Source organism: Thunnus maccoyii, chromosome 4 (genome assembly GCF_910596095.1).
Source record: "Thunnus maccoyii chromosome 4, fThuMac1.1, whole genome shotgun sequence".
Classification (NCBI taxonomy): Eukaryota; Metazoa; Chordata; class Actinopteri; order Scombriformes; family Scombridae; genus Thunnus; species Thunnus maccoyii.
Window position 1 is genome coordinate 30978517 of NC_056536.1, and position 144179 is coordinate 31122695.

Sequence of the window (144179 nt, forward strand, 5' to 3'; positions counted from 1 at the left end):
TAACGACTGAATGATTGATAGATTAACCAAGAGAATAATCTGCAGAAGTCATTTATCAATTACAGTCATTCTCTCTTGATCAGCTAATGGATTAATGTGATTTATTTCAGCTCTAATCTACTTGTTTAAGCCACGTGTCGTTTTTGTTAGTACAAAATGGCAACGACACACAGTAGTTTACAGTAGTTAGTATATATAGTATCAATATATATTACGGAATTGTGTGCGTGTTGATATAAACTGTTTTTATATTTCCAACAGAAGATACTCCGGGCGGTTCGGCATGAACAGGCATCGCCACCACGGCTCAACAAAGAAAAGAGCTCCACCTGTAGAGACTTAACTTCACAGACGGAGCGGAGGGACGGAGGGACGGAGGGACGGGGGGACGGAGGGACGGAGGGACGGAGGGAGAGACGACGTGGTGGTGGAGGAGAGAAGGATGTGGAGAGGCACGGAGGGAAGGTAAATAATGACCAGAGCTGATAGTCCAAACAAGTTAAAAGCAAACAGAGGAAACTGTTTATTCCAACGAAGGCAAGGACAGTTTGTACAACCTGTCACCTGGAGCACTGATGCTGCTATTATTAGATACTCTGTGTGTGTGTGTGTGTGTGTGTGTGTGTGTGTGTGTGTGTGTGTGTGTGTGTGTGTGTGTGTGTGTGTGTGTGTGTGTGTGTTTTGCTGTTCCCTTGAGCAACAAGGGAAATGCCGTAAAAGTTTATCCAGACATGGACACAAATACCCTAATTTACATCTTTATGTCTATAAATGTTTAGATTTGTTTTGTTACTGTGAATATTTTTTGTAATTTCAATCATACGTGCTCCTTTATTTGTCGTTCTCTGACATTTACTGTACAGTAGTTTATATATCATCACATGCATTATGACTTTGTTCATCCATCACAATGAAGATCACATACTTTGGTGTGTTGATCTTCTTGTGAGAAGCTTGGTTATCAAACAGAAGCCTTTTCATACAACATTAGCATTATTCTTTCATATTATTCTTCTATATCTTTGATTGTTTGTTTCTGGTTTTGATTTTCTGATGGTTTATCTGTAGTTTTAGCAGTTGAATCTAGTGTCTCAGATGTTGTTTCCTTGTATAATTTGATTTAAAAAAAATTACACTTTTGCACCTGGATCTTTAAATCTTGAGTAATTTGCGGTACATCGGACATGATTTTCTTATTTGAGAGGTTATTATTTTGAGATATAGAGAGCCGAGGTCATGACATCATGTCCAGGCCTGCTCCTGGTCCTCCAGCTTCTGCAATCTCTCATTCAGCGTTTCTTTCCTCTGTGTTTATGAGAAAATGAAGCTTGTTCCTGAGGTTTACTTTCCATATTCCAGGACAAATCAGCATCCACTACAACACTTGCCTTTTAGATGTTGTTGTGAGCATATTAAACACTACAGCTCCCATGAAAATCTACCACAAATAGCAGAGCAGGTACCATAAAATTTACCAACACAATCTTCTGATGTCATTTTTTAAACTTAATCTCTTGAAATGTCTACAGTGTTCAGACCTCTCAGTCCAGCTGGTATCACACACATATCTGAACTAACAGCAACCCTACGACTGTTTGTGAAAGGCTGTGAAAAACCAGAAAGATTGAATAAAAAACTATGTTGCACCTTTTTTTAAAAAAACGGTAATTTCTTAAACTGACAGTCTGACTCTTGGGCTAACTCTCTCAACTTTTGGATTTTGGAGTCAGTTGATATTTAAAGGCAAAATAAAGCAGTGTATATCATTGTTTCCATATAAATCATTTAGAGTTTGCTCCATGCTCTTGGAAATATAGAAATATACAATATGAAAGAGATTTTGTAACCTACAAAAAGGATTAAAGGCCAAAAAAAGTAACTAAACCTTGGAGAAAAACACAAACTACCAGTATCAGAGTCATAAGGTCTCCATGGTGATTAATACGGTTATTATATTAATCTCCTGAAATGTTTTGTTGTCATAATGTGGATCAGATCATAAAGAGATGCAGACTTTAGTGGAGCAGGTAGACTAGTGATGAGCCGTTAGCGTGACGTGTCCTCAAGTCAAAGTCAACAACCCGATGGCCGCGTTTCGTTTGAATGACAACAGTTCAAACAGTCTGTATTTCATGTTAGCTTTAGATAAAAGTTGCTTTTTCTGGTAACAGGAACTCTCAAAATATTTGTTTTTGTGTTGAAATCTAAAACTGGATGATCTGGCGGCTGCTTTCCTGGAAGCGGTCGGTGATTTGTTTTTTACAGTTAAGGTTAGTTTTGAAAGACTTCCAGGTAGACTTTGCTGGTGTTGTTATTCTGTGCTGCTCTGGGTATTTGAGCATTAGCTGTATGATTAAAAGGCAAATGTAAATCTAAATTTTCATTTCATGCATCTCCGAGGAAAGTTTGATTAAAGCAACCACAACTGGTCTGGAAAATGAACTATATATGTGCGGATAAGATCTAAATATAAAAGAATAAATAGAGCTGAAGGTCATACAGTGTTGGATGTTGTGTATCTGTTGGATGTTACTGTCAGTGTGTTTAGATGCACTTAAGTAACCAGTTACAGTCGGCTTCCTCCAGTAAGCAAGTTTCTTCACAGTCTTGTAAACTGGTTATTGTAATCGTGGTAGCGGATCAGAGAAACCAGGTAGATACACACTGCATACGCTGATTTCTTGGTCATGTATACGCATAACCGGGTTTCTAACTGGCTTGTTACAAGGATGCGATGTTGGAGAAGATACTCTGAAAGCAAGTTGAACTACTGCAAAGCTTCCCTCAAGAGAAATATAGTTTGGTTAAATAAAATTACTTGGAAAAAGTAGTTCAAGCTACTTCATAAAAATTTTTTAACATCTGCAATGCAATACAAAATTATAACACACATGCTAACACAAGCAAGTAGCTTGTAGAAGTTTAAATAAGTCAGTTTCCACCATCAAAATGTTTAGTTAAATTTAGACACACTGACACAAAGAAACAAACACAAAAAGCGTCAGGAAGCAGCGTCTTCTGTCAATACATGTAAAATAAACATAAACAAACTACATCTGCAAAATAAAGGGAGAAATCTGTTTGCTGATCTGCTGCATGTACACATAAACTCCGATTACCTGTGTAACCTGGTTACCGTGGGTAACCTGGTTACTTAAGTGCATAAACACACACTCATTAACATCCTTTACATGGGTTTCTGATGTAGAAGAAGCTCAGCTGCTCCCTCGGTTATGTCACAGTTGAGTCAGTGTGGTATTTCATACATAGGTGATTTCTCTTCACACGCTGAGGCTGATTGATTCTCACACAGTGAAATGTTTTGAGCACAAAAATTCCCTGCAGATAACTGATAGCAGCTTATCTGTGAAATGCATCTCCAGCACTTACTGGAGGCACCAGTAACACTCCCAACATCAGTCCCAAAGTAGAATCTAACCTGAAGTGCAGTCTGCAAGCAGCAGGATGCAGTTTCCTCGTGTTGCTCTGTACTTCAACACAAATCAATCTTTGAACTGATTTAACAACTGATCAACTCTCAGCTTTGATCTGAAGCTGCTGCCATCCACAGAAAGATAAACGATGGAGTAAATGTTGCCTTTTTTATTCAGTCCCCTAATTCCAAGGGACAGGAATTCATTGGCCCTTGTTAAAAATGTCTTTAAATAAAGTCATAATTCATTTTTGGTGTCAAATAATTTGCAGTAAATGAGAGTCTGTCTTGAGCATCAGCAGACACTTGATATCTTCTCTGCTGATACTCCGTCACTGCAGCCAGCTTCACTTCAGTTTGGGGACTTTTTCTTTTTAGTCTGGTCTTCAGCAGTAAATAGATGTCAAACCAGAAACAAGAACTGTCCACTGGACTGTTATCCTGCTTCATTAAGGTCGGGATTATTCCTACCTCACCTTTTAAAACTGAAGGGATTATGAATGAAAACAAACACACTAGCAACCAGCAAGGATGCAAACAACCTCAGTGCTGTTCAGCCTGATGTGTTATGAACAGCACTGTAGCTCTGATACCAAAATAAACTGATGGAAAATGTAAAGACATGAACATGCAAATTAATGCTAAAAACAATAAAAAAAAACAATGCAAACTACAGTTCAGGCCTGCGTGGCAAAGCCAATGATACCTGATCTAGTTTTCTTACTTCCTAATTCCTCCTGAGTTGAATGATGAAATTAACTTTGATAAATTCTGATGAAAGTGCTTCAATATTTAAACGTAGGTCACAGCCTTTATGATCTGAATTTATCAAGATACATATTTTTCAGTGAAGGCAAATATCTCCATCTGAACTGGAGATTTCAACATGCAGTGTGTGTGTGTGTGTGTGTGTGTGTGTGTGTGTGTGTGTGTGTGTGTGTGTGTGTGTGTGTGTCCAGTGAAAAAGTCAAACACTGTAATTCTGGAAAAATCAAGAACACGACTTGAACCATTTCTTGTGTGACCGACTGTCTTTCATTCAGACGTTAAGTTTCCTGCTGTCGTGTTGTGCGAGTGTGACCTAAACACACACTTATATAAGCCCCGTCTGTAGGAAAGATGTAGGGGAAAGGTCACATCCGCCCACTGTTGATTCATCGTCCTATAGAGGATGAACCTCTCTCTCTCTCTCTCTCTCTCTCTCTCTCTCTCTCTCTCTCTCTCTCTCTCTCTCTCTCTCTCTCTCTCTCTCTCTCTCTCTCTCTCTCTCTCTCTCTCTCTCTCTCTCTCTCTCTCTCTCTCTCTCTCTCATGAGCACACATGATAATATGATTATCCCACTTTAAAGATGAAGAAAAAGGGACAGAATGTATTTTTTAAAGAATCTTTCCTGATTCAACCTTTCCATCCATCAGAAGATCTGAATGAAAGCATCAGCTGAGTACAAAGGAAGAAGACAGGAGAAAGGGAGAAGGAAGGAAGTAAAGAAGGAAGGAAACAAGGTAGGAAGGAAGTAAAAAAGGAAGGAGGGAAGTAAAGAAGGAATGAAAGGAGGAAACAGGAAGGAAGTAAAGCGGTAAAGAAGGAAGGAAATGAGGAAACAAGACAGGAAGGAAGGAAATAAAGAAGGAAGTAATTAAGGAAGGAAAGGAGGAAACAAGGAAAGAAAGGATGAAAGAAGGAAGGAAACAAGGAAGAAAGTAAAGAAAGAAGGAAGGAAACAAGTAAGGAATGAAAGAAAGAAGGGAGGAAAGGAGGAAACAAGAAAAAAAGTAAAGAAAGAAGGAAGTAATTAAGGAAGGAAAGGAGGAAACAAATAAGTAAAGAAAGAAAGAAGGAAACAAGGAAGAAAGTAAAGAAAGACAGAAAAAATGAAAGAAAGGATGAAAGAAAGAAGGAAACAAAGAAAGAATGTGTAAATACTACAATCACATGAGCATGCTGGACGGTTGACTGATGATAAACAAACACCCACCTGGAATCAGCTCTTCGCCCTCTTTTTTTTCTTAAAAGTTTTTACCTCAAACCGGCTAAAAAGCTCAAACTGGACTTCTGCAGAATCTTGCAGCTCTCAGACAGAAATGTGCAGGAAATGAACCCCACATCTGCTGGTCCCCCGGCGCTGGGAACAACCGTGCGGTCTTGGCTTTCATACGCGGCAGTGGGAGTGGCTCGTGTTATAGAGGGTCAAGTGGCATTCGAGTCAAAAGGTCAGCAGTAGTTTTTAGATCACGGATACAAGGCGGCTTATTTTAGCTCTGATACGACCTACATGACAGGAGGATGTAGGTCAGAGGTCACAGTGATGTAATTGGAGGGTCTCCCTCCGCTGGCATGACGCTGCAGAAGTTAAACACTTTTCATGTTAACTGATAATCACCAGAATGTGACGTTTCTGTCATAACCTGGACGCTCGTTGTTCTGGTGTTTCTACATTATCACACTATCAAACTGTGTGTGACAACTATGTTAAGTTTCTGCAGGTGGAAGTAAGGAAGGAACTAAGGAAGGGAAGAAGGAGGGAAACAAGGAAGAAAGGAAAGGAGGAAGTAAAGAAATTAAACACTTTTCATGTTAATTGATAATCACAAAAATGCTTGTTTCTGTCATAACCTGGACGCTCATTGCTGTGGTGTTTCGATCAAATCGTGTGTAACAATTCTTAAGTTTCTGTAGGTGGAAGTAAGGAAGTAAAGAAGGAAGGAAACAAGGAAGGAATGGAGGAAGTAAAGAAGTAAGGAAGGAAACGAGGAACTAAAGAAAGAAGGAAGGAAATGAAGAAGGAAGAAAACAAGGAAGGAAAGGAGGAAGTAAAGAAAAACACTTTTCATGTTAACTGATAATCACCAGAATGCTTGTTTCTGCCATAACCTGGACGCTCGTTGCTGTGGTGTTTCGATCAAATGTTTCTTTAGGTGGAAGTAAAGAAGGAGGGAAACAAGGAACGAAGTAAAGAAAGATGGAAAGAAGGAAAGGAAGGAGTAAGGAAGGAAACAAGGAAGTAAGGAAAGAAGGAAGGAAATAAAGAAAACACACTTTTCATGTCAATGGTAAATCACCAGAATGTTTGTTTCTGTCATAACCTGGACGATCATTGCTGTGTTGTTTCTTCACCACCAGTCGGTCAAACCGTGTGTAACGTCTCTCTTTGGACTGTCTATTGGTGCAGTTTAAGTTCCTGTAGGTCGTCCATTCATTCTTCTGAGGAAACTCCAAACAAATTGGAAACACAAAATGCAGCAGTGGAGAGCAGACCAGACTCTGGACGAGCCTCCCGGTTCAGTTCTACATACAGTATTTATGCCGCGTTCGCGTCATAACGGAGTTATCGTAATAAAGAGATTCTGACTTATAAACAGCAACTTTCACTTGTAATTACAACCAGGAAACCTGGTTTATTCTGAAGGTGCTGATGTACAAAAGCGCTTTATATAGCAGATCATGTCAGCCGAAGTCTGTCGTCATGGTGATTAAACTCAAATTTAATGGATATAGTGTCATGTTGGTGTTTTTAAACCATCACTGTAACCAACTCTGTAATCATACAACCGTCTTGAGTTGTTGTCACAAATGGTAAGGATGGTAAACTTTCCCATCTTTACCATCAATCCCGTATTTCATCATTCGTCATTATACTTATAAATATAATGCAATAACTGACTTTTTTTGGCAATTGGGGGCAGCAGAAACAACTAGTGAGCACAACACTGACATATCATCAGCTTTTAAGTTGATGTTGAAGTTGTTAGCAAACAGCAGTTACGGAGCAACATTATCTTTCATCTAGAGTCGTGTTTCTGTCCACCTGGTGAATTGAAGTCCAATATTCACTCTCTTTAAGCTGTTTTTGCTCTCTACCAACTCAAGCGTCTCTGATTGGATAAATTTAGTATAATTTGTTGCACCAGAGTGATAAAATCAAATTTTTCTGCAGGAAACAACCAAAACAGCCATTGAGAGCAATTTAACACTGATTTATGACATTCCCACACACACAGAGAACATATTATATTTTTCATTTAACCTTGACAAAAAGCTCTTTCTACCGTTCTACCGCAGCTCTGTCTCAAGTCTCTAATCCACTTACAGCGAAGAGAAATCTGCACTAGTTTACACTCAGCAGTTCTGCTCCTCAGCACCATTTAAAACATAATCTCACTGGATTATTTTGATAAGATTTGTGCTCTATTGTTATTCTGTGGGGAAGAATGACTCAAGGGGAGAGATTGCAGGTGGTGACGCATTGTGAAGTCACTTTGCATACTTTCATAACACTGAACAAAACCTGGTGACCTTGGATGCATCGGCCTGCTACATACAGATGTAGAACAAGACACAATGTTCATATAAGACCATTTTGGAGCTGTTGGAAGATGTGTTTTTCCTTTTTTTTTTGATGAAGGCTAGCTTTGTCCTCTTTTCCCTGCTGTCTTTATGCTAAGCTACGCTAAACAAGAACCACAAACGCAACCACTTGATGACACAGAATAGCTGAATATGCAGGCTGTAGTACAATTGGTTAGAGATGCACAATAATATCTGCGTGTCATCAGTATCGGCTGATAAAGGCTTTAAAATGAAATATCAGCATCAGCACGAAATGAATATTTCTGCTGATATGATGCTGTTTCACCCTGATGGCGCTCCGTGTGGATCCAACCGGAGCATCGAGCTGCGGTTTGATATTCAGGTTAAAGCGGGAGGAAGCAGCAGGTCTGTCGGGCGGCTGAGTGAAGTGCAGCCTGCAGAAGTAGGACCGGGACCGTCAGGGTTGAAAGAGTCCACGGAGGAGCTGCTCTGTTCAGTATCGCAGATAGGTAACACCTCGACTGGCAGGATGTACCACTCTGTTTGAAAAAAAATTCTTCTCCTTTTTGTTTATAAGGGCAGTTGGCAAACAGCGTATTAGGTGCATTACCTCCAGCTTCTGCTTCGGAGTGCGGACCAGAGATTAAATCCTACACATTAATCCTGTCTGTCTAATAAACTCTACCAAAAATACGCTGCTGGACCCACTTAGCAAGTTCATTAAAGTTTTAATGCTGAACTCCTGAACTCCAGTATGAAGTTCTTCCTTTATATATTGTCTTTCTTGATCATATTTCGTACATCTATGATTGCATGCTCATCCAGGTGGAAAAAAAATCTGTGAAAATGAGTCGGAAAATATCGGCAAAACATCCAATATCGTGCATCCCTACAATAGATGTGGGACGGTTTGTTCTTGTTACACAAGAATCTCAGCTGCTGCAGCTGTGAACGGCTCTTTCAACAGGACTCCCTGGTGATATAAGAGCAGTCTTTGCCCCGCAGCCTGTGAAACAACAAGTCTCTTATTAATCCATAGTAATGACATGGATGCCGAGGAGATTTGCATTGTCAGCCAACGGCTGAGTGATAAGGTTTTAGAAGGCAGAGAGTTTACAAAAACAAGCTGTAAATCCGCTGACTGCAGATTGAACTTCAGCTTCTGTTGGATCAAACCAAACAGTATCTGGTCATAAAGGCCTTTTAACATGCTTCACTTGTGGAGCATGAAGCCTTTTTCCTCTGCAGAGTAAACTTACCAAGTTACTAAACTTGCTTGCTGCACTTTCATTGGCAGAGTTGCTGTTGGAAATCAGTGAAACATTGCTAGATATCTTTTTTTCTTCCTTTTTATGATGGTTGGAGTGAAGAATGAATGCTGTAGTAAGAGGAGATGCCCAGATATGAAAACATGAGTTTTCAGTGGAGAATTCCTTTGAATATCAAACTCTCACTGCCTTGTAGGCTTAAAAAGTCTGCAGCTTGCCCTTTCATGGACGACCCCAGCTGCAGTCGGCTTGGATTCACAGCAGTTGCACTGGATTCCAACAGTGACCCAGTTTGTCAGTGGAAAATAGTGTGAAATTATCCCAAGGAACTCTGTAAACCACTCCTGCAGCGTATTCCAGTCATCTTCTGTCCATTCTTATACACATTTGTAACTAAATATAGCGAACTACACAGCTTGTTGCTAGCGTGATTAGCTGCTGTAATTAAAGTAAGCAAGTTTAGTTACAAGCAACTAGTGCAGCTCTAGGACAAAATAAAGTCAAACATCAGAAAGCATAACTTGTTTAACAGAACAATTATGACTCAAGACATAAATGAAAACACTTGACTGACACTTTAAGAAGCTGCAGCACAGTAGAACATTTCTTCAAGAACAGGGTTGGCGATTTTCTTTTTTTTTTGTTTATTGTCAACAAATCCCATTTTAAAAAAAGACCAAAACCAACAATAGTCTGTTTGTCAATATTCTGCATCTTTCCTACAGAATCTGTAGGATTATAAAGGATAAGTCTGCCAATTTTTAAAAAATATTTCTCTTTTTGTCAACAAATCTCATGTTTGGATCCAAGCCAACAGTGATACTGAAGGAGAGAACTGTGTGTGTGTGGCTGTACTACCAGTGCCGTGATGTGAACCATGGTGCGACTATGTTCAGCACATGTGTATTAATTTTCGTGACCAGCAAAAAAACGGATGAATGAGACTGATCACGGCTGATCAGCTGAAAACCGGCCGATCGATCGCTGCATCTCTAAATTCTGGCATTATGATGGATGTGTGGGATAAGTCAAAATAAACTGCAGTGTGTGTGTGTGTGTGTGTGTGTGTGTGTGTGTGTGTGTGTGTGTTTGTGTTCATGGTAATGAAGGAACAGGTCACCCATCATTGACATGTTTTTAATAGTTTTTGGACAACGGTGGTCTACGGCACAGAGGAATAACTTATAAAAGGCTTAATGAATTTCCAACAGTGAATTTATGGCAATAAGTAAAATACAGAATATCACCAGATTTAAAACTCAAGCTACCAGTGAGGTGAACCAGTATGCGACTTACACAATGTGGAAACGTGAAACCTCCCACACACACACACACACACTGAGAATGGACTTTACAGTGAAATATGAGACATCTTCTTTACAGCGGTTCAACTTTTTCAATGAGGGAAGAGGAGAAGATGCACTTTTAAGAACTTTTAATTAGTTATATTCGTAGTATTTTACTAGTTTTTTGTGTGAAAAAACTTAAACAGACACAAATTATTATTCAAGCAGAATATTTTTTTATGCGTCCAGAGTTTATTTTAAGGTTCATAGTTGTTTTCTTTGCAAAGTAGGTTTGGTTAAACTGGAGATTTGTTTCCGTCTTGTGTGAATGTTTGACAGTTACTCGCCCGTTTGGACTAACAGTGAGGAATTAAGATGGTGAGTAAAATGTTATCATAGCAGATAAGAGCAGTGGCCAAAAAAACAGGTTGTAAAAAAAAAACAAAACACAAAGTGAAACCTTAAAACAAAGTTAATCAGCAAAATATCTGTTGATCATCCGACTGTTCGAGTTCACTTTAAGGACTCTTTTAACATTTCAGGACGTGATAGTTTCAATATAACCACGATTATGATATTATGACTAACAGAATGTGGTAGATGTGATACTTTGGTATCTGCTGTAACTTGAGCCGGTTGAGAAATGAAGCTGCACTCAAGCCAAGAGTTTCCTGTACGAGTAAACGCCAAAACGCCAAAGGGCAAGCGATGAATGATTCGAATGAAACCCTAAACTTACTTAACCAAAATCTCTCACAGCTCCAGAGCTGCCACAGTGTTCAATCTGTTACTTTAAGAAGTCGATCGCTGTTATGGAGTCTAATTTTAGAAGCAAGAAACATGAAACGCAAAAGAAGAGCTGTTTACAAATGATCTGCTTCAAAATATTATTCATTTTGGAGGGAATACGACTTCATCTGAAGCGTATGTATACATCTTTTTTGAAATATTCAGATATTGTTGATTCATTTAAACTTTACTCTTTATATTCAGTTGACTCGACGCGTACTGTAACTTCCTTTCACTTCCTTTACTGTTCAAAAAATATTGTACTTCTTTATCTCTCCTCGCAAGCTCTACTTTGTGATCAAACTACTCGATAAGGAAGCAAATGAGGTTTGGATGATTCATGCAGCTTTTCTGTTCAAGTAGCACTCTCACAAGTTATACATAAGCTCTGTTCAAGTGTTTACTGTCAACAACAGGATGTTCACATGGGACCGAAATAACCGAGATCGAAGATCGTCAAAAGGACAGGTTCATTTTTCTGCCTACAGTTAAAATCAAGAAAGTAAACAAGGTATAAAACTTAAAGTCTTACCTTTTGTAATTTAGGCTTGTCAGATGTGATGCTTTTGAGGTTTTCACACCGTCCTGCAATTCATATTAAATCCAGAAAAACATAATGATCACAAGTCAAAAGTTGAGAGGAGTAACATTGTAAAAAAACAAAAAAAAAAAACAAACTGAGGCATGAGGAGCCAAACAGAGGGATGATGGATGGACGGACGGAGGGATGAAGGAGCATCAGGGGGCCAATCAGTTGCTTGTTGTTCTAGTTTTTCCTACTCAGCTGTGAAGTGTGTCTCCTCCCCTCTGCAGACACAAAACACACTCATACTGTAGTACACACCTCCCTGAACCTTTTTATTAGCAGAGGAGGACGACCTCTCCTATCTCTCTTCCCTCCCTCCTTCTCACTCAACCTATCTCTTCTTCTCTCCAGTCTTACCGTGTCTTAGATCAGGATTTAGACGCAGGACGCTGGCGCTTTACAGGAGCAAAGACGCAGCCACAAAAACTACTACTGTAACTACTGGCTTCATTATAAACCAAGATTCAAGTTTTTAATGTATAATTTTATTAGGTCAGAACATTTTGCTCCACAGGGAGTCAAATTAGATTGATAATAGCTTTTTGAGGGTGATACAGATGATATTTGAGAGCCAGTATTTGCTCTTTTAACACAACACATAACATACATTTATATAAACATACATAAACAAACAGTTTGAAAAGCTATTCCACCAGCTGTCCCTCCTACTCCCGTTCCAGTGTCACCCTTCTGCATCCAGGAGGATGATGTGAGAGCTACGTTCAAGAAGCTGAACATTAAAGCAGCAGGGTGAGACGGGATCGGTCCTGCTCTGCTGAGACACTGTGCAGCTCAACTGGCCTCAGTGTTTTCCAACGTATCTAACACCTCTCTAAGCCAGCGTACAGTCCCTCCGTGTTCCAAACTCTCATCCATCATTCCTGTAACAAAGTCCTCAAAGATCACCTGCCTGATCGACTTCAGACCAGTCGCGCTAACATTGTAGATTTGATTTATTGATTGGGACAGTGTGCGGTTTTAAACATTAAAGATGCACTGTGCCGGAGTTAGCTCGAAGCTAATTTGCATCCCCCACAATCAAAATGTACAACAACACAACAATGAACAGTACAAAGCAAAAAAAAAAAACACACTGAACACACCATACAAAGCTACACACAACAGCACATCACATACACCCACAATGTCAATTAGAAAGTAATAACTAATAACAAATTAACAACATCTGTGGTCATGAAAGCAAACCAACCGGTCTGTTGAGGATCTAGTCACACCCTGCAACACCTGCAATGTCAGGGACCAAGCAGTAAAACTCAAGAACACAAGGTGTATAAAGCAAAAATTAGTAATTTATTTACAACTTAATTTCAACTTTACAAATTATTTTTTTTTCCAATATACAAAAATAGAAAAAACTAGAAGAAAGTAATTTCAAAAAATAAGGCCCTTTAACTCAACTTGAGGTCAACTAAACAAACAGCAACATAACAGACCTGACAAATGACACATAAAGGGGGGGCAGGAATAAACAATTAATTCTATAACACAAATTAACCTTAATCTCAACAAAGATTTAAATCAAGAAACTATTTACAACCCAACTAACTATCAAAAGCAAGAAAAATAAACTGGATTAGTTAACTGGATCCCGAAAGGCAGACTCCCCTCTGGCACGCTCTGGTTGGCCCCTTCCACTTCCTGCCTGTGACAGTATAAGAGGCCATCTTTACCGACGTTGACTCTTTGGGCCAGAGGGAGGACTCGCCGGATCCAAAAGACAAATCAGGATTTAACACAAGCAAGAAATATTAAAGACAGAATGTTAGCTAAAATGCGTGCACTCAAATTATCCAACAAACTGTCAATAATAATGTGTGTGCTGTATGAAAACAAAAGACTATGTGTACTGTGATTATTTGAAATGTTTGTATGTTAAGTGTTAAAAACAGAAAACTACTAACACTTGCTCACATGTGGTTTGGCCACCACATGCAAATACCAAACACTTAAACACGCTGTTCATAGACTTCATTTCCCACTCTTTAAAAACTCTTTACCATAGTCTCGGACATGAACATTGACCCAGTCGTATGCCACTGGATTCAGACGGAGGGTGAAGGTTAATAACCTCTAACCTCACACCCTCGTACTCTCAGCTCAGGAGTTCCTCAGGGCTCTGTTCTCTCCCCACTGGCTCTTCTCACTGTACACCACCCGCTTTACATCCAAGGACAGTTCTGTAAAAACAATCAAACACGCAGACGATGCAACCACTGTAGGCCTCATATCCAACAACGATGATACACAGAACCGCATGGAGGTGAACCAAACTGTCACTTGGTGCACAAACAATGATCTCCTGATTAATACAGCCAAAACCCAGGAACTCATTAATGCATGCTGAAGCCTAAAATACTCATATAAATAAACGGAGACGCCATCACCGTCACTGATTCTTTTAAATTTCTCACAACGCACATTAGCAACAACGTGAAGTGGAAAACTAACACAAAGCACATTATTGCAAAAGCTCAACATTGACTTTACTTCCTGAGACAGCTTAAAAAATACAAGATAAAGTATCAACTTCTCACTCTGTTCTACTTAGTCATCATCACATCCTCTCTTAAATATGGTACGACAGCATGGACGGTCAAACACGTAAAAAACTACAGCGGATTGTCAACAAGGCATCTAAAATCATAGTCAACCCTGTGATGAATCTCTACATAGATGCAGAGTCTCTGGCACAACTTCACCTACTTCCAAGGTGCACGGAGAAGGGAAAGAAGTCTAAAACACATTACAAACACCATTTAAATAAAGTAAGTTGGGTATGAAAAAAGGTTAAAAAAAAAAAAGTTAAAAAATATAAAAGACAACCAATCATATACATCCAGACGTGACCCTGATGAAGGCCAGAAGCCAAAACGCGTCGGTCAACTAATAAAGTTGTTCTTCATACTGCAAGTGTTGCTGGAGTTCTCATCTCTCTATGAATCTCTACATATTCACTGAACTGTAAAGCGAGAGAAGAAGATCATCTCTGACCCCTCGAATCCTGCTCATCACCTCCTCCAGCTCCTTCCTTCAGAGAGCTGCTACAGGTCTCCGTCCACCAGGATGAAACGCTTCACTAACGGCTGTTTTCCCTTTGAATCCTCCCTGCAGCCTCCTCCTCACCATGCACATACTGTATATGGTCGTGTGCACTATGTTTCTATGACTGAATCCCTGTATTGCGTCATGATAACATGTGGACTGTCTGCTGCCGTCCATTTATATATTTGTGCTGCAGAGTTTAACATACTGCACTAAAAACAAACCCACCAGCCGTGGTCGTGTTGCTAATAAACAATCAATCTATTTTTTTCAATAAGGAACCCTTAAATGTGGTTATTTAAGAGTAACTTAACACTGTCAATTAATCCTGTTTATATTGTTTATTACAAATGATTTGCTTTTTCCCATTAAAAAAAAATCCATACCAATTAATTTGCCAGTTATTTTCTTGATTGATCATTTTGTGTATAATATTGCTAACGTCCGTAAATGTTGTTTTGTATGATCAACAGTCCAAAATCAAAAGAATTTCAATTTACTGTCATGTGTGACGTAGAAAAGCTTCAAATCCTCACATGTATGCAAATATTTGGCGTTTTGGCCTAAAATTACTTGATTATCAAAATAGTCGCAACGATTAGATTAGTTGATTAATCGTTTAAGCTCTAAATAAAATATCTGTGAAGATTTCCCCAAATCACAGACTAAAAAACAGCCAATAATATCAGCTGGGACGTCAGTAGTCAAGTCTCAAATCCTCAGTTTGTGATTAAAGTCTAGAGTCTCAGCCCTCAAGTGTTCAGCTCTTAGAGGTACAAAATGCAGGATCCTCTTCAGGGTGTAAAGTTTGATGCATTCCTGAAGTAATTTTGTGATAAAACAGAGGTTGAAGTGCTGTTTTTTTGTTGTTTTTGTATCTTAATCTGTGCAACATTTCCTAGAAAGCTGCTGATACGATCATGATCATGTTGCATCCAGCTGTGAGTTTTACCTGCAGGCAGAAAGAATGAAAGTGATGTTAGTAACAGTGTAATAATAATAATAATAATAATAACAATAGTATCAGTCATAGACACCAACACTTCAGAGAAACAGCATTAACAGTAAAGTTATTTAAAGCTCTCCTTCTTGTCTGATGCTTTGTCTTCTCGTATGAGTGTCGACACAAAAATGGCATCTCGTAAAAGAAAATCCTCCTCTTTGATTCTGAGGACGTGACGCCAAAAACCCTGATGTTTACACTAACGTCCTCTTTTACCATCAAAACCGCAGACAACCACATTACAAAACTCACATAAACTACATATTAGTGATCCATAATGAGAATTTAACCTGTTAGTAAGAAATTACATTCATATATACAACTAAATTGTAACAGCAAATCCATTTTGAAGGAAACGTGATGCTGCCTGAATTATGTGTTTGTCAACACAATGAGGGAATGTTAATAGTACAGTGCAGTATAATATTCACTAGTAGTAACTACAGTGTTGTTAAATATTGTTCTAGTTGTGTTTAGACACTGGCAGCATGTGGTGAAGGTTAGAGAATGAATCATAGTTTTGGTTTAATAATAGAAAAAAGTCACAGTGACCTGAACAATGTTTGTGATTTAACTGAAACCATCTTTCACTGACCTTAAAGTGGCTTTAAACGATCTGTCCGGCTGCAACTTTTACTGTTCTGGTTCACTCTCAGCGCTCTCATAGCGTCGTTTTGGGCCTCAGCAGGCAGCTGTTTTCAGAGAAAAAGCTCTAAAAAGTCACTGTACACTACCTGCTCAGCACCAAACTGTCTAGCTGGTGAACATAGTGGAGCATTTTAACAGAGCTAAAAGAGAGTGAATACTGGACTCACATTCACCAGGTGGACAGAAACACGACTCCAAATGAATGATAATGTTGCTCCGTAACTGCTGGATGTGGAAATAAGTTCAACATATCAACTTAAAAGCTGATAATGTGTCAGTGTTGTGTTCACTAGTTGTTTAAACGCCCCCCAAGTGGACAAAATATCACTTATTGCAGGTTTTCAAAGTGTTCTTGTTGCCTAAATCCAACACAGTAGTAGAGACTCAGCTTGGTCTCCACTGTCAATGTCCTGCTAATAATCATTTTCATTATAATTTTCATATTTTCATCCATATTTTGTTGTATTTCTGCATCTTAATGGAGGTTCTGGATTTTTCTGCGGTGCTTTATTTTGTTAAACCCTTTAAATAACCCTAAAATTCTCTTTCAAAATCTTAAAATATGATGCCAGTACAGCTTGAGTTTGTTTGTGCTGCACGACAAAACATCAGCAGACATGTTACAAGACACAAAACTATACAGTTCATAATGTGAACTGTCACACACACGTCATGTCAATAACACAGATGACACAATACAAAACACAGCACTGGTCCAACCTGTGTGTGTGTGTGTGTGTGTATGTTTGTGTGTGTGTGTTTCCTCTCTGCACTAAACATCACCTGGTATGAAGTTTAGTCTGTATAAAGGTCACTCTGCATAAAGTTCAGGAGAGCCTGGAACGGAAAAACAGTCTGACGGGAGGAGACGGTGCAGCGTAAATCATCTCAGACTGAGACGTCGTGTCAAACATTAGTCGATGTAATTTGATTTCACTGCTCCGTGTCTCTTTGCACTAAAAAAATTGTTTTCACTGGAAAAGAGAAACTGTGAGACACACACACACACACACACACACACACACACACACACACACACACACACACACACACACACACACACACACACACACACACACTCAGTGACCTGGTGTAATGGAAACATGTGGTTTTCATATCAAACTAAACTTTGGATCACATTAACTTGCACATATCTTGGATCTGAATGAATGAAAATGAATCAGCACAAAAGTGAAGCCATTATAGAACTGATTGATGATGATGATGATTAGTCAATTAGTCAATTGACAGATTGATTATTCATTGATTTAGTCGTTTGAGGTCATTTTTAAGCAAAAAGAAGTCAAATACTTGATTGTTCCAGGTTCTCAGACGTACACAAATGTAAGAATTTGCTGCATTTCTGTGTCTTTTAACATAATAAATTGATTATTTTGGGGTTTGGGGCTGCTGATCAGACAAAACAAAACACTTAACGATGTCACATTGAGCTTTAGGAAATTATGATTCACAGTTTTCTGATGTTTTATGGACCAAATAGATATTTATTGTCCACAAAGGGAAAGTTGTTTCCTCAGCAGTGTGTTATGTGTTGTAAATGCTTCAAGAACATAGATAGATACATAGAGAAACACATACAAGAACAAGAACAATATACATATATGTACAACATTCCTTATATACATGCAGACATGGTCTATGATTAGTGGGCCGTAGTGTAGGAGATAAAACTTCTGCGTGTGTCCCACGGATGTATAAAGAGAACATGGTGTGTCCTGTATAATGTATCGAGGGGACGTTGAGGGTCATGTGACTGATGGCTCTGTTATTGATATCTGAGAGGTTAGGGGGGGTTTGGAAGATCGATGAATTTGGAAGCAGTGTGAGAGATACGGGATGACTTGCTCCAGTTATAGACAGACAGTTTGGACTGAACTGTGCTTTAGTAGAACAGTAACAGAAGGTCGGCGGCAACAGACGGAGCTTTTTGAGTTTGTGAATGGAAACATCAGCGTCAGACAAAAACTACATTTATTATCCAGGCAGATTAATCAATAATGAAAAGAATCAGTAGTTGCAACCCTGACTAATTATCTGCTTTAACATATTTTGAAGTTGCTTTTAGTGTTTTGGATTCGGACGACTTTTTCATTTCTTTGCTGTATAAAACTATTGTTAGGACAGGAAGTAGTGTTGATGAGAGTTTGGAGGTTTATGTCCCATCTGCTACCAACAGTCTGTGTCGCTCTTATTATTATAACAATCTTAAACTTAACCAGTTGTTTTAGTCGTCTAAATTTAAGCAGAACTAAACTAAACTCTAGTAGCTGAACGCAGGAATCATCTGAAAAGTGGAACTGAAGCTTTTGCAGAATCATCCCAGTCAACACTGTGTGTGAGGTGAGCTGATCAGTAAATGTGAATCACTATTAAAAGGAAAGAGATGTGAGGAAACTGATCATCTATCGTTGAACACACTCTGCATGATACCTCAAGACGACAATCATTTCTTCCATTGTATGTGCTCATACCTTAAAACATAACAAAACAACACAGTACGACCTATATACTGTATGTACTGATCTTAATATGTTGTTTTTGCAGTTTGCATACAGGAAATTCATATTTATAGCTGTGACTAACAGGACTGTGAACTACACGTCTATCTTTCACCATCTTGAGTACAGTTTGGTTATTATGTGGCCGTCCTGTCGTTAAAGTCAAATAAACACTGTAATGTGAAACACTTTATACAAACACCATTAAAAGTATCCTCACTTCATCTGTAACAGTTTGCTACGACAGCCTGAAACACTCAAACAAGCAGCACATTGTCAACAAATCCTCCCGAAATATCCTCAGTTTTCTCTCTCTCTCCTCCCATCAGTTGAATCACTGGACAACAAATCTAAAGAGCTGGAAACATTATATCTGTTTCAACCAACTGTAGGTCTTTGTCCACCAAAACAACCAAGTTTAATCATTAGTTCCTGCATCTGACATTATGTTCTTGATTATGGTTTACTGTGTGACATATATATCAGTGCTGCCTATATGTTGACACAGACTCTGGTCGTGTGGCCGTTACAGTAAAGTGAAATTATAAACTCTGATGTGGCGTTCTTAACTTAGAAAGTGGAAAGTTTCAGACACACAGCAGCTTGTTGCTTCACTCAGACGGACATAAGCTCACTTGAAGACATACTGACATCTTTGAGTACTTAATTTTGTCACTTTCAATGTGTTTTATTCTCAAAACCATGTTAAAAAGTTAGTAGTAAAGAGCTGAGACACCCTATTGGCTTCCTTTATTCAGGCTATAACGCGTGTGTGTGTGTGTGTGTGTGTGTGTGTGTGTGTGTGTGTGTGTGTGTGTGTGTGTGTGTGTGTGTGTGTGTGTGTGTGTGTGTGTGTGTGTGTGTGTGTTTGCTCAGCAGCTGTCTCAGGGTGACCGAGTTCATCGCAGCTGTCTGACGACATGAACACCGGATCTACCAGATGATATGAAAACACAGTTTTGGCTGTTTTCCCATTTAGAGGCCATACAGTGCATATGTGTGTGTGTGAGTGTGTGTGTGTGTGTCTGTTGGGGGGGGGGAGGGCTGTTCTCTGCAACTTTGCTGTAATCTAATATCATTAGTTTAAAAACAGAACAAGAGACTGAGATGATAATTGTATACTTGACATAAAGACATACAGGATATGAGCTGCTTGTGGTTTTATATTTAGCATGTTTGGATGTTTTAACTCCTGCAATGAAAGTACATGGTTCTGCTGCTGTGTTTTATTGTATTGTACTAAACTCAAATAAGATTTCTTTTGTGCACAAAGAGATTACAGGATATTCAGGAGCCCTTAAAAGGTCACATTTCTTTAACTCAGTGGTAAACGAATCAATCTGAACATAATTACGTTCAAATTATGACTTAAACTTTGTCTGAACTTCCTGAGATTTTGGATATAAAAGACACAAAGTTCTCCCGCTGCATTGACGGTGAATCTGAGAGCAACAAGTTGGACTTCTCACCTGTCAAACATCTATAAATATTGTACCGAAACGTCATTCTGCTGTCTGAGAAAACCTTAATAACGTGAATCTTAGCCTCACTAGTGTGAAAGAACTTGTTTGTTTATTGATGCAACAAGGAGGTGATTAGCTTAGCTTAGCATCAAGACTGTTAGCAATGGAAACAGCTAGCTTGACTTTCTTTTTAAAGTTCAAAAATACACACAGAAAGTCACTTCGCCACCACATAACTCCCCCTAAAACCTTTGTGTATCAACTAGAGCTGAAACGATATTGATAAATTGACTATTTTGATCGTTTTAGTAATTTTTTTTTAACAACAGATGGCAAAAAAAGACGGTCTCACCTTCTGTAATGTGAGGATGTGTAAGAACAGGACATGAGATTGTGACTCGGTTTGGTTATGTAGGTTAGTTTAAGCAGTAACGTAGAATGAAGCAGAAATATAGTTTCTTTGGTTGCCTGCAGTTAAATATACTTTATATACAATATCTACACAGTGATTTAAGGAGGTTAATCAATGAACAATAATGACACCTGATAAAATGTACAGGATTAAAAAGAGGTCAGCAACATTTTGAATTAGACTCAGGTAGAGCTGCAACTAATGATTATTTTAATTATCGATTCATCTGTCAGTTATTTTCTCAATAAATCGATTAGTTGTTTGGTCTATAAAATGTTAGAAAATGGTGAAACATGTCGATCACTGTTTCCAAAAGCCCAAGATCAAAAGTCAACAACCCAAAGATGTTCAGTTTACTGTCTTATAACCAGAAAATATTCACATTTGAGAGGCTGGAATCAGAGAATTTGGACGTTTTTTCTTTAAAAATGACTCAAACGATTAATCAAATAGTTGGCAACTAATCAATTAATGGACTAATTGTTGCAGCTCTGGACTCAGATTACTGGGTCTGATGTCACATGCAAACACAAAAAGGCTCCTGACCTGATTTCAACAGTTTGGACTGTCCTCTATTTATGTGGCTGAACTGGGTTAACTGGGCGACATGACTCTGCAGGACAGAGGAGTCATATATACACCATACCATCACACACATGCACATGTTCTCACACAGATACACAGTTTCACGTTTCAGCTTGTCCTGACACTGACCCAAGAGACCCCAGTGACTCTGTGTGTGTGTGTGTGTGTGTGTGTGTGTGTGTGTGTGTGTGTGTGTGTGTGTGTGTGTGTGTGTGTGTGTGTGTGAGTGTGTGTGTGTGTGTGTGTGTGTGTGTGTGTGTGAGAGAGAGAGAGACACTTTCCAAGTAAAGGCCTGCATGTGGTCTCATGTGGTATGCGTGTGAATGCGGGCTGTTTGGTGCATGTGTGCACTGGAATGACAGATCTGAGGACAAATGGTGTGTGTGTGAGTGTGTGTCTGTTTCTTTGCTATCTTTGTGAGGACCAATTTTAGTTTGAAACCATCATAGTGAGAACATTTCTGCAACGTGAGGACATTTTGGCTTTTCTTCATGACATCAAAGGGCTTTTTGAGGGTTAAGACTTTGTTTTAAGGTTAAGTTTTGAACTAAGTTTAGGTTTCTGGCTGCATTAAGGTCCTCACAAGTATAGAAAGACAAACGTGTGCATAAAATAAAACCAGTTTCCAATACAAAGACCAATACTCAAACTTGTCTGGGACTAGCTCTTAAAAAAATTGAATGCTGAAGTGATTACTTCAATAGTTAATCTAATCTAATTTAGTATTTTATTAAACTCACGTTCCAGCTCGTCATATGTGAGGATTTCCTGCATTTCTTTGTTGTATTTTATTGTAAACTGAATCTCTTTGGGTTTCAGACTGTTAGATAAAACAAGTAATATGACGACAACACCTCGGCTGTTTTTCCACATTTTAAAGACCAAACAATTAACAATTAAAAATACAAACATTTTAATTGCATCCTTACAAAAATTAATAACCAATCAAACAAAGAAAAACTCCAACAACTATGTGTTGAATCTACATCAGACAACACATAAAACTAAATTCTCAGTTTGTTTGTTTTTTACTTATGAAAATGTAAATACAATTTTTAACAATGTTAATATACTGTAAGTTTATGTCAGTGTTCATAAAGGGTTTTGGCAATGCTGTGTTTTATTTATAGCCAATAAAGCTATTTGAAATTAATATGAATGAGAGAGAGAGAGAGAGAGAGAGAGAGAGGGAGGTAAAAATAGGGGTCAAATGTGAGGTGACACTGACCCAGTTAACTCAGGAGCAGACAGGAGGGAACATAACACACACACACACACACACACACACACTGATAAGAGTGGATTTATGACTGGAAACCACTCAACACACCTACATATATACACGTTCAATGTCTCCTTAAAATCAAATAGAAACAAAACTCTTATAAAATGCAAAAAGTAATAACATTATTTATAGAACATGGCACATGAAAAGAATACAAAAAAAAAAAAGAAGCCTACACAGAAGACTAATACATAAACGCTGTGAGAGTCACGTCGTGTGTTTGCACCAGGCTGACAGTGATATCATGGCTGCATTCAACACTACTGACAATAGTTTGGATGAGGCACGTCTTTCGATAAGCCATCAGATGTTTAAATGTGACAGCAGTAACACGCTGTTCCACAACTGTTGCAGTAAATCCGTTACAAATCTGACACTAAAAAAAACTTTCCCACCAGGCAACATTTAAAAAAAAATACTGGAAACAAAACATGACCTTGGATTGAAATCAGTTTAAACATGTGAAATTATGCTGAAATATTTGTGTGGGTGAGGTTTCCCCATTTTTTTTCATAGTTTGGTGGCTTTGATACCCTTTTTTGAACCCTGACAGATAAAACTGGAGGGATGAACTGTTTAATATGTTTTTTGATCATCAGACACACAAATGAATCAGTAGACCTTTGCTGGTTGTTGGATTATTTCCAGGCTCTAGTTGCTAAACTGTTAAAATATGGGAAGTGTGTGTACTGTAGTGAATCCTGACTATTTTGTGCAACTTCTCTGTTTCATAGTGAGGGAAGAAAGTGAGGTCTTCAGATCCTGTGACTCTGCTGCCTCCTGCTGGCTGAAGGTGAATACTGCAGGCTGCTGACAGGTAGGAGATTATCAACAGTTTGTTCTCGCAAAGCAAGTTTGTTCAGTGCTTTACATTTTGAGTCATTAGTTTACTGTTGGCATATTAGATTTTTTTTTTACCATTGGTGTGACTCAAAATTATGAGTCTGTTTATGACATTTGCTCTGCTTCCATTTGTGTATTTAGTCCAGCACCAACTAGAAGGAGACTGTTGATAAAATAGTCTCTCTTTAACCCCTTAACATTCACCCTTTTTATAGAATTTTCACCTATTTGGCGAATTGAAAAGCTTATAATAGAAGAACTGTAAGGCCATGATGCATGTATTAGGCTTCATGTGACAAGTGACATCTTCTAGTTTCTGGAAATGTGTTTGTTTAGCATGTGGCTAAAACACAAACAAAACTACATCAGTTCAAATAAGGCTCAAAAAGGTGTATTTGGTCCTCGTCTATAATGAGTCATATTTGAATAACAATAATTAGGACCTGCTGTATGCCACAACTATGCAGAACACAACTTGTATACAATTCCAGACCTCTAGGCCGAACCTTATGGGAGCTAGGGAGTTTTTAGTTTGTGGTGTCACTGGTGTCCCTGAACCTCTCCAATCATCTCCAATTGGCCAAATTGTGCCAATTACTTTGACTCATTACTGTGTGATGCCACCGCTTACAACTGGCTTAAGCGGGTTGCCAGTTGATGTTAAAGGGTTTATAGCTGTGGAAACGTAAATGTTGAATTTCCCTTTTTTTTTTTTTTTTGGCACTTTAATGACTTCTCATCTATGTCGGCCTTTTTTTCTTGACCTTGGAACCAGCAGTTGACTCCATCTGCTGATGAAGAACATGTGATATTGAGCATAAGCTTGACTGTTGTCAACTGTTGTTTCCAAGGTCAAGACTGAACCTTGAAACTCAACAGCGGGAAACTGTTGTGACATCACATCAGATTTGCTTTTTTTGAGAGGCAAGATAAAGCTTACATCAGTATTAACATTAAGGTTTGATTAAATGTCACCTCATCACGTGCTGCTGTTCATGCTTCCCTGCTGGCTCTATGAAACATGTCTGTCTTTGGATTTGATTCATGTGCTTCGCTTGGATTAAAATCCAGGTAATATGTTCTCAAACTCTCGCACTAAACTTAATTGAGTCTCTCTCTTCTTGATTTTTAAGTGCAGTCTTTCGTCCACAGAGTGCATAATGATATCAAACAAGGGACACCAAAAAATTATTTGAAAGGAAATTTTGACAAACCTCTTAAAATATTGGGATTTTCTTTTGGGTTTTGGTTTGTTGGTTGGACAAAACAAACAGTTTAAAGACATCAGTTTGGGCTTTAGGCAATTATTATCAGCTTCAACTACTTTCTGACATTGTATACCAAATATTTAATTAGCTACTTGAGAACTACTGATTTATCTGTGGATTATGGTCTCAATTAATTGATTGTTTGGTCTATAAAATGTCAAAATTAGCTCATCACAGTTTCTTGGAGCTCAAGTTGACGTAATTAAATGTGTTGTTCTGTCTGACCAACAGACCAAAACTCAGTTTACTGTCACAGAAGACTAAATAAACCTGCAAATACTCACACTAAAGGAGTTAGAACTAGAAAATTATTGTCACATTTGTTTAAAAAATGAATAACATGGTTGATAGATTATTTTTTTTAAAAAGAAAAAAGTTTTTAGTTGAAAGAAAAATAATAATCTGATAAATTGATAATGAGAATAATCTAGTGGGCTGAATAAAATACATCAGGGTTTCAGGTTAGCAAACTCCAAACACACAGTCAAAGTCATTTTACACAAACGCCTGTAAAAGCAGTTGTGTTTTGTCTCTATTGTTTTTAAAAAAAGAGAGTCCTCTGTTTAAATTCACAATCCCTGCTCAGTGTCGGACTCTCTGCTGCCCCTTGGTGGCCAAGAGTCTGTACTGCAGGAAGTCAGGGGGCGCTCACTCCAACTCGTAGGAGCTGCTGTCCAGTTGAACCTTGAGGGTCTTGAAGTCTGGCCTGTCCGCTGGCTCGGTGCTCCAACATTTCAACATAATTTGGTAGAGGAAGTTGGGGCATTTGGACGGAGCTGGAATCCTGTATCCCCTGGTAACCTGCTGGTACACTTCCTGGTTGCTAAAGGCTGAGGGAGAGAAAGGAAAAAGAAGTGTGAAGTCCTAGAAGTGCAGTAAAACACCTGTTGATGCACCTGGAGGTTTTTCCCATATATAGTCTATGCAAGCTTTAATTCTGATAGTTGTGAGCTTGAAAAATGATCTAATACTACTTTCATATAATAAGAAGATAGATCCGTGAGTGCCAGTGTTTTGTTTGTTTCATCTTTGCCACAACCCGGGCACCCAATACTCTGTTCAAGACTTGGAGCTGTGCGTGCCGCTACTTTTTACTAGTTCAGTACTGCTAAACCACAAAGGTACCCCAAAACATGTACAGATATATTTGCTAAACATGGCTGTCGACTTTCACTTCCCTAAACATCTCTGCTATATTAATGCAGGACTTTCACAATGACAGTTCTTTATAGGAGATTGTTTCTTCATTTCATCCCCTTTATGAAAATTCGTATCCTAAAATCATATTCAAGAAACTTTGACCTTGATGTAATCAGAAAGTATAGTTATGAGGGCTACAAACAGGGCTGCAGCTTTGTTATTTGGTCTATAAAATATGAAATATGTCCATCACAATTTCCCGAAGCTCATGATGACATCTTTAAATGTCTTGTTTTGTGTAACCGGCAGTTCAAAACCCAAACAATTACAAAGAAATTCAGAAAATATTCACATTTGAGTATCTGGAACCAGAGAATTTGGGCTTTTTTTCCCTTAAAAAATGACTCAAAACAATTAATCATTTATCAAAATAGTTGCTGATTAATTTCTGTTGAACTAATGTTAAATGTTGTGAATTAAATCAGATTATAAACACAACACTCAGGTTACACATACCAATGAACTACAACTGCAACTAATGTTATTATTTTCATTAAGTTGTTTGGTCCATAAAATTCCATAAAATGGTGAAAAGTGTTGATCACAGTTTTACAAAGCTTGTTTTGTCCCGACCAACAGTCCAAAACCCAAAGGTAAATAGCTGGAACCAGAGAATTTCAGCATTTTTTTCTATGAAAATAGTTGCTGATTAATTTTATGTTGATCAACTAATTAATTAAACGACAAATCGTTGCAGCTCTACAACCAACAACATAAAAACACAAATGCAAGAAATATCAACTAGGTTAAATTAAGTTAATTAAGTTATAAACAAGCTTTTTGATAAAAACACATTTTTAATTTACTGATTTTGCAAGTCTGAGTGTGTACTTCAGATCTTTCCGTAGTTGAGGTACCTTAACAACAAAAGTTCTGTCCCCTTTAATTTTACATTTTGATATGAGAACAACCAACAGCTTCCTGCCTGAGGACCTCAGGCTAGTAAAGTAAGAGGCGAGTAGTTTAGAGATGTAGTCTGAGGCCATAAAGTGCTTTAAAGATAATAAGTAAAATATTCAAATCAGTTCCGTAACAAACTGGTAGCCAGTGTAGAAACATTAAAGGGGGAGTATTGTCTTACTTTTTGTTAGTAATTTAGCAGCCACAGTTTGTACAGTTTGTCAAATTTTCAGATTTATTAGGAGACCATCACGGTAATCTAAACATGAGGAAATGAAAGCATGATGGTTTCAGTGTTGGTGTCAATTACTGTAGAAACCTGTGTTAGCCCTTTCAGACCAAAGCCAAGCAGTAACCCTGTTCAACCACGTCAAACAAGCCATGTTGACCTGTTCACACAAACCTCGAGTACAACTTTATCCTGGATAATAGAGTTTGAAATGAGTTTAACAGGAAAGGGTACAACAAAAAAGTGGACAAAGACTGAAAATAGTTTCATCGTACTATAGTCTACAGTGTTGTACAGTGTTGTCTTAAATAATGGAGACATCCCCAAAGTGCTATAAACTATATTTTTTTAAAAACATCCAACCCAGAAAACATGTCATTCAACAAACCTGGGTAAGGAACGCCTCCGTAGGTGATAATCTCATAGAGCAAGACACCAAAAGACCAGACGTCTGACTTGTTGGAGAACTTTCCATGGCTGATGGCCTCAGGAGCACTCCACTTGTAGGGAATCTTTTTATCTTCTGTGATGTAAAACGGCTCCTGGATGAAAAAAATCTTTGTCTTAAAAACTCTTGATTTTACTGAAAAAAAGATAAACAGACAAACCCTCCCTGTCTCCCTACCTTGATCACTCTGGCCAGTCCGAAGTCAGCCACCTTACAGATGTAGTGTTCTCCCACCAGGACGTTTCGAGCTGCTAAATCTCTGTGGATGCTGTTCTTCTCCTCAAGGTATGACATCCCATCAGCCACCTGGGCACCCATGTCAATGAGTGACACCACGTCTTGAAGTTGCCCCTCTGGACCTGACACATTTTAAAAAAAAACACACAATCATCATCAAATATCAAGAATCCAGCCAAGAATAACTGTACATAGAGTCCAATGTTCCTAGAATCTGAACTCAATTACTACTGTACCCCAGAAACCCAGAGTTATGATCTTCCAAGCCCCTGAAGATGGTATGCACTGGATCAGCTGATTAAATATAAAGCCAGATATCTGCTTGATGCAAGGCGTTAACTGTAATCTTGTCATAGATGCCTGCTGTGTAGGTTTTAATCTATAGTTCAGCATCGGATTTCACCCATTGATAGCACCTACGCGACACTAGATGGATGTATCGTACATGATCAGGCCGTATTGAAATATATCGCCCACAATAACTGGCTCACTTCATATTGTAATACAGAGTGATGATGGTCTACACCAGTGGTGGAAAGTAACTAAGTACATTTACTCAAGTACTGTACATAAGTACAGTTTTGAGGTACTTGTATTTTATTTGAGTATTTCCATGTGATGCTACTTTATACTTCAACTCCACTACATTTCAGATGGAAATATTGTACTTTCTACTCCACTACATTTATTTGACAGCTTTAGTTACTTTTCAGATGAAGATTTGACACAATGGATAATATAACAAGCTTTTAAAATACAACACATTGTTAAAGATGAAACCAGTGGTTTCCAACCTTTTTGACTTTTGACGTCTTACAAAAAGCAGTGTGTAGTCGGGGTCACATTTCACATGTCTATGAGTTGTTAACAGCTCCAACAAATAGTGATTTTTCCCTCTAAACTTCTCACATGCTTTCATTTCAATAAATGTTCAAATGATCCAATATTTCAGCAAAAATCAAAGATTAGAGAAAAAGTCCAAAAACTGAAAACAGATTTGTGTATCAGAACTTTGTTTTTTCTTCTTTCCTCTCCCATTAATCATCTCACGACCCCTCAGATTTATCTGCTGACCCTTTGGAGGGGCCCAACCCCTAGGTTGGGAACCACTGGACTAAACTAGCTAACTGTATATAAAGTAGTGTAAACTAGCTCCACCTCCAGCAGCTACAACAGTAACATGCTGCTCTAACACTGATGCTTCACTATTAATAATCTAATGATGTCATATATAATAATAATATATCAGTCAGAGGGACCAAACCACTACTGTTACTGCAATACTTTAACTACATCAAGCTCATAATACTTATGTACTTTTACTGTAGTAGGATCATGCAGGACTTTTACTTGTAATGGAGTATTTTTACATTGCTGTATTGGTACTTTTACTGAAGTAAAGGATCTGAAGTCTTCTTCCACCACTGGTCTACACACATACTTAAGTGGAGTTACATCTACATAACTTCTATTTCGCCTTGTATTTTTACTGAGTAGTGACTACTTCTGTGAATTTCCATGTTTACAGTAATTCATTCACTGGGACACTGGTGTGTGTGTTACTGTAAGGAAAAGATCACTGAGTCTTTCTTCAACTTCCTCATTGTTGTTTTCACTACCTATAATCTCCACTGGCATCAGAATCGTGTAGGAGAAAACACAAGCTGATTCTTATGTCACAGTTCTTGTCCTGATGTGTTACAGTACATGTGTAGCCGCTGTAGCCTGGAGGTGTAGTTACATTGATGAAGAGGCGAACATTAATTACATTATAGCCTACAGCTACTATGTAAGTAGACTCCATAGCTACATACAACTGTAAATCAAGCTTTTAGTTACAAGTCTGTATATGTTTTATAGCTCCAGGTATGGCTGAACAGTTTATAGTTTTTGTATCAACATTTTTTGAATCACAAGAGTCACAACTTTAATTATAACTTACAATATTAACAATGTCTTAATGCTTTAAGAAGCTAAAGGTTTCAGTTAGCAGCCACTGATTTCAATAACCAAAATGACAACAGCCACTCAAAAATATCATCATCTGTAGCTAATTAATGATACTTGTGTAAATCGGCCACACTACAAAATGAAACTCTTGGTTGTTTTCTGGTTAATATGCTCTTAGAAAGCCGGGGTCTGTGCTATTTATGCTCAGCTGAAAATGGTTTCCTTGATGAAGAAACACCACTTTGTGTGATGTTGATGATTGTAACAACAGACAGAGTGGTGAGTCCTTCTGTAGATAAAACATCTAGCTGATTGTCACGATGAGTCTACAGCCGTGCTCTGTGGCGGTGCTTTCAACTAAATGCTAACGTCATCCAGCTAAATCCAGTTACAAAATTTAATGGTAATTCATCCAATAGTTGAAATATTTCAGTTGAAATTTTAAGTCTTAGCTGTGTCAATAGCACAGCTAAAATAAAATGGAGCTGGGATGGCCGCAACAACAAGCAGCTCCAACATTTTTTCCATACGGAAACAACAAATGTTTGTGATTATGTTCATATATGTCAGTGCATGTCTGGTCTCACAATTTTATTGAAACGCTGACTGAAACACCATAACAGGCGAGTTACCAACCATCAACCAAAGCCCCAACAATAACCTCAACTAACCCCAGGGTATAAAACTCAAATTGCTTCTCACAAACCACAGAAGCAAAAGAACACTGAGGTTTACCTCTTAGGAAGTTGAGCAAGCTGCCTTTCTCCATCAGCTCGGTGATGATGTAGTACGGCGTTGTAGCTGTGCAGACGGCAAACAGAGAGATGAGGTGACGATGGCGGAGACTCTTCAAGATCTGAACTTCCCTATGAAATTCATGGTGGTTCATCTCTGAATCTGTAGAGAAAGAGAAAGAGAGAGAGAGAGAGAGAAAGAGAGAGAGAGGCAGAGAAAGCCAAATGAAAAAGAGGAACAGAGACAAAAGAGGAACAGAGGAGGGAGAAATAGAGAGAAGCAAAAGAAGGAAACCACACTGAGAATCTTGAATGTTCAATATCTAACATACTCAATGATGCAGGAAAGGGAAAACTGTCTATGGTGCTTTCCAAATAAAGTTGACAAAATAACCCTGTACATGTATGTTCAGCCTGTTATTGCTGCACGTCGTATGAGTCGTCGGCTAAGTGACCTACTTGACTGACAGCAGCTTTAGTGTCTTTGCTTTATACTTCTAAAACAGCTCACCTGTCTATTCCCACACCTGTCGCTCACTTAACTTTCTACAGGTGTTTGTTACAAACAATTGATCCAGTTGTTCTGAATGGAAATTATATATTTAGACTGTTTAAGCAGTAGAGCTTAAAGGTTTAAGAGCTTTAAGCATTAATACGTTATGCCAAAAAGGTGATTAACTCCTACCCAAAAAAGAAAGAACAAATGAATTTCACTGATGGTTGCACAACTTGGCGATTAAGTCTTATTGTGTGTCACTTAAATTCTGCACGTAACAGCGATGTTCATAATGCCAAATATGTGTCACAGTATTTGAGGTGTATAGATGGGGATTACCATGACAGATCTAGAAATGTCTCTTTACTTTCTTATTTGTGTCTTTTAACCGCACCCAGTTTCACTCCGGTATGGTCTAACATTTCACGTTAATCACAAACGCATATGTGTATTTTTACACCGCAGTGGAGACTTTCATATTTATTATATATCTTATTTACATGATACATTTTAGTATTCAAGAATTAAGGCAGAAATAGTAAATGGAGGATTTCTGACATATGATTGTGCAAAGCTAAGCTAAATACATCCGGAAACAGACGAAACAGCTGAACTGAAAGTTGGAGAGTTGGATAACGTGTGTATAAGAGAGAGAGAGAGAGAAAAACAGAGGTGATGAAATACCACGTTTGATGATCTTGATGGCGACATTAATATTTTTTTTCCAGAGTCCCCGATAGACATCAGAGAAGTAACCGCTGCCCAGCTCCTCCAGCAGGGTGAACTCCTCTTTTGGGAGTTCCCAGTCATCCTCCGTAAAATTTGGATCTGTTTTGGGCTTTCTCTGATGGAGGAAACACATAAAAACACACTTTTAGGTCCTAAAGGGACACAAATAAAGTACATATTATCATCATTATTGCATATACGTAGGATTTAAATGGGTATTGTGTGTGTGTGTGTGTGTGTGTGTGCTTGACACACATGGCAGAAAATATCAATAGATTTTTTAAGAATTTGCTAATTTAATCTCACAATCACTGAAAAATATAGATGATGTATAGCAATATATATTTATTTGGTTGATGCCTAATAATGGTTGAGCACTTTTATGACTTAGAGCCACAAGCCTCATAATCAGACTGAACTGACCCTTTGTTAAGCCCCGCCCTCTACAGGTGTCCCATGTGCCAGCTGACATTTTATATTTCCAGCTGACTCTTATCAAAACAAGAACCCTCGTAAAAAGGTCTTAAATAAGGACTTGATACATGATATTGTGGTAAAAGGCACAGTAAGAGAAGTGAATAGCTAACAGGTCCCAAGCAGAGTCTGCATCCTCACTGGTTGAAGATCTTTGTAAAAGGCACGTTAGAAGATCTAGTTAGTGACATTATTATGAGTGTGATAAGGAAGAATGTAAAATGACCATTCAGAGTTGTGTGTGGTGATTCAGAGGTTTGGAACCAGGCTTGAATTTTTGTGATCAAGCATCTTTAAAATTGTTCTGACATAAGGTTTTGTTTGTAGAAGACTATGATCCTAAACCAGTACGTTTTAGTCCGGTTAAATCTACCTCTCGTTGGTTTTCCTCCTTCCATTTGTTTGGGAAGGTCTGAACACAGTAATCACACTCGGGTGCGGACCAAAACAACTGTACCATGACCCTTTTAGAGGAGGAACACAGGTGGGAACATGATCCAACCTCCATCTGACCGACCACTAGGTGTATTCTGTGAGTTTGAGCTAAACGGCTCCCGTAGCCCGGTGTGCTACTAGCCGGAGAATTAATTGAGGTCCAACCTGGACCAGCGCAACAAAGAATCCTGTATTTGGCCAGGAGACCTTCTTCAGGACCTTCTTCCTGTGTTTACGTCTTCCACAGTGTAGATTTAAAGCAAATTTGAAAAAATGTACCAATTTGTGCTGAAATCTAGTGCTGATGTTTTGACGAGCATCTGGGGACCTGTGCTGTATTTCTTTCAAGCATTGTCGTTGTGAATGTTCTCCTTGCAACCTACATTGATTCTTCTGCTGTGTCACATGATTTCTCAAAAGAAAAATTGTGGTCACACTTTGTTGCAAGAATACATCGTCACGTCATCTACAAACACGAGGAAGCATGTTGATGTACAACACTCAGTCCATTCCTGTATTTGAGTGTCTTGGGGGGGTGGGGGTTGACACCATTGCTGCTGAATGTCCACACTTCTTCTTTTCATACAACCAGAACTAAGAGGAAGAAACAATAGAAGAAGCAGCTGAATAGACAGAAACACCAGAGATGCAGCGTGTCTTACCCTCTTGCAGGGGCTTCCCAGTCTGCCTGTGTTGTTGAGGCTGTTCGTACAGTAATGCTCCACCAGATCGATCAGAGAGCTGAACTCATTGTTTTGCTCCACGTAGAAATGACCCTTGTTTGCTTGGAGGATCTTAAAATGCTTCACCCGACTGTCTGACTTCACTGCAGAAAGAGTCACGCATATATTCACAAAGTCAGAAACAAGAAGAATCGGTTAAAAAAAAAAAAAGACAAAGATCCCGCCCCCTGTTGCATTTATTTGAGATTTATGATCATTCCTGTAAACAATTTGACACATTAATTATAATTTTGGCTTATTATAACTTGGATTCTTGATTTTTATAGGTTTACAAAAGGTTTATGAAGGTTTTATGTAGGTTTATAAATACATTGTATTTACCAAGTTAATCGCTAAGATCTTGTTGAGTCATTAAGGCTAAATGGAATCTGATGTGGCAAGAAACACGAGCCATCAGACAGTCAGACCGGTTTTATACAAATCTTCCAGGATAACTAAGGTGTGGAAGAGAAAACAATAAACGGTGAACAGTAAAATTATTAAATGGTTGTTTGCAGACTGACTTCCTTGTTCACGTTTGACCTACTGTATGTACTGTAGTCGTGTGCATGTACAGTCTTCCTCTGCAGTGAGGGGAGTGTTACTGACATTTTTTGGGTTTAACTTCCAAATAAAGTTGTTAGAAAATCTGATAAAAACAGTTTATATGTTTACAACCAGTGTGATCATCTGACTGCATGTGTTTCATTGTAATGTTCCCAGATCTCTGCAATTAACATGGTATATACAATATTATCATAAACAATAGAAATGATGGACTTAAGACCCAAGTTGTAATAGACCTGAATGATCCACTTCACATCTGGGGACTCTCTTCCCGTTGGCCGCCAGATGTGAGGTCAGCAGTTGGACAATTACAAGAGGGATTTAAATCAAATCCTTTAAATTTGATTAGACTACTATAAAGTGCGTGTGACTAAGTGGATTCAGTGTGATATGGAGCTTTAGAGGACTGTCGGCCTCCACACACACACCTCCCCTTATCTGCTGTTAGATATGAAAGACGACAAAGGAGAAATTAATTGACACCTTAGCCACATAAAAATGATGTCGATACACACACACCTTCCTCCTCTGATATCACCCTGCTAGCTACTTGACCTACAAGTGGTTTTATATGATGGGTGTGTTTAGCTAATCACTATGTTTAGTAATTACGAGATGAGTCATTAAACATGAAAAACAATTCACAGGAAGAGAAAAGACAGATGTAAAGCTACTCAAAAATTATTTTTTGGACATATATTTAGCATATAACAAGAGATAACGGAACAATTAACATAGGGGGGGGACACAGAATTAGAGGATGAAAATGTATTTTCTTTTTCACTGTATGTAAAGCTTGTGTCAGACAAAACAGACACGCTTCTATTTTAATCAATACAGCTACCATATGCAGCCTTACACATCCTATGTAGACACAAACTGCTCTGACTTTCACTATGCAGCCTGTGTGAATCTTCATTATCATCAGATCTGTTGGATGCCTCCCAGTAACCCCAGCCCACTGTGGAAGTCACTGTTATGGGTTGTGTTGAAAGGTGCGAGGCGGGTCGGGGAGCAGAGAGAGGTTTAGCCAGTGGCTCTCCTGTTCTCGGCAATGTTTTGCATTCTGCTATTGTTTTAGTCCGCTGCATAAAAAGATGGGAAACATAAATACTGACATTTTCTGTGGTTACGCTTGTGCTGCTGCTCTTTGAAAGGGCATCGGTTAAATGTCTTGTGACTTTGATACATGGACAGGCAATGAGAGGGAAGAAAGAGAAGTTTTACTTAACAGAATTATCAGGCAGTAGTAGGTCGTAGTAGTGGGTCCTCTTTTTTTTTTCTGTTTGTACACTTTTTCAACTTAACAAATACCCAAGTTCTGTTTTTTAGTTCTCTCCCAGACCACCAGCTGAACTGCAATCTTTGTTGTTGAAATTAATTATTTCTCTTTATCGCTTTGGGTTTGATCAGGTTGTACTTGTCAAGTCAGCCTGCATATATCAACAGCAACAGCAACAACTTTGACACTATTAACATTCACAAGGCATCCATGTCCACAGTGCAAAATTCAGGTTTATATAAGAGTTTCAGCTTTGCAAAGGCAGCACATTGCCGCCTAAAACTTGTCAGTAAGTGGTCTGGGCAGGGTTGGGTCAGGTTTTTTTTGAGTTCAGTCAAAACTCCAGTGTGCAGGATCACATGATAAATGATTATGGGTAGATAGTTACCAGATGAAGGGACAGCTGATTTAGCTTTCCATATTGACCCATCAGCAGGGTCATTATGGAGTCTTACAACCATCCTGAGTTCCTGCCTTGTTTGAGACATTTTAGCAGTTATCCGACGTGTTCATAAGTTTTATCTTTTATAGTGAGAACAGCTGAATAAGCCGTTAATCACTGTGACCAACATCAAGAATAATGTGTGGTGGTCTCCTCTGAAACAGCATTTCATTGTGGAAACGTCTTTGGAGCAAATTTTCACCTCGTATCTTTCGCACCAATCTGACCAGTGGACTGTTACTCACATTATTGGCCTCAAACAGCCTATAAACTGACTGTACAGACGTTAAGCTAGTTAGCAACAGACACACCCAACAGTGTCAGTGGGAGTGTGTATGTTTGGGGATTTTTTTTTTTTTCCGCTCAGCCTCTGACTGAACTCACTGGAAAGCTGATTCATCAGTCAAGAAGCCCCTGAGTCCACTTGCATTCTGTCAGTCAAATCACTGCCTCTTTGTTTTAGCTGCATCAGCGTATACGGAGTAAAGCAGGACGGCAGCATGACAGACTGCAAACCAAGTTGAATGTGAATATCTTGAGTCGGTTATAGCCTTAACAGAAACTCCAGTTCTTTCTGTTTATTTCCCTCCAGTCTCTCTCTCTCTCCTTTGTCGTCTCGTCTCTAAGTTCTCTGCTTCTTGAGATGCGACTAACAAACATTTTCAACTTTGACTTTGTGCCGCCTGTAAAATTCTCTTCATATTCTGTCTTAACACATTTGGGTTGAAGACCTACTGGAAGTAAACAACTTAAGCCTCATCGCCTCTGCCACTTCTTGTTTGTCAAGGCTCACAAGCTGGCAAGTAACTCACATGTTTGCAGACACTGAATAAAAAGCAACCTACGACATTTTCCAACCGTTTGTGACTTTGTGCCAAGCAGCACTTAGATTTGGATAATATCTGTAACCTTGGATGCAAGGAACATACATTAAAAAAGAAGGAAACTATAGAAATTATCTTTTTTTTTGGTAACTGAAGTGAAACTCCCTCCTCCCTCGCTCTACTCTTTAACCTACTGACATTAAACCACTCTCCTCCCCTCCTAGTCTTACCCGAAAGGACGTATCCAACGTTGTCTTTCTCGCTGCAGCGGATGAGGAAAGCTCCCTGATCGTTTTCTGGTCCCAACAGGTGACTTTGTGCCTCGAAGCGGTTCATTGTCCCAAAATACCATCTGCATCAAGACAGAAAGACATAAATTTAAAAAAAGTAATTATTAGGAAGTGGTTGCATGGTTTCAAACTGAGATATTGTGTAAATGAGTTACACAAGATCAATCAGTCAATACTTTGGTGGTAAATGAATTTGAAATGCAGTTGGAAGTCACAAGGTCTTAATGTCAGCTACAGCTACAGAGAAGTACGTGGAGTTTGATATAATGTTTCATGTTTTTTTGGTTTCAGTTTTGACTCTACAGTGTAGACTTATAGTGAGCCCCGTTAGTCACAATTTAATTTTCTTGTTGTTCCAGATCGGCAGAGTTTATTAACTTTGTTCTACATTGTGCATTTCTTAAAAAGCTTCAGTATAAAGTCAAGAGGTTGTTTATGCTCGGTGGCGTCTGGCCGACACAGAAACTGAAAATGGGAAACAAACTAACGTAATCACACTCTTTACGATGAAGGAACACGTCACCTGGTGCACCGGTGCAACCTCTGTGACTCATTGATGTGTTTTTAATAGTTTTTGAGCAACAACGGCTGTCTGCAGAGGAATAAGTTACATCACGCTTTGCATATGCACACGTTATGTAACTGTTGTTTTGGCTCTTTACATGAGATTTGTTGAAAAATATAGAAAATCTCCAATTTCATCCTTTTAATTGTGAGGATTTGTTGCTTTTATTACCTGAGCTGATAAAGACTTGGATATCTTTTAGGTTTTTGTCAGAAGAAAGAAGGAATTTGAAGAGTGTGATGGGCATATTTTCACTATTTTGACTATTTATAGACCAAAAATGAGTCCATTAATCAACAAAATAATTAGCAGATTAATCAGTAATGCTCTACTGGTTACTGTAAGTGGAAACCAAATAAACCATTTAACTCTTAACTAAGTTAAAACTAACCATGAAAATATTAATTGAGCAAACTGTGATCCTTCTGGGATTATATTACTGTGGCCGAGGTGATTAACTGGATGACAGACGATGCAGAAAATAGTGAAATTAAAACTAATATAAAAACAATATCTCAACTCTATAATTCATCTCAGCTGTCCAGCACCTGTTGACATGTGAGAATAACCACACCTTTACACACTTCTCATTCTGTTGAAGCAATAAACAGAGAAAGAGAAAGACAAAACAAGAAGTGGTGAAGCTGACTGTCCGAGTGTTTGCATCTCCGTTTGCATCACCTCTATGATGTGCACACACACACACACACACACACACACACACACAGGACTGACATTATGAAAGGTGTTACTGACATTTTTCACAGTGTCACTTGCAACATAGCTCAGAAACTATCCGTCTTTGGTCCTGTGTGAGTGTTTTTGATGCGAGCACGTGTTTTAGATGAGTGTTGAAAGTGCTGATCATTCATGTTATTATGTTGAGAAGGGGGTATAATGGAAGATTTTTCTCCTCCTTGCTCCTTTTCAGTCATGGAATATGTGTTACGTTGTTGTTACAATTTGCAGCTCATATTTTGTGCAAAATCAGATCTTTGTCGTGATGTAAAGCTGCAGCTGTATGAGTGTTCACTCACTTTTTAATTAAAAAGGCTACATGAACACATTAAATTTGTGAGGATAAGTGGAGTGATGACTAACATATTTTTTTTGGTTTTATAAAATAGCTTCTGCCCATATGAGGTCTTCTTGAATTGATAAATGGCATCCAATCGAATTTTGCTGAAGTATAACCGTTATAAAAATGATTAAAAAATCATCAAATTTTGACCAGTTTAAAGTATAAATCTGGCGATTTTCTAGATTTTTCTTATTGTTAACAAATCTCATGTGCAGAACCAAACAAACAATGAATCAATCATACTTATAAGTATTGCGTGTGTATCCAAAAGCTGATATATCTTATTTCTTTGTGCCGTTATTGTCCAAAATCTATTAAAAACACATCAATGACCCACACAGCTGCACTGTGTGACATCATTCCTTCATCATGAAGAGTTTAGTCATGTTAGTTTGTTTAGAAACGACTCCAAAGTGATCACATTTTCATCTCTATCAGACAGCGTTTCCTCTTTCTTCATATCAACACCCTCTTGACTTTATACCACATTGGAAATTTCTCAAAGAACTGAAAACAAAGTTAAGGATGTGATATGTAGCACAACAAGGTAGTGAAGCTGTAAACAGAACCATATTCTGCTTCTCTCCAGAGACTGAAAACATGATCACTGTGATCAGTCAGGTGGTTTCTAAACAAACTGCCAGTCACATGTCACCCAGTGCAGCGGTGTGGCTCATTTTTAATAGTTTTTGGACAATAACGAAGGTCTACAGCACAGAGGAACAAGATACATCAGGCTTCATGTTACACATGAGATTTGTTGACAATAAGAAGAATATAGAAAATAGAAACAGTGGTATTATGGGTATCTTTGTGGCCTGTTGCCCTACATAAACCGTAGTTCCTGTTAGTTTCTCTATTGACTATCAAACCAATGAAAATGCTGAGAAAAAACTATAAAACATAAGACAAACAAATAAAACTGTGGATATGTTTGCTGTATAACTCATCAAACCTCACCAGTTGTAAACAAGCTGATAATAAACATATAAAAACGATAATGTTTACAAGTGTTTGCAAATGTGCGTGTTGTTCATGAGAGCTAACGTTGTAATTTGATGCAACATTAAAATGTGAAAAATGTGGCCCGTTGAGTCTGAACGAATACAAGTCAGACGAGTAGCACCGCAGTTCCAGTCGAACGTACGATGCAGATTAGAAGAACTGAGTCACGTATTCATGTCATGTTTGACCTGATAATATGAACTCGTGGTTACTGCACTGCAGGTAAAGCGTCTGTGAGAGTGGAGTCGGCTCTTCATCAGATTCAGCAGCACTTGACCTCTTTTTCTAATGTGATAAATAGAAATTTTACTTCAGAGTCCTTTTATTGGGAGGCAGAACTCACATGTACAGTTCTGGGCTTGACCTGGATAAGAGAGGTGTGTGTGTGTGTGTGTGTGTTTTGTGATTGCTATAATAAAGTTTTGATCATAGTCAAATAGGGAAATTATGTTTTAGATAAAGATAGATAAGCGTATCCCAAAATGATTCATGTTGCTGGAGTTGGAGGCAAAACGGAGATTAAAGTACAACACATGTACAGTTTCATTCAACCTGCTGGAGTGAATTACACATTTGTAAAGTTTATAATAATACATTTTTAGATAAATAGTGAAAAATGCAGCTTACTCTTCTCTGAAGCCCAAGTTAATATATTGAAATTACTCAAAAACACAAATATGTTGAGTTCACTGTCATGGAAAACTGGGAAATTATCAGACTTGTTGCCAATTAAGTTTTGGTTTAGACTGTCAGAGAGGACTGAACACCTTGTTTAATGACATTTTCCTTAATTACTATCAATATGACCTCAACAGCCCAACAGCATCCCTCTGATTTACTTTTAGGATTTAATAACCACACTCACTGTTACTGTTCGGATAGTTTCTGACAGTATTTGTTAAAGACAGCACTTACGGTTCCATCTCCAGGGACTCAGCCCTCACCAGGTAGTTACTGGGCACGATCCCGTTACCGAGCACGCGCCCGTTCTTGTCGATCTTCCGCGCGCTCCACCATCCTCCATCGCGGGTGATAACACTGAACAGTTCCCCCTCCTGGAACGACAGCTCCTCTGGATGCCGGGATTCAAACGACCACAGCGCCGTGTAGATGGCACCGCTGTCGTTCGCTCTGCCATGCAGCGGCGTCGGCGGCGGCGGGTGCCGCGCCGGGGTCGGTGACCTCCGCTCACTGCCGCCGCCGCCGTCACCGCTGCTATCTCTCCGGTCTCCATCTTCAGGAGAAGCCTTTTTGTCGCTGAAAATCCGCTGCCATAGTACTTCCAGACATGGGCATGCTCTCCTCAGACACTCACCCATAGATGACCATGAACGGTCCCCTCTTTAAGAGCCGCCTTTCCCCCCCTTTTCAGCCTCTGTGCGCGTCAACCGAGCGCCAACCGACTACACCTGTCGGACAGGTAGAGAGAAGGAGGAATTCCCGGAATGTCTTGTAGAGAAGTGGTCGGTGCAGGATTGGTCCTGTTGAGGTTTATCTGTCTCATGCGCTCAGAGAGGACTGACAACAACTTCCTCATGCCAGGCAATAATAGCTAAAAATGTGCGTGTGAACTCCGCCTATAATATGACAGATGCGTCATAAATCTCATTCGTGTGTCTGCTGCCACAACAAGTTTACGTTACTGTTCAATATAGATAAAGATAGAAAAAGGCAGCATCTATAAATACATGTAACTGTACTGTAGCTGCAGTGGAAAGCAAATTAAAGTCCCCCTCAACTCAAAAATATGTTTTTATTCTTGTTCCTTCAGTTGGATGTTTGAGCTTCTCTGTGCAGAATAATTTATGTGCAGAGTTTGTTTTCACATTCATCTGCTGAAGGAGGAAAGTTTCTTTGTGCTCAGCTTGAAATCTGAGTTGAAGGTGTGTAGCTATGAGCAGGATTTGTGACATAACCATTTATTTCAAGCCAGTTGACGGCCAGTATGCAGAAACTTAAAGCCTGCAGTGCAGAAACACTGAGAATGAACTTTACAGTGAAGGAGGAGACATCTGGTGTCCAGCAGTTAAACTTTTTTACATGAGATAGAAAGAGTAAATGTCATTTTAAGGGTTTTTCACAAGGTACCTGAACTTTTTTTTTGTGGCAAAAACAATCTACTTGAGTAGATTTTGTACTTCAGAGGGAAATCTTGTACTTTTTTCCCCACTATGTTTGTTTCACAGCTACTTTTCTGATCAATATTTTATACATAAAACACATGATCACTTCTAAAAGTATGTTTTTATAGATTAGACTTTGCCAACAGTATAAATTGTTAAAATGAGCACCTTGAAAACATTAAAATGCTGCAGATATGTGCACGTCAATGAATCAGTATTAATATTATAATATATATATGATGAATATATCACTCTAAATTGTGCATTATGAAAAACTTTAATTACATTTTACTTTGCTTGAGAAAGATTTTGAATGCAGAACTTTTACTTGTAATTGAGTATTTTTTCATTGTAGTTTTCTTTAGTTTTCTTTGTTATTCCTGCTGAAAAGCATCGTTTTCATCGGGTCATTTTTTTTTAGAAAGTCTGACATGAAAGAAAAATAATAATCCGTAGCCGACATTGTGAAAGAAAACGTAGATTATAGACTCTTTGTGCTTTGTTCTAGGTTTTAATATCGTCCCCAAATCCCCAACACAGACTGCAGTATGTATTGAATTTCACAACATCACTAGTAAGCAGTGAGAAAAGTTTTGAATCTCTGGATTGTTGCCTAGTGTAAAGGCCTTTATACTTTATAAAAATGGTTAGTAGAAATACAAATTATAAGTATTTTTTAGGTAACAAGCCTGCAAAACCAGATATACTGTAGTCTTTTTTTTAAAAAAAAACCAAAACAAAGGAAGACTTTGCACGATGATTAATGCAGCTTACTTATTTTGTTTGACATTTTCATTTCTCAAAAAAGTTTCTAAAATATTTTTATTCCTGAGTCACTAACAGGACCTTTCAGTCACCTGGTAGCAATGCAAATGCATAGAAAGTTAAACTTAATTACGCCTTTTCTTGAAAAAGGTTGTTTTTTTTGTTCTTATCATTTTTCTGATCAGTTTGTTTTTAATTAGTTATTTACTAACTTTTACTTGTAATTAAGTATTTTTTCATTGTAGTTTTCCTGCTTTTTACTCAAGTAAAAGATCTCAGTCTTCTTCCATCACTGCTTTTTTTGTTTTTGTTTTTACAGTTGCTGTCATTGCAAATGAAATTCAATTCAATGTAAATGAATGCTGGTGGGTTCCTCACTTCTCTAATAACCCATCAAGGCTTTAGTGATGTTAAAAAGTCGTCAATGAAGAGTTGTAATCTTGTTAATCGATGGATTCCTGATCGTCTGCAGCCCCTTTTCTAAAAGTTGTCAAATGATTAAACCGAAGGGATTTTTTAAAACCTGACAACTGGTAACTCAAATATTGTTCTTATTATTAGCTTGATTTATAAAGAAATAGTAAATTATTTAATAAGCCTGTTAGTTATAATGTAAAACCCCTTTTATAAGGATGGTGGACATGAGTCTCTTTAATCAGACAGTGTTATAATACTGATTTAATAATATGTGTTTGATAGATTTCTTTAAATGAAAATACAACTATAATAGCCTTTAAATGATTTTTCTTGAAATTTCCTTCATGCTTTTTGAATATAGAATACAAATGTATGTCTGTAAAGTGCTGGAAAATCAGAGGAACTTTGGGTCCTAAAAACATGACCACAGGACAGATTGAGAAGCTTTAACCTTAATAACACACAGACTAGTATCCTGTTTATGATCGAGTATCACAGTTATGTTTTATTCTGCATATAAACGTCTTTTCCTGGTTTCAGAAACCAAAGTAAGCTAGCAGGAACACCACATAAACTGAGACACATCATTAACTCATGTAATAATGATGTACACGCTGAAAAATAAAAGAGTGAGTCTGCTTCTGATAATGCAGATGACACATTTTATTGTCACTCTCATCCTCTGTCGTTACTGAACATTAGATGGAGAAGATGAGTAATCTATTTTTGAAGCAGTTTATTGAAACTCATATGTGTGTCATCTTTTCATTTGTGTGTTAGTCGGCCGGCTGAGAGTCTTGCATGCCAAACTTGCGGAACAAGCAACCACAAAAAGATTCCTGGACATTCAGGTCCGTCGGAGAAAAGAGATGATTGCGACAGTTTCTGCTTCCACGATGTGTAACCTGGCAACGGCTTGCCACATCGACCACATGGCATTTTGAGGTTGATGATTCATTGTTTTAATAAATGCAGTTTGATGAATTATTTGCACAAGGTCCATTTACTGGAACTTGTCCTGTCTTATGTCAGAGTCTTCATCGGTGGCCATGATAAATATGGTTAAAAGCTCTGGAAGATTTAGCGCAAGTGGAACTTTTGCTAATTACTTTTTTTGTCAAAGTTTTGTGTAATTTAGTAGAGTGAACGTACGCGATGCAACCTCTCAACTAGCTGCATGCATGATTGTACCTTCAGCGTCTTGCTCAAAGACACTTGTTGATGGATTTATCTGTTTTACTGCCAAAACATTGTTGCTCGTCTCACTTTTAACAATCTGACAAGTGACGGTTCAGTTGTTAATGTTCTGGTCCCCATTTCTGCAACACTTACTGCTTCATACTGTGATAAACTTAGACTTTTTGTAACAGCATTAATAAGACTAAGACGAAACGTTTTCACATATATTTTGAGACTTATTATTGACGTGTACTCTTAGAATAAATGTGTTGTTCTCTTCTGTTCAAATGCTAAACATTTACATTAGTTCAGGTGATATGTGAAAATTATGTTCACTTTTTCATAATAGCATGAAACTTGGCACATTTGTACATTTTCAGAAATGGAGCCATCGCAAAAACACTTCGTGGCGGCCATTTTGCTTTCCGCCATAACTGAATTACGTATTTTGCACCATATCACCTGAACCAAACATGATAACACAGAAAAGGTGATGTCTATCCCCATGTTTTGATGGTCAAGGATTACAATAATACCATATACAACATCATTAACTGTTCAGGTGAATAGTTAACCCCTAAACATCCACCCTTTTTATAGAATTTTCGCCTATTTGGCACACCCAAATTAAGAGACAAACATTTTAGCAGTAAGTGTCTTTGTTATTCCTGCTTTCATTGGGTAATTCTTTAGAAAGTCTGACATGAAAGAAAAATAGAAAAATAATAATCCAACAATCCGACATTGTGAAAAGGAAATGTAGATTATAGACTCTTCGTGTTTTGTTCTAGTTTTTAACATCGTCCCTGAATCCCCAACACAGACTGCGGTCTGTATTGAATTTCACAACATCACTAGTAAGCAGTGAGAAAAGTGAATCTCTGGATCGGAGATTGACGATGACTAATGCAACTCATTTGTATTCTTGTTTGACATTTTCATTTCCCAAAAAAAGTTTTTAAAACTTTTTATTCCTGATTCACTATGAGCTTTCAGTCATGTGGTAGTGATGCAATTACGTAGAAATGTCAAATTAAGCCTTTTCTTTCAAAAGTGTTACTTAAAAATAATCCTTATATATACATATATATATATAGGTCATAAATCCCGCCCCGTCCATGTTAACAGATGGGACATGAGTCAAACTAAAAGATCAAAGTACACGTCACATAAAATTTTTCCAAATATGGTTTCTGTCATTGTAGGTTGTTCTTATCACACTGTTTGCCCGAGTGCTCATTTTTTCTGATAAGTTTGTTTTCTAATTAGTTATTTGGCGATATAAAAAGAGGAAGTGACATCATGATTGACAGCTGCTCTCAAACCTCCGCCAGGCCTGACTCCGCTGCACAGACTCTGGCTCCAAATGACGCCACACAAACAAGATGGCTGCTCCGGGAAAAGAGATATTTTGGCGTCCATCTTTATATACAGTCAATGACATCAACTTCCTACTTAGGGAAATAAGTAGATGGTCTTTAAGCACATGACAGCGACAGTGAAGTGAATCAGTAATCAGAAGCACAGACACATTTTAAAACAATACTTAAAATACTTTATTCTTTGCACTACTGGTGTTCGGTACCTGATGGCACTCAGCCTAAAACTCAATCCCGTGATTTGGTGATTATGGCTCAAGTTTCCTGAACTTGGCTTTGTCTGCCGTAAATGTCATGCATAAAATACCAAAGTTGCATTGTTCTCAAATTGCATTGCATTGCAACGTTGTTGTACAATTTTGTGTTACAGAAGTCCCCCCCCACCCCCCCATCTCCTTAAAAGTCCTCTTCTGGATATGGCTGATTCATTGTGCAGGCCTCAGTGTTCTTCATTTTTGTAGTTCTTCAAAGTCCATATTTTGTAGTTTAGTGTGTGTACAGAGTATGTAGTGTAAACATAGGCACTCTAGTTGTAAATGGCCATTAATCGTGGGCCTATAGAAGAGCTTTAATAACTTAAGGCCTGTACACATGGCACTGTGGCCTACTGGCTTTTCAAGCACTGACTCAGCCACCAAAAACAAAATAAATCACAGCAGGATAAAAACAGTTCCCACACTATTCTAGACAAACTGGTATCCAGATGTATTAGATATGTAACACATTGCCCAAACCTCCTCGAATCCCTGTAACAGAAGGCAGGCTGGATAAAATACTTATGCTTGCGGGTTAGTAAGAAGACTAACAGTGTGTAGCCACGCTAGGTGCCCCATGAGGCCAGAAAAAAACAAAAAACTTGAGAAAACTTTTTCTGTGTTAGATTTTTACAACTAGTTGGACAAAAAAATGTAAAGTTTGTTCAGGGGGTGGCACCAGAGTAAAGGACATTTAGTCACATAAATCAAATGGTTAAAGGTGCAGTGTGTAAGATTTAGTGGCATCTAGCGGAGCAGACTTGGCAGAAATGGATTATAACATTCATAAGTATGTTTTAATCAGTGTATAATCCCATGAAAATAAGAATCATGTCTTCGTTAGCTTAGAATGAGCCCTTTATATCTACAAAGGGGGCGGATCCTGTTCCACAAAGGCCGCCATGTTTCTATAGTAGCCCAGAATGGACAAACCCAAACACTTGGTCTAGAGAGTTTTCTAGTTCTCCTACACGCTTGGAAGGGGAGGGAGAGGGTAGGGGTATTAATTTGGTTGCAATCTGCAACCTCAACGCTAGATGCTGTTAAATCCTGCTCACTGGTCCTTTAAATTGACATCTAAGCTCAAATTTGATCAGCCTCAGTTGTACTTAGGCCCAGATTTGCTTTCAGCTCAATGCTGACATGCTAATTTTTTAGCAAATATTCCCAGTTAAGCATGTTGGAATGATAAACTAGTAAAGCTTAGCATGTATGCTAATTATCATGCTAACACACCGACGTAAGCATGTCAATATCCACTTAGCAAGTCTGCATGTTTGTTAATACTAAAAGAATAGGTTCCTATTTTTTTCAATACAATGCTAATTACACATATGTATGATGACAGAGTTCTTGGTCACTTTCTTCAGACCTTTGATCAGGTATTGATTAGTGGGTGGGTTTTAGAACATAGCTAGCTAGCTACATCGCAACATCCAGGAAAAATAGCAACAGATAAATGGCGACGAGTGTGGATAAGATTAACTATTAATGCTATACAAGTCAATTAAATCTTTTTTTCCCCTCATTTGATCATTGTGAAACAATTAAGATTAACTGCTCCTAGCAACCATTACTAACAATTACATTTGAGGAATGTATATACAGTACCAGTCAAAAGTTTGGACATACTGTCTTATTCAGGTGAACGGGAAGGGGTGTCCAAACTTTTGACTGGTACTGTACATATCACACTATTGAGAAAAAAAAAAAGCGCCCCTGTCAACAAGAAATACGCAAACATGAGCACAATGTCAAGGCTGTATCAGGCTGTTATAGCACAACTACACTGTAAGACATGAGGAGCAAAATCCACAATCCTTGTTAGATGCAAAAGTTTGAGGCTTCAGCGGTCAGAGTCGCCAAATCAAACCTACATGTTAGACAGTCCAGGGAGGACAGTGACTTTGGAAGATGCCCATTTGATTTGGCAAACAAATCGTAGTCGTGTTGGGAAGGGATTGTGTCATGGCCGGTATAAAGAGGAGGAACGATTAGAACAAACTATTACTCTTTCAATGTACATATGGCGTGTGAGTATTGTAATGGGACTTAAAAGATCCTTCACCCTTAAAGTACAACTGAAGCTGATGAGATTAGTTCATCTAAGATTGTACCTCAAAAGTGTCGATGAGAAGTCGGGATCACCAGAATCATCCTTTTAGGAACATGAATAGTTTACCAAATTTCAGCTACAAGGCCGCTAGCGTGGCTAAAAACCTGGCAAGCCCTTAATTATTGCACATAACCTCAATTTTAGCACTGGCTTCGCCGTCAAAAGACAGGTGATCGATTTAAATCCCGACCTGTGATTTCATTACATTTCAGAAGTGTGCATACACAGACATGGCACATACAGAAGTAATAAAATATTATTTATAAAACACAAAAGGGTATAAAATTAAAAATCGGTCGGTGCTGTGAATGTGCTGAGGGTTTATTTTAGGTAGGAGTGTATTTACACACCTTTCCCAGGTTATTTTCAGTCCTCATTCATTAGTCCGCCCTCGTTTCTCTTAGCCTAAGAAATGGGAGTATTCCACATTTTTCACTCCTGTTTGTCCTCATGTGTTTCCTCTCTCTGTTCTTTCTCACCTTGGTGTTTTAAAGTACATGTACCCTGTTGTTGAAGTGAGTTGCACAGGAGAGGAGAACTATTTCCTTGCCGTTTCTCACCCTCCTTTCTTTCCTGTGAAGCCGGCTGGTGAAAACAAGTTGATCAAAGTGTTTCTCTTTCACCCTTTTCTTCAGCTCACTGGAGTCCATCCTGCTGTGATGATTAGAGTCCTCTTCCTCCTCGCATCCCTCTTTCTATACCTCTATGGTCTTGAAATATATCCTGGCATATATTGTGTCCAGCTGGCTGTGCAGGGCGTGGAAGGAGGGTCTCTTGGAGGGCTCGGCGGCCCAGCAGTCCATCATGATGCGATAAATATTCGGAGGACAGCGGGTCGGACAGGGCAGTCGAAACCCAGATGACAGCAGATCCAACACTTCCTTATTGCTTTTTCCTAAAGAAGAGCGATACAAAAGCATGTCATGAGGAGGGGAGGAAGAAAAGATAAATCATTTTTTAACCTTTTTTCCTTTGTAGGCACAGAAAAACAGATGGCTGGCATCCTCAACTATGATAACATCAAGAACTGCTGCAACAGCTCAACTTTGAAAGGTAAAGTCAACATGACTCTGGCAACATGAGTAAAGACATTAAGTCTTAAAAGAACATAATATTAGTGTTATATCTTTTTCTCATTGTCAACTAATCCTATGAAAAGACTAAAACCAACAATGTGTTAATCCGTTTATCAATACATTCTGATTTCCCTTCCCTGTCTGTGGCCCTGAACCCACTGGTTCCCATTAAAGACATTTATTTATAAAATGGGTCATAATTATATAGTAAATAGTTTAATAATTTTTGGACAACAATGGAGCAAATTCAGCCATACTATATAGTATATAAGGAAAAGGTTCAGTTCAGTTTTTCAACTTTATATTCATATTGCACTAAAATAAAGAAAGTATAGATAAAATAACAAAAATATGAAAGAGAGACAATCAATTAATCAATTGAAGTCATTTTTAAGAAACAAATGTCCAAATTCTGATTCCAGCTTCTCAAATGTGAATATTTTCTGGTTTATATGACTGTAAACTGAATATCTTTGAGTTGTGGACTGTTGTTGGGGACAAAACAAGACTTTGGGAAACAGTGTTTAACACGTTTCATCATTTTCTGACATTTTATAGACCAAACAACTAATCCATTAATCAGGAAAATAATCGACAGATTAATCAATGATGAAAATAACCGTTAGTTGCAGCACTAATAGATTGGAAGAAAAAGATGAATTGATATTTATATTAAATAAACATCAGAGGATAAATCTCTGTGCTTTAGAGCTCCATTGTACATCTTGAGCGCAAAATGTGTATTAATCCGCCAATGAAAATAGTCCCAAACAAATGCTCCATTTCCTCCTAATGTTTGTTGCATTACTGCAGTGCCCAGCTGTTTTAGGAAATAATGAAGCTTATTTAAAAAACAAAACTAGAGATTTGTGACCTATTTTTTTTTTAAAGATTTAAGTCTTTCAAATCAACAATATGTTGCCCTTCAACTTAAACATCTTGTCTGTGGCGCCAGTTCTAGCTCTTTCCTGCTGTACTGGAATTTGTTAACAATAAATAAAATACAGAATATTGCCTTATCTCTAACAAACATACAAAAGAACTATCATAAGACTTAATGTTTGATATAATAACAGATATAGATGATTAAAACTGCTCTTTAATTACATTATTCCACTATATTAACAGAATAATACTGCAGTAGAACTTCATAACAGTATAGTGATACATAGCTGGTACTAAACTGACAGTTACCTAAACAATAGAAACAGTAGAATTATTTCCACACCCAGCATTTAAGTTGGAACTTTACACCCACCAGTCTGTTACATAACTGGGAGCGTTGTGCATACTACAAATAGTTCCCAGCTTGTTAAATACTGTACATAGGTTAACATACATGAATCAACCTGCTACAAAGGGGCAGCGGTTCAACATTATACCTTCATAAGGCATTTTGCCACGTGACATCATCTCGTACAGCAGCACCCCGAATGACCAAACGTCTGATTTTACAGAAAACCGCTGGTAGATCGCCGCCTCGGGAGCCGTCCAACGCACCGGGATCTTTGTGCTTCGACTGGCCGTATACACACTGTCCTGGAGAAAGACAAGGTGATGGAGGCGAAGGGTTAACACACTGAGAATAACACGCATTTTAGTTTTTAAAAAAGGTGCACATTGTCACATTTTGTGACTCTCAAATTTAAGAATACGTTTCCCATAAACTCCAGACAGTGTTTCCTCTTATTTATTCCAAATCCACTGCCTCTATTTGCTCCATTTGCTTTCAAAAAGTACACTAAAAGTGCCTTAAACCTGCATCCTCTCTAACGGACAGCAGGGGGCGACTCCACTGGCTGCAAACAAAAGTCCGATTGTATGGAAGTCTATGCGAAAATGACCCTAATTCTCACTTAATTTATTACCTCAGTAAACACTTTCCTAATGAGTTTATGGTCTCAAATACTGGTATCAAGTCTTTTTTAATACAACATGATGTTCATTTTGTCAATTATGGTCCCATTTAGAGTAAAATAGATGATAAAGCGGGGTATGCTTTAAGGTGTGGCTACCTTGTATTGTGATTGATAAGTCGCTACCACGGCAACAATGTTGATTATGTAATGCAACCATGGTGTAACCCCTGATTCACTAGGTAAAGGCTTAGCTGCTGCTATTTCAGTGTTTTCAGTTCATGAAAGTTAATTTTAACATTTTGTCACCTAAAAAAAGTCTCGTTCAGCGTTGAACTAAAACACCCTAAAAGGAGTGGAATGTTCAGTTTTTCCATTAAGTTTTAATGGTCCACGCTCCACGCTATCGTCCAAATATGGTCACTTCTGGCACCAAAAATCAAAGATGGCGACAGTCGAATCGCTAAACTTGAGGCTTCAAAACGGCAGTTCGCAAACCAACGGGTGACGTCCATATTTTTTTAGAGTCTATGTTTCCAACTAAAAACTTTCAACATGTTAGGTAACTTGAAATGTTCAAAAAGACATCCAACACACTTGTGATATCATGTCATTGTTGTGTGTAAACAATTTCTGGCACAGAACTAAACTGGTTTGAGTCCTACTTAAAGGACAGCGACTACTTTGTCTCTTTAGTTCTTGCGACCGCTGTGTATTGTTGGATTTGTCTGTTTGTATTTAAAAGCATCATAAAAATATTATTTACAAAAAAGACCCCAAGAGGTTACAGCTTTCAGCTTTAAACAGAGACATGATGGATAAAAACTGAACTGTGGTGGTGAGTATTCAGACGCTACATGTTCCTGCTTTTTACTACATGATGTATTTTCAAGGCGTTCTGATTTATTTACTGTAAATATTATTGTCTCACAAGCAACGTGCTAATGATGTATTAATGTTTACTGTAAGTATTCCACACAGAACCTTTGAGCTGCCTCTTCTTTAGCTCATGTAAAGTTTTGGAGGATCTGTATGAATAAAATATTGTGTTATTGTTATTATATTACACACAAACATAAGTAGGTTATGCACAAATGAGTGCTGCTTCAGTTATTTTTAACATTACATCGGGAGCAGCAGAAAGAGGGAGAAGTGATGCATTAAGTATTCATGAGCTTCCATCGGAGCAAGAGAGCACATCATAAATATTTAAAAAAAAAAGAACACGGATAAAGAATTAGTGTTATTCTAAAATAAGAAAATGGGTCTTGACAGATGAAACAACAAATATAATCCACCTCTCTCTCTCTTTTTCTTTCTCTCACATAGACACACACACACACACACCATCCTAACCTTAATAATACGAGCCAATCCGAAGTCGGCCACCTTGCAGACCAGATCATCTCCCACCAGGATGTTCCTGGCTGCCAGGTCTCTGTGGACGATGTTTCTGTCCTCCAGGTAGGCCATGCCCTCCGCGATCTGACTGCCCATGTAGATCAGATGAGCTGACGTCAGCACCTGGCCTTCAGCAGCTACACACACACACACACACACACACACACACACACACAGATACAGTCAGCTGAGCAGGTGAACAGCATAGATTTGTCTTCCAGGCAGATCATGTGATTCAACAAAAATAAGGTAAACTTCTCAAATGCATCAGTGTTTTTAAAAGTAACAGTAAATCCACCTTTTTGAGTGTTAAAGGACGAGTTCATAGTGTTTCAGTTCTGTCTGAAAACAATAGTTAAGTTGTTTTTCTTGCTGTAATCATTCCTCCTGTTCATACTGACCGTTAGAAGATCCCTTCATAATGCACTCACAATGGGAGTGATGTATTTAAAAGTTTATCTGAAGCTAATATGAAGCTTCAGCGTCCAAATGAGTCAAATCAAGTAGATATCTTTCAACGTTAGTGTTTTTAGTGCCAAAGTCCCTCTTTTTGTTACTATACTTCCACCTGCAGCTCAACAGGGAAACACAAAGAGGGAATTTGATGCTAAAAAGACTGTAAATGTGTCAGATATCCACTTGATATGACTAACTCAGACTGATGAAGCCTCATATAAGCTTCACATCAACTTTTAAATGCGTTTTTACACAAAACGAGGAAAGATCGTGAACCGACTGTATCCTTTTATAAGCCCTTTTCATACTGTACCACACTTTTACTTTCTCATTCAAGTGAATGGGAAGGTGTGTCCAAACTTTTGACCGGTACTGTACATGGGATATGTAACATTATTGGCTTCATCTTTCTGTTACGGCTTCATTCAGGCATGACAGGACAAAATATGATAGCACGGTATCAAAATAGTTGCCAATTATCTGTCGACTTATGTCACTTTCATGTGCATTATTTTTGCATTACGCTCTTGTTCAAAGCGACTAAAAAAAAAAGAAAGTGCATTCAAACTCGTTATCAGATATTGGGAGTGGCCCTTTATTCCCAGAAACTCTTTGTTGAATGAGCAGCAGCGTTTCTTCCTCTTATTCTACTGCAGGTCAAGTTTTAGGAGTTAATAATAAACGAGTCATAAAGCTGAATGATTATTGCCAGGCAGATGAACAGTTATCGCGCTGTAAAGGAATGATATCCGAGGAACACACGACATTCCTGCAGCATTAAACTGGTTGCTAAGGATGTTAGTTATAATAAAACCTGTCCTGCTTTTATTCATTTATATTTACACACAGCGGATAACGATGGCAGAGGTAGAGAGGTGATACGATTACGACAGTCTGCACGTTTAATGAAACGTGTAGAACATGGAACATATTCTGGAGGAAGTCGTATTTCTTCCAACCGTGAAGCTTCTATTCTATGCAGAAGACAGATATGTACAGTAATGACATGCACACACACACACATATAGAGCGTTTACCGGTATGTGAAATATCTAAATCAAACCCTTCACACTCGCTCGCTAATACTCCCCTGTGATTAAAGTCTTTTGTAAAACGTCAGAACAATATTTCTCTGCTGCTGCTGCCAGAACGTAGATTATAATTCCATTTGCTTTGGATTTAAGAGGACAGATTTAACGTCACTCGGCCTAAATACTGTTTCAGAGGCGCTTTCCAAAAAAAAAAAAAAACCCCTGAGGTAAGGGCTGAAATTCTTAAACACACACAAAAAAAGAATAAATTAACTTCCTGTTCTAAACCTCTTTGCATATTAAAGCAACAGCGGAGTCCCCTCTTTCAGAAACAGGAAGTAAACCAATCAAAACACTGATTGTTGATAAGGAAGTGAGTTAACACCAGACGACTGTTGCACAAGGAATGACATGTATGTACGTGAGGCGTTTTATGAGCAACTCATGCATCGTTGAGTGTGTGTGTGTGTGTGTGTGTGTGTGTGTGTGTGTGTGTGTGTGTGTGTGTGTGTGTGTGTGTGTGTGTCAGTCAGCACTCACAGGCCAGGTAGGACTTGAGGCTTCCTTTGCTCATGAGTTCGGTCACGATGTAGACCGGCTCTCCTCTGGAGCACATCGCCAACAGCTGGATCAGTTTGGGGTGATGGAGGCTCTTCAACGCCTGAACCTCCTTCACGAACTCGTCCTGCTTCGTGTCCTCTGGAAGGAGGAAGAGAAACACAAACCTCGGTGAATTCCTTTGTTTTTTCCTGCTTTTCACTGTTATTTATGCTGCTTTCTTTTTATCAGAGTGACTATTTTAATAATCAGATAATCGTTTTAGTCATTTTTAAAGCAAAAAATGTCAAATATTTCCTGGTTGCAGCTTCTCAAATGTGAGGATATGAAACCCTTCTGTGTCATTCAGGATTGTACACTGAATATTTTTTGGATTTTGGACTGTTGATCAGATAAAACAAGACATTTTGAAGAAGTTATTTTCTGAAATTTTATAGACAAAACCATTAATTGAGAAAATAATCGTAGCCTTGTTTAAAACCACCCGTCCGTTTTCTCTTCTTCATGCAACTTCCCACACGTCTCTCAAATTTTTACCCACCATCCTCTCACTCTTTTTATTCCTCTCTCCGTCATCTCCTTATGAAATCTCTCACCTCCGTCTAACCTCCATTAATTCCTGCTACACTGTTTAAACCTTTTACACTTTAAATATCTTTCTCTGCACATTCAAAATGAGTGACTTAATTCATCCCTCTATATCTCTGTTACTGAAATATTTTACTCATCACTGCTCTCCATCCTTCTCGTTATGGTTTCATCCATTAAACTGTGTTTCCCTCCATCTTTCCTACATGAACAAACAGGTGTTGTTGGTAACAAACTGCATCAGCATCATATTCCAGGTAAGTTACTTAAAGCCTCTGGAAATGTGGCCTGAAATGTGTGAAATTGTGTTTTTATTTAACTATAACTCCTGGAGTATGGCGCTAATCATTTTAGCATCTTCCATTCATTTACATGAAACGGTTAGCATTAGCTTTTCTATTCAAAACTTTTGAGCTTATTATCAACTACCCCAGGGGTCTACCAGTTATCTTGACTAATCGGCTAACTAGCAGACTAGAGTAGACCGCACATATCCGTTTTTATTGAACTATACCTCCCAGACTATGAAGCTAAGTGTTTTAGCATTTTTCATTCACTTACATGAAACGGTTAGCATTAGCATTGCTATGCTACACTTTTGAGCTACTTATCCACTCAGTGATTAATACAGATTTGGATGGTGTAACCAAGTCTGCTAGTTAGCTTAACACAGTAACTTTCAAACCATATCAGGCTAATTTGAACTCTCATTCTAGCTAAAAGCAAAGAAAAGTGCACTGCATTGTTTTCTCATGCGGGAGACCAGAGTAAGTGTTGTGAAGTCAGCTTGGCTTGATAGCCACGTCAATCATCCTTCTCCTAAATATGATTGGGCAGATATTTATTATGTAATAAATTCCCTAGCTTAGCCCCACCTAACTGCAACCCAGTAACAAGGGAAGGGAGAGAAACTTTCTAAAGAATTACATAGACTATGTCAAAGGCTATGTTCTCACACTTTTTAGGTGTTTACTATATGCACATTACATCCCAAATTACATAATTAATAGCCAATCATGGATTTGCCTTTCCAGGGGCTTTAATATCTTGTATCGTGTTAACTTGGCAAGTGTTGGCCATGATAACTTTACTCAGTTGTGAAATCCTGCTTTGTTAAAACTTAAACTGTGTTGTGACATGTTTCAGCATCTGATAAGATTTTTTGGACATCCTGGTTTCATATTTGATGTTTGATATTTGACCTGTTTTCACTGCTCTAATTAAAAGGCATCCTGGGGAGTTTCTGACCACTAGTAGTGCTACAGAGCAATATTTTGATGAGTGTCTCGTGCGAGGACACGAATGCATGTGTGTGTTCTTGTTGACACAATATGACGAGTGACAGTCGTGTTGCAACACAATAGAGGGAAGAAGAGGATGACTGTGAGCTGACTAGATGGATGTTAACAATGCTGGTTACACAACTTTGAAATAATCTGCAAATGATTAATAAGGAGGGAAATGCATTCAACATGTCATCTACAGGATACTTTAAGCTCCACAGATTATCTCAAAAACAATCTTAAATCATATAATTTACACTCTTCACAGTATCTGCCTGCATCTGTACCTTGTTTGAGCGTCTTTATGGCCACTTTCGTGTTCTCCGTGGTCCACAGAGCCTCCCACACCTCTCCGAAGTGTCCTTCTCCCAGTTTCTTGTGGAGCCTGAACTCCTCTCGCGGTCTCTCCCACGGCTCCATGTCGAAGAGTTCCCGCTGCACAAAGACCACAGGGTGAGTCCAGACCAGCCTCAAAACTCTCACAACAGTTTAGAACAAGTGGACAAGAAACGCTGCAGATACAAACTTAAATGTGCAGCTTAAATATTGTTTCATTCATCAGTTTTACAGTAACTCCACACTCACTGCACGATTTGAGGTGCTGAGACACAGAAACACGTACTCTGTAAAAACACGGAGGGTCTGCTAAAGCTGCTTTGTTGCAGAGTTTTCATGATTCCTGCGTGATTTTAGAAATTTTGTGCTCCTGCTGGGTAAAGCTTGGATGCTAACTGGACACCAGTTCAGACAAAAGAGTTGAGAGTAAAGAGAAGAAAGTTTCACAGTGCTTTTAAATAAGACGGAGAACATTTTGGATTGTGGACTTGATTGTCTGACACTAACTAACAGGACACAGCTGGAAACAAGAGGATGTTCTCTTGTGATGCAAGAGAAAAAAAGTCTGATTTAACAGCCTAAAACGTGTCAAATTTAAATAGTCTTTTTACTTTCACACGTTCTTAAGGTTGTTTTTTTTGTCCAGGTTTGATGCACGTCGTACTGATTTCCCTTTTGATGACATATCGACAGATCGGCTGCATCATGTGAGGTGAGGAAAGATGAATGAATGAATGAATGAATGAATGAATGAACACTGAAGCTCAACAAACGTCACACAGATTCAGAAATTTTATGACAAATTTATTGTCGTTAACAATCAGCTGCTACAAAACATTTTATTCTAATGATCAAAGTGCTTCGATGAACATGAAATGAAATAAAACAGTGAAATGATTTGGTTAAAAAAAAAAAACATGATTAATAAATTAAATAATTATTCATCATTCACAAACCATCAGCATTGTTGCTTTAGAAATTTAAATCAAAATGAATGTTTCAGTTTTAGCCTCTCGCTACATTTTACACTGAAAATACTATGAAAATAATTATAAACTTTGTTGTTTTCTCATCACAAGGACATTATCAAGTTTTATTTCTTATAAAACGATTCATGGCTCTTTTTAAAAGATGGTAACTTAAAGCACAGAAACACTATTTTGCTGATCCCAAAATCTTACAGATTGCTTTAATTTTGACGAATCCACTCGAGATTGAACACTGTCTGCTGGAGAAGTAACGAGGCGTTTAAACAGCAGCATAAATCCGCTTTTAGTAACAAAAAGCTCGACATATTTATATCCTCCTGATACAAACGAGGCCACAAACCATCAGTTTTTATCGACCATCTCTCTCGGCTGCATGACTGCCAGAAACGAGAAGTTGAGCCAAGTCGATAAAAAGTGATTGAAAGCATAATTAGCGACCCTTTTACTGGTAAAACATTTAACTGGTGGAACATTAAATAGGATCTAAATGACTGAGAGTTTCATTTTCTAAAAGCAGATTTATTCTGGTGTTTGAGGCCTCAGTGATCATCAGACTGTGGTTCGGTCCAGAGAAGCTGCCAGAGAGCCGTTGCTAAGCAACATATAAATGATGAAAATAGTGAGATGATGAGAGATGCTCAATCATAAATATGATATTCAGGAATTCATTTAAAAAGAAAAACATTTTGGCCTCGGAGCTGTACAGCTGTACAGTGTTGTTTTGCTTGATGATTTTGTTTTAGTGCTCAACAGTAAATCAAAAACCCCAAAATTTACTTCCAGCTGCGCACAGATGGTTTGAATATGAACCGTGTTGCGTTCAAAACACCAGCAGTGTGTCGGCATGACGACTAAGACGACAACAAAGTCACTGCAGATCTATACGCTGCAGCAGAGTCATGAAATGCAAATGGAATAGATATTCAATACTTTTACAATTAATAAATTGATTGATATTTACTGTTTATAACAATGTTATTAAAAATCAATATGTTAATAAAATAACTTAAGTTTAAAAAAATCATACAATGAAATGAAGTAAAAAAAAAAGATTTCAAATGAAAATATAAAAAAAGTAAAAATGTTCTGTAAATTTTCCGTCTATGTTCTGATTTACAGCCTGTTAGCTTCTCATGTTTGTACGTTTATGTTTGGTGTATGTGTGTCTGTCACAGGCTACTTTCAGGGACAAATTTCAGACTAAACACCAATTAACTGATGACAAAAGTCGTGTCTCCAATTGGAAAAATGCTGATTTTTGGGTCAGTGGTTAAGGTAAGTCTCCAGGAAATGAATGTAAGTCTATGTAATGTCCCCACAAGTGACCTAGGTCAGTGTGTGTATGTTTGTTTGTGTCTGTCACAGGCTACTTTCAGGGACAAATTGTCTAGTTGAGAACAAAAGTCATGTCTCCAATTGGAAAAATGCTGATTTTTGGGTCAGTGGTTAAGGTTAATGTTATGGTAAGTCTCCAGGAAATGAATGTAAGTCTATGTAATGTCCCCACAAGTGACCTAGGTCAGTGTGTGTGTGTTTGTTTGTTTGTTTGTGTCTGTCACAGGCTACTTTCAGGGACAAATTTCCAGCACCAGTTAACTGGGGACAACTTGTCTAGTTGAGAACAAAAGTCATGTCTCCAATTAGAAAAAAAGCTGATTTTTGGGTCAGTAGTGAAGGTTAATGTTATGGTAAGTCTCCAAGAAATGAATGTAAGTCTATGTAATGTCCCCACAAGTGACCTAGGTCAACGGGTGTGTGTGTGTGTGTGTGTGTGTGTGTGTGTGTGTGTGTGTTTCTGCCTCAGTGTGTCCGTGGCCTCAGACTCACAGCCTCCGCTGGAAGGGAAGAGAGAGAAGAGGGAGGAATCACTGAATGCTGATTTCTATCCTAAAATACTTTTCATCCATTTGGGAAAAAAAGCTGCAACTTGATGCTTGTTTTTTTTTTGTTTTTTTTAATATATGTAAATATTTTGTCATATTCCATTAACCTTCAGCATTATTCTGCATGTTTAATTGCAGTTATCCGAAAAAAAGCCAAGAGTGCTTGTGGTTTCTGATTTTGCAGAGAGTCTCCAGATAGTGAGAAAGCTCCTCTGCTCTGTTGTCTCCCGCCGGGCTGCAAACGATGAGCCATGAATAAAGGATACAGCTCGCCGGGGGTTTAATTTAAGCTGCAGTGCAGAGATAGCGCGTGTAATTACAGCACCGCCGCGTTATCTTATTCTAAAACTGTTCCAAATATTTTATTCTCTGATTAATTACACTCCAAATATGTTTGCCTCTTTAGTATTAATTTATTCCTGTAAAGCACAGGACAGCATTCATTAAATTCCTGCTGCAGTGCAACAATAGAAAGATCAATTAAGGAGCTTTGTCGCACTTTGTCTCATTTTCCTACTGCGGAGACAATAGATACTGGAATATTCTGGATTAAAAACTGGTGCTTTTGTTGCCTTGAAATGTATTAACATCAGTGGTAACTGTTAGCTGGAGACTTATGAGTCATTACTGGCTGCTTTTCATTGAGAAATACTACAAAATGTGAACCAGCTGAAGTTCAGATCCTATTAAGTTTAACACCAGTTTGCCAAAAATCAAGCTGAGAATCTGGAACAACTTCACTCATCGACAGTGTGCAGAGACACGGAGCCTAATTCTGTAAACAACCACCGTCTGACTCAACGTCTGTCAAAGTTTCACAGTTTTGATTATTTCACATCAGAGATTTCTGTATTTTGTGTTTTTTTTAATCTGAGCTGTTCTCGCTGGTTTTGAGTGGGCGGGTTGTTTGTTGCCAGCATGTCAATCAAATCTGATCAAACAACATCCGAAAGCGGCCTCAGACTTTTGGATCTACTTAATCTGTTCAGAGGTCTTCATAGTCGGGCTCCTGTTGTCCACATAAAACAAAGAAAAACTACTAACGTTATTAAAATATGAAATATGGATGTTTTCTGTTAAGTCTGTCAAATCATTCAGTGAAATTTCTCTTCCTGCCGTCCTGTTCATGGATATTTTTATTGAATTAATTGCTGTAATTCAGTTTATATTAAAAATTGTGAAGGTGAGTTTTTGCATCAATGATTGAAGCTCTGTGTGTGTGTGTGTGTGTGTGTGTGTGTGTGTGTGTCCCTCACGTTGTGGGGACTCGTCTCCCTTATGGGGACAAAAAGCAAGTCTCCTTAATGTAAATCATTAAAGAGGACCTATTATGAACTATTTTAGCACTAAATTTTTATTTTTGGACTCCACAAGAGTAGTTCTGCATGATTCAAAGTTCAAAAAAACTCCTTTTATCTTTTATGCAGCCCCTCAATATACTCATTTTCTTTAACACTCCGTTTTAGCTCTTGTCTCTTTAAGGCCCGCCTCCCAATGAGCCCACTCTGTTCTGATTGGCCAGCTTTACGTATCAGAGTTGCGCAACTTTACCGTCATTGCAAACCAAACATTTCCTGCTTTATTGCTTCAAATTAAAAGCTTTTAAATGTGCAACTAATGGGAGACTTTTATTGTGAAGAATTTACAGGAAGTAAGACGTGTTCCTCTCTGACTTAGCGGAGCTTCACTGGCGGCACTAAAAACCGGTCGAAACAACAACATTTGGAGATATTTGTTCAGAGGATCAGTTAGAAATAACATAGGGAGGAAGAGTACGAGCAGAAACAGCCACAGTGATGATGATGTTTGATGAAGAGCTGAAGACAACCAGCACACATCAAAACAGGTAAACTACTTATTTTACTTTGCTGTGCTGTGTAACGGCGTCGTGGCTTGGCGTAACTACTCTCGGAGCGGAGCAGCGAATTCGCTCGCTGTGCACGTCGCAGATGTCCATATAAAGAAATCCGTCACAAACTGACGTCAGCTCGGGCTGAAAGTAGAAAAAAGTGTTGGAAACCGAACGTTCAGAGCAGAGCTGCTGCTTTCTGCTCACAGGGATTACTGCTACATACGTTTACCTCGTTATTTGACACGTCGGCCACTTTTAACATGAACATCCCACATTGTGACATTATATATTTATATATATGTCTGAAAATAAGGAGAAGCATAATACGACCCCTTTAATTTTAGGGTGAAGACTTGGTTTAAAGTTAAGGTTAGTTTAGGGTTATGTTAAGGTTAAGATTAGGATAAGTCTCCAGAAAATGAATGTAAGTCAATGTAATGTCCTCTGAAGTCCCTGAAACGCGACTGTGTGTGTGTGTGTCACCCTCAGCTGAGAGAGGCTACTGATACATACAGGTCATACAAGAGGCTTAAAATTATCCTATTTAGAGGAAAATTATCATACGTGAGTCTTAACCAAGAGAACAAATAGGTGTAAATGTGTAATTTCAGAAAACACTTATTTTTTTAGATGAATGACTTTTTGACACCGGCTATAAATCCAACCACTGTTTAAAAAAAAATGCTGATGTAATTATATGATGTGTGAAAGGAGGTAACTTAAGTCTTTCACTCAAATAAAAATGTCTAAACACTGAAAACAAAAGAATCGCTGTTCAATAAATTAATTAATTAATTAATAAATAACTCATTTTCTTTACTTTTATTTCTACATGGATGCAGCAGTAAACTATCTCTCGCGGTCGAACGACAGTCGTGCTCGTGAGTCACTTTCATCATCACAGCGAGCGTGATTGGCTGGAGAGACGTCACGTGAGAAGAGATGCATAAACACAGACGCAGGATCCATATTTTACTGTCCTGATCAGTCGGGAAATTAATTAAAACGAGACTGAAGAAGGTAACTCGTGTGTAAACAGACAATTAACCAAAACACACTTTAAAGAGCCAAATTAAACACAACAAAACAACACAGACGAGTTTTCTTTTGCATGAATTAACTCTGAAGTGTCCTAATATGAGTAACATAATCATAATTTACATGAATGTTGTGTCTTTTCTATCATTTCAGCTTCTGTGATTGTTACTGTGGTAAATACAGAACTGTTGGTGAAATGCAGCATAATATTTATTATATTTATTAATTTTCTATGGGTTTTTTTTTATACAGTTTTTAATTATAGTCTGATATACTTACATCTTAAGTTCTTGTATTTGTTCTTAATACTGTTTATGTCCTGTGAATTTCATAACTTTGGAAAAGACTTTGTGCTTTTATTTCTTTGAAAGTTTTCTATAAATATTATAATTATATTCACATCATACTATAATTTCATATACTGTACGTTCACTGTCACTTTGCTTTGGAGAACTGGAACTGCACAATTCAAAATAGCTTTTGCATGTATTTAGTTTTCCATAATAAGGTTCGATGTGCTGCTGTAACATTTAATTTCTTATTTTCTGATCAATAAAGTCTTAACATATAATTTAATGTTTATAAATGTTCTACAAATGTTAGTTCAGGTGTGTTTTGCACTACTGACAACACAGACGTAATAAACTAATGTCAGACTTTAACTAATCAAAACACTCACATCATAACTATATGTAGTATATAAATACATGTACATATACTATATTTACATACACTGTACTGTACATAAACATGGAGTGTGTGTATATTCTGACATGTTTGCTCTTGTACTTCTATCTTTGTGAGGACATTTTTGGAAGGTGAGGAGATTTTGTTCGGTCTCCATTAAAGCTAAGAATCAGATTTAGTTTAAAAGTGCAATAATTAATCAATTTATGAATTTTTTGGCCACTTGGGGGGCAGTGGAACAAGTTTTAAATGCAACACTGACATATTATCAATGTATAAAGTTGTTATGGTGAGTGTGTTAGCAAACGGTGCCTTATTTACGCAGACATGTACCAACATTCATTTCGAGTTGTGTTTCTGGCCACCAGACGACTTTAAAGCTGGAGTGCAGGACTTTCGTCTCCCCCTTCTGGCAGTGAGAGTAAATACAAAGACACTGTCGACACATGCTTACGTCATACGCTACGCTGTAGGCTACTCCGCCACTAATGTTGTGGCTGTAAAACGGTGGATAAATTGTTTTTAGCGTCACACAACCCCCACGAAATGACTTGTTTCACTATAAGAATTTGATCAATTCAGTACAATAACATTTGGAAAGTCTAGAAGAGCCCAATTAAATGGTTTTATCCCCATTCAAGTTAGCAGAGAGCTAACTTCAAGTTAGCAGAAGTTTCTAGTGAGCATGCTCAGTACGAATTTATCCGACCAGCACTGCACAGATTAAAAACTCTGCATACTGTTAAATACAGAGAGATTTATCTGGCGGTGATGTGTGAACTCGTTTAGCGACGGCTTTAATGTAACAAACGTTCATTTATATGTAAAAGTTCTGCACTGCAGGTTTGAGTCTATATTTAAATCCTGTTCTTTCTCTTTCAGGTCTGTTTTGCTCTCCACCAACTCCTGAGGAAAGTATCTGGCTCTTCATTTTATCATCCCTAAGGGGAAATTTTTCTTGGCTCCTAAATGCTCCACTATGTTCACCAGCTACTCACTAGCTGTGTGTCTGCTGTTTGATGCTGAGCAGGTTTTATACAGTGGATTTTTTTTTTTTAGGCATTTGTTCCTGAAAACAGCTTCCTGCTGCGGCTAAAAACAGGGTTGACGTATGAACCAAAACTGTGAAGGAGGCCATAAAACCAAAACAATGAGCTGAAAGACAATAAAACTAATAAAAATCTGTAAAGCTCAGGAGAACTGCAGAGTCTGAACCCTCCTTATCACACGCAGACATTTGATCCACCGTTAATAAATAGTACGTCGGTGAGAGTCCTTCACAAGAATAGAAGTAGAAAACGTTTGTTTCGGTGTGTCTGAGTCCTACCTGCTGTGCGCAGGGCTCCTCCAGCAGCACTCCCAGGCTGCGAGGGTTCTTCTGGTAGTAAGAGATCAGCTCTCCCAGCGTGGCGAAGGAGATCTTATCTGAGACGAAGTACGCGCCGATGGTGGAGCGCTGGATCCTGAAGTGGTACACCTTCGCCTCGCTGCGAGCTGTAAGAGAGAGGAGGAGAGAGGAGAGTTATTATTATGGTCATATGTTTAAATGCACAAACAGTCACACACACTCACTCACTTAACACTTAATTATTCCCCGTAGGCAGAAATAAAACCATCTGGTCTTCGTTTATTGAGTTCTTTTACAATCAAAATCTGATTATTTCACCATCAAACGAGACTGGAAATGATTCTCGTGTCTTTTATCATCTGCCCTTGTTACCGTTACTGTCGCTGCTTCCTCTGACATCTTCTCTTCCTCCTTCAGGCTCTGCTTTAGTCGGACCAGCGGATCATTTTTTATTCATTTTATGACACAATAAAACTGCTTGTAACAGCACTTGTTCTGGGGATTTTGACTGCTGTGTTTTGTTTTTGCTACAAGGCCGATGGTTCTCATCTGTGGAGCTAAAAACGAACAACTGTTGTAAATTTTCTGGCAAAACTTTCCCTGCATGCAACTAATAAAGTGTGTAACTCAACTAGACTGACTATTAGACTTCATAAAAAAGCAAGGAATATGTTGCTAAAAATGATTTGAAAGACCAATTTAAGAAGTGCCAGGTACATGGGATTTAAAACATTAACTGGTTTATCCATTTATAACCAGTTTAACTGATGTGTGACATGTGGGATGAATGGTTTTTTCTTTGCACTCTCTTTGGGACTCTGAACCAGATCCCTGAAGGCAAAGGATGTGAAAGGAGGATGATGATGATTCACAGGAAGGATGTGAATCCTCTAAGATTTTCAAGAAGTCATTCCTTCGTCTGCTCATTGTCACGGCAACAAGCTAACGAGTGTTGTTTACAGCTCCGCCAAGTTCAACTTCCAAGATAGATTTTCCAATTTTTTCCACATAAACTAGCGGAACAGCAGCTACACAGGAAGTGTCGGTCGAGATTTTGGCTTTTTATACCATCAGAATAACTCGAAAGATGCTTTAATCCATTCAGGATGTACGTTACAACCAGGCTGCAACATCCAAATACACTACTAGATACAAACAGGACTGTAGCCCTCATAGCAATAAACAGACACAATATATTATTACGCTCCAAGAACATCATAATGTGTGTTGATATGGTTGTAAGAAGGACAGAGAGATGCAGTAAATCAGGCAGAAATGTGTGTAATTGTGCCGTTAACGCAGGCATGTATACACACAGTAGTACTGACGATGTGTATTTAAAGAGGACCAGCTCAGGGAAACTGAATGTCTTTAACTGCAGTATTTTCCCCCGGGACATAAAGGACCTTGAAGAAGAGGAGGGAGGTTGGGGGGAAGGACAGATAGGTAGAGGAAGGAGGTCGATGGAGGAAAACATGCAGAAGCAGAAGATGGTTGAAGCCAGAGGACGAAAAATAAAAGAAAAGAAAAAGGATAAAGTCATGAGGGACAGAAGAAAGAAGAAGAAAGGCTGCAGGGGGACTCGAGGAGAGCGATAACAGAAGCTTTAAAGTCACTAATCACACATATCTTCCAGCTGATATCACGGAGAGTCCATTAGAGAGTGTGGGAGCGTCGGCTGATAAGAACAACCGGCTCCCAAAATGTAGGTTACTACAAGAACACTCATCAGTCCTGTTTCCAACACGCTGAATCAGAGCCTGAGAAGAAGAGTCATAAATCTGAAACTGTTCACTGACTAATTAGCTTCAGCCGGCGGGCTCGTTTATGGATGTAAGAGAAATGTCATTTCTAGATATTATTAACACTGATAGGTTAATAAATCATATATATATCCTGATCTTCAGAAACTGTCTATGTGGGGAGAAAAGTCAACGTGCAGTAAAAGCTGTAAAATATATTAAATCTCGTCATAATCTGAGAGAAATAAGCTCTGTAGTAAATGTTTCTGTTTATTATATTATTGTATAATTATTAATCATCTGTTAATGTTTATAATTGTCTGTGCTGCTTTGGTGATGTAGGTTTCTGATCTGTCATGTCAATAAAGCTTATTTGAATTTGAAATTTGAGGTGTGTTCAGCTGCTGTGTTGCAACGATTTGTTGATTAATTGGTTAGTTGACAAATATTTAAATAATCGCCATATATTTTGATAATCGATTAATCATTTTGAGTCATTTTTTGAGAAAAAAAACGTCCAAAGTCTCTGATTCCAGCTTCTCAATGTGAATATTTTCTGGTTTCTTTAGTCTTCTGTGACAGTAAACTGAATATCTTTAAGTTGTGGACAAAAACGAGACATTTGAGGACGTCGTCTTGGGTTTTTGGGACCATTTTCTGACATTTTCATGGACCAAACAACTCATGAATGAATCCGTCCTCAGTTAGGATTTGGCTACTATATATAATATTCATTATGAGGTAACAGGACAGCGACTGTGTGTCCAGATCATCAGACGTCCAGTCAGGCGTCCTGGTAACCGACTCAACTAACATACATCAATATCTCTGATATAAACACAGCCAGGACCTTTATCACGTCTTCCTTTGTCTCCCGTCTCGTCTCTTTCTGCCTGCAGCCGCCAAACAAACTCAATATTTCATGGATTAATATCCAAAAGGACAAAGAGTCGCTCTAAAAGACGGAGGGAATTCTGGTGGAAGAATGTGATTTGCTTCTTAATCATATCCCACATAAAAAATAATATAATGTCCTCCAGTACAGCAGCAACACTCACTACGACCTCAATAATAAACACAAAGTAGAACTATCACCTTTCTGACAATGTCAACAAAAACTAAAAGCTGTTTAAGCTTCATAAGAGCAGAATATTTGGCAGAGATCTTGTGTTGGATTAGATTAAACTGAATAAACGTGTAAATCTCTTGATATCTGTGAAAGCTTTAATATAAACTCTTCACTCACAAGGTCAATTTCATGAATAAAGATCAACGAATAAACATAAATAAACATCAGCACCAACAACTGGTTTTATCTCTCTCTGTTTCTCTTACATACACGTCACAAAGAGGCTTTCTGGCTCCATTACTCTCATGTCAGTCACCATTTAACTGCAGTAAAAACATTTCAATAAAGTAAACAGATGACGGTGTGTTCCTCCCTGTACTGGTATGAGGTTAAATCAATAATCTTTAACTGTATCTACCCAGCAAATCTGGAAATACTTGACTGTACAGTGAGAAGATGAGTCAATCAGCTCCAAATCAAAAAAAAAATCTTGACAGAAATGGACTTTTTTTCTATTCGACACTGAGTCGTATCATCTTAAGAGCGTTATCAGCTGTTGTTGTTGTTGTTGTTGTTGTCGTGGACTGCGGACTTCCAACATGGCTGCCTGAGGGCACGATGTGTCACCTCACGGCAAAGACGAGAGGAGAGAGAGAAAAATCGAAGAGAGGGAGATTAAGGTTGACAGCGGCTGCAGACCTTGAAAGGTTGGTGGTGGTGGGGGGGGGGGGCGGGGGGGCGGAGGAGGGGATGGAGACGGATGGAGGACAGGAGAGATGAGGGGGAGGAGGAGGAGGTGAAGAAGGATTCCCTCTGCAACTTAAAGAAAACACGAGCGAATGGAGAGAACATCTTCATCACTCTGACAACACATCGGGAGCGTTTAGAAAAAGAAAAAACACCAAACAAACGTTCACTAAATTCACAACAGAAAGAAAAACACAGGAGACAGAAACAGAACGAAGGCGACGATGACGACTGACAAACACGTCGCTCGCTCGTTATTAAAGTTTAAAAATGAACGATGTTTATTTGGGTGTTGACAGTCTGGATGTGTGACTCAGATATTAGAACATTCTGTCTTTGTTTACGAGGTTTTAGAGTCTTTTGTGTTGAAGACATTTTGTTCTGAACAGTTTTGTTTCTCGATGTTCTGAACTTGCAGTCAAATGTGTCCTAATCTGTGTTTTAATTATGTGAAGCATTATCTAATAAATGCAATTTATTTAATAACAAAGACTTGAAGATATGTTTTAATTTATATGTAAGTTAAGCTCTCTTGTACGGTGGCCCCTAAGGACAAAACACAAACTTTACACCTGCATTATGTTGTTGTTTGTTGCTAATTTCCACATCCAGCAGTTACGGAGCAACATTATGATTCATCTGGAGTCGTGTTTCTTTCCATCTGGTGGATTTAAGTCCAATATTTATTCACTATGAGAGTGAACCAAAACAGTAAAGTTGCAGCCGGACAGATAAACAATGAGCTGAAACTCACTATAAGGCTCCGTAAAGCCGAGAGGAGCTGCAGAGTCTCTGATAATTATCTGTAGGTTCATCACTACGAGCCACGACCAACACATGACACACTGACACATCAGACATTATTATTATAATAAGTATTGAGTATAGCTACTTTAAGGAAATGCGGTAATTACTGAAAAACATACAAATTTAACATTGCATTCATGTAACATAACATGATGGAAACAAAACAATGCAGCAGAACCAGAGATACTGTCATTTTTATTCCACGCATTGTTGCATTTGTCTTAATATTTGTGTTTTTACTTTTGTATTTGTATTTTGTCCTCAGGGGCCACCATAGAGTTTCTATAATATCCTTCATTGTTGAAAGGGACATATTATGCTTTTTCTGGTGTTCTGTCATTTATATACTGTTATGATGTGCGATATCTTTGTTAAACACGGTCAAAGTTCCAAAACTTAAGGTTAAAGTATGTAGAAATACTCCCTGCAAGTCAAAACCCAGGGCGTCAACCTGCCCTGAACGATTAGTTTATGATGATTTATTCGCACTGGTCGGATCGAATTCCGGTTCGAACATGTACGGATGTATTTGAGAAGTTAATATTTTGTGATTAATGTCCAATGTCGAGCTGCCGAGGGGCAGCTTCCAACAGCTGACCAATCAGAACAGAGTGGGCTCATCAGGAGGCGGGCCTTAAAGAGACAGGCGCTAAAACAGCCTGTTAGAGACAGAGGCTGAACTGAGGCGCTGCATAAAAGGGTCAGTAGAAGATAAATAAGGAGTTTTTTGAGCTCTAAATCATGCAAAGTTATTCCAGCAGAGCCCCAGAATGAAAATATAGAGCTGGAAATGTGCAGGATACGTCCTCTTTAAATAAGAGAAGTTTGCAAACCTTACATGAAGAGTATGAGAATCTATTTTTACAACTTGTTTACGACGCTCCTCCTGTCAACATCCTGTAAGTATCCTCAGGCAAAACACTGAAACCGAACCCTAAATTGCTCCCGACAGTCAGGCCAGCCCGCCGCCATCGCTGCGTGTGTGGGTGAAAGAGAAAGAAACGATACGAGCCACAGCGGGAATCTACTGGAGGTTTCTCACCACAGTAAAGACGGAGAGAAAGACGCTGCGATGAGGAAACAAGGGGTCAGAGGTCACTGTCGAGGGTGAACGGGTGGCGTCGGTGCTTACCGGAGATGGTGTACTCGTCACTGTGACTCTCACTGATGCGAACCAGGAAGGAGCCATCTTTGTTTTGGGAAGCAAGCAGCAGCTTCTCAGCTTTCACACGGTTTATGTTCCCATAGTACCACCTGCACAGAGAAGAGACACACACACACACGGACACACACACGGCGGGATGAATGAATGGATGATCAGACAGAATGTGAAGGAATGAAACACAAGACGACAGGAAGAAGAAACATGTGAGAGCAGACATGCAGAAGCCTGCACACACAGAAGCAAAACACAGATCACATGACGTAGATAACAACGATCTGCACATCGCAAGCTGACGGTTACACAGTAAAGAAGGAAAACGTTATAAAGACAGTTTTAAACTTTGAACCTCTTATGATTCGAGCCATAAATACACTTAAATACATCTAATGTTGATCGATTTATTGTTTCACCTCTAAAATAAATACATATAAAAACACAATTTACAGTTTTTTGTTGTTTTTTTTGTTGTCAAGCGTTTTGTGAGGGTGAAGTTAAAACTACAGCTGCATCATTTTAACATCAAAGTCCAAAACAAATTTTCCAAATATGTTTATTGTGATATTTTACTCTGAGTGTTTTTAGAGCCGCAACGATCAGTCGATTAATCGATTGGTTGATCGACAGACAAATTATCTGCAACTATTTTAATAACATTTCAAGCGTCTTGACTGTGAAGATTTGCAGCTTAACTTTGACTTTTGTAAACTGTAAAACTTCAACTGTTCACCGATTAGTCGAGTTGACAGAAAATTAATAGTCAGCTGTTTTTATAATCAATTAATCATTTTATGTCAGTTTTTAAGAAAGAAAATCTAATTTCTCTGATTGCAGCTTCTCAGATGTGAATATTTTCTGGTTTCTTTAGTTCTCTCTGATGTTTGGACTGTTTGAAGACGTTAACTTGGACTTTAAGAAACCGTGATGAACATTTTTAACTATTTTCTGACATTTTATAGACCAAACAACCAATCAATTAAAATAATCGTCAGATTAATCTATTATCTTTAGTTGCAGCTTTAGTAAACTTAATGTATTTTAGGTTTTGGTGAAACAAAATCAATTTAAAGATTTATCTTAACTTCAGGAAATTGTAACGGACATTTTTACTATTTTCTGACATATTTATGAACCAAATGGTTAATTGATTAATAAAGAATAATCATTAATTACAACTTTGAGTGTTTTAATATGAAATATTGACTCAGAAAGCTCCTGAAGTTTCCTGCTGTAGTTTCATCTTTTCTGAATCTTTTACTGACTATTAGCTTCTATTTTACTCACTAAACTCTACAGAATCACACAGAAGTGAATCATTTTTTGTTGAATTTATCCTGAATATAAATTAAAGTCTTGATACAGTTTGGTGAGTCTGTAAGAGTTGCAGTAAGTTCGGTCCTGCCTGTTTGCTGACCTGTATTTACTCTACATTATCAGAGAGGGCGGGTCTGCTCAGGTTTCACTGAAACTGACAAGCAGCGACTCAAGAACGACGAGACGCCGAAGGAGGAAAAACTCAAAGACTCACTGTAGAGAAACTGTAGTTAGACAGTATATATATATTTATATAGTATATACAGTTTATTCAGTTTAGATAAAAGAATAAAGAAAATATGGATACAGTCACTATAAACTCATTACTAATACTATAATCTTCTATGGGAATATTACACTGTAGTACAATTTGGGAAGATTATTTCCATTAACGATTAATTTTCCATTTATTTATAAAACTAAGACATTCTTAAAATAACATCTTAATATCATTTACAATGAAATCTTAACATTTGAGAAGCTGGGACCAGATAATTTTTAGCATTTTGTTTGTAAAATGACCAAAAGACTTTAGGATGATACAAACATTACACTGTAGACAAACTGTTTGAATATAGTTTAGATAAAAAAAGAAAAAAAAAATTAAAATATTGTAAATTTGGATCCATTAACGATTAATCTGTTGATGATTTTCTCAGTTAGTTTTGTCGTTTTGTCTATAAAATGTCAGAAAATAGTCAGAAATGCTCATTATAACTTCTTAGAGCCCGTGATGACATCAGATAAAACTATTCTGTTTATTCATCTGCAGATTATTAGCCAGTCAGATTATTCAATCTACAGTTAATCCTGATTTTTTGAGCAACACATTAAAGGAAAACTATGAAACTACACTATAAAACAAACTGTGTTATTCTTCACTGTCTGTACTGTATAAAACACACAGACTGCTACAGTCTGCCTGTAATTATGCAACAAGATGGAGCTCAGATAATGTTATTGCTCTCAGATTAATGAGCTTCATGGTTAATTATTGATTTTTACACATCTCTGAAGTTCTCCTGGACTCTCAAAGCAGCAGGTTTTTAACCCGTTTTGTTCTTTGTCAAACAAAGACCACAAATAGAAACAAGCTTTTAGTTTTTGTGTGTTTTGCATCCTTGATAACTGTAACTGTATGTCAGCACTGCTTAATATCTCACATCTACCTTCATTAATGTCAAATCAATCAATCATGTATCCGTCTGTCTAATCCAACACGTCTGATCCTTCCTGTACAAACAAGGTCAGACAAACACCAGAACATACTTTCACTTTCCCTTTAAAAGATCTTAAAATAGTAGGAAGTTATCTGACAGCTGCCTTCAGGCGTGTTTTAATGGTGCGACAGGAGATCATCAAGAGCAGCAAGTACAATCGGTAGTGAGAACAAACTCACTACTCAGACAAACAACAGGATTATTTTAAGAAAACTGTTGGTTTTATCTTTCAGGTTGTTATAAAAATAGAACAAATGTGCCTCGATTTTAACCATTTTTACTCTAAAAACACATTGTAACAGTCTAAAAATCTTCAGGGCTGCAACTAAGGATTATTTTCATTATTAATAAATCTGTAAACTATTTTCTCGATTAATTAACTTGTTTCTAAAATGTCTTAAAAATATAATGTCTTAGAGCCCGATTTGGTGCCTTTAATTGTCTTGTTTTGTCTGATAAACAATCCAAAACCAAAAGATTCAGATTGCTGCTGCACAAAAGTTTAAAATCATCACATTTGAGAAGCTGCAACCACATTTTTTTGTATTTTTCCTTTTATAAAAAATGACTAAAATGACTGAATATAAAGGACTTTTATGTGAATCAGAGACAAACATCCTCCACTGATCTGTATCTTCAGTTCAGGTGGTGCGTTCGAGGACCGTGGGACGTGCGGAGTCGGTGTCAGCAGACAGTGAAGTCAGCTTTGGAGTGAGAGCTCAGCTGAAACATGATGATTCCCTGCAGGCTGAATGAATAATGGAGGCCCTGCAGCTGCTGGGCGGTGAACGAATGCAGCCGCTCGGCTACATTTAGCTCCAGTCTGTCTCGACAGCAGCAGAAACTGTTTGTCTGTTTCACCTCCAAAGATTTGTGTTAAACTTTGCTTTGACTACTGTACATCTCGAGCTCCTGAAGGCTGTAAAAGGAAGCTAGAAATAGATGTCAGTTTCTACTTTTTATATTTATAATTAAAGCTGAAACACATCTGTTAAAGGTTCCTAAAATTAACATCTTTAAAATTTCAAACTAATGCAACAATTTAAATAATTGAATAATTGTTTTAGACGTGTTTTTAAGTAAAAAATGTCACATTTGCTGGTGTTAGCTTCTCAAATGTGAGGATTTGATGCTTTTCTTTGTCACACATGATAATAAACTGAATGTTTCTGGTTTTTGAACTGTTGGTCGAACACAACGAGACATCTGAAGACGTCTACTTGGGCTCTGCAACACTGATGAGGAAAAATAATCAGCAGATTAATCAATAATGATCATTAGTTGCAGCCCTAACTGCAACTAATTATTTACCAATTATTCAATACCAGTTATTTTCTCAATTAAATCAAGTTTGGTCTTTAAAATGCCAATTACACGTCCCCAGAGTCCGACCAACAGTCCAAAACCCAAAGATATTCAGTTCAGTATCACAGAAAACCAGAAATTATTCATATTTCAGAAGCTGGGATTAATGAAATATTAACTTAAATGTTACCTCAACGATTAATCGACTATCAACGTTGCTTATTCATGTTCAACTAATCATTTCTGCTCTTGTATACAACTCAAAAATGTGCAAATTCTGCACAGTGGAGAACTGGAACTGTAAATTATATATGTAAGTTAAATGAAAAAGGTTTCACTATTAGTTTTCTGTCAATGGGCGAATTGATTAATAGAATGATTATTTCAGGATTTATGAGAGAAATTTTCTTAGGAAGGACATTCAAAGCCCAGATGTGTCACTTGAGGTCATCTGACATCATTTATCCTGTAAGACTTTTGTAATCTAGTCAGTTTTTAACCAGCTGAGAATGAAACTGTGATGAAATCAACACAGCAGGTCAAAGCTCGGTCAGTTATCAGCTTTTATTTCCAGGATGTCTCAGTGTCCTTTCACTGCATTTCCTGGATCAATCTCCCTTATAAATCTAACAAAGAAACTGGATTTATTATTATTTTCATATCCAGTTGAACTTCCTGTCCATAATTCACACATCAGTCTGTGTCTGTGCTGTAATTTCTTTATATTTGGAGGATTTATTTGATGTTTTTTGATGCAGCAGCAGGTGAAACAGCAGATTAAAGAGCAGCTCCCACATCAGCACCATTAAACACAACCTGGGAGTGAAGGATCAGATGACATTTAGACAATCACTAAGATCAGATGATGTGTTTCTTTTGTTCCAACACTCACTTGTGTTTGGCGAACTCGTCCTGCAGCAGAGCCACGTAGTTCGCCGGGATCAATCCGGACTCCAGAGACCCGGTCAGCTTCTTGGCCAGCACGTACTCCCCTCGCTTCTCGATCACCGACAGCTTGTCCCCCTCCTTGACCGTCAGCTCGTCGTCGCTGCGGGCCTCGAAGTCGAAGAGCGCCGCGTACAGCTGCACCGGTCGCTTCTTGGGCGAAGGGACGCGGATGTCGCCCGACACGGTGCGGATCTCTGCGGACTGCGCCGCCGGGTTGGCGATGACATGGTTGTGGTTGGGGACGTTTGGGTAGCGGAACTCCGGCCATACCCAGTTCCAGAGCCGGTTTAGACACGGCATACAGGAGCGACAGCAACTCTCCATCCCGGGACATGAAGGAGCGCGGCGGCGGGTTTATTCCAGGCTTTATTATAACACCGATCGATACGACGCGCTTCAGGGTTAATCAATCCGCTGACAACAACCTTTTACAGCCTACAGTCACCTGCTGTTCAGTCCTCCGGTGTAGCTCTCTTCCATGGGCTGGAAACATAATGCACCGCCAGCAATAGTTGGGTAGATTAGCCGGAGGAACCGGTTTTTTCTGTTGAGATCATGGATTTGAGCTCCGCGCCTGCAGTGCGCACGGCGGCCGCGGGAATGCGGAAACGGGAATGGACGCCATCCAAGTCGGATCTGTTCCCTGCAAACACTCGGCGTCGCGACCCCGGACGAACCGAGAATGTAAGCATGCTTCCCGGAAAAAAAATGTTAATCCATTGTAATCTGGTGTGAACGAGAAAAAAAATGCTGCAGCTGTTGATGTTCAGGTGTAAAAAAAAAAAACCGCCGAAGAAGAAGGAAAGGTGAAGCGACAGCAGCTGCACGGTGCGTAAAAAGTTTGGGTTTGGCGCTCCGATCACCTCCTGCTGCTGAAACACCTGCGAGCTGAAGGGGAGGAGGATCCTGATGGGTGTGTATATGTGAGAGAGAGAGAGAGAGAGAGAGAGAGAGAGAGAGAGAGAGAGAGAGAATGTGTGCGGTTGTGTTACCTCTCGGGGACCTTTTCCGGTAAAAACACCGACGTCAGTCCTGAGGTCCTGGTTCGGGTTTAGGGTTCGGGTTTTGGTTCGGCTGACCACAATGAATGGAAGTCAATTATTCAAACTGACCCACTTGCAAGATAATCTACTCGCCCACATTCAGATTTTACTTGCCCCAATACAAACTGTTTTATTTATTATCGGTTATCAATTAACAACAAAGACTAAAGATAATTGTCATGTTTAATCTTTAAGTAAATGAAACAGAACAAGGACACAGAGTTTTATGGATATGAAGCAACAAACATTCTTGCATATTAATAAATGGTTTGATCCATCCCCGGTTTTCTTTGAAATAATGGAACAGACTTTCTCATTTCTTCCACTCAGCTTCCTTCTTTAATGTTTCTTGTTCTCAGAGTGTTTCAGGCAGTGAAACATTATCTGCTCCACTGATTCCTGTGTTTGACATCCGTCACATGACCCTGAGGGCTGTTTGTTTCACGCATCATACTACTAACCTACTCAATTCTTCATTGGCGCGTGCCAACAGTCTCCGATGCATGCAAAGGGAGGGAGGGGCCAATGCCGCGTGCCAGAGAGAGAACATCATTTAAGAAATACCACGATGATTGAAACACTTTTTACTTAATTTTTCTTTTACTAGCCTGACGTGGCGTTTTACTCGCCCCGAGCAACCGGGTAAGCCTTATTGTGTGTGTATGCGCGCGCGTGTGTGTGATATGCCTTTTGGCTCCAGCACAGTTTTATCTCTCAAACTAATTTTTCCCTGAAGGTCATTGACGTTGAGTAAACGGTGGAGTTTGTTTGCTAAACACTTGAACCTTCCTACAGCTTCTACTCTGCTTATGTTCCTTTTCACATCATGGAAACACTTCACTCTCTCTGAGATGTAAGTCTTCGTATTGACTCATGATTATTTTATAATAAACAGTTTTATTCACTTTGAAGGTTTCACCAGCTTGATCTATTTTTTCCTGGCAGTAAAGCTACTTGTACTTAAAGGTTAAGTTCACATTTTTTAAAGTCTGGCTTAAAACGATACTAACATCCTGTCTATAGATACAGGTTCTCCTTGTTGTTATCATTCCTCCTGTCTGTACTGGCTTCCTTCCAATGTAAGTGACGGGGGAGCAGCAGGTGAGCCAGCTGTCAATCACAGCTGTCAATCAATGCCCAACACTGCAGACATAGAGACAGACACACCTGCCGGAGGGGAAAACAATCGACGCTATAATATGCAACCAAGAGCTGAAACGCTAATAGAGTGCCTGTAGCTAGCTAAAAATATTAGACTGGCAGCATGTCAAAGGATTATTTCAGCATCCTGTGTCTACCAGAGAGGAAAAGGTAGTTTATATCATACGCTGAAACCCGTTACATTCATATGCTAAGATGCAATAGCACAAAAAAAGCACAACTGTATAGCAAACTCCACCACATAACAGGCTGCATGACAATGTTTCTAAACATAGTCGAGGCTCTTTTTACAGTTAACATTTCAGCTGAATGCAGGTTAGCTATTCTGTGATTTTAATTCCAAACACTGCATATCTTTCAGTTTAACAGTTGTTCTGTTTTTACTTTCATGCGTCTTCTCTGTGACTGGCAGCGTGAGCAGGTATATGTGACATGTTTACGGAGGTGTTTGAGCTGCAGGCTGTCTGTGCAGATCAGGTTGGGTCTGTCTCTTCCTCACAGCCCTGCAAGACGTGTTAGTTGTCACCAGCTGAAGACACTTCATCTGGGATCTCTTACGCAACATTCATGTCATATCAACATGACTGTAATTATGAGACTTGTAAACAGGGCTGATGTAAACATTCAAGTTGTAATTACGACTATGAAACTCAGATTTTTCTTGGCTTGGCGCTTCATAATACAGAACTGCATGAAAATCAAGCAAATATGGAAGCAACACGTCAACCGAAATCCGTCATTAAAGGAGATTAAAACCCACATTTACTGGATATGGTGGAACGTTGTCATTGCACACTATTTTTAAGCCTCAATCAACAAACTCTGTAATCACTCACAGTTTGTAAACATAGGAATCGTTCCCATTTCTACCATTCAATCCTTAGTGGCCAGCATATGGAAAGCCAGAAGGGCCAAAAACACATGCATACATAGTCATCTGAAGTCGCACGTTCTTAACATGTGTGAGTCTTGGGCACAGTGGTGCACATTTGCTGCCAGAAAAGACAAATCAGATACTTTTCACAAGTTAAACGCACAATATGTAATTTCAGTCGTTAGGCGTCTCTCAATCAAAACAATAACAAAAGACGGAGTGTGATGACGGTGTGAAGTAGCAAGGGATCATGGGAGTTGTTGTCTTCGTTGTTAAATAACCAGCTTCACAGGGATAGGATTACATCAGTGTTCATCATTTGGGATGTTTTTATCCGCAGAGGTCTCCTCCTCTCCAGAACAAACATACACACAGGTTAAAATCGTTAAAATACTAATTAAAGCTGTTTCACCTAAAAAAAAAATCAATATTTCTCCGATGATGTTTGATGACCACCGGACTTCCTGGAGGGGCTGTTAGCCGAGCTGCTGCTAACGTTTGCCCGGTTTATTTCTCTGATAATTTAAAATCCAGACGTCCAATGACTAAAATCCTTCTTCTGGCTAAAAGATATAGTTAAAAAAGACCTGAATTTATCGTGAAAATGTGGCTTAAAACTGAATAAAAGTCCATTTATAACAGTTTGTGTGGAACAACCACAACGCTGACGTATTATCTTGTATGTGTGTAAGTTAATCTTTGGTAGACGCCATTGTAGCGGACAAACACAGCGCCGCCGTATGCATCTGGTGCGTGTTTACTCTTTGGTAGAGGAGGTATGACGCCATTGACAGGCGACCAAATGAAACGGTCCGTTACTTTGATTAAATTACAGATTTCTCTGGGTTTGAAAATTGTTGGAAACATTTGGGATAATGTAAGTACACAACTCAACAACATATATAACATAGGTCTAGTTGTTTTTAGACATTTTAATGTGGAATAATTACATATTATACCTTTAAGAACGTGGTAACGAGTGACTTCAGATGACAGTTTCGTGCGTTTTTGACCCCTCTGGCTTTCCATATATACAGTAGATAGTCTGAACAAGAGGAACAATTACAACAAGCAAAACCTGTTTCAGTGTTTACAGACATCTGACTGTTGTTTTATGACAGACATGAAACAATGTGAACTTATTCTGTGAGTCCAATACTTTTGGAGTCATGAACATCAAACGTAGTTTGTGTATAATCGTAAATCTGAAAGATCAGGATCAATAAAACTAAATGACTGTAACATCAGATATGAGAGTCAGAGATACTGATGGAGTATTTCCATCTCTTCTTCTGGGCTTATTATTTACAGGCTGTGGAGGCCAATGACTGCAGTGTTTGTAGATTTTTTCCTCCCTTGTGTCTTTATTTCTGCATCATTGCAGCAGAAACCCGCAAAGGATACAAATAAATCACAGCTCTGCACCACAAAGTAACCTCTGCGATGAACTGAACACAACATATTGATGATGCACCAGTAAACTCTGTTTAAAGCTGCTGCTAGACCTTAAGTGTAAAAAGCACCCATGAGTCTCTGAATCATAGAGGAACATCACACATTCACTCGCTCTAAAGTAGACTAGACTTGATTTTTTTAGGTTTTGGCGCAGTGAAGTGAAGCTGTGATTAAAGTTTAACCGCCACAAAAAGAATAATCATTTAACATGGATATATATGATTCATTTTGGCAATGCATGCTGTAAATCTGCAGGTCTTTATTCTAAATCACCTCACAGCAGCTGATTTCACCGTTTAAACCTGCAATAACTGATTTTTTGGGCACTTGGGGGCAGCAGAAACAAGCACAACTCTGACATATCATCACCATTTAAATTGATATATTGAACTTATCATTCGGAGTCGTGTTTCTGTCCACCTTTTGAATGTAAGTCCAATATTCACTCTCTTTTAGCTCTATTTTTGTTCTCCACCAACTCCTGAGGGAAATATCTGGCTCTTTAGCTGCTAAATGCTCCACTATGTTCACCAGCTAGTCTACAGCTGACTGTGTCTGTTTGCCGTTTTGGTGCTGAGCAGGTAGTGTACAGTGGCTTTTTATAGATTCTTCTCTTAAAACAGCTGCCTGCTGCAGCCCAAAACGACGCAATGAGAGCGCTGAGAGTGAACCAAGACAGTAAAGTTGCAGCCGGACAGATAAACAATGAGCTGAAACTCGCTATAAAGCTCCTCAAAGCTGATACGAGCCTCTCACATTACATTAAATGTTATTATAAAAATATAGATTACAGCTGCTTTAATGAAGTGATTATCAGTGGGTGGAGTCTTTGCCTGCAGGCTGTTGGCACATGATCAGATACTCCTGTAAATGATCTTGACTGGCAGACAGCAGTCATGGGAGTATTTCCTCTAGTTGTTGTTGTCTTGTTATTTTAACAGATATTAAATATGAAGTCATCAGAGAAAAACACAATGATTCAGAGAATAACAGAAAAGTCTGAGGATATTTTATATATTATTTTCAAAAGCCCAAAGACGAACAAGACATCGATCTACTAACACGTATCGTGTTTGCATCCAAAGCCTGATATATCTTCATCCTCTGTGCCATAGAGATCCATGAAAAACATATCAGTAAACCACACTGTTGCCCTGGGTGACACGTGACCTTCTTTACCATAAACATTCACACTGTAGTTTATTTTGACTGAATCAAACACACTCACATCTTCCTGCTGCCAGAAACTCTCACTAAAACACCAAATGTGGATTCATCCGCTGCTGAAATAGTCCCCAATAAACGCATCATTTATTCCTGTCTGGCTGATGTTTGCTAAACACTACAGTGCTCAGCTGTTTTAGGAAACTAGTTAGCCTTTTATAAAAACATACTGTAGGAACTAATAATGGAGCTGAGAAACAGACCAACACATCGGTGAAAAACACAGTATTTCACCAGCTTTACCCCTTAAATACACTGAAAGAAGTATTTCCTTCCAGTAACCAGGCGGCTCCCCACATTCAAACAGTTGATTATCACCATCTGAAGGTCTCATGATCACATACTGTTAACTTTTCATCAAAGCAGGAAAAGTTTAAGTAAACTTTAACTAAAAATGATCCAAATCCAACATGAAAGCTTTTCAGTTTGAGCTCTAATCTTAAATCTTTTTCCGTTGGAACAGCGGCTTTAAGTTCTTGAAAGGCTCAGTTTCTTTGTACATGTTGACTCGTTAAAGCCTTCGTTACAGCGGAGACTACAAGTCTAATGAACAGTCTCTATATCTCAGACTGGAGAGTTTCGCCATGTTGAAAGCTGAGTGGGTTTCCTGCCCTACAAAAAAAAAAAAAAAAAAAAACAAGGGATGAGAAGGACGAAGGCTTTGAACTCTTCTCGCTACTAGAAGAAATGTTTGCAGAACTGAAGAGTGATCCGTCTGAAATCTTTGAGTCCTCACATCAAGGTGAGTGAAAAACCAGGATCCTGTTTACCAAAAGCATCTTAAGGCATCTAATGACTCTTCCTCAGCTCGAGAGAAGATCCATCCATGTGATTCTACTTTATACTTCCACTCCACTACATTAGAGGGAAATATTGTACTTTCTACTCCACTACATTTATTTGACAGCTTTAGTTACTTTTCAGATGAAGATTTGACACAATGGATAATATAACAAGCTTTTAAAATACAACACATTGTTAAAGATGAAACCAGTGGTTTCCAACCTTTTTGGCTTTTGACGTCTTACAAAAAGCAGTGTGTAGTCGGGGTCACATTTCACATGTCTATGAGTTGTTAATAGCTCCACCAAATAGTGATTTTTCCCTCTAAACTTCTCACATGCTTTCATTTCAATAAATGTTCAAATGATCCAATATTTCAGCAAAAATCAAAGATTAGAGAAAAAGTCCAAAAACTGAAAACACATTTGTGTATCAGAACTTTGTTTTTTCTTCTTTCCTCTCCCATTAATCATCTCACCACCCCTCAGATTTATCTGCTGACCCTTTGGAGGGGCCCCGACCCCTAGGTTGGGAACCACTGGACTAAACTAGCTAACTGTATATAAAGTAGTGTAAACTAGCTCCACCTCCAGCAGCTACAACAGTAACATGCTGCTCTAACACTGATGCTTCACTATTAATAATCTAATGATGTCATATATAATAATATATCAGTCAGAGGGACCAAACCACTACTTTTACTGCAATACTTTAACTACATCAAGCTCATAATACTTATGTACTTTTACTGCAATACTTTAACTACATCAAGCTCATAATACTTATGTACTTTTACTGCAATACTTTAACTACATCAAGCTCATAATACTGATGTACTTTTACTGCAATACTTTAACTACATCAAGCTCATAATACTTATGTACTTTTACTGCAATACTTTAACTACATCAAGCTCATAATACTTGTGTACTTTTACTGCAATACTTTACCTGTATTCTGCTGCTGGTGGTGTTTTTACTTCAGTAAAGGATTTTCTTCCACTACTGTGTTTCTATGTGTCTCTCAACACTGTAAAATGCTCCCTGAAAATTATTCTTCTTTATTACACGTCATAAAAAGGACAATGATTGAAGCCCAAAATTGGCTCTTCATCAAATACAGAGACATCAAAGTGATTCATGTGTGTGTCATTGAATAAATAGTCATTGTCCTTCCAAATACAGCAGCCACACCTGTAGGAAGGACAAAGACTTTTTATTTAATGACAAACACCTGAATCACTTTGATGTGTGTGTGTTCTGCACACTGATTGTGTGTATTGCTTCATGATTATATACAGCCGGTCTGATACAGATATAGAATGACTGACATTGTGAATGAACCTCCACTGCCTCATATTAGCTTTAACATGATCTTCAGAGTAACTTAGGCTAGTTGGCCGTCAGCTTAAGTCTTTGTAGTGTGTTCAAGTGCAACTTTTTGGCCCAGACAGGTGATGCAACAGTCAGTTCGGTGTGTCACAGCCTTTAAACTGACTTCTACCCAGTAACATGAATTATAAAGACTGTTTACAGCACATTAAGCTTCATTTTCATACTGAATAATTCCAACTGGAAAGTATTTAACTGTGTAGATAACAACATTTACTACTTGTGATGTGTTTTTGATACACAGCACGTCTTACAGACAGTTAAATGTGTTACTTTAAAGTGTTTTCAGCATCGTTTCATCACCTCAGACAGCCGAGATTAAGGAGCTTTTTAAATGTGTGTTTGTGCTCTCGCTCTGAGAAACGTGTGAAGAAATTTAAAGGGCAGGTTCACAATTTTTCAAGTGTGTCTTAAAACATCAGTCAGGTGTCCATATGAGCAGTGAAAGAGGTTTTCCTCGCTGTAATCATTCCTCCTGTTCATACTGGATATTAAAAGATCCTTCAAATGTGTTTTCAATGTAAGTGATGGAGGATAAAAATCCACAGTGTGTCCACACAGTCATTTAAAAATTGAAGCTTATATTCAGCTTCATCAGTCTGAGTTAGTCATATCAAGTGGATATCTGACACATTTACAGTCTTTTTAGCATCAAATTCCCTCTTTGTGTTTCCTGCAGGTGGAAGTATAGTAACAAAAAGAGGGACTTTGACACTAAAAACACTGTAACGTTGAAAGATATCTACTTGATTTGACTCATTTGGACGCTGAAGCTTCATATTAGCTTCAGATAAACTTTTAAATCCATCACTTCTGTTATAAGTGCATTATGAAGGGATCCTCTAATGGTCAATATGAACAGGAGGAATGATTACAGCAAGAAAAAAACAGTCAGACTTGAGAACTTGTCTAAGATCGATGGTTATCAGGAAACGAGGGTCTGATAGATGCAGGTTTAGACGACAGCGTGAAATAACCAAGAAGATAAAAACCGTTCTGTTTGATAGATAGCACACAGTTTTATTAGTATATTTAGCTTTGTGATGTACAGCTCAGGAGAAAAACAAACCAAAAAAAAAAACAAAACAAACTAAATGGTCACAATTTTTTTTTTTTTTAAAGTCCAGAAACATTTCAGCCTTAGCAGTGACATCACACAAAAGAAAGCTCAGTTTTTCGATCATTGGTTTCTTTGTCATGGACCAGAGTGATATGTTCTCGTTGTTAGGTTAAACAAACACACCCGTACCGCTCGAACGTAGTCAACAAAACTGAAAAAAACAAACAAAAACAAAAACAAAAAAAAAACAACCTAGATTTCTTCTTTTTTTTTTTTTTCCTCGATCGTTTAAGTTGCTTCACATATATTATCAACACTTTTCTAAAGAATCAAAATATTTAGCCACAGGTACTGGAAAAAAAGTAATTCACTGTTATATATAATAATAATAATAATAATAAACACAATAAATATAAAAAGAATTTTGATATAATTTATATGGTATCAAAGAGAGAGGGAAATGGGCCTTCAGTTAGACATGTTTTTACAAAAGTGATGTCCTTTTTTTTTTTTTTTTTTTTTTTTTCCTGAGGTTGAAGTTTTGTCATCTGCAGTTTTTAAAGTTTTGCTAAATATACTAATAGACTAAGAGACCCGACACACAGGGTCCGTCATGGCTTATCATTCACTGAAGAATCATCTCCACCGGATCGTGGTCGCACCAGCGGAGGCGTCATTGTGTGGCCCCACTGTGATTTGTGTGCTGTGGAGTTAGCCGAGAGGTCAAAGGTCAGCCCCCCCCCCCCACATCCCCTTCCAGAGCCAAAACGAGCACACAACTCGACTCCCCCCCTCCCTCCCCTTCCCTCCCTCCCTCCCACTCCATCGATTTCATACAGAGACACCTCGCTGTTTTCAATTTCAGCCGTTTCTTCACCGAAAGTTTTTACACATTTTCCTCCACAGTGAACTGAAAACCGCACAAACTAGCTGTTAGCATTCCTCAAACAACTGATGGATGCTAACTAAATGCTAACAAGGCATTTCTAAACAGATGCAGGATTAAAAACAAACAAACAAAACAACTAAAAAAAATCTCAGCAGGTGAAGAAAAGTGAGCGTCTGAAATTCAAAATGTCAACGTGCCCCCTCGAGCGACAGGTTTATGTGAATAATGGTGATAATTGTAATTGGACGCAGTCCCATTTCCCTTCAGCGTGTCAGGAAGGAGTCAGATTAACTCAAAACAGGGATGTGAGGGGGAAAAAGAGAAAGAGCGAGGTGGGAGGTGAGGGGATGGGGGGGGGTTTAGAGATGAGAGGAACGAAACATAAAAAAAACCCAAAACAAAACAAAAAAAAAAACCCAGAAAGAATCGCAAAAATCTGTACATGTAAACATCACACTTCCACTGAGTCAAATCATGAGGAGAATACAGGTTTCACATTGGTATTACTGTAGGTACAAAGCCCCGGCGGAGGAAATCAAGACAATCAAGAGTCCGGTACAAAGTCAGGTGAAGACAGAAAGAGAGAGAAAGGAAGAAAAAAAAGCTAAAATTAGAAAATGAAGGAATCTAAAGCACCAAAAACAGAACAAAACACAAAAAAACAGTAAAACAAACGGCTCAGGAAGCCATTTTTTTTTTGTATTTTGACAAGAGTAGCTGTACACCGTGTCCTGATAGAAAAATAAAAAAAGCTCCATTACTTTTTCTCTCCTTTCATTTTTTAAAAATATGTGTTTGTTTGTGTTTGTTGAGCTTTACATTTTGACCAGACTGGTTCAAGAAGAAGTGTGTGAATCGTTTCGCAGAGACCCGACCGGCATCAGCGCTCACCTGACCGACAGAAACGGTTTCTAACGTCTCTAAAAACGGATTTAATGATCCTGCAGCGTCAGAATCTGTTCTCGACGACCACATGTGATATGAAACCTGTCTGTCTGCCAGCCGCCGTTAACATCACATCATGTGTACGTTTCTGGAAATGTTGGGAGTTTAACGACCCAAAGAGTTGTTGATGTTCTATAATTGCACATATATATCACACAGGATGGGTTTTTTCAAGGTCGGATTATGGTTTTTCTTCAGAGTCAACATCTTTAATTGTGACTTTTTGGGTACAAAACAAAAAAAAATGTGTTTTTGAGTCCAAAATTTCTCAAAGTGGTGGGAAGATCCTGGTTATATAACTGATTGATGTTATTCTCATTCAACTGAGAGCAGACTGGCTTCCTATTTAAACACTTTTCTTCCTGGAAAGCCTTTACATTTCTAACAAAAGACACTTCTCTTTGGGCAAAGATCTTCAGAGAGTTTGCGAAGGTCATTTTGAGTAAAAAAACAACTTGATCTCACGGTTCCCCGGCTTGGAGCTTCAACTCATCTTCGACATGCACCGTTTTTTTTTCCACTGGAGACTAAAAAGGTCTGCAGCTTTACAGAAGCTATATATCACAGCAAGATAAGGACGACTCTCCACATACCAGATCCGTAACCACGTCTCTACCTCCGAGGAGGTCACGAAGACACCGTGACCTTTCTCAAAGCCTCCAGAGATTTTTAAGAGTAGATCAATGCCGGATCAGGAAGTCTGTGAAGCGTAAACATAACCTTTAAAAAAGATAAAAATGTGTACTTTTGGAAAAACAGTGTAAAGCATACGGGATCACACACACCAACGTAAAGAGGAGAGCAGTAAAAGTCAACATGCAGCTTAGATTTCCTCAAAAAAAAACAAAAAAAAAACAACAGTTTGCACGTTATAAACGTGTCTGGTGACGCCGGTCGGGTCTGTTGACATCCATGTTTGGAATGTGCAGTAATAGGCTGCTGGAATATTGTACAAAATATCTTTTCCCCCCAAAAAAGACCACTTTTACTCGCACTACAAAATATATCTATAAAATAATAATATTAAGAAGAATCAGAACATTGATAATAATAATAATAATAATAATTAATCATGTAATACTAAAAAATAGAAATCAGATAGAAATGTGTCGGGGCCGTCGTTTGCTCGGCCGGTGGAGACGTTAACAACAACAACAACAACAACAACAACAACAACAACAACAACAGGAGGAGTTCTGGAGTATGAACGCTCTGATTATGGCTAAAACAGCAAATTACACCTTTCTAAAGATTGTCATTTGCCTCTTTTTTTTCTCTTTTATACAGTTGTTGGTGTTTTTTTTATTTATTTTTTAATATTAATGTGGTGCTGTTCTGCAGCTGTCTGGCTTTGTGGACCTGGGCTGAAAAACACTCATAGAAAACTTTAAGAACACCTTTTTTTCTGAGGTTGACAGAGGATATTAACACAAAAAACAACTAATAAGAAAGTCCCAAAAGCCCTGAATCCCAACCATTAAAAGAATTTATGATTCGCTTACTTGACTAATTTTCTTCTAATTAAACTCGGGCACTTTTATTTTGTTCTGTTTCTATTTATGGGACCTATTTATAGAGGAAAAAACATCCCAGATGTCATTTCAAAGAAGCTGTTTGTCTCAGAAGAGTGTTTTTAGCTAACAATCAAACTCAGAGGATGAAGAGGAGGAGGAGAAAGGAGGAAGAAAGGGGGATGAACAGTAAAGTTTCCTCCAGAGATCAAAGCTCGTTAAAACAACTCATTTCAGGTCCCGGATGTCGAACAATCGAAGGAAAATGTCGCTGTTGCATAAAAATCTGTGTCACTATTCCTTCTTGAAATTAAATTTTATATGCAGATTATATAGATTATATTCCCTGGTTGTTGATCTGATGGTGGGATTTCCTTCATTTCTTGAAACACACACACCGAGGAGGTTTAGAGTTTAAAAGAAGTCTGCTCGGTTCAGCCTGAAACCATTTGAGTCAAGAAGCTGGGATTGAAATTCTTCCTGAAATCAAATAGATTAAAAACCACTCGACAGCCTGCTTTGATGTGAGGTACCTTCACACATTAACGAGCGAGTCGGTTCATCACATCAACTTCTCCGGTTAACATCCGTACTGCTGACTGACTGACTGCAGGATTCATTCGCTCTGAGCTTCGGAGGGTAAAACAGCTTTGAAATTACAAGGATTCAGAGTTTCCTGCAGCTACACTTATTAACCAGTTTGGATATTTTGAGATATATTACCGCCTTCAAAAGGTCCCGCAGACAGAGCAGAGAGTGGAACTGAAAATATATTTTAAAGTTCTTTCTGAGATCGACTGAGCGTGCCCAGACCGCTCCTGGTGCCCCCCCAAAAAAGTGCCGATTCTCCCTAAAACACTGACAACCGGGCAACCGAAACATTGGCAGTATCTGAGAGCACAGTGAGGATCCAACAGGAGAGCAGAGGGACGGGGTCGCTGGTGTCGTTAACGAAGTCTCATGTTGGGGTTTATGAAGGCAAAAAAACTACTAATAAACATCTGCCCTCCGATGTTGAATAGAAATGTTTAAAAAAAAGCACAAAAATTAAGGAGAAATTAGAGGAAAATCTGATTGTACCTCAGTGAGTCTCACAAAATGTAATATTGTGGGATTTTCCTCTATTTCAAAAGGCTGATAAATCAAATTTTCTAAACTTTTAGAGCAACAAACTCTTGTCATGTGACTACATTATAAGAGCATTAGATAAAAGTCGTACCCCAACATGTCTGACTCCTCTGACGCCATCGCACTCCTCCTTCTCTCCTCCTTCTCTTCTAGACATTTTTTTTGCATATTTCTCTTGTATCATTCAGTGATCACTTTAAACAGAGCTTCCCCCTTTTGGTGAAAACAAAAAAAAACAACAAAAATCAAATCCTTTACAATTCTACATCTCATCTGTAATGGTCCATATATTAAATAATTTACATTTTCAACATTTTCTAATTTGACGGCGGTGCTTCTGACGTTGCACGCGGGTGTGAATCAGTTTGGATGGAGGTTTTTGTGGTTGTGAGTGACCTCTCAGACACCTCCTGAATGAATGGCTTTTCAAAATGTCCTCCGCTCTGTATCCCACCAGCTCGTCATCATCCGGTGTGTACGACACAGATTTAACAACACGACACGAACCGTCTAAAGACCAGGGAATGCTATGATTATCAACTGCATTGCAAAAAAAACAACAAAAAAAACACCTTCGCTCTCGTCTCACACGCCTCACGTCAGCAGTGCAAGTTAGGGGAGGGGGGGGTCCCTCCTGGCAAACATGCATACACACAAAGAGAAAGCCCCCCCCCCCCCCCTTCAAATCAAAGATGACTGTTGCTTCGCTCAGTGTGCAAAAAAGGGAGCAAATTACAGTGACACGACTAGTTGAACTGAGTAGGAACCACAGTGCACAGAGCAATGTCTCGGGAGGAAATAAAGTTTTTTTTTTTTTGTTCATTTCAAATCATTTTCCAACTTTCTCTCACTACAGGTGTGACTGAAATAGATCTGTGTTAAAGAGCTGAGCTGCTGGATACATCAAGTGGTTCAAAACGCTCTCAGATACATTTTAACAGGCTAATTTAAAGGTGTACTATGCAGGATTTTCCTAAAAAACAATGTAAAGTGGGTGTGTGTCGCCTCCAGCCAATGACAGCGCGCAGGGTGTGAGGTCGGGACTCGTGTCTCCGTCTCTCTCCTCCGCTCCGCTCTGCTCTCTGTCTCTGTGTCATGGATGTATAAAAGAGCAGCAGGTCTGTGTGTCTGCGTGACCGAGGGCGGGGCTGAGCTACACACACACGCAGAGCAGAGAGGCCACAGCGGATATGATGAAGCTCTGCATTTACACAAAATCCGGCAATGCGGCACCTTCCCTCAGGATAGTACAGAGGCGCGTTTAGTTGTGCTTTAGAGTGCTCTCTCTCTCTCGCTCGCTCTGGTGTCGAACCAGGAAGGAGGGGCAAAACACCAACACACCAATCCTGCATAGTGTACCTTTACCAAACAGCAACTTCTACCAGACAATTTGGCTTATTTTAGCGACTGTATCAAGAGACAAAACTAAGTTGTAAAAAATAAAAACTTGAGTTACCAGTGTCACAACACCTTAAAGGAATGGTTCAACATTTTGGGAAATACGCTTGTGAACTTTCTTAGAGAGAGATGAGAAAATCAATATCACTCTCATGTCTGTGCGATAAATCTGAAACTGGAGCCACAAAACAGTTAGCTTAGCTTAGCATAAAGACTGGAAACGGAGGGAAACAGCTAGCCTAGCTCTGTCTGATGGTAACAAAATCACTTCAAATAACTAACACTTTATATCTTTGATTAATCTGTACAAAAACCTAAGTGTAAAAACTAAAAGACATGTTTTTTGGGGATATTTGTTGGCTGGGAGCAGTTACTTCCTGGAGTCTGCTTAGCAACCTCATAGTGACAACAAGACTTCAGGAAACCGCTGGAGAAGAAAAAGTCCGGCACATAAACCCCCATAAAAACAACAACTTGTTTTTTTCACCTACATTTTTGCACAAAATTGAGAAAAAATAGAGATAAATGTGTTTCCACGTTTTCAATCTTTATGCTAAGCTAAGCTAAAAGTCTCCTAGCTCCAGCTTTATATTTAATGGACAAACATCAGAATGGTATCAATCTTTTCATCTAACTGACTCTGGACAGAACAACAGGTACACCAGAGGCTGCTTGAGCAACCAGTGATCCAATAAATATCATTTTCAAGCTCTTGCTAGCTTAGCCAGACAACAAGAACTACCTTCATATGGTTTTATATCGACATGGCTGAAAGGAAAACATTTTAAGATTCAGGATTTACTTTAACTTTTAAAGTTATCTGCAGAACTTGAATGGCATCTCTTTTCTTTCTTTCTTAATTAAATTAACCAAAAAAATAGCAGATCATAAAACAGAATATTTTGCTCCTTTGAGTGGGTTTTAAGTGTGTACTTGTTGGCCTGTTATGGAGCGCTGTGGTGAAGGTGCAAGATCTTACTAATTCATCCCTCCCTACGCTCTCCGGAGGATGCAAAATACGGGGAGAAACGGAAAGAAATCAGATTAAAAGAAAGAGGATTCACAGTTAGAAAGTCACAAAACACACAACAACATAAATCGAGCCCTATGAAGCAAAAAACAAAAACAAAAACAAAAAAAAAACCAACCGACCAGTCTGAGAAAGTAAAGACATGTAGAGTGGATGAAGGTAGGAGTGTTTTTCAGTATAGTTCAGAGTTTGTGTTGTTTTTGCTTTGTTGCGGTCGAGTTAAAAGTCGCAGTAGAGGTCGCAGGAGGTTGGTCGGTCTGGTTTTCATGGGGCACTGCGGCTAGCTAACGCCCGGCTTTGTTTGAGGTTTCAGGTCTATGGCAGAAGGTCCGATTTTTTTTTTTTTGTATAGCAGCAGCAAACATGAAAGTTCATCATTATAATCATAGTAGTAATAATAATAAGAAGAACAAGAATAACAATAGTAATGGCCATCTCAGAGTTTAAACAGACAAAACACAGTAAAGACAAGAGCAGTCCTCCTCTTCCTCTTGAAACCTGGACCGTGAACCAGGGGGAGGAGAGGAGGAAGAGGAGAATGTTTAGGTCCAACGAAGAAGAGGTGTAGAGTAGGTCCAATGGAGAGAAGAAGAAGAAAAAGAGAGGGAAGGGGGGAGGGGGGATGTTAAACAGAACGATGTTGAGGTTTCGTTGGCGTTACATCTACATTTGTAAGAAGTAGAAACGGGAGGTAAAACAGCCACCAGTGATCAACATTTAACCCCCCCCCTCACCCACCCTCCCCCCCCTCTACACACACACACACACACACACACACACACTCCCTCCCACTTCCCCCCGGAGAAATACACTCCTGTCAACTTCAGCTCTGATTCTTCTCAAGTTTTCAAGATGAACTGATTATATACAGCAGCACACAAACGAACCCGCACAGAAAGAATAGTTTTTAGAGATTTTACAACATCAGTTCTTGAAATGCTTTCGACATTTTGCGCAATATTGTTTGATTCTCCCCCCCCCCCCCCGCCCCCCCCGCCCCTCCCCCACAACAAAAAAAATATATATATAAACCTTGAAGACATCAGGTGGTAAAGTAGAAGTAAACTGGCTTCTGGTGGGAATGTTACCATACACTTTGCAGAGTGTGTGTGTGTGTGTGTGTGTGTGAGGAACTGAAAATGGAATTGGCAGGTCTGATCTGAGGTATTTCCTGGTGGTCAACATGGCGTCTTAAATGCATAAGTAGCAAGTTGCTCCCTGGGTAAAAGGGGTGAGGAGGAGGAGGAGGAGGAGGAAGGGGGGTGGGGAGGTGGAGGGTGGGGGGAAAAGTGCTATAGGACACAGAGAGCTTATATACAAGCGAGCACAAAAAAAGTTTCTCTCCTCCTTTTTTTTTTTTGTTTTTTTTTTTAAACCAAACAAACTCCTTTTTTCTCTCTCTCTCTTTTCTTTTCCAGTTTTCATCCTTCAGCTCCTCCGCACTCAAAGTCCGTTTCCGTATTTATCTTTTAAGATAAGTCAAACCGCTTTTCTTTCCTTCAGTCACTTGAGAACAGTCCAAAAAAAAACAATAATAAAAAAACCCAAAACGCTCATTGGACTCCCAAAAGAGAACAAATTAAATCTTCAATCGAATCAAAAGCACTCGTCGTTTAACAAACAGCTTCAGTAGTACTAATTCAGGGAGTCATTTTAAAATTATTTGTTATGATCATAAGACGGCGTTGCCCGGGGCAACCGTCAATCAAAACTCCCCCGCGTAAGACGTTCCACGGGGGGAAAAAACTCAAAAAACTTCTCAACCCACAAAGGGGAGGAAGGGGGGCAAAGTCTGTTTTTTCTCTGAAACCACAGCAGCAGAATCAAAAACCTTTCAGTCTTCCTCTTCCTCCTCTCTTCCTCTCCTCCACACTCCTTTGCTCAGAGTGTATCGCTGATTGTGAGGTGCTTCCGGAGAGAGGAGAGGAAGAGAATCCTCCAGAGTCCCAGCGCTCTGCTCCTATTTCATCTTTTTTTTTGTTTGTTTGTTTTTTCTCTCTCCTCTCAGGCAGAATGGATGGATTGAGGTTGTGGGGGATTGTTTTGGGGTATGATGGCGGGGGCGGGGTGGGATTCATCACCCTCCCTCTGTCCCAGTTTCCCCACTTTTTTTCCCTCTCAAAATGAAAAGTGTCCGCAGTTTTCCCGAAGAGAAGGCAGATGAGGAGAAATCAACGAATCCCGATATAAGGAGGGAAGAGCGAACACAAAGAGGAGGAGGAGGTCTGGCGTTCGGCGATGTTAAAGGAGAGACGAAGGACGCGGACGAACACGAAACAAATGTAACGGGAAGTGTGTGTGTGTGTGTGTGTATATGTGTGTGTGTTCTCCCATATTTCCCCCCCCCCTTAAATCAGTTCTGCTGCAGGATGAGGTTCTCCAGCTCGTCTGCCGAGCGGAGCAGGAAGGCGGCCGACTCCCGGTAGCCGGCGATCAGCTGACGCACAGCCGTGATCTCCGGTTGGCTGAGCTGGGTCGAAGCCCCGCCTCCTCCTGCGCCCCCGCTGCCTCGCCCGCCCAGGCTGTTGTTGGTGGAGGCAGAAGAGGAGTTACTGATGTTGGCAGAGGAGAGAGATTTCATGCTGAGGTCTGTGGGGCCTGAAGGTAGAGGGAGAGAGGGATGGATGAAGAGGAAGAATGAAACGATTGATGAAGGAGGGAAACGGAGGGATGAGATGGAGATGGATGAAGTCGAGGAAATATAAAGAAGTGAAAGGAGAAGACGGGGGGAATGGAAGAAAAGACAGAGAGAAACAGATCAGTCAGTTCAAAATGACAAACGCTGCTCCAATATCATTATGAAACGAATCCTTTATAACCTGCAGCTACCATTAAACCAGTCCAGCTCCCAGTTCATAAGAGCATCAGAGCTTGCAAGCTTCATGTAGCAGAAAGCTTCATCTACTTTTTTTTTTTAAAACACAACTGGATTTATAGTTGCACACTAAGGGTTTATATCCCTTTGCAGGCTACATACACAGTTGTAGCTACTCTGTAGCATGGATGTATAATAAGAGCTGGATAGGGCGCCGCCGCTCAGCCTTGCAGCCAAATTTTCCCAGTGGACGCCTGTAAAACTGTTGACAGGACCCTCGAACTGCAAACAACATCAATTATGACTCTTTCTATTATGAACTTTTGATCCATGGAGGTTTTATGTTTGTAAAACTTTCCTCGAACCGAGAAAAGCGATTTAAAAATCTGTGACGTCATCACAATGTAAAGTCTATGGGCCGAGCGGGAAACACTATTGCGCATATTCAGTGGGCCGCACAACGCGGAAGCAAACCTGGAAGCTAGAAACTTTTTTTTGGCGTATGCGCCAGGCGAGCAGTTCCTATAGGACTGAATGGGCGCCATTTTTAGTTTGGTATCCAGCTCTTATGATACATCGATGCTCTGTAGTTGACATACGCCTCCTAAAAAAAATGTAACTTCCTGTTGGGGCGACGGCGGCTACAGAGATACCGTGTGGAGACAACAAGAACTGTGATTGGTCACCTCTCCTACAAGTTTTTGATGCTGGTGGAGACTGTTGATTGTGAAAACAACATGAAGCTCAGTAATCATCTCCTGTTCATTACAACACACACATCTAACAAAGTGCACTCACTTAAGTTACTTAAGTTACTTAAGCACATATGATAAATCTGTCTATTGTTGCTGTTGTGACGCTCAACTATAAATCAAAACCTACACTGTATGTATCTGTATTGTGTCAAGTAGAAATCCAGGACACTTAAAACTTACAGTCCATTCAGACCTGCCTGGTAACGTGGGTTAAATGTAGGCACCAGGTTTTGACATGAGGAAAAATGTTTGGAGAGCGAAGAGTCCAATTGCATGTAAATTATGTAAGTAATTCACATTTTCTAAACCTTAATTTGTCCAACTTTAGGTAGGTTTTCTGAGCATTAATGCAGTTTTGCATCATTGTCCTGCTCCAACCTTTCATATATACGCTATACTCATTTTCAAATGCTGTCAAAACTATTAAGAGACAAATGTTAATTAGTAAAAGCAGAGATTCAGAATCGGAGAAGCCTGTAATAACCACAGACTGTGTTCATATTTCAGTGAAGTTGACATCACTATCGCTCTACCATCTGCTGCTCTGTCTCCTTCTCCATCTCCTCTCTCATTCATCCCCAAATTACCCGCTCATGCTGTTTCTTTTTTATCACTCTCACATCTTTTCCCTCCCTCATCTCTTCTCTAACTGCCTACTTCCTCTTTCATCCGCTTTTCCCCGTCTCTCTCTATTTAGTCTTGTCCTTCTCCCTCTGTCCCTCCGCCGCACGCTCTCCCATCCTCACCATTGCTCTGAGCAGCAGCGCCGGTCGTCAGGGAAACGGGGTGTTGCATGGCAGCACCCAGGCCCGGGTATCCACGGTAACCGTAGCTGAGGCCGGCTCCGTTGATGTAGAGCTGGGTGTCCTGGGAGAAGGCTGATGCGGCCAGGGAGTAGGCGGAGTGGGCGAGGGACGCCGGCTCCCTCAGACCTCCTCCGACGCTGGACGGCTTGTCCAGAGAGATCTGCTCATCCTGGCGGAGGAACCAGGAAATGACGGGGTTTACTCTCAAAATACTACACAGGAAGCTGGTTGGTCACACACATGTGTTTAGTATAAGGGAGGCTCACACGCTTTCTTTATAGTTATCATAAAAAATATTGTTATTGCTTCAAAATTAGGACGTATTTTCCTTCAGTGAGGATCTCTGATGCATCTGTCTTATTCTTAAGAGGACTAGGGATGTGCAGAGAGCCCAGTATTTGTATTTGTATCTGTATTTGTTGAGACAGCAGATATTCTTCTTCAGTGGTAGGAATTTCCCATATTTACAGTTGATTAAATTACCAAAATCAATTGCACATGCTGTAAACTGGAGCTTTTAGGGCTCCTTGGCTTTGCCAGGTTGGTAATAAAATTAACATTTTAGCTGATAAGTAAAATAATGACAAGTTTCTATCAGCCAAAATACATCAGTAACATACTACATATTAGGGATGTGCCCAGTATTTGTATTTGAATAAAAGTGAACAGAGGCTTAAAAATCCTGTTTTTGTTTTTATTACGCCTCTAATTTTAGAAAATTAAAATGTTAGAATAAGTGTTCATTTGACATCTTTTTTTTAAATCCCGAAAACAAATAATTTTTAAAATATTTGTATGAAACTAATATTTGTATAAAGCCCACTATTTGTACTTTGCCGAATAATGTATTTGTATTCAGGCACACCAATAAAGAGGACGAGTGATTTTTAGAAGACAGAAACTCTAAATGTATAGCTCACACTCTTCCTCACTAGACTATCATTTATTAGGAGGCAATATATGTCTGTGGTTGTAGTATATTAACTTCATAACTACCTGGATAACTTCAATATCTCAGTATGACTGGATTGTGTTTTATAGTCAGTAACATGATGTGTCCTCTGTTACCTTTGTTATTGAGCTTCAAGGTAACATTGCTCAATTAGCCAGATAAACTGTGGTTCTTTGGCACCAGTGACGTTTAACTCATCATTTATATAATTAAAACACCAGTCTGCAGGCAGGTAACATGACAGATATTTAGACAGTTCAGTATTACTGTGATCCTCACTCAGCAGCTTCTGCCAGAAACTATTATATAGATGTTAGACAGTCACACACAAACATCAAATTTTGCCTGAAGTTATACACATGAGCACATAAACGCTTACGTGATAGGCTTCGAGGCGCATCCTCTTCGCGGCGTTGCGTGATTCGCTCTCGCAGGCGGCGGCCAGGATGTTCTCAGCCATGGCTGAGGTGAGGTGAGGTGGAGTAGGACGGGTCTGGAGACAACACAACAAATTTAATCACTGTGAGTGAATCAGGGCAACAGGTGGGTATGATAACGTTACGTAAAAACCCGATAATCTTCAGACAGAACATTAACAGAACAAAGTAAACAAGTGGATTTACTGTGCAGACTGTGCGGTTAATCCTTGTTACGTTGTAGTTGTGATTGATTGTATTAGGCTGGAACGAGTGTTTGCTGAACATTGCAGGACACGTAGACCATCTAACCAACACTCAGCTGTCAACTTACTGGATTTTACACCCGACTAATACCTGACAAATATCCACAGCTCTCAGATGTCTGTCACTCAAAATATGCATCTATATATCCACAAGTCTTTATCCAAATGCTTTAGAAACTAGCCCTTTCATGCATGAATTATTAAATCACAGAGTAAAACGTTTTTTTTATTGTTTATTTTTACTCTTAAACAAGTGAAAAATCATGTCAGTAACTTTTTTTTTTAATATACTGAATTTTGAAATGTGTCCGCTGTAGTGGTCACCATGCATCAACGGAGTAAAAAGCAATTTATGGAAATCAATACAGGCAAAATATATATATATGTTTATATATATATTATTTTATTACTAAGACCAAATGGTATGAATACACATAGGAACATTAGATAACAACAATAGAGAGGATATTTGAAGAACAGGTCCTAGGCCCAATAGACAGAATGTACACTTTGTTGCATGACGTCCACAGAGTGGACAGATGTATTTTCAGTCACAGAAAATAATGTACAAAAAAAATATTATTAAAATCTTGATAAAAGTATTTCAAACATCTTATTTAGTTGAAAAATATACTTTTTAGTTGTTTTTTTTCTCTGAGAATAAAAGTATTTAACAGATATTCCTGAGCTACTTGGTGCATTTCCTCCACCTTTACACCATTTTGAATTTATGATTCAATATCTCAAAATCACAGCCAGAGTCAAAAATGATATTCAGATGGAATTGTAGACAACACTTTGGGGGTTCAACACCTGGTAGTTGGAACATGGTACTACAACTTAAATAGTTCAAGATGACTTCCAAATATCTGTCCACTGTAGTGGACGCCATGCATGAAAGGGCTAGACACCGCATGTTTGTCACATCTGTCCGTTTGACACATCTGGACACCAACTGAAACAGTTGGTGTCCAGATGTGTCAAATGGTCCGCGATGATATTCAGTGTCTTACTTACAAATTTCACCAAAATCTTTGACAATAAACCCAAGAAAAGCAGGTTGATGTGTGATTTTTTTTTTTCAGATTTGTATCGCCAACAGTTAAATTGTTGTTGAAAAGTTTAAAGGCTTTATGCTCTTGTTTGGCTCGTGTCATTTAGTTCCCTGAAAATGTCGCCTCAGCTGAGGATATAAAGGTCCTGGGTTCAAGTCTCAGGGTGATCAAGTGTGAACGCTGTCAGTTTCATCTCGTCTACTCTTCAACCCTTTCAAGCTCCCTTGTTCTCTAACTCAGTACATTCAACTGCCATCTGCAGCTTTATTGTTTTCTATAATTTTTGATTCTTATATGCAAATGACATTGACTTTTTAAAAAAGATTATGTAGATTAATGCAAACTGTATGCGGAGGCACATTAGGCCTGTTGTGTTAAAAGCAGAGTGAAGTGCTGTGTTTTATCATCATGCTTCACCACTGGAGGGCAGCAGAGACATTCACATGACTGGTTCATCTTTATGTTCAGTGTGAGGAAGCTGCCCGTCATTCCACTCAATGTCACTGTGTGCAAAGTCACAATAGATGTAACGGGTTCAAATACCTCAAGTTCTTCATCATGCACCTCTCCTGCATTAGTGCACCCTCTGTCAACCACCCTGACTCTGCTCTGTATGGTGTTGAATCACTGTCAATTAATACAGCTCGTTAATTCAAAATGACTTTATATTTACAGACATTTATAGCCTGAGTTTAGACTCGTATGTCTGACAGCTTGGTAGAGTATAAACTAGGTTACACAGCACGTCTGTTCGACATATTAAGGGTATTTCTCCAAGAAGACGAGGAGGCTTTGATAATCTTTGATAAACCTCAGCATGAAGTATATCGGATTATTCAGCATCTCAGTGAAAAACAGTCACAGTCCAGCTGAGTCATTTTTTTTCCTGTGCTGACAACATGAAGATCTCTGTTATATTCTTTCATTATTTTTTAATTACCAGTACAGATTGCAGCGTATTAATCATCCGCGTCCCTGCTGGTTCCTGCTGATGCCGTGTCGTCGACTGTAAAACATATTAACAATATGCACCTGCCAGTTTAAGCCAGTTTGTCGCTTAATATGCGTTTGACCTGAAACGGCAGTGAAATAAATAGATGCACTTGAAGAAATGCTGCCACGCAGTCTTTATTACTTCTTATATTAAAGACACTCTGCACCCTGTCACACCTGTAAACTGAAATAAATTGACGCCGAGCGTGTCGTTTCTATAGTTACAACACATTTACAGGCACATTTGATCATCTTTTTTCTACAAAAGATGATAATTGTTTGTTGCTAGTCGCCCATACTGCAGCAGATGCCACAACCTGTTCTGTTAAAACTAAAACTACATGGATAAGACACAAATATAAGTCAGTTTATACATTGTGGAGTCTAAAAATCATAGAGTTAAATAACCAGAAAGCACAATTTGTTATAAAACATGTCAAATCTACATCTGAATCTGAACAAAATACACACAATTAATGATGATTTTTTAAGGATAAATTGTGCAAAATATCAAGTGAGTCAGATTTCTGACTCACTTGAGCTATAAATATGGAAAAGAACAACCAATCACGTAATGGAGGATAAATTAAAAATCAATTTTGGACATTACTTTGGGATGACAGACATGGTTCATAATGTAAATGTATAGAGCAGACGTAACTGCAGCGAGAGTCAAACTGATGCAACAATTAAAAGGCTTTTTTTGGAGTGTAGAATTGTTTTTTAAATTTAATTTCTACACAGTCCAACATCATACAAACGTAGTATTTTAACCTTGCTTCATTGGAATATTTGAGTCTCCACATTTTCTAAGCATTTTTCATGCTTTTAAAATCAAAACATTTCCTGTGAACAGTTTATTCCCTCTACAGCAGTTCAGCATCTGAATTTGTGACCTTTGCCTCTGTGTGAAGTGTTTTTCCAAGAACTTGCTAAAGGTTTCCGAGAGGGTGTTTTTTCTTTTTTTTTCTCCTTTTTTTTTACTTTGAGAGCACCAGTACAGTAAGTGACTGCGAGCTTTTGTTCCTCTGTATACATAACTGTAGGAATGAAAAACATCAGGAAACGAGAGAGGCTGATAGAATGACAAAAGAAGCAAGGCCGGCCGTGCATTGTGGGGAATTATTGACTCTGAACATGTTGCTGGTCAATCAGTCAAACTACTCACTGTGTATAATCTGTACAACAGGATGCAGTACAATAGAATAATGGTTGTTCAAGAACCGCAGACCTTCACCGGCTCAACAAGCTGTACATCATTTATTCCCTGTGATTTAACATTAAAGTTAAACTCTAATATCAAGAATAAGAAGTTTGATTTTTACTTTAATTAGGTCACTTTACTCTGAAGAATGTTTTCCATATGAAGATGAGAGTTTTAGCCGCTAATAGAACATCTCACAGTGAAAAGAGGAATTACACGACTGTCAGTCTAAAAGCCCTCAGAGAGCAGGTATCAGGTCGGTGTCGCAGAGCCATTTTCTCCAAACTGTCTAATGCTGCTTTCAAGTCATACTGGGAAATGGTAGAATAATAGGATCACACGCCGGGTTACTTGTACTACTACCACTTAAACTCATGATAACTAGAATGCAGTCAGACCTCCTCAAAGACTGCACGATCCTCTAAATGTGTTATTTTAAAAATAGCTATCCTGCGAACAGAAAAAAACAACACTATTATCAGGTGTGTAAAGTACCTCCATGCCGTTCTTCTTCATGCGTCGGCAGGATTTGAGGTAGGTGCGGATGCGCTTGCGAGCGCGTTCCTGGAACTCCGGGAACTGTCTGCTGCAGGACTCGATGATGGCTTGGATCTTCTCCTTGGGCTGCTTGGAGATGGGCACCATCCGATCCAAGTTCTCGTCCACAAACAGGCGCACAAACATCTGCAGGGTAGACAAAAACAGATGTTACAGAACAAAGACTTAAAAGTCTACAGCTGTGCCGTAACGTGGGGCCAACCCGTGGCATAGGCCACGTAGGCGGTCGCCTAGGGCACCAAATGAGGGACGGGGGCGCCAATTGAGTGGCAAGTGGGTGTTTTGGAAATATGTAGTCTACAAGTTTTTGTTTTTTCCAAAGCCTTACTGTTCAGTTTTTGCACGACAGCCACTGAACTTCATCTGCTGCCTCAGGCACTGCCACCAAACACTCATTGTGAATGGCACCTTGACCCCCCACTTGCCTTTTTGTCTGGGGGACTGAGAGGACTTTGTCTGGGCTGGAGGTACCATTGTGGCGATTGATTTTAGTGCTAATTCATATCTGGACTATTCTTGGACTTGAGTTTGTACTTTTTTTGGGGGGGGGGGCTCCAATCTAAATCTTTTGGGGCTTCAATTTAAAATCTCACCTAGTGCACCAACATAGTCAGGGTCAGCCCTGCACGAACATGCTCACAAGTGATAATATTTCATGGTAAGACATCTGATAGTTGAGATATTTCAGTCTGGACCCCTAAGTGATGGAGTGGTGGTGGCTAAAAACAGTTTTATGATGCATTTATGGCCCCATATATGTTGTTTGTAAGTCATCTAAAGTCTGTAAACATGAGTATGACTGCAGTATATTGTGAGTTAAAGCTGCAATTGTTTTTTTGGGCAGAACTCCACAACAAGCTGACAAACGCAAACCTCTTTCAGGGCAGGAAGATTATCTTTAACCATTCATTCATTTCCCTCTCCTCTCTTTCTTCCCCACTCCTCCCGCTTTCGCATCAGCTGTTTAGGAAGCGTCACTCCTAGTTATCAAATCAGACTGCTCCACGATTTCTAACCACCAATCACGGCTCACCTGTCAAACTTTAAAATCCGTTTCCCTCCCGCAATCATCGCGACCCTCCTCCACCCCCCATCCACCTCCACGGCCGCACCCTCTTCATCCCCAGATCACCATCTCGCCTTCTCCACTCCGTTACTATAGCACCAGGCCCGAGTTCACCAGAAGCCGCTACCTACACTACCGTTGTCTAGACTCCATCGGGGGGGGGGGGGTTATCCTATACTACTCTTGCATTCACCTCCCCCCTTTCATATCCAGCGACATCACGAAGGGGTCTCTAGACTTTTCCAACTTCATCTATCATGCTTGTTCAATAAATATCATTTACTTCATAAAGAAATTGAGTCTCTCCTGATTGAAATTGCAGACGCATTAGCAAACAGCTCATTCTTATGTACACATCCGTACAAACATTATCCATTTATTTATTTGGAGTTGTGTTTCTGTCCAGCTGATGAATGTAAGTCCTTTTAGCTGCATTAAATGAATCAGAGCAGAACAACAGCTGCCTGATGCTGCAGTATGATACTGAATCATACTGTGAATGGGCCATAAAACCAAGACAACGAGCTAAAAAAAAAAAAAAAAAGGCTAAAAGTCTCTGCGGAGCTACATGATAATTCACTGCAGGTTCATAACTGAGAGCGGCTGCTGCTTTGCTGTAACACGCAGCCATTCGATACGTGATTAATACAGGAAAATGATCGGTGGAGTGTGTTTTTTGTGCAGTCAGTGAGAAAAATGTTCATTGTGAAACAAAGTTCAGGCTGCTGGATGTTCTGGAGTCTGCGCCTCAGTGATCAATAACACTGACAGGTTTTACAGGAGGGAACATGCAGTCAGCTCTTCAGTATTTTTTCTTTATGGAGGATAAAGAGACACCTTATGGTTCCCAGCGGGGACGTCATGTGACACGGCGGGGCGTCTGTCTGATACCGGTCTCTGACTTACATTGAAGGCCTTTAGTCTCTCGGGATCGACTCCCTCCGTGTCGTTGATCTTGTCGTTGTCGTCGTGGTCGTCGTGGTCATCGTCGTCGTCGTCCGGGGCGACCTGGCTGCCGTGACGCCCCATAGTCAGGTCCTCGGCACTCAGGTCCATCTTCACGCTGTCGTAGCTTCCGCCTGAACTGTACTGGGGAGACTACACACACACACACACACACACACACACACACACACACACACAGAATAGCATTAATATCAACTCAATATTTGTCTCCAAAAGTGAGTATTTAACTAGACCAGAACAGGAAGGAGGACTGTATTAGTGAGGTCACACAATCTTTGTGTTTTTACCATTTCTGTGCTTAATTAATTAACACTAATTAATAGTCTCGTTAGGATCTGACAGCAGCCAATGAAAAGGTCCTTAAATACAAAGATTTAGGTGTTTGGTGGAGACTCTCACAAGAGGCAAATATCAGCTCACAAAAGAGAAAAATCAAGATAATTTAAGGAATAAACGATCACATTTCTTAAAGCACGGTAGCTTTCACTTTCAAAAAACATATCTAGAAGCTACGACCTGGTCCGGCAGGTTGAGTCCAGCAGACATTTAATCACTGAGTGAAAGTCAACAGATGAAACGTTTTCCACTTCAGCGGCGTAAAGAGGACTTGGGGAGGAGGGAGGGGGGGGGGGGCGAGAAAGTGCGATGATAGGTTTGTAATGCAGCATGGAAACGTTTACCGGGGTGTCAAAACCGGGTGATAAGGTTCACTGTCATGGCAACAGATGCTCCATCTTCCTCTGCAGCTTCACTCTCTCTCCTGCAGCTCACCTGAATGTGTGTTTTATATTTACTTATATATATGTTATATTGTTTTATAGTTTCATCACCTCCCCTCTTAGAGTTGATTGATCACACAATAATGATCAATCCAACTGCTGCTACTCATTAGCATTTAATCATATAATTGAATAATAATTATAATAGAAATATATGTCTGTATTAAAGAAGTTACTCAGACTGACTTTTAGTGTGTTTTTTAGTTACTGAGGATCTTTTTAACTTGTGTGAAGCATCTTTGAAAAGCGCTCTATAAATTAAATGTAGTATTATTATTATAATTATCGATTATATATGATTTTGAGAATGATATCTATGGCTTTCTGATTTGATATGTATTTAAAAAGGTTTAACAGCTGCTTGGAAACATATGAGCTGCGATAATAAACACATTATTCCTTCTTTAAATTTTTCTAATTTTAGGGGGGGAAGTATACTGCTTAAACCAAAAAGTCTAAAATATATCTTTCAGATAATGACTAAACACTAACACTGGGATAGTTTAGCATTCATATATCTAGCTGAAAGCTTCCACCTGTAGAGGCCAGTGCATGAAATTAATTTTCCCTTTAATTAGAGATGTAAACAAACAGTCGGAGGACACAGAAAATGACTCAACCTGACAGATGCACAAAGAGAAAAATGTCCCTTCTACCTCCGCTCAATGCACATACACTCGGCCATGACTCATATACAGGTGCATGAACATAGAGACGCACAATGTAAAGAGACGGACCTGCTGCAAGGACACACGCATATAAAAGGAGGGAAGAACACACACACACACACACACACACACACACACACACACACACACACACACACACACACACACACACACACACACACACACACACACACAGCAAAAGAAAGAAAACCTATGGAGAGAAATGTGAGAAGTGTCTGTCTGACACACACACACACACACGTAAGAGAGTGAGAGAACGTGTGAAAAGACTATTTGTTGACTTTATGAGTGAAAATGAGACGACATCACTCTGTGTGTGTGTAGTCTCTCATAGGCTACTTTTGGAGACATTTCAGACTAAAGACCAGTTCATTTCCAATTGGGGACAAAAAACGTGTCCCCAACTGGGGAAAAAGCTGATTTTTTGCATCAGTGGTTAAAGTTAGTGCAAGTCTACAGGAATGTAAGTATATGTAATGTCCCCAAAAGTGACCTAAGTGAGTGTGTGTGTGTGTGTGTGCATTGTATATAGCTGTGTTTGTGTCTTCAAGGTAGACGTGTCTGGCGGTAATATCGGAGCGCTCCAAGGCCGGTGTGTATTGTTTGTCAGCTTCTATGCTATTCAGCTCCCGTCTCCATCTCCTCTCACTTTTTACCTCCATCTTTATTTTTATTTATTTTCTAATTCCTATTTTAATAGCTAACACCGTTCATATTTTAACAAAGATGCCCTAAATAAGCGGAGACGGATGTGGCAATTAATTAAAAAGGATCGGAGTGAAAGATTTAACGGCATCTAGCCAGATTTTTTTTTTTTTTTTGTGGAAGAGCAAAGCAGAGCAGAAGCTGTTCAAATGAAAGTCAAGATGAAATACTAAATTACTTTTTTCATTTTTTGTTGGCAGTTTCTTTGTATCATAACCTTCAACTTCTTAACAATAAATTCTACAGATCATTCAGTAACATTATTTCCTTTATTTTTTATATTGAAAGCAGAGTTTTCTTTGAACAAAATATCATATTTTTTAGGGATTAATAGTGAATAGTTTTATATACCGGCGGATGTATATAAAAACTTCTACCTATAAAAGTGTAACTCTCAATCCTCACAAAGCAGATGAACATTTTAAATCTCTCTATAGTAATATTAGTAACTAACATGGTGAGTTAGCTGCTAAAATTACATAGAACATGACTTATAGGTTGATTTTAGTTGATTTACTAGAGATTATAGCAAAACTATAATCTCAAAAACTGTTGGATGGATGATAATTTGCCAGTTTTTATTCATAATTTGATCATTTTTCAGCAGTGTTGGCTCATCATGAAGATCTTGAACCTGATGTGACTGGAAGGAGCTGCAGCGTCTGTGATGTATTTGCCCGGATGTCTAAAGGCCTGCAGGTTAGATGTGAGTGTTGTAAATGTAGTTAATGGATGGATGAATATTCACCAACCAGCCTAAATTAAACCTGGAGAGCAACAAGATCAGGTGATGTCACATTAACTCCTTCTGTATGTGCGTATTCTCTCACCTTGCCCCCGTAGTCCCTGCCGTTTCTGTCCAGTCGCAGCTCGGCGGCGTGCGTGTGGGACTGGGAGTGTGTGTTGGGAGTGTGCGCGTTATGTGTGTGCGGCAGGGTCAGAGGCAGGGCCGGGTGCGGAGCCAGGGGAGGTTTGGCGGCCAGCGGGTACTTCCTGCGGAGCTCCTCGGGCGCGCTGGGATGCAGAGCGCCGAGCAGCGCCGCGGCCGCCGCCGAGACGGTGACGGGCAGGTGAGAGGTGGACAGAGGCAGCCGCTGAGGAGGCGGGTCGCTCAGGTTCATCGGCTGCTGGTCCTCGGATGATGAGGAGGAGGAAGTAGGCGTGCTGAAGTCCAGCGGGGCGGGGCCGCCGTTGCCGTTGACGACCTCGGTTTCTCTGACTATGGCGCCGTCCGTCACAGCGGAGGAGGGAGGGGTAAGAGCGGGCAGGCCGTTCCCGCTGCCGCTCTCTGATGACGAATCATCTGAAAGGAGAGAAAGAGAAAGATGAGATCTCACACACTTTTCTGCTTTAAAATGTTTCTTCTTCTTCTTTTTAAAGTTTGTTTCCATGACAACAGAACAATCACATACAGCAGTCTGTGCGTTATACAAGTCATTCATAAATCTACACAACATCATCCTGCCAACATGGACGTTATCATGATCACTTTAATTTCACTTTGAGATTAATAAAACAATAAAAGAATAAAAGTCAGTTCACTCAAATCATAAAAAACATATTTAGCTCTACTAGTTTGAACATGCAAATGTGGTTTTATGTGTCCAGCTTCTGAAAAATATCTTTCTCAGAGTTTTATTCTTTATCTTTAATAAACTATAAATCTGTAATGACCTCACTGTTGGAACCACTTTCTACTCAAGAAATGGTCCCAGAGAACTTGATATCACAAAGAAAACGGCTCAATACAAATACTTACTGGAATATGTAAACTGGGCTGCTTGTATTCAGTCATGTCTACTGGTTTTTCATGGAGGCACATAAGGAAGCCTGTAATTCTGTATTAATGGGGCCAAATCCAGCTCATAACAACTCCATGACCTTAACATGAAGTACGAACAAGCAACTTAATCAAAAGAAAACGCTATAAATGACGAGAGAGGCCTTTATGCTACAAACATTATGTTACTATTATCGTTAATGTTAATAATAATAATAATAATAATGTTAACGTTGCTGCAGGAAGTGCATGTGACATGTGGAACCTTATTAGTGTGACGACAACATAAATACAAACAAACACTTCAATGTCTGTGATTTTAGAGACGAGTTCTTTTTCGGTATGAAACGCTCGTTAACATTACAGATGCTGTCCAGAACATTTAATAGATACACAAATACACTGCACATATATTTACATATATAACATCATTCCAAAGCTATTTTTAATGACCAGCAGATGGCATTCTTCCATCAGGAAGCAACATCTGAGTATGAGATGCTTTTTTTTTTTTTTTATGTGTGTGTGACCAACTTTTTTAATTGCTTTTCCGCCGCCGTCCCCACGTAGCTCAGTAAAGGTACAGAGCACATAACAGAAAAGGAATTATCATGCAAAGAATATAAACTCCATGTGAATCAAAAACTCATGTATCAACATGTCTGTTCAGGGTCTTTACATCACCAAAACAACTCAACAAACAGAAGCAGCCTGTATGCTCCCAACACTTATATCATTATAGCCTTTAGCTGCAAAGATAAAGGCATGAAATTCTTATAAACCATCTTAATTTCTGCTTCTGTCCTGCTCTTTAATATAAATAATTATCTGTCCATGCTTTACCTCTTTGTATAACAAGACCTCTTTGACATGGTCTCAACAATAACAGCTTTACAACAATATTATTTGTTGCCTAGCGATGGCTCTATATGCAAAAAAAAAAAAAAAAAAAAGGAAATCTCTCCATTGCAGCCACAACTATCCTCCAGCTGGTGTAAAATCAGTGGACTCAATCTGACACAACACAACAAAACAACAATGAGAGAAAAGTTCTTTAAAGGCGCATGCTGAAGACTAATGCTTTCCTGGGTGGCAGCAATTAAAGTTGCAACAACACTGGAGATGTGTTTCTGTGTTATGACTGAAATGCAGTGTGTGTGTGTGTGTGTGTGTGTGTGTGTGTGTGTGTGTGTGTGTGTGTGCTGCTGAGGAGGCTGTTTGTTGCGGGTCGAGTGGAGAGAAGCAGTGTCTGTTTATTTGATTAAACCCATTCAGTCTGCAGCCTGACCAGACAATAACACAGTCAACACCCTGCATTATGACAGAGACCCCCTCCCCCCCAGCTCATCCTAGCCTCCTCATCATCATCATCATCATCATCATCAAGCTCTTCCTATACTCCCACTTTATGTGAATCACTAAAACATTCTCCCATCCTGGTTATTACTGCCACCTTATTACACTGAACACAGAGTAAGAGTGTATTAAAAGCTACAACCAGAAACTTTTTAAGACAGGAAGTGTGTTATTGTGTCGTCCAGACCGGTGGCTCCAAACCTGGAGGTCAAAAGATAAATCTGGTGGGGTTTGTAAGATTATCATCTGTTTTTTTTTCTCCCTGTGAATAATTGGATAATCACTTCTTCAGGACTCTCAAATTATTCAAACAAAGGAAAGAAAATCAGTCTGTAGCTGAAATGGTAACATAGCAACTGGCAGACATGTGAAACTGATGACGAGGAGTTGAAAGGAGGCGTTGAGGTGTTTTAAAGGGGTCACAAGACAAAAAAGATCAGTGGTTCCCTACAAAGTGGTTGCAGGATGTGAAACGGGATATAAAAGCAGGAAATTATGTCATAATTTTACCTCTTCAGTCCTCTGAAAATAAAATACTCAAATAAAACTGGAGAAAAGATGTAGCTCATGATGGGTCGCAGGTAGACGTCGCTTCGTTTCAAGAGGTCAAAAAGGTTAAGAACCACTGATCTATACTGTGGTTGAAGCAATATGACAACAAACAGCTAATCTGGTGTTTCAAATCTGATAATACTACTAATAATATGTCACAACTAGTTAAATCATACATCCCCACAGTGTCTCCAATGTGAATGAAACACCAGCTGTAGAGACATATCTGTCTATATTCTGTGTTTTTAATGATAAATGATTTTTAAAAAGTTGCATATTCCAGCTTTAAATGTCACATCTCATGTCACACTGAAGAAAAGTGGTTTTCCTGGTTTCAAAGACTCGAGTATTTATCACTGAAGCAGTTTCAATATCTCTTTTTTCCTCTCTATCTCTGTCTGTATCTCTTTTCAGGCAGACAGGATACTAAATAAGTGATCATGGAATAAATGGTTTGTGCCAAACAGGCTGGCAGGCAGGATGGATGTCTGACTGACTGACTGTTGGGGTTTAACAGCCTCTCCTCACCTCCACAAAGACCTTTATGTCATTCCTACTTTTGCCCCAATTTATGGTGAACCGTGCGGTGCGGAATTTATTATCGTTCGTACAGTAAGATGAGACAGAAAAAGATGAATGGAGAGTTTTTAAACACCTGGAGAGAGGTAGAATGAGAAAGAAGCAGGAATATTGAATGAATGAGTTGAAATAGAAACAGAAAGCAGCTCTAATTGAGGATGATTGGAGGGTGGAGGGGGTTGTCGGTGGTGGTGGTGGGGGGGCAAAAGAGGAAGATGTAATTTGAATGAGTCAACAGTGAGAAAAAAAGCAGCAGCAGCGGTTGTGAGGAAAAGAAAGTGATGTAGAGGAAGAGAGAGTGAGAGAGAGAGAGAGAAAGGGGGGCTGAGGATGGTATCGACTGTATCTTTCGTCCTGTGGGGGAGGGAGGGAGGGAGGGAGGGAGGTGGGGGGAGATGGGGGAGGGAGGGGTGGAGCCCAAACCACTGCATGGAGAGAGAGGGAGAGAGAGGGAGAGAGAGGGAGAGGATGGTTAGAGAGTGAAGTGAAGAGAGGAGGGAGGGGAGCCAGGCAGAAGGAAAGAGGTCAGGAGGGGGGGGGGGGGGTGGGAGGGGGCAGAGGGAGGGAGGTTGGGAGGGAGGGGGTCATGGCTCGGGGGAGGGGGCAGCGGGAGGAGAGAGAGAGAGGGGAGAGAGGATGAGGGAGGATTGAGATGGGGGATGGGAGGGGGAAGGGTAGAGAGAGATTGAGGCAAAGGGACAGGCACGTGGGGGAGATTTTGTCTCTTCTTCTTTCACCTTTACCATCATATTTTAAACTCTATACGTCACTTTAGCACATATATATAGTAGATATAGTATGATGTCTAGTATAGTATATTTATGCTGCAGCGTCGTAATACACAAACCATATGTTCTTTTCTTTTCTTAGACTCTGTTTTATTACACTTGCATTCTAAACCTCTTCATTACGGTCGTGTTAATAAAGCATAAATTTGAATTTGAGAGATAAAGATGGAGAGAGAGAGAGAGAGAGAGAGAGAGAGAGAGAGAGAGAGGAGGGAAAGGAGAGCGAGCGAGAGGGAAGCCCTGGGACCTGGAGGTAGAAAAGCATGGCAGAGTGTATTTATGAGTGTGTGTAAGGAGTATTCATGCGTAGAGGCGAAGGCCAACCTAATTCCTGCCGCCTCGACACAAATCCCCCCCCCTCCCACCTCCCCGCCCCTCAGCGGCAGAGGACCACCGTCACTGCCTCTGCATCCCTCCGTCCCTCTATCCCTCCATCCCTCCATCCCTCCATCCCTGCCCGGCTACACAGTGAGGGATCTCTGCTCGTCTGTTCTTTTGTATTCTCTCCTTTTTCTCCGTCCACGCGCCTGCTGAAACAGGGAGCGGCCTTCTCTCATTTCATATTCTCCTCTTTTTCCTCCCTTCTTTCTTTCTTTCTTTACTAGATGTCAGACACAGATGTGATGCAGCCATTTCTTTCCTGGCTTTAAAAAAAAAACAACAAGACAAAAAGCACCTTGAGCTGCTCTCACGTCTTCTGTTGGGACCAGACTTCATGATGTCAGCTAGATAATGGTCTGATTTGACAGCAGTGGCGTGTCGGGGACAAAAAATGAGCATCTAACACAACAATTTGTTGTCTTATCTTGTGTTTTGTGTCCTGATGATGAACAACTGATCTGATGTCCGCATACAGTATACAGTATGTGTCTAGGTGTGTCTGGGACTGTTTTTCATGGTCTGAGCTGAAGGTTTCTCACTTTAGCTCCATTTAGGGGGAAATCTTAACATTAAAAAGTGAGCTTCCCAGTTTGGTTGTAATGTTCAAGTGTCTACATACTTTGTTTAAGTGTCCTGAGATTAACATCTGTATCAGGATAATGACATTCATACCTGATACCAAAGGAAGGGTTCACAATTTTTCCAAGTTTGTCAGTTGATCAAATAAACATTGAAGTAGGTTTTTCTTGCCATAATAATTCTTTGTGTTCATACTGACCATTAGAAGATCCCTTCATAAATCCACAGTGCAAAAAATGTATTTAAAAGTTTATCTGAAGCTAATATGAAGCTCCAGCGTCCCTCAAAAGGAGAAGCACAGTCCGAGGAAACACAAAGAGGGAATTTTATCCTAAGAAGACTGTAAATGTGACAGATATCCATTTGATATGACTGAGACTCAGGCTGCTTATATTGAAAGGGGATCTTTTAATAGCCGGTATGAACAGGAGGAACGATTACAGCGAGGAAAAAAAAACCTCTTTCACTGTGAACTTGTCCTTAAATAAATCTCGATTCTGCCTGCGTTGTGATCAGATATATAAATCCATATAAGCAGCGGCACAGAGAGGCGTCATTCATTTTTTAAAATCACTTTTTTTCTTGAGGGCGGACTTGTTAGCTGAGCTTTCTTAAGACAGCAGGAAGAACAGAGTCCGGTGACCTTTCAGCTTGCTGGTTTTTAATTTTTTAATTAAAAATGTGATAACGCTGTACAGATGTCATTAACACCTGGCTGAGATCTGATCATCATGCCAGCCAGACCACATCTGGAGGTGGTCTGGCCGATCTGATCGCATTATGATAACATTACAGTTTGTTTTTCTTTATCCAGATACAGATTACATCTTAATACAAAGGTGCAAATGGGGTCAGAATGTTTACAATGTAATATTTGATGCCTCAGTCATTATGGTTGTTTATAATCCTGATCCTGGAAGTCCATCTCTAGACCCTAGATCATCTCTGTCATGCAGGTTGTGGAACATGTTTTCTGTCACAGCAGGAATGTAAAGCATCATAATCCCCTAATCTGACATAGTGACCATCCCGAAAGACTTGAATGTCATCAGTCAGATCCTGGTTTTCCTGCTCCTCTCACTTCCATCTCCTCTTTCGTCCTACCAGGACTTTTTCTGTTTTTTGGACTCTTTGTGTTTTTGTTCTTTTGACTTCCTTGAGTTTTTCTTGTTATCCTTCTGATGCCCTCAGACTTTTTCTGTTTTTATTTGGACTTTTTGAGGGACTCTTTCATTTGTGTTGCATTTGTCTCCTGGTTTTGGTTTTCTCTGTTCCTCCTGTGTTTTTTTTTGTGTCACCTGTTTGTTTACTTTAGTTCCTGTTTTATTTTGAAATATGTGTCTGGTCACTTTACTTCCTGTGTTTGATTATTTCATGTGTGTCTCACCTGTGTTTCATTTGCAATCACTCCCTGTGTATTTATAGTCCAGTTTTCAGTTCGGTCTTCGTCGAGTCGTCTTGCTTCCTGTGACTTTTTGCATTTTCATTAAATATATCTGCATCAGATTTTCTCTGCCTACCGTCTCTGCATTTGAGTCCACCTGCTCCACTCACCCAGCTCCTTGACAGTAACACATCCTTTTCCTTGTGCTTATTTTTTTTCCTGTATCTCAAAACAACAAAGCCGCTCCTTCCCTTTTTTTTCTTCCTGTATAAAATCATACAGTCAGAGAATGTACACGACCTTTCTAAAAGCAGCAGACAACAGCAGTAAACATTAAACAGTTGCTCTAGCGTGTACGGTGACACTCTGTCAGGACTAACAACTCGAAAAAAAGCCGACTGTAAAACAGAGCATGAAACATTATCGTTCACTTAAATCTGCGTCTCCACATGAGTCATGACACCAAAGTTCAAGAGTTATGACGCAAATAAAACAGATTCGTTCAGCCTCACAGACAGGTCCTGCACAATGCGCTCATTCATGTGTTAAGACTTTGTACTGAGTTACACATTTCATGATGCTCAGATATATATAGAGACTTTAGGGTGTTCCCAGACCAGAGGAGATATATATATATATAATCCCTCCAGCGTGTTCTGGGTCTGACCCCGAGGTCTCCTACAACACCTCCGCATCCTAACCAGGTGCTCAAACCAACACAGCTGGCTTCTTTCTATCCTCTCAGCTCTTGTCCGCTACAGTGCACGCATTACTGCTAACTGCTAACAGGCTACATCACCCAAAGACACAGAAACAGCTGGACTAAAATGTGACCTTTCACTTGTACGACAGGCTCCTTCTTCACCTGCCGCCGTTTTTCCTTCCCTCCTTCTTACATTCCCATTTATTTCCTTTTCCATCCTCACTCTCCACCTTGTCACACTCCTCTTTTAATCCTTTGCTCCTTCCACCTCTCCCTCTCTCTCGTCCAGTCTCTGGGCAGCAGCGCAGTGACAATGACGCATGGCGCTGTTTACTGTTCAGCTGCGGCCCGAGGGGCACCGGGGGGCACAGGAGACACCCGGTGCGTTTAAGAGGTCAAATGTCTCCTCGCGTCAAGGACACACACACACACAGAGTAGTGTCCTCTGGGAAGCAAACTTTCAGATAAAAGCCTGTGTGCCCCCAGAGAGAGAGAAGAGGGACACGCGGACCAAGAGTTTGACAGTCAATCACTGTTTCCCACAATCCACTGGGAGCAGGAGGAGAAAGATGCTGTATCAGCTAATGTAGCAACACACTTCTCCAACAATGTGTGTGTGCGTCAGTGAACGTGCATAAGCATGAGTGTTTATTTCTGTGTGTGTGTGTAAGAACAGGTGCGTCTCTGCATGTCGTGTGTTTCTGTGTTTACGGTGTGTCGTTTTTACTGTCAAGCTGTTGGCACGACCTGGCGCAGGAGAGGGGCGACGAACGCGTGGGCCCTTTCACACGTTGTAAATCACACTCGTCTCAATCTTTTTCAATTCACTCCACCGTTGCTCCGTCACTCCCGTCAAGGTTGAAAACACACACCGAGGTCACAAAAAGGTACAAAAAGCCTGCTGACTTTTTACATTTCTGGCATTTAGATAATTCTGTGAACGAGCAGATGAACAGAAGCAAGACGACATCATCTATGAGTCACGACAGTTACAGGTAAAAATATGTCAAACGGAGATGTTCAGTCTCAGGAAGCATTAAAAGAACAAAGTAAAATCGTCACTGTGGATGAAAAGCTCACAGGAGTCTCACAGAATCTAATTTGTTCTAACAAGCTGAACTGCAGCGTCTCCGTCGCAGGAAACCAGACGCTTCTCTGCAAATCACACCGGGAGATTTTTTTAGTTTTACATCATATAAATCTTGTCCGTCGTATCGTCATCATGCAGAAACAAAAGCTATAAGTTATAAAGGAAAATGAATTCACGGTCACGTTGTTTCAGTAACATGCATACATCAGCCGCTTTCTCTGGAGAGTTTTTAGACAGACGACCTGGAAGAGGAAGCGAATCAGAAGTAACTTGAATTATTACTGTGATCCTACAGTCACAGAGCAGTCTGTCTCACCATCCAAACCTTAATGTGTGCTGTTCTTTATGAATGATTTCCAGCAAACAAACTATTCTGTACAATCACATCAACTGTATCCACCGACAGAGGGAGCAAGACTAAGCAAGACTATGAGGGATATTTCTTACAAGTGTGCTGTGCTTTTATTTTGAAAGTTTGATTGACATGTGTACTGTCAGGTGTGTAGAGACAATAAGTAACTGCAGCTGGACACAGAAAAATACTCATATATTTGAATGGAGAGTGTGAGCGAACCCACACCTTTTTGAACATTTACTGCTTCTGCATAGTTTTAGATACAAACTTCATTTGAACTTTAAATGAGTCACGAGACTTTGACCTACAAATCTTGAATTTACATGTTTTTTCTATCTTTTATTGTTTTTGAGATATTAGAGTGTGAGTTTTAAAGTCTTTTCTTGCTCCTCCTGTGATTTTATAATGAGTGTGTATTGCGGAATGTTTCACAGCACTGAGGGAGTGACATCACCAGGAGCAGTTGGAGAGGAGGATTTTAGAGTACTCTTCTTGTGAAATCTCCTCATAAATCCCATGAGTTTGGTAAAATCTTACATTAAAAAACATATTTTAGTAGGAAATTTCGTGGCGAATCCATTGATACAGGTTTGAAAGTGGTAAGACGTATAGTTTAGACGTCAGAAGCCTCAGTTTGACACGAAGTCCATGCCCATAGATTGCCTCCCCATTGGTTTACATTGTAAGGGTGATGTGGCACTGCAACTTTCAGGGCTTATAAAATCCAAACCGTTCAAGTTATTACAAAGTTTTTAACAACTTTTTTTCAGCACAGTGTCATAAGTCACCTATTAAAGTTTGAAGCTGATACCATTAACATCCTCGGAGGAGATAGCGTTTGTTCGGGGGCCAAAATTGGTGCAAAAGTCTTATTTTGAAAGGCTAATTGCGGACTTCCTGTTGGATTTGGGTCAGGGGTGTCAGTGTGTGATTTGTAGGTACGTTTAATAAATCTATATCTAGATATGAGCCTCGCAAACCACAACAAAATGCAAAAAGCAGAGTTAAACCACCACTAATCTCTCTCTCTCTCTCTCTCTCTCTCTCTCTCTCTCTCTGCTGTCTGTCTCTCTCTCTCTCTCTCTCTCTCTCTCTCTCTCTCTCTCTCTGCTGTCTGTCTCTCTCTCTCTGCTGTCTGTCTCTCTCTCTCTCTCTCTCTCTCTCTGCTGTCTGTCTCTTTCTCTCTCTCTCTCTCTCTCTCTCTCTGCTGTCTGTCTCTGGATATTTTGGCAGAAAACAAATGAAATATGTTGTTACTGAACATTTTACTGATTCATTAATCAACAGTTCTGTGATTTGCCAGAAACATGAATTAAAACATTTACTCATGTTATTAGAGAATTTAATCCAGATGGCATTTCATACAAAACATATTTACTGTTGCAAATGAGCTTTTTAAAAAAAAAAAAAAAAAGATATTCACACATAGGTTGGTGATTTAGTTCTCTAACTTTCATTATCAAATGTGAACTTTTTCATACACCAACAATAAGTGTTGCCATAGAGATCAATGAATAAACTGCTTTAGAATAAATGACAATTGCGTTGGACGTATCTAACACACGGTGATGATACTTAGAGACCCTTTGCAGCAAAGCTTTTCCCCCCAAATCGCACATGTTAAGTCAACTTGTTGTCATTTCTTATTAGCCGGAAGACAAACATCCACGTGAACTTGAGAGCAACGGCCATTTAATTAAAAAAATGAGACATATATCACCTGAGAGCTGCTCAGAACAGAAGCGACGGAGTTCGCTTCAATCAATATGATTTAATAATCATCAGGAGATATTTTACATTTCAGCCGTACGCCACACAACAAATCAATGCCTCTATTGTAGTGATGGTGTGGGGGGGGGGGGGGGGGGGGGGGGGGCACTCGTGCATTGATTTAAATAGGGCGGGCAGATTAAAAAACCTTGGCATTAATTAAGCAGATTGTTTCTTTAATGCGGTGAAGAAATAAAGGCCGTGTAAACAGTAGCCTGGAGGGGAGAGGGGGGGAGAGAGGGGGGGTTATACACTCCCTGCTGAGGTGGAAATAAACTCTGCCTCCTCCTCGCTCCTCTCAGCCTCTCTCTCTATTTATTTCTCCTCGTGTCAGTTCTCCTCTCCTGTGGCACAACTCTCCATTTGCTCCTTTTCTTTCTCTTATATCTTTCTCTGCCTCAGTCTTTTTTACTTCTTTTACACTCAAACTCTTTCCCTCCTCTTCCCTCCTCCTTTCTCTTCTTTATCTAACTCTCCACCACTAACCGAGGAGGGAAAATCACATAAATGTGTTTTTCTGAAATAATAACCGGAGACCTCATTTGACTCAGCAGTGAGTTTGCCTGTAGGAAAACATTTCACACACAAGCTTTATGTTTTACTGTCGTCATGATTTATAATTGCAAATGTGTAGCTGTTACATGTTTCTGTTACAACACAGCAGCGCAATGTGACCTTGTGTGTGTGTGTGTGTGTGTGTCATATTGTGTGTTGTGTGTGTGTGTGTGTGTGTGTCATATTGTGTGTATATGCATGTGAATAGAAAGGTTTGTCTGATTCTGCGTCTGTCATGCAGGCTGCATCACATGACCTCTCTTTCTGTGTGTGTGTGTGTGTGTGTGTGTGTGTGTGTGTGTGTGTGTTGATGTGGGTGTATGTATGCGATCTTTACGTCACACAGTCACACAGTCGCATGGTATAGGACGCAGCAATGACCCCTGGGAGAACAAATTGCCCTGACCTTCGTCCAGACAGCAGCAGCAGCAGCAGCAGTACTGTATAGTACTGGATGAATGTTATATATCTTTACAGTGGATTATGTGTCTCAGTGTGTGGAATGTGTGTTTTTTAAACCAATTTCTCCTCCATGAGAATATTACTGTATTGAAAAGAAAATAATCTATTTAAGGTTTTCATGGTTTTCAGTGACTTAACTAAATATTCACATCATAAATAGATTAACCTTTACATTTTACCGTGTAATTTGGAAAGGTCACACGGGGTATATGTGATTCTCAGAAAGACAAATTAATAAGAAAAGTTATTAATGTTGTTTTTTTTTTTAACGCTACCTAGAACTGAACTAGTAAAAATAAAGGAGTGCTTCAAAACTTCAAAGAGATAATAATATCTTGTAATATCAGTTATATCAAGTCGTTCTTCCTTTAAAGCAATTACAATAATTAGCTACAGCAGTTTTATTGAGTTACACAAACATGAAAGGCAACATACATTAGTTCAGTTATCCGACTCATGTGGATTAGATTATGATGTGAATGTAGAATATGTACAGCGTTGATGTTCGGTGTCCAGGCTCACATGTAAACATAAACAGTTCAGCAAAAGCAGGAAGTGATGATAACAAAGACTCAGAGCCCACAGGTGTGAGCAGCGTAGCGGGAAGTGACAACAGGAAGTGACAGCGTTGCTTTCAGGTGAGCAGTGAGCAGAGCGCTGACGGATAAGATGTTGCAGTCATGTGAGAGTAACGTCTGTCTGAAACTGGATCGCAGCAAAATTAAAGCAACTTGCTTCTTTTCATTTATAACCAGACAGAATAAAATGATTCAAACTGATTCTCGTCTTTGAAATCTTGGTGCAGCTGGTGCTTGATGCTGATAAGATGAACCACGCAGGTATCGACACTTTCTCAATACGCAGTGATAGCAGCATTAGCATATCCATAGATACCAGGAAGATGACAGAAACCTTAAATAAAAGATTAATGGATTAATGGTGACTAAACCAATAATAAACTGATCTATTTAAAAGTATTGTGTGTGTATCCAAAGCCTGATATATCTTATTCCTCTGTGCTGTAGACCTCCGTTGTCGTCCAAAAACTATTAAAAACACGTCAGTGAGCCACATCGCTTGTGTCCTCAGTGCTGAAACATTTGAACGTGATCGGCGACCTGTTTTCTTTTTTTGTTTCTTCAGAACGAGCTCGTCTGACAAAGAGGCTTCACTGTATGTTTTCTTAGTCATACAGTCGGCTTGCTTGGCTTGGACGGGATATATCAGCTATTTTACTGTTGTAAATTTTAAAATGACTTCATCAGAAGGGCCCCCATTGAGAATGCTCCACCCCCCCCCCCCGTATCCTGCTCTGGACTTTATACTAGAGCTGTAGTCTGCTGGTCGATTAGTTGGTCGATATGCTCTCGTCCGACTAAATTCTCATTGGTCGAATAATCTCCATGTTATTTTCATAAGAAGAAAAGTGCTACATCAACAGCTTAATAAATGTTAAAAAGTCACGTCTGTTGTTTCCCCAAATGCTGGAAAAGTAAAGGGGGTTAGCTCCAAAGTTAGCAACAATGGGTTAGCATAACCTGAAGATGCTAAACAGAGAAATACAGAACATAGAAATGTGTGGCTGCTGAGGAAGAACCTTTTATTGATGCACCAAAATCATTTCACAGCATTATATTTGAAAATAAATCCTGGCACACGCTGGTTTATATAGTACTATATCATCTACTGTATAAGTAGGCAGACTGGTAATTATACGTGCGTATGCTCACTGAAACAGAAGCACCTCTGATCTGCATTTATCACCGATTGTGAGTTGTAGTTTGTTTTTTTTTTTCAAATCAGGAAGAAAAAGCTGTTTGTTATTTGAAGAGAACGTGATTTGTTCCGCAAACTGATGCTTTTAAATCAACTGTACAGAGCTGATAAAGAAAAGAAAAGACGTTGCTGCCATTCAAGCAGGATGCAGACGCACACTAGTACACATACACACACACGCACACACACGCACACACACACACACACACGCACACAAACACAAACACATACAACCAAATGGCCTTGTCTGAAAAAAGAACTGTGGTGCTTTTTACATTTCTACAATTATCTGTCAGCTATTAAGAGCACTGAATCGATTGCAGTGTCATTAGCAGGCTGGGCATTGTTGAGTGGACTGCAGAGGAAGAAAAAGAGGAGGAGGAGGAGGAGGAGGTAGAGAAAGAGGAGAAAGATAAGTAAAAATAGGAGGAAGAGTAGAGAAGGGCTGCGGGGGGGGAAGAAGAGGACTGAAGAGAACATGACAGCGAGAAAAAAAAAAAGAGGAGAGGAAAGATAGAAACCTGAGGACAGATACAAGGAAAGAGGAAGAAAGAGAGACCCAGGAGACACCAGATGAGATGAAGAGGAAGAGGAGAAAGGGAGAGCGGAGCAAGAAGAAGAAGAAGAAAGGAAACAACAGAGAGTGAGAAAATTGAATGAGAGGGGGGAGAAAACGAGGCAGAGAAGTAGAGGAGTGTGCAGATTAGAGGGTTAGAGGGTAGAGGGACATACAAAGGAGCAGAGAGAGGGATGGATGGAGGGATGGAGGGAGAGAGAGATGGAGGGATGGAGGGAGGGTGGAAGCCCTAATGGGTCGTCCCCTGTCGTTTTTCATTTGCGGCTTCACTACGCAGTGACAGCTAGAGGCTTTTCTCCCTCCTCCCTTCTCCTCAGAGGAGCTAACCTGAGCGAGAGTGGTAACAGATGCTAATTCCTTCACTCCCCCTCCTCCTCCTCCTCCTCCTCCTCCTCCTCCTCCTCCTCCTCCTCCTCCTCCTCCTCCTCCTCCTCCTCCTCCTCATCCTCCTCCTCCTCATCCTTGCCTCCTATCCCAAGGGATGGAGAGCCAAGGGGAGGTTGCGGGAGAGAAAAGAAGGAAAGGAGGTAGAGGTGGAGGTGGGGGAGAAGCGAGCCTGCGACTCCCCCGCGTGGGATTACAATGGATTATCCCGCTAAGACGCGGCACGAGCTGCTTGCTAGCTCTCAGTGCCTGCCTGCCTGCCGCGTTATATCCCCCCCCCCATTCAGTGAAGACCTTCCCCTACTCTACCTCCTAACCCTAACCATCTCACTCCTCACGCCTAACCAATCTAGCCAAAAAAAAAAAAAGGGCAACAAGTACGAGCCAATCAGAGGCAGAGGAGGGCGGGACTTTGCAGAATGTGGGTGGGAAAAAAAAAAAAAAAAAAATTAGGGCCTGTCTGCCGCACCCCGCGATGCACCGTATGGCCCGGTCCTGCCTGGCATATCGTCATAACAACGACCCTCCGAGTCTCACACACACACACACACACACACACACACACACACACACACACACACACACACACACACACACACACACACACACACACCGCTGTCCCTCTGAAATAAGCAACCTTGAGCTCCTTTTTCCTCCCCTGACAGGCCCAGCTGGCACCGACACACACATACACACACACACATGCACACACACACACACACATACACACACACACATGCACACACACACACACACAAACACACACACACACACACACACAGCTCCCCTGATCGTCCTCAAACACTTTAGATTTTGTATTTTCGTCGTCCAAGATATTTGTGAATAAGTGGTTCATTTAAAAGGCATAAAGTTCGTTTTCTCTACAAGAGAACAAGCATCAGTGAATTTTTATCTCATGATGATTAAAAAAAAGAAGCTGAAAGAATTAATCGATTAATCATGCAGAAAATTAATCTGCAACTATTTTGATGATCAATCGATGCTCATAAATACTTCTTGCTGCTCCAGTGTTGAACGTTTTCTGATTCGACGTCTTATTTAACTGAATATCTTTGGGCTCTGAATTAACGCAATCAACATTTTAAACTTTTTAAATTTTACAGACAGAATCATTAACTGAGATAATATTTGACATTTTAAATCAATAATGAAAATAACTGCTAGTTACAACATTAAATCTGAGCTTTACAGGATGAAATGCAAAACGCTTGAGGTGTTTTTATATGAAAAACTATGAATTAAAGATTATGAACATGACCTCAGGCAAAAAGACCGACATCAGGTCATCGGTCTTAATGAACACACTTACACATAAACAGCAGAGCAACTTTTCAAGCCACAAAAGCAACCGGTAACATAAAGAAGTCTGATGTTGCTCTGAGTTCAACTTCAGTTCTTATAAAGAGCTTTTTAAATGCAGGAAGATGAAAAAACAGACGCGGATGAAGATGTGCAAGTCTGCTAAACATCTGCATTTCTACAAAGACTGAAGTACTGACGGAGGAAGATGAAGCAGAGAGGAAGAGGAGGTGTGTGTGTGTGTGTGTGTGTGTGTGTGTGTGTGTGTGTGTGTGTCCTCTAATGTCTTTGAGGTGTCCCGCAATCTCCAATAAGTCTGTGAGTTGACACCCGGACAGTCCACCTGCATTGACCCTGCAGAGGACCATCTGGACACCACACACACACGTGCACACACACACACACACACACACACACACACACACACACACACACACACTAATTATGCATGTACTCAAAAGCACATGCTTTCATCAAATGTATGTCCTACACACACCTAAACCAGCCGCATGTCAACAGACACACACTTGCAAACTCAAACTAGATAAATGACAGCTGTAACGATCAGTTGATGAATTGATTGAATTAATTGTTTTAGTCATTTTTAAGCAGAAATTCAGACAAATTAACTGGTTTTGATGCTTTTCTTTGTCATACAGGACAGTAAACTGATATCTTTGGGTTTTAAAGTCATATTTTACCGTTTTATGACATTTTATAGATCAAATGATTCATCAATTAATCAAGAAAACAAACAGCAGATAATTGATAATATTGATAAACAAAATAATTGTAAATTGCAGCCTTTAAATAAATGTTCATGACCTATAAAATCAAGTCTTGAAGCCAAGAGAGCTCCAGCATTAGAAACATACTTATAATACACTATGAGAATGATAATAATAATCTATGTCAGCAAGTGAGCAGCAATTATTAATTATTATGATAATTGACCTTATAAATCATTATAAAATGCTTTATACTGTTATGATTATTATAAAGCATATAAAGCATTATGAATATTTATACAATGTTATAAGCAGATTATAACACGTTATAAGTATGTTTATGATGCGTTATTCAATTCAATTCTTTAATTTGAGAGAGTGAGATTCAGTAGAAAGTGAGAAACTGGAGCGCCAGTCGTCATCTTCACTCTTCATCTTTTAATCCCTTCTCTTCTCTCTTTCATTGTTTGATAATTTATGTTTCTTTATGAGCTTTATAAAAAGTACTCGTTTCATCCGTCACTCAGATCTTTGTCCTCTGCTCTCTGCTTCTCTTCCTCCTTTTCATGTTCAGACCTCCGACTGTTGGCTCACTGGTTCAAACTCCCATTAACTGATGGAGCTTCTTCACATGATCAGAGAAATACAGGAACAATCAGGAATAAAGAAGAGAAGAAGAGAGAGAAAGAGAGAGAGAGGGCGGGAAGACAGAGTGAAAACAGTGATGGGAGTTGAACGAGGAGGAGGAGGAGGAGGAGGAGGAGGAGGAGGAGGATGGTGTTGTTCTGCTTCGTAGAGGAGGTGTTTGGCAGGAGCTGCAGTTTGAAGGTGGAGCGATGTGAGAGGTTCACACCTGTCAGTCATTAGTCTGCATCAGCAGGGAGGATGAGGAAGGACGGACGGACGTGGTTGTTATCAGCCTTCAACATTACAATCCACAGTTGTGTCGCCTCATTTATAAAGTAAAACATGAAGATCATCAACGTTGCTGCGGTTTAAAGACGACGGTGAGGATGTAACTGATTAAAATAGAAGCGTATCTGATCTCCTGTCTGAAAGGCTGAAAAGTCTGACAAGAGAATCAAAAACAGACTGAATCACTTCTTCTCGGCCACAGACGGACTCCTGCTCGGATGAAGCAACCTTTCGAGGCAACATCCTGGATATTTCTCATCTGCGTTGCCCAACCTGTCTGTCACTGACTCACCTTATTAAAGAAAAAGCATAAAGTGTCACACATCTGTCTCGAAGCCTTTCTATTCCTACAGATACAGCAGCTGCAGTCATGTCCTCCCACCTGAAGCTTTTCTTTTCTCTCACAGCGAAGTTGGAAACAACAGAAATCATCAAACTATCACAACGATACAAACACGTCTTTATTTTTAACGTATACGCAGCAGAGCACACACACACACACATCTGCACTACGCACACACGATAGAAAATGACACAATAAAGAGTTAAAACACCAACAGAGGACGGAGTAACGTGTGTATGTGCTACAACTGAAGTGCTGTAATAAATTTTGGGTGAACTAAAGGTCGTCTTTGTGTGTGTGTGTGTGTGTGTGTGTGTGTGTGTGTGTGTGTGTGTGTGTGTGTGTAGGAGGGAGACTTCAGTATAAAAGGGGGGAGTGGAGGGTCAACAGGGCAGAATAGGAGGTTGGTACAGTAAGAACAAGAGTAACAAAGACACGGCTGTCACAGCCTGGCACTGCTTATACACCCCGACACACACACACACACACACACACACACACACACACACACACACACACACACACCAGACCCTCATCTTTGTCTGACTAAACCTCAAGTAGACGTAACTGTAACGTTTGCAGCTGCCAAGACTGAGACATCTGATACCCCGAATTCCTTTAAAAATGATTGGATGCTGTCATGTTTGCCAGGTATTTCTTGTGAAAGACATACTGAGTGGATGAAAGTTAACGTATGACGTCCCAAACAGCATCACGCCACACACAAACACATACAACCAATCATCAGCCAGGAGGCATCCAGACGACGGAGCAACACAGCTGAAGTCAGTCAGACTCTGCTTCAGTGTTTTGAAAAGCTCAATAACTATCTGCAACTCTTATGCTGCCAGCATTGTTATTATGCCAGTATTAAATATCTTTGAATGTTGACTGTTTTCATGAATCACTTTTTTATTCATTCGGAGTGAAAGAGCTTTTTGAAGCGTTTCCACAGAAACAACGAGACAATAAATCTTTTCAGCAGGGAAAAACCTACTGAATGAATAAAAGCCTGTTGAAGGAAAAACACACACACACACACACACAAACACACAAACGAACAAACACATCAGGGCCGAGCAAATAATGTAATACTATCATTTATGGTCTTCTCAGTGGAAATGTACTGAGATGATACAATCATGTTGTGTTATCAGTTTACAAAATATAGTTTTACAATTAAATTAGTAGTTAGCAAAAATTTGTTTTTTCTGCTGTACACATGTGGATAGTAGGGATGTGCAGAGAGCCCAGTATTTGTATTTGTATCTATATTTGTTGAGGCAGCAAAATTATTTGTATTTGTATTCAAATAAAAGTGGAAAGAGGCTTAAAAATCCTGTTTTTGTTTTTATTACGCTTTTCATTTTAGAAAATTAAAGTGTTACAATAAGCGTTCCTTATGAAGGAGGTCCACACACCGGGTCTCAAACTGGAGTCTCCCAGATCATAGACGGCTGCGCTGATTACTGAGCTAAAACTTTACACAGACCTCTACCTGTTTATACACTCATAACACAGAGACAGCACACTATGTTACATGTAGAAGAACTTCAAAGGTGATTCTTGCTTTGCACTTTTCATTTATTGCCTATTTTTTTTACAACCTAACTTTGTGGAAAGGAGAAGAGGAACGACAGGTTATGGAGAGCCCGTTGGGACTCACCCCTGATAGATGTAACAGTGGAGCAGAGGAGATAAGACTGAAAAAAACGGGTATTTGACATGTTGTTGTTTTTTTCCCCAAAAACAAATAATTTTTAAAATATTTGTATGAAACAAATATTTGTATAAAACCCACTATTTGTGCTTTGCTGAACAATGTATTTGTATTCGGGCACACCCCTAAGTGGATAAAATTAACGCAATTCATTACACTGAACATAAAAATGATTATTTTATGTGATTTTACATACATTTACCTTATTGTTATACATATTGATATTGGAGAAACATTGATATTTGTATCATAATATAGATTTCAACCATTTCATGATGCAGGAGAAGCATCAGGATATGGAATAACTGGAAGAGAAACATCATATATACACATCTGAGTTGCCCTTGACGACTGTTTGTACACTGTTATATTGTATTTGTGTCCAGATCTGAAAAAACAATAAAAGTATTAAATTATTACATCATCCAGGCCTATTATACATGAATAAATGTGCACAGAAAATAAAAATCCACACAAGATTTTCTATATGTTTTGCAGCTGTAAGCAGAGAATCAGCATCATATGAGTCTGACTGGTTTCTTCTTTATCAGCGGCGGCGATCCAACATGACGTCAAAAACACGAGGATGAAGAATTCACTATCGCCGCGTAAGTTCTCCCACTGAATCAATTACGCAAACACAGCGAGCCAAATGTCACCGCTACACAACAAGCAGGAGGGAGGGGGGGGGGGGGAAGCCCCATGTCAGTTTTTCTTTTCTTTTTTTTTTTTTTTTTTTAAACGATGATGAAATTTATCATCACAACTGAGGAAGGATAATGAGGTGAGATAATAGCTGTCACGCTGTAATCCAGAGTCAGCGCTCTGTGCAGCAGAGTAATGCAGGATCCGGGCAGTCAGTCAACAATTTAATAGGATGGGACGAGCACATCCAGCCAGCCAGCGAGCCAACGAGCCGCGATGCCAACATGACACAATACAACACACACACACACACACACACACACACACACACACACACATACAGCTTGATTTCTCCTAGGTCATCCCTCTCTCTTTCTCTCTCTCTTTCCTCTTCTCTCTCTCCATCCTTCCATGCCCTTTCACCCACTTCTCTCTCTCTCTAATTCACTGCTGTCCATCATCCTCGGTGGACCCCCCCCGGGGCGAGCGAGCTGATGCGGGGCTCCGGAGGCTGATGGACGATGTGGCAGCTTGTTGGTCAGATGGCGAGAGAGAGGCCTGGAGTGAAGGCTGACATGCTCGCTCTCTCTCTCTCTCTCTCTTTCTCTCTCAGGACAGAGGGAACAATGTTAAGAGAGTTTCCCTGTAATCTAAAATATGTTTTTTTCCTCACTCTAATAGACATCTGGCATCTATCTGCAGGCTGGGAACTCCCACCGGCAACGTGCTGCTAAAACGCTGACAGTGGTTCCTTCAATCTACATGAGACTTCGGCAGGTACAATAAATATAATCTTGGTGATGTGACAAAAAATCTGCAACTTGCTCCATCTCTGACAGACTGATTGTCCTGTATGAGAAGAGCTAGTACAATGTTATAACTATTTCAGAAGTATTTTCCTGCAGCTGCTGTAAAGTTGTTGCATTGAAACGCATCTGAAGCTACAAAAATCAGGCTCCTTTCAGACTGCAAACAGCAGTCGAAGTGCTAAAGCTGGTCTGTATGCGGCCTCAGGGCGATAATTCTCTGTGGGATTATCACTACAAACGACCCCTTTCATGTACATACAGTCATGTGATCCATTGTTAATACAAAAATATTGATTATAGCTGCATAAATCTCACCCCGGCGTCTGTATGTTTGCAAGCCGTAGTCGGCTTTTAATCAGGTGAAACCAACCGAATAAAACATGTTAAACATCCTCAACTTCTCAATACGGTAAATGTGCAAATGTGCCCACATGTCAATGATCAGTGGCTTCATTTCTGACAATATGCTGCTATTCAAATTTCTAAATCTTTTAGAGGAGCTGAAAAGGAGTATGAGGGATGAGCGAAGGAGAAAGAAGGGTAAAAAAGAGCTTTTCCCTTCTTGAATGGACATTATTGTGAGGTTTAATAGCCAGAGACAAAAAGCTTATTTAATGGTCTGTGGAGAAGAATAGTGGATAGAAAGGAGAGGAGAGAGAGGATGTACAGTCATAGAGAGGAGGAACAGTAAACTCCACATCGCTGCAGCAGAGGAAAGGAGCCATAAAGAGGAAAGAACGAGAGAATCAGTTTGAAAGAAAGGAGGTGAAGGGAGGGAGAGGAATGAACCAGACGGCTTGTTTACTCTCATTTGCTCTCAAAAAAAAAAAAAAAAAAAATCCCTCCATTGATTTCTGACTCGTCAACAAAACACATATGTAAATGCGGAAAGTGCAAAGACTGTAATTATCTACATTAACAGCATCAATTTTCAGCAATTATGATAATGATTAGCATACACATTCACACTTCCATTTGTTATTTAAATGTGGCCCTGCGGTTCTTCACCGCGCTGTTCTAGTTTCTCTCCGTATCGTTTACTGACGCGATGAGTCGACGCGGAGCAGCAGCGGTCCAACGGGAGGAAAACAGGAATATCCATCAGATAGAAAGACGGATAAAGATGTGAGTTTGTTAACGGACGGATGCTGCGAGAGGGTTTCTAGAAACTGATTGAATGTTTGAACTTTGTAAAGATTAAAAAAAACTCAATATCAAGCTGAGAAATGTAATCTGTGTAATTAACTCGCCTCTAATTACTTTCATCTGATTTTTTTGGTCTATATAATGTTTAAAACAGTGACAAGTTTGAAAGAAACTCACTGATTCATCTTGATATGAAAAAAGACTGAAAGCATGTTGACACACAACAGTATCTTAAGTATATGTAGTAGGAGTGTGCCCGAATACAAATACATTATTCAGCAAAGCACAAATAGTGAGTTTTATACAAATATTTGTTTCATACAATTATTTGTTTTCAGGATAAAAAAAAACATGTCAAATGAACACTTAGAGGTGTAATTTAAATACAAAAAAATACAAATACAAATAATAATAATGCCTCAACAAATACAGATACAAATACAAATACTGGGCTCGTCCCTAATATGTAGTATGTTACTGATGTATTTTGGCTGATAGAAACTTGTCATTATTTGACTTATAAGCTAAAATGTTAATTTTATTACCAACCTGGCAAAACCAAGGAGCCCTAAAAGCTCCAGTTTACTGCAAATCAACTGGTTTTGGTAATTTAATCAATTGCAAATTTGTCAGGGAATTTCCACCACTGAAGAAGAATATCAACTGAGGTGCAACATTATCTTATTCTGTAGCTTTCTAGTTTTAAAGGATATGAACACTGAGAGGATTGACCTGCTGTAATCATTCATATTTATACTAAAAAGATGAAGTTTGGAAGTTTCCACTTGATTTACCAACTCATTTAGAATGAATCTTTTAATGGTCAGTATGAACAGGAGGAACGATTACAGCAAGAAAAATCTGTTTAAATATTCATACACACACCTGATTATTGTTTTAAGACAGACTTAGAAAAAGAAAAAGTGAACCTACCCTTTAAGAGCTTTGTTATATTAGTTCATATTGGTGTACTGTATGCTCCTAAATAAAGACGTGTTCAAACTAACTCAAATCAAGTATTATTCCAGTGCAGGAGTACAACAAGCTGCACTGGGATTCATGGGAACTTGGAGGAGACACATGCAAGTCTTTCCCCCAACAGGTTAATCTGGCCATGAGGTGGAGGTTTTGTTAAACTGGTTCAGTTAGATGATAAAGCTCTTCCAGAGAAGCAAACATTTTAAAATACTGGACAGAAAAGACACATGAAGCGGACAGAGTGGGTCTAAACTAATCTTAACTCAAATTTCCAGTATTCCTAATAAGCACAGGCTCTGACAGCGCTCCGGTCTGCTTCACACTCTTCACACTCTCTGAATTAAAACTCTGGAGAGACCACAGGAGGAGGAGGAGATTCTTCACAAGCTCGCTGACGCCCTGGAAAAACTTCTAAGCCGCTAGTTTATTTACCAGGAAGCCAGACAATTTAAAAAAAAAGAAGAAGATGTTTGTGCTTTATGAGCTGACTAGAATATGAAGTTTGGGTCAGAAAATATCCGCACGTCTTCCACACACGCACACACACACACACACACACACACACACACACACAGAAAAATCCTACAGTTGCATCTTTCTATGAACGCCGCGGGGAGAGATTCATTATGTCACTCATTATCAGCAGTGGAGTTAATCCTGCTGATGGCAATCTCAAGCTGAACAGATCAATCTCACTGTTTAATGAGATGTAATCCTCTCCGCCAATTCCCTCCTGTCACTCATAGAAACTGAAACCAACCACACACACACACACACACACACACACACACACACACACACACACACACACACACACAGAGGCAAAACAGGCTCTCACTGCTGACACATGCACAAAAAACACAAATACACACATTTTTCCCCCCAAACAAAGAGACATCTTCATTTCAGATTCTTTTTCACTCATCAAACTCAGCTTTTCCATAACTTTCAAGGTCTTGTTTGGTGAAATTCAAGGACTCAATTCGACTTTATTTAGAGTGACGTCACAGCCAATTATAGATATTATAAAGGCTCATGATATCCTGCTGAAATCATGAATCTAAAACGCTCCAAACATCAGAAAGAGAGAGAAGCATATTCTACATTTTAAGTTTTTAATTTCTTATTTTCAAGGATTTGTAACATAATGTTTATTGTTATTAGACAGCTGAGGTTTGTGAACAGTGTAGCTGAGTGAATGTGATCTGTACAATCAAATATCATGCATACAAGATAAAAAAAACATAAAATAAAGATTCACATTCTGGATCTATTCTCTGAAAAAGTCACCGCTGCTGCTGCTGCTGCTGCACGGAGGCTTCATCTCTCAGGAGAGACGAGGGGAAGAGGAGGAAGAAAAAAAAAGAAGAGAAAGAATAGAAGATGGATTGGATATGAGCAGTCACACACACACACACACACACTTTCTCTCCTCTGATCGGAGTCAATTAATATTGCATCATGTGGGCAGCAGAGGGGGAGAAGATAGAGGAAGGAATAATCTCAGCCAACACACTGATACAGCAGCTGACTGTTCACCTGAACGCTCTCGTCACATACTGAACCGTATCCGTGATCAGCTGTTCTCTTTATGCTTCCACACTGATGTTGTTGAAAAGTTGGAAAGTAAGAAAAAAAAAAAATCTGAATTATCAGGAGAGATGCTCAGGAGGATTTGGACGGGATGAGACAAACAACTTCAACAATCGATAACAACAATATATGAAGTATTTCAAGAACTAATTCATATCAAGTAAAGTGTTATAAGACAACATGAATCTAACAGCACATAAACATTCACAAGAATTGATGTACGTACGAAGCAGAATGACACTAACTCATTCTAATCACATTTTCTGAGATACTGGAGGGAAGTTTGATCAAATGTTGTCATTTCCAGTTGCCTTTTCTAACTCAATTCACCAGAACTGACTATATAACTCTCAGGAACACTTACACACAAACATCCATGTTACTGTTATAAAACTAATCTCAAACAGTAAATCTGCTAAACATGGTTTCATACAGACAGGCGCAGATTTTTCTTATCAACTAATCCCACAAACAACAACATGTTGTATAGCTAGCTATTCTAGCTAACACATAGCTATTCTAGCTAACACGTTGTTGTTGCTAGCTGTTCTCTCAATGCTTCCTGACTTCTCTATCTTGTCTGTGGTTTTACGCTTCAAGCTCATTGGTTTCTAGTGAAGACAAACCTTTAAAAAACAACTTACAAATATATAGTTTTATTTTTAAAGGCTCAATAATTCCCTAAAAGTAGTTCTTCGCAAACAAACAGAAGGAAATAGCGCATTTTTGTAGGGGACTATTTTCAGCGATGGATTAATTCACATGTCAGGACGGTGTGTGTGTGTGTGTGTGTGTGTGTGTGTGTGTGGGATTGAGTCACAATAAACAACAGTGTAATGAAGGAACATGTCACCCGATGAGGCTCATTGATGTGGTTTTAATAGATTTTGGACAACAATGGAGCTTTATGGCTCAGAGGAATGAGGTATATTAGGCTTTGTACACACACACACACACACACACACACACACACAATATTTATTAGTAGATCAATTCATTGTTGGTTTTGGCCTTTTCACAGGATTTGTTGACAATAAGAGAAATATGAACACCAGACGTTCATATCTATAAAACAACACAGTGTAGTTCATGTTTTGGCTTATTTTAGAGGAGATATTTCCTCTTATGTAGTGTTTAATAACATGTAAAACTATTTTAGGCCTTTTAATGTTTACTGAGAATGAAAGCATATACAGACAGACAGACAGACAGCGTTGTTACCGCAACTTTAACAATGATTATGATGTGCTGCAAATCCACTAACACATCAGCTGCAACTGGAAACGACACAAACTGTGACATGACAACGAGCTCTGGGATGAGAGGAGAGGAGAGGAGAGGAGAGGAGAGAGTAGGAGAGGAGAGGAGAGGAGAGGAGAGGAGAGGAGAGAGGAGAGAGGAGAGGAGCATCATCTCTGACTCCTTACTCTGTTGTTGAGGAGGAGGAGGAGAGTGACAGAAGTGCAGAGGGAGACAAAGTGTGACAGAAAAGGGGGAGAAAGTGAGAGAGAGCACGAATATGAGTGTGTGGGTGTGAGGAAGGAGAGATGGTGGACGAAGGAGGAGGAGGAGAGAGAGAGAGAGAGAGAGGGAGGTGGGGTTGGAGGGGAAGGAGCGACGTTTGAAGTGATGCAGAGGAGGCGTGGCTCGCTGTGTGTGTGTGTGTGTGTGTGTGTGTGTGTGTGTGTGTGTGTGGAGGTAGATTTCCCGGTTTCCCAGCTAAAAGCCTTGACTGGTTGTTGTGCACATTTCAAAAAAAAAAAAAAAACACGCTGCCTATTCTCTGCAGGCACTCACACGGCATAACCACGGCAGGGACACACACACACACACACACACACACACACACACACACACGCTCACAAACACACACACACGCTCACACACAGCAGCTTGTATTATACATGTACCGACATCATAACGCCTCGTACACAACATACAGGAAACTACATTTGTACAGTACGGACAAAATGCGAGCACGCTGACGTTCATCACATTTCATTAAAGTTCTGTACTGTGTGATGCAGGCTTGAGTCAATATTTGAGACAATATTCCTCCGACTGGATCGTGTCCTTGTTCACAAATAACTGAGCTCTGACAACATGAACAGTTTCAACCCTGCGAATGTTCTGCTTCTAAAACACTCTGCTCCTTTAGAGTGTGTTTTGGTGTTTTTATTTTGGAAAAACAAAGAAACAGGATGTTAATTTGATGTTTTTTAGCTTCTGCAGGGACTTTTTCTCAATAAATGAATAAAACAGTCAGTAAGGGCAAGAAAAATAAAGACAATCTAATAGTAGAAATGATAAACTGACACTCACTGATGTCAGATCACTGATTCTACAAGCCAATCAAATCAACATTTTACATATCTTGCTAACAAAGAGACAAATATAAACGGACTGTTGTTTACAACTGCAAGCAATCACTGAAATTAAAGACTTTTCATTCATTGTTTTTCATTTCTAGAATCAAAATTCTATCCAAAAAAATTCATAACTTGGTTTCTCTAAAGGCTCGTCTACTCTGGAGGTGTTTCAGCTGCGCTTTTCAGTCGTTTGTCTCGGGCGTTTCTGACAGAACAGATATGTTTTTACCTTAATTAATAGTAGTGATGTAACCGCCGATTAACTGCAAAATTTAATGTTTCATTAAGTAAACAAACTGCTGTAGCTACAAGTCGTGGACAGATAGCATGTCGCTAACGGGGATTCTGTAGAGCGACGACCAAACCAGCATCTAACTGGTCTAAAGTGACATCTGCAGGTATGTTAATATGCTGTTTCATGTGCTGCAGCTAATTAGCTAGCTAGCTGCTAACTGACTTTTTCATTATTTTATTTAATTCTAACTTGTGACACATGTTTTTACACTATGTATGTTTTTATGGTCTTATTTTCAACTCTTGTTCCTGTGAAGCACTTTGTGAATTTCATTTCTGTGAAAGGTGCTATACTAAATAAACTTATTATTATTATTATTATTGTTATTATTATTGTTAAATGTGAGTGGGCGTCTCTGCACTATGTGTGTGTGTGTGTGTGTGTGTGTGTGTGTGTGTGTGTGTGGCACTTCGTGTGGCTCTCATCTCCTTACAAACATTTGACATCTTGAATGTTGTTTTTATTTGGACAAAAGTTTCTTATTTAAGTGTTTTTACAGAATCATTTCTGGAGCAAAGATCAGTGGATTCGTTCGCAGAGGCAAAGTAAATTTACACGGAGCTCATCACAGATTTAATTTTAGATGATGTAGATTCATTTTGCTACTTTACGGTGTGAACTTTCTCTTTCTTCTCCTTCAGAAACAATATTTAAAAAATGCAATATGGTGAGAAATCACAGTACTGGAATGTAGTTTTAGTTTCCTTCAAGGTTTCTAATTTGATCCTGTTTTTATTATATTTTATTTTAATGATGGTATAAAATGTCAGATTGGATGAAAGAGGAAAGAGAAAAGAGGATGAAACTGTAAATGCTGCGTATGTGTGTTCGTCTGCAGACTCATTAAAATCATTTCAGATTTCTTTTAAACATTGTTCTAATACTGATGTTGAGTTTGGGCTGCGTTAGAGGATCATTCTGCAGACTGACTGTATTGAAGCAGCTCTGGGGGGGTTTTCCTGACATATTTAGGGTAGGAGGGACCACATGATTCCTCACAAGCCGTCTAACAACACCCCTTCCTCCCGCAGTCCTTCCCATTTTCTATGCATCTCCTGTTCGTTTCCCCCCCCCCCCCCCTCTGCCTTCGTCGTCATCTCCTGCCTTCTGGCTCTGCTTCCTCCTCCTCCTCCTCCTCCTCCTCCTCTTTTTCTTTTCACCCACTCTCTCCCTTCTCATTTACTCTCTCCTTCTTCTTTGCCCTGCCTCGCTCGCCCCCTTCTTCCTCATGTTTTCCGCCTCTCTCTTCCCTCCTCTCTCCTTATTTTCTACTTCGGCTCTGCCCTCCATCTGTTTCATTCTCGTTTCCCGCCTCTTCTCTTCTCTTCCAGCTTTCTGATAATTTTTTTGGCTTCCCCCCTTTTCAGCCGCTCTGCTCTTTTCTCTCCCAATTTCCTCTCCCGCTTGCCCTCTCCTCCGTCCTCGTTTTCTCTCTCTCCTCTCTCTCTCTGCCCTCTCTTCCTCCTCTTCAGCTCCTGTACAACCTTGAAGAAAATGGATTATAGATGGAGAGGAGGAGGAGGGGAAGGGAGGGGAGGGAGCGAGCGAAGGAGGGAGAGAATGTATCTTTTGTGTTGAAACCAATAAGGGAACCAAACATGTGAGCTCCTTTTTGTCCTTTTCCTCCTTTTCCTTCTGCTCCTTCCTCAAGCTGTTAAACCTCAAGCTTTTTTTTTTTTAGGAGCAAAAGCCAAAATACAAATCTACCAGCCAGCAGGTTTACAGTGAAATTAGGAACATTATAAGACATGCACACACACAGTAAAGGTATTACAGTCTGTTAAGTTATGCATTCATTCCTCCATGATCTCCTGCCTCCTTGATGTGTGTGTTTGTGTCTATTAATAGTGTGTGAGTAAGCTGCTTGCCCCAGTAATGGTCAACACTGCCCTCGTGACCTACTTTATACACACACACACACACACACACACACACACTGCAGCACCCCACACACACCAGGGGGACGTGATGTGTGTGTGTGTGTGTGTGTGTATGTTAGATATGTAGATAAAGTACCATCTGCTGTGCTCATCTCACTCAGTCAGTTAAGACGTGTTTGAGTCTGATGGGTGACGACCTCTTTCTGCCGTCGTCCAGAACGTCAAACCCAGTCGGATCTATCAAAAGTTTGAGAGCTCGTCTTTAAAATGTAGTTCCTTCTTCTGTCACGACAGCCTGATGCACGGTTCACAATCGAGTCCGGCTTTCACACTTTTGCTATCAAATCAATGATGTAGCTGTACATTTTAACAAATGTTGGGAATATAAAACATCAATTCACAGATGCTCCGTCGCAAAACGTAGAAAGGAGTAAATTTGAAGAATCTGGACAGCAGGTATCAACACCTACTGTAGCAGCTAACTGACTTGGGGGTTAATTTCTCTGCTAAACTCAAGTAAAATCATTGTTCCAGAGGTTGCTAGTACCTTAAAACGATTATAGATCCTCTCCAGATGTGCTTTAAGACATTTAAAAACACTCTGCTTGGAATAATAATTTGTTTCTGATATGGTTTTTTCCTCAAATAAGTTCAATAAACATGTTAAAATTACATCTCCTGATTGAAAAAATCCAGAATCTATGAAGAATCAAAAGTAAGATGTCTCACTACGTCAGTGAAACGTCTGGAGGCTTGCATACTGGAACACGATTGGCTCCGAACAAGTTGTGATGTCACAAATCCTGCTCGTAGGTTCACATGCTAATAAAACGTTCTGCACAGTGAAGCTCAAACATCCAAGTGAAGGAACAAGAAGTGAAAGATATTTCTGACTGGAGCAGGTCTTTAAAAATTTAAACAAACCTTTGAGTCGAGCTGAAACCGTCACTTGTAGGTATTTTAACTGAGTTCAGAATAAGGACAGTGAGCTTTTTCTGTCCCGTGCTGTAGATATAAACACCAGAGACATGGTTTTTTTTAAAGTTCTCATGAAGAAAACCACATTCTCTCACACTCTGAAGGTCATTAAACAAGTCATCTACATGTGAAACAGCACCGACCAGCTTATCATCTTTACGTTGAATCTTCACAGTTTAATAAGAAAATGTCATCCGCAATCTGTTTATCTGTGTGTGTGTGTGTTGTTTAAAGTGAAAACACACACACAGCCTTTCCTGAAAAGCATATTATTACCAGTGTGATACATACTACATGACAAAGAGAATAGTTTTATTCCTCTGGCTGTATCTCCATGCTTTAATATACTGTAAATATTTCCTAGTTTAACGCCTCAGGATACAACACATGACATTATTGGTGTTGTGCGTCACTGTCGTATTAACTGATCAGTGACCTGATCTGCACCAGCGTTTATATGCACACGAGACAATTATCTGTTGATGTTTTTAAATTTATCTGACGCTGGAAGCTGGTAGGAACGGACAGGTGGACTAAAACTGAAGATGCTGCAACAATATTTCAACCATCACATCTGGTTGTTTCACTATGACAAATTAAGTTTTTTTTACTGTAAATCTGAAAGAAAGCTTTAGTTTAGTTAATGTAACACAACGTGAGGACCTGAAGTCACTACAAACATCCACAAAACACAATAAAGTACAAGATTTACTTCCTGTCTGGTCCTTGATGTAAAGACAGACGTCATCCTACCATCAGATCTAGACAATAAATGATGATAAATGTATCATCAACAGTAAAATCACTCAAGCAAACATCAAGAAAATATATAAAGAATTCACCAGGATTATGAGATCACACTTCCAGGTTTCCCATAAGTCACATATTAACTTTCTCTCTAACTGTGGTGGTTGATTTATTCTTATTTCTTGCACCAGAGAATCTAAAAGAACAAACTCCCATGTTGAAAGTCAGCAGCAGTAGCTCTAGTGTGACGGTGAAGTTCCCTCAAACCTGCCAAACTGGTCTTTAAGACTCTCACAGCTTCTGTTGTTGTAAATATTATGAAGCACTGAGTTGTAGTTTCATGGCTCCATCCTTCACATGTAACCACACCAGTTAATGGAGCTGCTGATTGTCAATGTGTGCTGTTGGGTTTGAACAAACTGGTCAGCAGCCTAAAACAACAGTCAGGTGTCCATAGTAACAGTGAAAGAGGTTTTCCTCGCTGTAATCATTCCTCCTGTTCATACTGGATATTAAAGATCCTTCAAATGTGTTTTCAATGTAAGTGATGGAGGATAAAATCCACAGTGTGTCCACACAGTCATTTAAAAGTTGAAGCTTATATGAGTCTTCAGCAGTCTGAGTTAGTCATATCAAGTGGATATCTGACACATTTACTGTCTTTTAAGCATCAAATTCCCTCTTTGTGTTTCCTGCAGGTGGAAGTATAGTAACAAAAAGAGGGACTTTGGCACTAAAAAGACTGTAACGTTGAAAGATATCTACTTGATTTGACTCATTTGGACGCTGAAGCTTCATATTAGCTTCAGATAAACTTTGAAATACATTTTTGCACAGAAGGAGGACTGTGGATTTTGTCCTCCATCATTAACATTGTAAGGTCATTATGAAGGGATTTTCTAACGGTCAGTATGAACAGGAGGAATGATTACAGCAAGAAAAACAGGTTTCAATATTCATTTGGGCTGATGTGTACATTTTACTGTAAATGCTATAACTGTAAATAAATACTGTAAATACTGAATTCTTATTTGAATCGCCTATTTTCATCACTAAAATAAAAACAATTCACAACAGTCCAGGTGATATGTGAAAATTATGTTCACTTTTTCATAAAAGCATGAAACTTGGCACACTTGTACAGTTCGGGGGTCCTGAACATTTTCAGAAATGGAGCCATCGCAAAAAAAAAAACGTGGTGGTGGCCATGGCGACCAATTTACTTTCCACCATAACCAAATTATATTGTATATTGCATCATATCTCCTGAACCAAACATGATAACACAGAAAAAGTGACATCTATCCCTCATGTTTTAATGACCAAGGATTACAATGATACCATATACAACATCATAAACTGTTCAGGTTAAGAGTTAATGGTGAATTCATTAAATGCAGTGAGAAGGAAATCACAGTATAGGACTTTATAATATCGGGTCTGTTGCATGCATGTTGTGTAAAGTTTTAAAGGCTTGAACATCAATATAGCAGCAAACCAGTATCTGCTATGTAAAGATATAATGGAGTGATGGCGTCCTGAGCAGCCAGAAACCTGCTTCTATTCACTTTCCTCAGCGTAACTCACCTTTCTACTGTCAAAAAGCTCCAAACTGGATAATAAACCACAGTAAAACCCCGTCTGCTGGTTTCTATCCTCGCTCTGTATCTGGGGGAGAAACATACGAAGGGTAGATCACGTCTAAATTACCTCCATGTTTATGCTTCTGAAACATTGGCAGAAACATGGAAACACTGCTGCACCCTGGGAGGTTGTGTTGACTCAGAGTAAATTATGTTTGCTCTATATTTTTGGGGTTAGCGGATAAAATATTGATGGGAGGTGAAGTCTATGTAGGCCAGTGAGAGGGGAAGCTGCAGCTTTAATGTACTTTAATGTGCTGTACTCTGCTGTGCTGAGGGGATCCTAACAGGCTCGTAAGACTGTGACGTGGTTTCTCTCTCTTCCTCTGCTTAATTAGCTTTCTTGTAGCTCAATAATTTACTTTTTTTTTTGGAGAGAATGAGAAGTATAGATCCACTCTATTCTGTCTTTCATATTCTTCCTCTCTTTAATGTTTTTTGCTTTCTCTTTGCTCCTCCCGGCGTTCATTTACTCGCTCCCTTGATATGCTATCCATCAGGCAGCGTAAAGTGACTTTATATCAATCCTTTATGAAACTTCTCTAATGCAAGATAATGACTTCCTTACAGAGAAGATTCGGTCTTGACTAAAAAGATACAATTAGGTCTTTATCATCGCTGCGGCGTTTTCAATGTTCTCATTTGTCTTCAGGGAGGAGGAGGAGGAGGAGGAGGAGGAGGAGGAGGAGGAAGGGGGGGTGAAGTTGATACTTGCATGATTTTAATGTTTTCAAAGTGTAAAATGGATTTTCTTTACAAAGCGGCGTGAAATGCAGAAAGCTATGTGAGCACTTGCGCGGAGGTCAGAAATAGCCGGTGGTTTAAAGTCGTCTGTGGTTTCATAGCAACCGTCCGTGGGCTCGATCCGCCTTCTTCAAACATAAAATACGTCACATCCACAGCGCAGATAGTTTTTAAACTTTACGCCGCTGCAGCACCAAACTCAAGAATGAATATTAATAACACAGAAATGTACTTTTTCATACGTCTGCAAGGTTGAAGTTACAATTAGCGCGGCTGAGTCGATGGTTTCAAGGCTCCCTGATGCAAAATCTGAACTCGTTCCCCCCCCGATGTTTTATTATGTTCTGGTCAGAGTGATTCTTCTCCTGTGTGCTGACATACATGCGAGACATTCCTCAACTTCTTTAACATTTCATTATATATATATAACACCTTGAGAAATGTCATAATATTCCAGATATTTCATGATCAGTGTGCACTTTAAAGCTTTAAAGCTGAGGATAAAAACACAGTGATGGTTTCCACTGTCCTGATGGAGCTTTACTGGTCAGTCTGGTTTAAAGAAAGGTTAATATTCTCTCACTGATCATACACTTCATCATCATTATCATCATCTCACCCCTCGTCCACACGTGTGCAAGCATGTGAGGGCACTGAAATGAACATAGACAAACACGCATGAACACACAGCCCCAACTGTATATAGTATATAAAGCAGCACACACACACACACACACACACACACACACACACACACACACACACACACACACACATATACATATATATATATATATATATATATATATATATATAAAATTAAGTGCAACTGTATGAAGCCGACCAAGACAAAAGGCCTCCCTGTTCTCCGGCATCCTACATTTCTGGTCTTCTGAAGCGTTTCAGCTTAAAGGAACAAACTGACATTTGACAAATAATCTCTTAGATCAATGGACCATTAACTGTGTGAGACCAGAATACCGCTAACAGAAGCTTCCTCAGTCACATTTCTATTTTAGGTTCTGTTTTGGATTTGCAGAGCACGATTTTTTACGCAAATTTAATTTCCTGTAACTTGACGGACTTGTTTGTGTTCTCTCTCTCTCTTTAGTGTCTGTATCGGTTCATGACACGAAGGAAATCAGTTGAATATGTTCTGCCCCTGATATGCACCTCGTCATGCTAATTAACCCCTTGTATGAGTGGGTAATTACCTGTTGTTGGTTTGGATTACAGCGTCTCTACAACCTGATGCTGTTTTATTACCAGTTTATAGAGATTCAGTGTCAATGTAACAACCAGCAGATCAGCACAACCTAATAAAACAAAGCCAGAGTCACTTTTAAAAAACTCTGTTGGGGACAGAGATTAATTTCACCTGCATTCAAGCTTCTCAGAGCAGGAAATCACTTCTAACTGGCCACTAAATCCTCACAGTGACACATTTTTGGTCTTACTTTTAGGACTTGGAGCATTTAATCAACATTCTTCATTTAGAAAATCACTTCTATCTCGGCCGATATTTAGGAGAGTCTCACCCTGTTAGGAGTTGCCAGGAGGTGGCGTTCAGGCAGAGATGTTCAGTGAGAGGAGAGATGTTTTGGGAACCTTTGATGACAATGAATAAATGGTGCCATCCACACCTTTTAAAAGATTTGGCTCCTCCTCCACTATGTGACTTTGTGCTTCACTCGCTCAGTAAGTTTTATTAGATCCTCCAGAATATCCTCTAGACGAGATTGGACCATTTCATCGTACTGCATTTGGGCGCAGTGGAACGTCCTACCTGATGATATGAAGAACTGTAGTTTTATTGATGCATTCAAGGCCAAAAGACCAATCAGCTGTGTGACCACTGAGCCTAGTTTACATTATTAATGTTCAATTGACATCGTGGGTGTCTGTGATGTACTGCTGTGTGTAGTTTTGTGTTTTCTATGGTGTGTTCTATGTGGGGGTTTTTTGGGGTTTTGTTGTTGTGCTGTTGTAAGTTTTGACTGTTGTGTGACTACGGATGCTAATTAGCTTCAAGCTAACTCCGCTGCAGTGCATCTTTAATGTTTAATACTGCACACTGTCCCGCTCAATAAATCAAATCTATCGATCAATCACTTACTAATATTTCAAACCAGGACTGTTGGAGAACAACATAGTTCCTCATATGTTTCTACTTTCCAGCTCTGAGTGTCGTAAAAAGTAGTCCTCTTCCTTCTTCCTCTGTAGGACGCTTCATAGATGAGGAGTGTTTTTAGTCCTGAGTGATTCTGAGAAGTTTGAGAATTTCGGGCCCTGATGCCAAAATGTGCATTGCAAACTCAAGGTGATGTCTTTAAATCAGATATTCTGTTTAAAGTTAATCAAAAGTGAGAAAAGCAGCAAATCTTCACATTTAAGAAGCAGAAACCAGTTTTTGATATTTCCACTTGCTCAATTAACCACAACTACCATCAAACTTGTCGTCAGTTTATTTCCTGTTTATTGCGTAATCAAAATAGTCAACATAATTGTTTCATCGCAAACCAGAAGTAAAACTACTCTCGCTGAATCACTCCACTGAACATCATCCTGCAGCACAGGGTGATGCAGCAGATCCTGCACGAGTGCGTCCAGTATTTATTCACTTCACCACAGAACACGACGCTGCTGCTGCTGCTTTGACACACGATTTGTTTCTGGTGTAGCGTACATACGTTCTCAGCATCCTCATCATCATCATCGTCTCCCGAGAGGATACATGCCACACAGTGCATGAGAAAGAGTTGATAGCGCTGCTTCTTATTCTACAGCGGTATGCAAATCAAAAGGTTTTATCAGCCAGCGGTCGATGTATTCCTCTGACATCCTCTCCCCCCCCCCCCCCCTTCATCTTCTCTCATCATCATTCTGTTTGTGTTTCTGTTCTCCACCTCTGCTGCTTCCTCCCTCCCACAATCACGCTTTTCTTCCTCTCATCATCTTGACTACGTGACTTTTTTTTTTTTGCTTGTTTCCACCGTGATGTTTAAGATCTTACACCTCGAAATATCAAGCGGACCGAGGATTTCCTGTTCTCGCTTCTTCTTCTTCTTGTGAGGAAAACTTCTCCATCAGGACCAAAGTAGCATCTTTACACTCTTAGATATGACTCCCACTTAAAGCTTCTTGTCTCTTTTACCAACTATCTTTTCCTCTCTGTATTTCTTACTCCTATAAATCTCTTTCTTTATCTGACTTCCTTTTCTCCGACATGCAACATCTCGCTCTCCTCGGCCCCTCATGTCCTCCTCTGCCATTTATTCTTCTCACTCTACCAACTTCTTTTAGCCCCCTCTTTTTTTAAATCATATCTCTCCAATTTCCTCCTTCCATCCATCTTATCCCTTTGACTCACACTTTCTCTCCTCCACTCCATCCATCCATCCATCCTCTCTCTATCTTTCCTCTACATCTCTCACTTATCTCCAGCTTTTTCCTTTTCACTCACTCGCTGCAGAGAGAGCGTGTGTGTGTGTTAGTGTGTGTGTGTGTGTGTTAGTGTGTGTGTGTTAGTGTGTGTGTGTTAGTGTGTGTGTGTGTGTGTTAGTGTGTATCCTGCAGCTTGCGGCTGTGTCTGTGGCCTTGAGAGGTGAAAGACAATGCTGGGAGCCCCTCCCTGCCCACCTCCCACACACACACACACACACACACACACACACACACACAGTAAGTGAGGAACACAAAGACCCAGACTGTAGAGCTGTTCTCCTCCTCGACCTCGCTCTCTGCACCACTCCCACACACACACACACACACAAACACATTCCCACAATACCAGCTGCAGAAACACACACTCCCTCAGCACTGCTAGCTCTTATCCAGACTTATTGACGCAATAACTGTCTCTGCATCACTTTGCACCCCGCCGGGTCCCTATAGCTTTCCCAGAATTCCTGCATGCGCCCGTAACACCTCCTCAGATTCCTAATTCTCCTCTTGTCTCCTTAAAATTCCTCAGTAGTCCAGTATCTACCTCTAACTACCACCTAAAGCCCAATATCTGACTCTACATACCCTCCAGAGTCATAGATTATCCCCCTCGTACAGATTATCATATTATATTCATATAGGTTAGTGTGATTTAAATTGATTTACAGATGACTGACAATCTGATAATAAGACAGAACGAATGAGACTAACACACACGAGAGGTAAAAAAATGATGAAAATGTGATAATAAAAGCAATAAAACTGTAAAGAAAGATAAACAAGAGGAAGAAAAACAATTTAAAATATGAATACAATCAAATCAATTATATAAAACAGAGAAATAAATAAATAACGGATGTAAAATATTCTAAGATAAACACTTTCAGCTGCTGTCAGACTGATCCAAGAACTAAAAACTGCCTCATCAGAAGTTTTTATTCTCAACTTTAGACATTAAAACAACTGTAACAGTCGTTCTAGAGGAGCTGAGGGGCTGTAACATTACAAACAAAGGCTGCTGCAAGACCATGAAGCACTTTAAAGAGAAATAAAACCCGACAAATCTTCATTATATCACCACATCTACCCCGACAACCCCCCGACTCTCCTCCAGAGTCCTCTATCTACCCCCCCAACTGCTCCACAGAGCTTCATATCGCTCCATATCTCCCCTCAAGCTCCTATAAGTCCACCGCCTCTGCACAATCCAGAGTCTCATATACATCGCTAACTTTTTTAACCCGGAGCTACTAATTTATCTCTTACTCCTCCTTTTATTTACCTTTTTAAAGTGACACACAGTATCTTCTTACACTTCTTAAAGAAAGATTAAGACGAGTAGTTTAAACTTTTAATTGTAGAAATGCAACTTTTCAAATCAAATATGGTTTAGTCTCCAGTATAATGATTATGATTATATATTTACTGTACACTGGATCAATACCAGCAGATACTGAAGGAAAACCCTGAGAGAACTGATCTCAATCTTCTATTTCATGCATGAATGTTTTATTTTTATCGTTATTGTCCCAGCTGGTAGTTTGATAATGTCTACATGATGCTTCGGGGGGATTTCCCTCCTGCAAAGACTGGGAAGTCTCGGGGGGGGAATCACATTTAAAAAAAAAATGTTTTGCATGAAATTTCTTAATGCCTGAATGTAAAGATATAGATTATCAACACCAAATATCAATAAGTGCATCAGCATCCAGACATTAGCCCTGATGTGAACACACACACACACACACATATATGATCAAACTGCTCTCACCTAACGCAGCGGCTCAGTGGAGAAGAAGTGAAGAAGGAGGAGAGGTTTCCTTGACAACCATGTAGAGGTTACAGAGTACACTGTACAGAATAATGTAAGATGTTATATAAAAAAAAAAAAATCCTTACAAGACAAAGAACGGATGAGATGCTGCGGTGGATCAATACCGGTCGATAATGTTGTCGATGTAAAAACACCTTCCAATGACATGATCTCTAAATATATAAATACAAATATAAAGATAATATTTAATAATTCAGAGTCACAAAGTGTTTTACAGGAAACATCAGAGTGGAGCATCAATGATTAGTCGACTGACAACTCATTAAATGTGATGATTTAATGAGTTTCTTTGCCATAACTGATAGAAAACTGAATATATTTGAGTTTTAAACTGCTGATCTGATATAACAAGACATCTTCTTTGATTTGGGGAAACTGTAAACATCATTTTTTCACTATTTTCTGACATTTTATAAAGAAAACAATCAATCAATCAATCAAGAAAATAAGTAATTGTTAGTTTCAGCCCTAAACAAGAGTTTTGAAATAAAAAGCACAGAAACAAAGTGGAAATCAGCTTCATTCACTGTTTTAAAGCTGCAGACACACACACACACACACACACACACACACACACACACACACAGTATATTTTGTGAATCTTTACGTCTTCGCTGTAAAACTTGACTGTCTATCAAAACTCACCTCAGCTCATTATTAACTAGTTAAAGTCCTGCAGCGTCGTTACGTCTCTCAGTCCATTTCTTTTTACAGCAACACAAAAAACACCTCGATGGATTTAAAGCATAAAGATTTTTTTCT

At 39.4% G+C, this 144179-nt stretch overlaps 3 protein-coding genes and 2 long non-coding RNA genes across 17 annotated transcripts in view; 2 read left to right on the plus strand and 3 right to left on the minus strand.

The window, feature by feature from the left end:
* The first annotated feature begins 406 nt into the window (after window positions 1-406).
* Window positions 407-54037, plus strand: LOC121895105. 2 transcript variants are annotated; one of them, XR_006095678.1, is made up of 6 exons: window positions 407-465; window positions 23383-23465; window positions 48595-48655; window positions 50136-50232; window positions 51864-51998; window positions 53952-54037. It is a non-coding gene; the product is annotated as an uncharacterized LOC121895105 (long non-coding RNA). The 2 variants fall into 2 exon arrangements; XR_006095679.1 differs by lacking the exon at window positions 50136-50232.
* ptk6b (PTK6 protein tyrosine kinase 6b) lies at window positions 25137-41132 on the minus strand. The gene is made up of 8 exons (XM_042407935.1): window positions 40285-41132; window positions 36659-36780; window positions 33254-33417; window positions 31638-31797; window positions 30459-30620; window positions 27714-27895; window positions 27477-27630; window positions 25137-25589 (listed from the first exon to the last, which is right to left on the minus strand). Exons 1-8 carry the CDS (start codon window positions 40686-40688, stop codon window positions 25408-25410), a joined length of 1530 nt encoding a protein of 509 aa, XP_042263869.1. The 5' UTR covers window positions 40689-41132; the 3' UTR covers window positions 25137-25407.
* Window positions 47848-75208, minus strand: srms (src-related kinase lacking C-terminal regulatory tyrosine and N-terminal myristylation sites). Of its 2 annotated transcripts, none has more exons than XM_042407936.1 (8): window positions 74243-75208; window positions 69482-69603; window positions 63964-64130; window positions 56139-56286; window positions 53963-54121; window positions 51891-52072; window positions 50061-50217; window positions 47848-48497 (listed from the first exon to the last, which is right to left on the minus strand). In XM_042407936.1, exons 1-8 carry the CDS (start codon window positions 74620-74622, stop codon window positions 48298-48300), a joined length of 1515 nt encoding a protein of 504 aa, XP_042263870.1. In that variant the 5' UTR covers window positions 74623-75208; the 3' UTR covers window positions 47848-48297. The 2 variants fall into 2 exon arrangements, with proteins under 2 accessions (XP_042263870.1, XP_042263871.1); XM_042407937.1 differs by having other exon boundaries at window positions 48412-48497; window positions 50061-50232; window positions 51866-52072.
* On the plus strand, window positions 54066-56272 carry LOC121895106. Its single transcript, XR_006095680.1, has 3 exons — window positions 54066-54151; window positions 54787-54825; window positions 56188-56272. It is a non-coding gene; the product is annotated as an uncharacterized LOC121895106 (long non-coding RNA).
* Window positions 75209-91200: 15992 nt separating the features above from the next.
* The window catches only part of LOC121895861 (nucleolar protein 4-like), a 193890-nt gene continuing 140911 nt past the window's right edge, over window positions 91201-144179 (minus strand). For 10 of the 11 annotated variants that reach the window (XM_042409366.1, XM_042409365.1, XM_042409362.1 and 7 more), the window contains 6 exons: window positions 105046-105518; window positions 101983-102174; window positions 99948-100136; window positions 95898-96011; window positions 94507-94735; window positions 91201-92788 (listed from right to left, as the gene is read on the minus strand). In XM_042409366.1, the coding sequence (XP_042265300.1) occupies window positions 92544-92788; window positions 94507-94735; window positions 95898-96011; window positions 99948-100136; window positions 101983-102174; window positions 105046-105518 (1442 nt within the window). In that variant the 3' untranslated portion in view covers window positions 91201-92543. The remainder of the gene's footprint in view (window positions 92789-94506; window positions 94736-95897; window positions 96012-99947; window positions 100137-101982; window positions 102175-105045; window positions 105519-144179) is intronic. The other variant, XM_042409361.1, reaches the window with a different exon arrangement.

What these genes read in the sequence shown, in the direction of transcription:
- ptk6b (XM_042407935.1), bottom strand. Translation starts at nt 40,688, where the DNA reads ATGGGTGAGTGTCTGAGGAGAGCATGCCCATGTCTGGAAGTACTATGG. An exon ending in CTTGCTCAACTTCCTAAGAG is followed by an intron (nt 27,896 to 30,458) that starts GTAAACCTCAGT and finishes AAAATGTGTCAG; the next exon opens with GTCCAGAGGGGCAACTTCAA. An exon ending in CGGAGGCGTTCCTTACCCAG is followed by an intron (nt 25,590 to 27,476) that starts GTTTGTTGAATG and finishes TCTCTCCCTCAG; the next exon opens with CCTTTAGCAACCAGGAAGTG.
- srms (XM_042407936.1), bottom strand. Translation starts at nt 74,622, where the DNA reads ATGGAGAGTTGCTGTCGCTCCTGTATGCCGTGTCTAAACCGGCTCTGG. An exon ending in TGACGAGTACACCATCTCCG is followed by an intron (nt 64,131 to 69,481) that starts GTAAGCACCGAC and finishes TCTCTCTTACAG; the next exon opens with CTCGCAGCGAGGCGAAGGTG. An exon ending in GATTGGCTCGTATTATTAAG is followed by an intron (nt 50,218 to 51,890) that starts GTTAGGATGGTG and finishes GTCTTTCTCCAG; the next exon opens with GACAGTGTGTATACGGCCAG.